Below are 144179 nucleotides of genomic sequence, written 5' to 3'. Positions count from 1 at the left end.
CCTTGCTAATTATTCCTGAGCCATTGTGGTCTTTGTTTTCACTCAGTATTCCAAATTTCTTCCCATATTAGGCTTTGAACTTGTTATCATTTCTGCCTGAAACATCCATCTTTGAGCATTGCATGCCTGGTTCTCTTTCTTTTCAGATCTGAGCACAATTACTCCACCCTCACCAAGTAACCTCAAATATTCTATTGTATCACCTTGTTTGTGTCTATTTTTAAAAAGCACTTAAAAATTCTTGGAAATATTTTATTTATTTTATAGGATTACATTCTTTATCAGCTTACTAGAATATAAATTACAATAGACATGAGACATAATTTTTCTTTTGTGCTATACTCCAAAACACTGCACATGGTGACTGCAGCCATGAAATTAAAAGACACTTGCTCCTTGGAAGACAAGTTATGACCAACCTAGACAGCATATTGAAAAGCAGAGACACTCTTTTGCCAACAAAGGTCCATCTAGTCAAAGCTATGGTTTTTCCAGTAGTCATGTATGGATGTGAGAGTTGGACTATAAAGAAAGCTGAGTGCACAAGAATTGATGCTTTTAAACTGTGGTGTTGGAGAAGACTCTTGAGAGTCCCTTGGACAGCAAGGAGATCCAACCAGTCCATCCTAAAGGAAACCAGTCCTGAATATTCGTTGGAAGGAATGATGCTGAAGCTGAAACTCCAATACTTTAGCCACCTGATGCAGAAAACTGACTGATTTGAAAAGACCCTGATGCTGAGAAGGATTGAAGGCGGGAGGAGAAGGGGACGACAGGATGAGATGATTGGATGGAATCACTGACTCAATGGACATGAGTTTGAGTAAATTCTCTGAGTTTTTGATGCACAGGAAGGCCTGGCGTGCTGCAGTCCATGGGATCATAATGAGTCTGACATGACTGAGTGACTGAACTGAACTGATACTCTCTCCTTAGCCTACTAGATCAAAAAATATTGAATGAAAAGTTAAATTGAAAAATAGAGGTGCTCCTTTGTTTTACTCTTAATGATTTACTTTCATGTGGTAAGGGAACTAGTTACAAGGGTCCTTCTCTCAGTTGTGTTATTCTGTTTTTGCTGCTGCTGCTAAGTCACATCAGTCATGTCCGACTCTGTGCGACCCCACAGACGGGCGCCCACCAGGCTCGCCCATCCCTGGGATTCTCCAGGCAAGAACACTGGATTGGGTTGCCATTTTCTTCTCCAATGCATGAAAGTGAAAAGTCAAAGTGAAGTCGCTCAGTCGTGTCTGACTCTTAGTGACCCCATGGACTGCAGCCCACCAGGCTCCTCCATCCATGGGCGTTTCCAGGCAAGAGTACTGGAGTGAGTTGCCAGTGCCTTCTCCGATTCTGTTCTTACCAACGGCTTAAACTATCTACTTGTGAATGTGGAGTAGATTCTCCACGTGAGTAAGTGACTTAATTAAAATGAGAAATACCTGAGTACAAAAGTGAGCCTTACCCTCTACCAATGTGGAAATCAAAACTGAATCATCTGAGAAACTTAAAGAGTTAAGAGAGTATATTTTCTCAGATTCAAGAATTAAACTGTCTGGGTTTACGTAAGCTATTTGCTAGTGCTGTTACTTTGAACACATTGTTACAGCATCTTCTCTGCATGCTTATGTTTTTGTACACTTGGGTGAACACAATGATAGCTACCTCATAGAGTGGTTATAATAAAATGAGATACCTTATGTCAGACTCCGAGAACAGGATTTGAAGAATTCATTAAGGTTTAGCTATTATTGCTTTGCTGCTCCATATACCCCTACAATCTGGGCTGTGAATAGCTACATTGAAAGGGCCATGCAGAGCAGAAACAGTACAAGCTACCAGTTCAGTTGCTCAATATGGAAATCCAGCTCTACAGTGGAGGAACTCCCCATTCTTAAGTACTGATATACTTTGATAGAAGTGTATCTTGTATCCATTAAGAAGAGAAAGTAAACAGCTCTTCAGGATGTCAGTATGTGTTAGTTTCGTCTGTGCATAGAAAGATCGAGGACAAGGACATGATTACTGGTAGATTATTTGGAATGTGCAGGAATTTCCAGCAAGAGATGGGGAAGTAATGCAGGGAAGGGAAGGGGACCAATGGACACACTCATAATTCAACCAAAATGGCAGACAAATGGAGCTCACTGTCACAGAGAAATTCTGAGACTTTGTGTAAAATATCTCAGAAATATATCCCTGAAGAGAATAGGGAGCTGGGGTATTTATACTCATTGACATAAGGATCCTGGAGTAGGAAATGGCAACCTACTCCAGTATTCTTTCCTGGAGAATTCCATGAACTTAGGAGCTTAGTGGGCTATGGTTCATGGGGTTGCAAAGAGTCAGACCTGACTGAGCACACCCACCCACTGAAGGGTACTCCTGGGGAAATGTTGATTTCCTGGCATTAAAGGTCTTATCATGTGGGAGTCAGAGTAGCTTTATATAGCTCCAGGGGAAAAAAAAATAAAAACAAGGGATGCAGATAAGAGAGGGAGTGATTAACTGTAGGATACATAAAGGTCCAAGGAATACGGGCAGTCATTATGGGGGAAAAATGCTACAAAGATGTAGAAAAGCATATATTGTCAGAGCTGGGCTCTAGAGGACTGTCTTAATGGTTCCAAAGGACCTGAATGGGGAGGTGTTTCCAGCAATCCCTTGCCACAGTGTAAATGTTGGACTGGAATGAGGCTCTCCCATCTCAGCACTAGCAAACTAGTCTTAGGTACCGTGACAGAAATCTCTCTGACTACCCATTTGGGAATGAGTAGTTTATTAGTAGGTCCCATTCAAGCCAAGACAGAAACATTTATGCCTTTTGGAGCCAGCACTTGCCTCTGAAGCACCTGTATTAGTCGGCTCAGACTACTGTAACAAAACCCCACGTATTGGGCTGCTTGAAAAATAGACACATTTTTCTCATGATTCTTGAGGCTGGGAAATCCTACATTGACTTTAGCTTTTACAGTTGAGGTGAAGGCCCTTTTCCTGGCTTGCAGACAGCTAGCTACGCTCTTGCTGTGGCCTCACCTGGCAGAAAGAGATCAATCTCTCACTCTTCCTTTCTTATAAAGCCACTCATTCCATCATGAGGACCTTACCCTCATGCTTCCATCTCACCCTAATTACATCCCAAAGGCCCCATCTCCAAATATAGTCACACTGAGGGTTAAGGTTTCAATATATGAGTTTATGGGATTCAGTCTATAGCAGTCCCTGGAAAGGAATATTCTCCCATGAGCTGTTCAATCATTAGTTGATGAAAGGCTTACAGCCCTTTTGTATCTCTAGATAGCAAAGGTATTGATGCTGTTGAGGGTCTTATTGCATACAAGTGGCTCTTTGCTCATAATCAAGTATGCAAGGGCAGCTTAAAATAATCACCCATTCCATTGTGTACTAGAAACAAATCCATATGTACAGTTCAGTTCAGTTCAGTTGCTCAGTTGTGTCTGACTCTTTGCAACCCCACAGCACTCCTGGCCTCCCTGCCCATCACCAACTCCCGGAGTCCATCCAAACTGTGTTCATCGAGTCGGTGATGCCATCCAACCATCTCATTCTCTGTCGTCTCCTTCTCCTCCTGACCTCAATCTTTCCCAGCATCAGGGTCTTTTCAAATGAGTCAGGTCTTCCCATCAAGTGGCCAAAGTATTGGAGTTTCAGCTTCAACATCAGTCCTTCCAATGAACACCCAGGACTGATCTCCTTTAGGATGAACTGCTTGGATTTCCTTGCAGTCCAAGGGACTCTCAAGAGTCTTCTCCAACACCACAGTTTAAAAGCATCAATTCTTCAGCACTCAGCTTTCTTTATAGTCCAACTCTCAATCAATACATGACCACTGGAAAAACTGTAGCCTTGACTAGATGAACTTTTGTTGGCAAAGTAATGTCTCTGCTTTTTAATATGCTGTCTAGGTTGATCATAACTTTTCTTCCAAGGAGCAAGAGTCTTTTAATTTCATGGCTGCAATCACCATCTGCAGTGATTTTGGAGCCCAGAAAAATAAAGTCAGCCACTATTTCCATTGTTTCCCCATCTATTTGCCATGAAGTGATGGGACCAGATGCCATGATCTTAGTTTTCTGAACTTAGTTTTTTTTCAACTTTTTCACTCTCCTCTGTCACTTTCATCAAGAGGCTTTTTAGTTCTTATTCACTTTCTGCCATATGGGTGGTGTCATCTGCATATCTGAGGTTATTGACATTTCTCTCGGTAATCTTGATTCCAGCTTGTGCTTCTTCCAGCCCAGAGTTTCTCATGATGTACTCTGCATATAAGTTAAATAAGCAGGGTGACAATATACAGCCTTGATGTACTCCTTTTCCTATTTGGAACCAGTCTGTTGTTTCATGTCCAGTTCTAACTGTTGCTTCCTGACTTGCATACAGTTTTCTCAAGAGGCAGGTCAGGTGGTCTGATATTCCCATCTCTTTCAGAATTTTCCACAGTTTGTTGTGATCCACACAGTCAAAGGCTTTGGCATAGTCAATAAAGCAGAAATAGATGTTTTTCTGGAACTCTTGCTTTTTCGATGATCCAGCGGATATTGGCAATTTGATCTCTGGTTCCTCTGCCTTTTCTAAATCCAGCTTGAACATCTGGAATTTCATGGTTCACTTATTGCTGAAGCCTGGCTTGGAGAATTTTGAGCATTACTTTACTAGTGTGTGAGATGAGAGCAATTGTGTGGTAGTTTGAGCATTCTTTGGCATTGCCTTTCTTTGGGATTGCAATGAAAACTGACCTTTTCTAGTCCTGTGGCCACTGCTGAGTTTTCCAAATTTGCTGGCATATTGAGTGCAGCACTTTCACAGCATCATCCTTTAGGATTTGAAATAGTTCAACTGGAATTCCATCTCCTCCACTGGCTTTGTTCGTACTGATGCTTCCTAAGGCCCACTTGACTTCACATTCCAGGATGTCTGACTCTAGATGAGTGATCACACCATCGTGATTATCTGGTTCGTGAAGATCTTTTTTTTACAGTTCTGCTGTGTATTCTTGCTACCTCTTCTTAATATCTTCTGCTTCTGTTAGGTCCTTACCATTTCTATCCTTTATTGAGCCCATCTTTGCATAAACTGTTTCCTTGGTATCTCTAATTTTCTTGAGGAGATATTTAGTCTTTCCCATTCTATTGTTTCCTCCATTTTTTTGCATTGATCGCTGAGGAAGGCTTTCTTATGTCTTGCTATTCTTTGGAACTCTGCATTCAGATGCTTATATCTTTCCTTTTCTCCTTTGCTTTTCACTTCCCTTCTTTTTCACAGCTATTTATAAGGCCTCCTCAGACAGCCATTTTGTTTATTTGCATTTCTTTTTCTTGGTGATGGTCTTGATTCCTGACTCCTGTACTATGTCACAAACCTCCATCCATAATTCATCAGGCACTCTATCAGATCTAGTCCCTTAAATCTATTTCTCACTTCCACTGTGTAATCATATGCACAGTGATTAGAATAAATAAATTCCTTTTATCACATCAGTATTTCCCCTTTGTAATAATATTTCTGACTTTTCATAAAATTAATTGTGCTTTTATTACTATTTTACAGCATTTTATTTTATTAACTTTTTGGACATTTGTTTATTGCTTCATTCAATAACTTTGTTTAGTTTCCAGTAGGTTTAAATTTATAAGCAGAATATTAATTAACAAATATGGTATGGAAAGAGTCCCAACACCATCACAAGCAATCAAAATCCATGTGTAGGTGTTTAAATTTGGCAGATTAGTATGGCTGAGATAATGTTTGTGCTCTATTATATGCTGAAACAACTGCAAAGAGTTGAACTTTAATTGGCTAAAAAGTCTTAAATCTTAAACATTTCTAACAGTATTGAAATTATTTGTCTATGTAAGTACATGTGAAGTTAATTCATCACAAAGTTATAAAGAGAATTTATTTTTATTCCAGCAGCACGAGTAACATTCTTAATATTTGTAACATAAATGTAATGGATTGATATGTCTTATGGTCTATATAAAGACATGGAATCATTCTTACTTAGGCATGTTAAGCTAGAGATGCATGTTAGTAAGACAGTGGGTTTTGTATTTTATCTCACTAAAATGTTTAGAAACCAGTTGAGCACTGAAAGTATTCTGATGGCCATGGGTTTATACTGAGGACATTTCACAAGGAATCTAAAGACTGAAGTAGAATCTACACATTAAAACTAATGGATTAGTTGACACCACTTTTCAGCCATACCAGTGCTCATATATTTCATGTGCTCAGTCACTGGCTGTGTTTGACTTTTGCAGCCCCATGAACTGCAGCCCACCATACTCCTCTGCCCATGGAATTCTTGGGGCAAGAATACTGGAGTGGGTTGCCATTTCCTTCTCCAGGGGATCTTCCAGACCCAGGGATCAGTGTTTCTTGCATCAGCAGGTGGATTCTTTACCAGTAGTGCCACCTAGGAAGTCCACACACATGCTCTTGTGATTTTAAACATACAAACCATGGGCACCTCAGATTTTCTAGTTTTTTGGTGAATAAGTGGTAGAAAATATCCAGATGCCTATAAATTTGAAACACAAGTTTTACAGTGAAAAGTTTACTGCCAGAATGAGGTGTGAGGAGAGAAAGAGGAAATAGCTTTTTGACCAGGCCCCTTTCTTGTAACTTGTAATCAAACTTTGTTAAGTTCTAGATAAAGGTCTTCTTTTCTTTTTCTCTAAATTTTATGGTTATTGTGTTAAGAACACTTAACATGAGACCTACCCTCTTGACAAATTCTGAGGGTACAATCCAATATTGTTAACTATGGCCACAATGTTGTACAGCAGATCTCCTGAACTTATTCATCTTGAATACTGAAACTTTTTGCCTGGTGATGAATAACTCCCCATTTTCACCTCCCCCAGCCCTGGCAACCGCAACCACTCCACTCTCAGATTCTATGAGTTTGACTGTTTTGACTATTTTAGATACCTCTTATATAAGGGGAAGCAGGCTGTATTTGTTTTTCTGTGAATGGATTATTTCATTTAGCCTCAAGGTTCATCAGTGTTAACACTTATTGCAGAATATCCTTCTTTTGAAAAGCTGAAGAATATGCCATTGTGTTCATATACCACAGACATTCTTCAGACATTCATCTGTCGGTGGGTATTTGGGCTGTTCCACACCTTGGCTATTGTGAACAGTGCTGCAATAGAGAAAAGCAACCCAGAAGCTAAAGAGGACTGCTTTTCTCTTCTCCTTTTAACAGCTGTGATTCGATGTTTATTTGAGAGTGGAACTAGAGAATTCTTTCTCTTAGACTACTGATCTTAGATATAAGATTTTTTTTTTTTAATTTCATAAGCAGTGTCAAACCTTCAGGAAATCCCACTTGTTTTCACTAAAAGATAAATTGTTTTAAATAAAGTCTTTTTCTACCAGAACTATTCTCTAAATAGCTAATTAGGAAAAAGTCATGAATCCATGTCACAGTAAAACTTTCATTTATTTAAAAATTCCAATTGTAAACAAAATGAGATTATGGTCTGCTTTAGTGAGTCTTGAGCCATCATTTTTAAGGGAGCAGACACGTTTGTAAAATGTAAAACCTGAGTTCTGTTCACAGAGCCGAAGATTGACTTCTACAAACTCACAAACACACGCATGGGCAGAATTTACTTTAGAGGATAGAGATAGAAAACTCTCAGCATAGAAACTGAAAGGGGGTGAAGTTAGGGATTACAGCAGTCTTTACTGGTATTGATTTGTACACTTTTGGTTGGCTCATGACTTTAATATTGACCAATCAATTTGAATGTTGCAATTTACAGTTTGTTATTTTTAGGGCTTTCTTTTGGTTCCAAGTTTCTCAGTTTCCTCAGACATCATGATGCCATCCTTCAACTCTTTGTCAAGACCCCAGACCATTATTTAGGGACCAGGTGTATGTTTAAGAGTTAATGGTCCACCTGGAATTCCTCTCCTTGATAAACTGTACAGAAGTTAATGATTGTCCTGTCCTGGGACTGAATGTTTTATGACTTACCAGACCAGTAAGGGATTCCTCTGAATGCCTGTAAATTAGAACCAAGAGTTTAGCTTTAGGTTAAATAAGTGAGATGCTTATTTGACAAGAAAAAAAAAAATTTGAAATTAAAAAAAAGGAATTGAGATCTCAGAGTCCTATACTATCTAAAAATTTCTGCCTCATTTGGATATAGATATTGAAGTGAGAAATTACTTCTTACTACAAAGTGATATTCTTAAATATAACCTCAATGCTCTAATAAGACATTTTTTCTTTTTGTCTCAGGGAAAAAATTCAACAAGAAAAATCACATATGCCTATAGAAAAATCCTGAAATTCTTACTAGATGTCTGCTTTCCAGGAAGCTTTTATGGATTACTGTGTGGGAGGCTGACAGACACAAGTATGTTCATGTCAATCAGACACTCCCTTAGAAACTCTTGACATTTCTAGGATCCAACAGCTGCCTCACAGGCTGATCAACTGAGGGCAAGTGTAGGGTTCATGGCCATGCCCAGAGGCCTGCCTCCAAGTTCCCAGGGTTACCAAGCTATCCTTGTGATGTAAAGGGACCAAGCCATGCCTCACATGCTTCCTACTCTCTATATGCTCTAGAGAGAAAGTGTTGGAATGTGTATGCATGCAAAGGTGTATAGAGTGGGGATTGAAAAAAAAAAAAAAAAAAGTAGAATATTTGTTTGAATTACTATACCTCCTCGTGATTTAGTGTAAACTTCCTTAGGTTCAAAACACAGATATCTTAAATTTCAAATTTTAAATTCAGATGTTAGTATAAGATTTCAATGGGAATCCTAAACTCAATTGTCCATCATGTTTCATATGTAGTTCAATTTTAGACTTTGTTACTGACAAAGTTAGTTCTAAAAGGTCTTGTAGGTCTTCATAGACCACTCCACTTCAGCTTCTTCCAGTTACTGGTTGGGGCATAGACTTGGATTATTGTGCTATTGAATGGTTTGCCTTGGAAATTAACAGAGATCATTCTGTCGTTTTTGAGATTGAATCTAAGTACTGCATTTTGGACTCTTTTGTTGACCATAATGGCTACTCCATTTCTTCTAAGGGATTCCTGCCTGCAGTAGTAGATATAATGGTCATCTGAGTTAAATTCACCCATTCTAGTCCATTTTAGTTAGCTGATTTCTAGAATGTCGATGTTCACTCTTGCCATCTCCTGTTTGACCACTTCCAATTTGCCTTGACTCATGGACCTAACAATCCAGGTTCCTATGCAATATTGCTCTTTACAGCATCGGATCTTGCTTCTATCACCAGTCACGTCCACAACTGGGTATTGTTTTTGCTTTGGCGCCATCCCTTCATTCTTTCTGGAGTTATTTCTCCACTGTTCTCAAGTAGCATATTGGGCACCTACTGACCTGGGGAGTTCCTCTTTCAGTATCCTATCATTTTGCCTTTTCATACTGTTCATGGGGTTCTCGAGGCAAGAATACTGAAGTAGTTTGCCATTCCCTTCTCCAGTGGACCACATTCCGTCAGACCTCTCCATCATGACCTGCCTGTCTTGGGTGGCCCCACATGGCATGGCTTAGTTTCATTGAGTTAGACAAGGCTGTGGTCTGTGTGATTAAATTGACTAGTTTTCTGTGATTATGGTTTCAGTGTGTCTGCCCTCTGATGCCCTCTCACAGCACCTACCGTCTTACTTGGGTTTCTATTACCTTGGATGTGGGACATCTCTTCATGGCTGCTCCAGCAAAGCGTAGCCACTGCTCCTTACCTTGGACGAGGGGTATCTCCTCACTACCGCCCCTCCTGACCTTGAATGTGTAGTAGCTCCTCTCAGCCCTCCTGCGCCCGTGCAGCTGCCACTCCTTGGACGTGGAGTTGCTCCTCTTGGCTGCTGCCCTTGGCCTCAGGTGTGGAGTAGCTCCTCCCTGCCGTCGCCCCTGACCTTGGACGTGGGGTAGCTCCTCTCCGCCACTGAAGTTGAACAGTTCTATGAAGACCTACAAGACCTTTTAGAATTAACACCCCCCAAAAATGTCCTTTTCATTATAGGGGACTGGAATGCAAAAGTAGGAAGTCAAGAAATACCTGGAGTAACAGGCAAATTTAGCCTTGGAATACAGAATGAAGCAGGTCAAAGGCTAATAGAGTTTTGCCAAGAGAACGCACTGTCATAGCAAACACCCTCTTCCAACAACACAAGAGAAGACTCTATACATGGACATCACCAGATGGTCAATACTGAAATCAGATTGATTATATTCTTTGCAGCCAAAGATGGACAAGCTCTATACAGTCAGCAAAAACAAGACTGAGAGCTGTCTGTGGCTCAGATCATGAACTCCTATTGCCAAACTCAGACTTAAATTGAAGAAAGTAGGGAAAACCACTAGGCTATTCAGGTATGACCTAAATCAAGTCCCTTACAATTATACAGTGGAAGTGAGAAACAGATTTAAGGGACTAGATCTGGTAGATAGAGTACCTGATGAACTATGGATGGAGATTCGTGGCATTGTAGAGGAGACAGGGCCCAAGACCATGTCCATGGAAAAGAAATGCAAAAAAGCAAAATGACCCTCTGGGGAGGCCTTAAAAATAGCTGTGAAAAGAAGAGAAATGAAAAGCAAAGGAGAAAAAGAAAGATATAAACATCTGAATGCAGAGTTCCAAAGAATAGCAGGAAGAGATAAGAAAGCCTTCCTCAGCAATCAATGCAAAGAAATAGAGGAAAACAACAGAATGGGAAAGACTAGAGATCTCTTCAAGAAAATTAGAGATACCAAGGGAATATTTCATGCAAAGATGGGCTCGATAAAGGACAGAAATGATATGGATCTAACAGAAGCAGAAGATATTATTAAGAAGAGATAGCAAGAATACACAGAAGAACTGTACAAAAAAACATCTTCATGAACAAGATAATCATGATGGTGTTATCACCATCATGTAGAGCCAGACATCCTGGAATGTGAAGTCAAGTGGGCCTTAGAAAGCATCACTATGAACAAAGCTAGTAGAGGTGATGGAATTCCAGTTGAGCTATTTCAAATCCTGAAAGATGATGCTGTGAAAGTGCTGCACTCAATATGCCAGCAAATTTGGAAAACTCAGCAGTGGCCACAGGACTGGAAAAGGCCAGTTTTCATTCCAATCCCCAAAAAAGGCAATGCCAAAGAATGCTCACACTGCCGCACAATTACACTCATCTCACATGCTAGGAAAGTAATGCTCAAAATTCTCCAAGCCAGGCCTCAGCAATACGTGAACCGTGAACTTTCAGATGTTCAAGCTTGTTTTAGAAAAGGCAGAGGAACCAGAGATCAATTGCCAACATCCACTGGATCATCAAAAAAGCAAGAGAGTTCCAGAAAAACGTCTCTTTCTGCTTTATTGACTATGCCAAAGCGTTTGACCATGTGGATCACAATAAACTTGAAAATTCTGAAAGAGATGGGAATACCAGACAACCTGACCTGCCTCTTGAGAAACCTATATGCAGGTCAGGAAGCAACAGTTAGAACTGGACATGGAACAACAGACTGGTTCCAAATAGGACAAGGAGTACGTCAAGGCTCTATACTGTCACCCTGCTTATTTAACTTATATGCAGAGTACATCATGAGTAACCCTGGGCTGGAAGAAGCACAATCTGGAATCAAGATTTCTGGGAGAAATATCAATAACCTCAGATATGCAGATGACACCATCCTTATGACAGAAAGTGAAGAGGAACTAAAAAGCCTCTTGATGAAAATGAAAGAGGAGAATGAAAAAGTTGGCTTAAAGCTCAACATTCAGAAAACTAGGATCATGGCATCTGTCCCCATCATTCCATAGGAAATAGATGGTGAAACAATGGAAACAGTGGCAGACTTTATTTTTTTGAGCTGCAAATTCACTGCAGATGGTGATTGCAACCATGAAATTAAAAGACACTTACTCCTTGGAAGGAAAGTTATGATCAACCTAGTCAGCATATTGAAAAGCAGAGACATTACTTTGCCAACAAAGGTCCATGTAGTCAAGGCTATGGTTTTTCCAGTAGTCATGTATGGATGTGAGAATTGGACTTGAAGAAAGCTGAGTGCTGAAGAATTGATGCTTTTGAACTGTGGTGTTGGAGAAGACTCTTGAGAGTCCCTTGGACTGCAAGGAGATCCAACCAGTCCATTCTAAAGGAGATCAGCCCTGGGTGTTCTTTGGAAGGAATGATGCTAAAGCTGAAACTCAAGTGTTTTGACCACCTCATGCGAAGTGTTGACTCAATGAAAAAGACTCTGATGGTGGGAGGGATTAGAGGCAGGAGGAGAAGGGGACGACAGAGAATAAGATGGCTGGATGGACGTGAGTTTGAGTGAACTCCAGGAGTTGTTGATGGACAGGGAGGCCTGGCGTGCTGCAATTCATGGGATGGGAAAGAGTCAGACACAACTGAGGGACTGAACTCAACTGAACTAATTAAGTAACTTTCCTATATATGAATGTTTTTATGTGTATGATAGTTTGCATTTTACAGCTTGACATGGCATAATTGATGCTCCTATTTTAATAGTACACCTATAAACACATACAGTCATTATCTATATGTTAATTCTTTTTAATGAAAAATAATTTATAAAGGAAAATAATTGTTTAGAACACAAATGAAAACCAGGGAATTGCAAAAATGTTTTCTGATTGGATGGCAAAGAAAGACTGATTTGAATGATGGATTGATTGATGGATGTGAACGGATGTGATTGGTTTAACAAAAAAAATCACCTTTTATTTTCTAGCCATTATGTTGTGTATTGAGGTAGTTTCCCCTGTAACTGAAAGTATAAATAAATACATAATTAAGTATATTATATATGATTAGAGCTATAATGAGTGTATGATTCACATATAAACATTTGAAACAAGTCTATTATTTTCCAAATAGGTTATATACTATATAGGACTTTGAAAGACAGAGAAACATACTGAAATAATTAATTTTCTGAGGCTCTTGTGCAGCAATCACTATTTAAAAAATGATACAATCATTTCTAAAAGGTGTTATTCCATACTTATCTCAAGAAAATATTTGAAATTAAATACCTGGTTCTTCAAACTTGGGACAGTAGATTGCCATTTCTATTCATAAAAATGTGTAAATATTTAAAATATAATTTTTTTAAGATATGGAGACACATATCTATTTTATAAAACTTGAAATAGGAAATGGCTATTTTCAACTTCTTTTTTAATGGCTCCTTTATTTGGAGAATAATAAGGCCCATAGATATATAATGACTAATAATTATACTCCTGAAGCAGTTCAAATATTTATAGTCACACAAACATCACTCAAGCCCATACTGTATATCATGTAGTGTACCTCATCCTAAGTATTTGGTGATGAACAGAAGTAAACAAGACAGATAAAACCCTTGGCATTATCAGATTTACACTGGGATTTATGATGACATAAAATCTTTAAGTGCGATGTACTTTATTGATGATGATGATGATGATACCCATGTAGCTCTTGATACAAGATAGGTACTTTATGAGCTGTATGTAAATGAACTCTAATATTGTTGGTCAGATATTGTAAGTGCTATGGAGAAACATCTGACAGGGTAAAGGAAAAGGAAGTATCCACGTTAGAGGCATCTACTATGGAAAGAGGATGGCCAGGAGGTCCTCAATGAGATGGAGACTATTCTGATACCTGGGAATTTTCCAGATAAAACTTTCAAATATCTGCATAGTCAAAAGCCTGGTGTTTTCATGGAGCATCAACAAACCCTTGATTGGAGAAAAGAGAGAGGGCATAAATGGGAAAAAAGATGGAGTTGGTTCAGAGCATATATGAATTTATGTTGCATTAGCAGAACTATGGCATTTATGTACAACATAGTGGGGAATTATTGAAGGTCTTTTCAAGAAAGTGGTGTAGAAATTCTTTTCTGATCACTTCTTTTTTCTCAATGAAATAGGAAGAGAATTCATTAGACAAGAATGAGGGTGGAGATGTAGAAATTTTAAGGATGGAGAGGAAGGTACAAAGCAATTGTCTAAGTATGAGAAGTAAACAAACAGAAAATACAGTGGTGTTAATTGTAGGATAAGCATTTACTGCAGATGTTGCTAAATGACTAAAACTGAATGCAGTCAGCAGGAATAAAGTGAAAACCAATTAAGTGCAGAGTTGATGGTAGGATTTAACCAAATTGTTTTGTATTTGTTTTCATCTTTTTCCAGCAAAGAATGGTGGAGTTAAAAAGATCAAAGGAATTTAATAATTGATTATATTGAGGTGCTAGGATCTAATATGATTAAACAAGGAAATGAGGATATTAGGTTTTCCTACCTCATACTTTCACATACTGATGCTGTCTTCTAAACATAGCTGCATGGAATAAATCCTTCTTACAGTATCTTTCACCAAGACTCAAGATATTGTACAGAAGTTACACCATAATTTTAAGGAAATCCAAAAAGTATACTTTAAAATATACTGTACTTATACTTATTTTTAAGGGAACCATATAACCTAACCCCAGAAAAGTCATAAAAACCTGCAGTTTGTCAAACTGTAGAAAGCTCATTTGATATATCCAGCTGACATTAAAGAAACTTTTATTATTAAGTCTCTGGGTAAACAGATACATTTTTCTTGAGGATTCAGAGACATTTCATCAACATTTTTCCCAAAAAAAGTTGATCTGTGACACTTACATCAAAAAGTTTTTCTGTTTTGACATTTATTTTATATTTCTGATATTCCCTTGTATATCTGTGCTTTACTTGTATACAGAGAACCTATTTTATTTAAGTATCTACTCAGATTCTCTCTTCGTTCCTTGCCTGTATGGAACTGAGTCAAGTTTGGAACATCTATTGGCATCAAAGCAAACAGTAATTGCCTAACTCAAAAACAGTCCTAAGTAGGAATCAGTAGATACTAACATTAAAGCAAAGAAGAAAAATGAACAGGGATTTAATAATTTTCCCACAGATTTCGAGGCATTGTTATGAATACTCAAGATATGCTTTATTATTAAGATAGTAAAGTACTCTGAAAGATTTGTACAGGATTACTCTTCATTATTGGGCTTCCCAGGTGGCACTAGTGGCAAAGAACCCACCTGCCAATTAAGGAGACATAAGAAACACAGATTGAATCCCTGGGTTGGGAAGATTCCCCTGAAGGAGGGCATGGCGACTCACTGCAGTATTCTTGCCTGGAGAATCCCAGGAACAGAGGAGCTGGCGGGCTACAGTCCATAGAGTTGCAAAGAGTCGGACACGACTGTCGTGACTTAGTGCACACACGTTCTTCATTATTAGCTATGTCCTATCACTACCACAGACGCTGTGGAGATTCTTTTCTTTCTTTCTTTTTTTTTTTTTGGTTCACAAAAGTTTTATTTACAAATGTCATCATGCAGAATCCTCAAAATCCAATCAATTCAGTCCAGTTCAGTCACTCAGTCGTGTCTGACTCTTTGTGACCCATGAACTGCAGTACGCCAGGCCTCCCTGTCCATCACCAACTCCCGGAGTTCACCCAAACTCATGTCCATTGAGAAGGTGATCCCATCCAACCATCTTATCCTTTGTTGTCCCCTTCTCCTCCCGCCCCCAATCTTTCCCAGCATCAGGGTCTTTTCAAATGAGTCAGCTCTTCACATCAGGTACCCAAAGTATTGGAGTTCAGCTTTAGCATCAGTCCTTCCAATGAACACCCAGGAATAATTTCACAATTTGTATGGAAATACAAAAAACCTCGAATAGCCAAAGCGATCTTGAGAAAGAAGAATGGAACTGGAGGAATCAACCTACCTGACTTCAGGCTCTACTACAAAGCCACAGTTATCAAGACAGTATGGTACTGGCACAAAGACAGAAATATAGATCAATGGAACAAAATAGAAAGCCTAGAGATTCTTTTCTTTCCTTTAATTCTCTTCAGCACCCATCATTCATGGTATGTTATCAAACCATATTCACACACAGAAGGTGATGAGAGATATGTTGATATAAATTCATAGTTTACTGATTCCTGGTTAAACTGATATTACCAAAATATTATGGGTTGTTTTTTCATACTATAGCCTGATCCATACTAAGTAATGGAATTTGCTTATCTCCAGATTCAGTTTTGTTTTTTCAGTGTCAGTTTGCCAACACACGTGAGTATCTGCCTATTCAGTGTTTGTTAGTTTAATTTAACATTTTTTATGCCTCATTTCCTTAGCATGTTTTTGTTGCTGTTCTGATTGGAGAATTTCTCTTAAACAAGGTAACTGCATTCTTCTGTATTGTTGCTGTTGTTCAGTCCCTAAGTCCTGTCTGACTTTTTCTGACCCCATGGATTGGAGCCCTCTAGGTGCCTCTGTTCTTCACTGTCTCCCAGGGTTTGCTCAAATTCTTATCCGTTGAGTCTGTAATGTTATCTAATCATTTCACCCTCTGCTGCCCCGCTCTCCTTCAATCTTTCCCAGCATCATGGTCTTTTTCAATGAGTCAGTTCTTTGCATCAGGTGACCAAAGTACTGGAGCTTCAGCTTCAGCATCCGTTCTTCCATTAAATATTCAGGGTTGATATCCTTTAGGATTGACTTATTTGATCTCCATTCTATCCAAGGGACTATAATGAGTCTCCTCTAGCACCGCAACTCAAAGGCATCAATTCTTTGGTGCTCAACCTTCTTCATGGTCCAACTCTCACTTCCATACATGACTACTTTGATTCTCTGGACCTTTATTGGCAAAGTGATGTCTCTACTTTTTAATATGCTGTCTAGGTTTGTCATAGCTTTTCTTCAAGGAGCAAGCATCTTTTAATTTTGTGCCTGCAGTCACTGTTTGCAGTGATTTTGGAGCCCCAAAATAAAACAAAAGGAAGAAACAAAAATCTGAAAACAAAATTAAAAAAGAAAAGAGACTCTGTCACCGCATCGACTTTTCCTCCATTTTTTGCCATGAAGTGATGGGACTGGATACCATGATCTTAGTTTTTTGAATGTTGAATTTTAAGCCAGCTTTTTCACTCTCCTCTTTCACACTTATCAAGAGGCTCTTTAGTTCCTCTTCACTTTCTGCAATATACTTGAATAAGTTACAAGAAAGTAAATGATATTGTGCAGAATTTTCACACATAATTCAATTTTTCAACTTGTCTTGTTTGCTCATATCTAATATAAATGCCATCATTCTCACTGTCTGTGATTAAACTTAATAGCACAATAAAAGTTCATGAGAGGAACATCTCAAACAAATATTTCACTGGATTTTAACACAACCCATCAATTGTGGGGGGAAAAAAAAGGCACACACTGACATTAGTGCAGCCCAGATGATCTTTTATAAGTAACAGTTATGAACCATCTTCTACCTATTACACCACATTTATTATACTGCATTAAAATATATTTGTTTTCGCTCATTAAACAGTACTAAAGTACATGATCATGTGCTTTGATTACCATTGCATTTTTTTTTATTTAAAAAAGAATCATGAAGTAATGGGGGAATATGGATTTGGAAAGAAATTTCCATTATTTCTATAGAAACTTGTACATTTTACTGAGTATTGTTCTTCTATTTCTTATATTCATGTTCCTAAGGCAATCTTTTGTGTGCTTGCTCAGTTGTTTCTGACTCTATGACTCCATGGACTGTAGCCCACCAGGCTCCTCTGTCCACGGGATTTTCCAGGTAAGAATACTGGAATGGGTTGCCATCCCCTTCTCCAAGGAATCTTCCTAATCCAGGAATCGAACCTGCATCTCCTGCATCTCCTGCTTTGGCAGACATATTCTTTCACTGAGCCAAATGTGAAGCCCTATTATTTCTAAAGAAACCTTTGTGAGGCAATAGGAAAGATATAAAATGACCCATACTGTTGGGCAGTAACTTTCCACTATGTATTAACTTCCTGTTGTGAGTATATAACAAACTAGCACAAACTTAGTGGCTTGAAAGAGCATAAATTTGCTATCAGGTTAGAAGTCTGACACAGGTCATGCTAGATAAAACTAAGGTGTCAGTGGAGTTATGTTCTTTTCTGGAGAGACTGGAAACATTCTGTTTTCTTGCCTTTTCTAACATGTAGAGAGCACCTCCCTTCCGTAGCGCATAGCTCCCTTCTATCTTCAAGGTCAGCAAAGCTGCTTCTCTCTGACCATTCTTCCCTTGTCATATGTTTCTCTGACCACAGCCCCACATGTTGTTTTTAAGTACCCATGTGATTAGACTAAAATCATTTGATGAATGCAGGCTAATCTCAGTCCTCAAATTCTTTGATTTAGACACTTCTCTGACGTCACTTTGGCCATGTGCAGTAACATGCAGGTTTGGATGATGGAACTGTGAACGTCTTTGCTGGGTAACTTTTCTGTACATCCCACTCTCTATTTAAGAAAGGCATGCAGATGTCAGCATCAGATTTACCAACAAATTGACAGAAATAAAAATGTCTAAATCATAATGTGTTCTTAAAGAAGTATAATTTAAAGGAACTCAATAGATAATGATTTTATAATCAAATAAGCCCTTTCATTTCTCAAGATGAATGGTAAACAGGAATGGGAATTATTAAAAAGGAAATGTTTTTCTTTCCCTTCCTTTCTCTTTCCCTCCTCCTCTTTCTTCCTCCTCCCTCCTCACTCCCTCTCTCCCTCCCTTTCTTTTTCCTTCCTCCCTCTTTTCTTATCCAGAAATAATACATTTGTGTTTGGAATATAAGCAAAAATATTTTGTTGTTTCATAATCAATTTATGACAATGTCTTACAACTTTTATTAGTTTAATATAAATTTAGCCAATTTCAACTTTTTATTTTCTGAATGTGTGTGATTCTATCGCTTCCTATTTGTCCAGCTGACACAATGTGAAGATTTGTGCCTTAAACACATATCTTGTAACAAAATGCCTTCAAACAATTTTTCATGTAGTATTTTTAGCATGTCACATTGAGGCCAGAAAAAAAGATTCATGCTATCATGAGTTAAACTTGCTTGAATAAAATAGGTATATTTTATTTTCTTAAATGTTACAAAATCATAATAATTATTGAGAAATCAAGGTCATAGGAGAAGGTCAACTGTAAGAATAGATAAAATGATATTTGAACATTGATTATTCAATTACGATTCACTAGTTAAATATTTTTTTTCCTTCCTTCTTTTACAATACCCTCTTTTCACCATTCAACCATTCAGCTAGTGAGGCAATGCAGTAATTTTGATGTAAGATAAACCCTGATTTGCTGCTGTTGGTTTTAATAGTTTTAAACTCTGAGCAGTTTCACTGCACAGTGTTAAATACTTGATTGATATACTCTGATGTCATTCCCTATTTCCTTTAGCTGCCTTAATTCTCCTATCACTTGTCATCATTTCAGAAAAGTAGTTGTTCATTTCTGAGTGCCACATAAGGTACATGATGAAAGGCAATTTTTCTCTTTTGTTCACCACTTTGTCCCTAGTGCCTATAGGTACTGGTGTATGGTTCAGTTCAGTCGCTCAGTCATGTCCGACTCTTTGCGACACCGTGAACCACAGCACAGGCCTCCCTGTCCATCATCAACTCCCGGAGTCCACCCAAACCCATGTCCATTGAGTCGGTGATGCCATCCAGCCATCTCATCCTCTGTCGTATCTTCTCCTCCCACCTTCAGTCCTTCCCAGCATCAGGGTCTTTTCAAATAAGTCAGCTCTTCACATCAGGTGGCCAAAGTATTGGAGTTTCAGCTTCAACATCATTTCTTCCAATGGACACCCAGGACTGGTCTCCTTTAGAATGGACTGGTTGGATCTCCTTGCAGTTCAAGGGACTCTCAAGAGTGGTCTCCAACACCACAGTTCAAAAGCATCAATTCTTTGGCACTCAGCTTTCTTCACAGTCCAACTCTCACATCCATACATGACTACTGGAAAAACCATAGCTTTACTAGACGGACCTATGTTGGCAAAGTAATGTCTCTGCTTTTGAATATGCTATCTAGGTTGGTCATAACTTTCCTTCCAAGGAGTAAGCTGTCTTTTAATTTCATGGCTGCAATCACCATCTGCAGTGATTGTGGAGCTCCAAGATCAGTCTGACACTGTTTCCACTGTTTCCCCATCTATTTGCCATGAAGTGATGCAACTGGATGCCATGATCTTAGTTTTCTGAATGTTGAGTTTCAAGGCAACATTTTCACTCTCCTCTTTCACTTTCATCAAGAGACTCTTTAGTTCTTCTTCACTTTCTGCCATAAGGGTGGTGTCATCTGCATATCGGAGGTCTTTGAGATTTCTCCCGGCAATCTTGATTCCAGCTTGTGCTTCTTCCAGATCAGCGTTTTTCATGATGTACTCTGCATATAAGTTAAATAAGCAGGGTGACAATATACAGCCTTGATGTACTCATATTAGGGGCTTAAAAATATTTCATTAATGATTACCCATATCCTTAAGCAAACATAGTCAGTTTCTACATCACAAAAGTTTTAAGAAAGTTTATTACAAGGACCACACCAATTTTATGTTTATATTGTCTGAAAAATATCTACCTTTTGCATTGTGTATTTAAAACCTACTTGCAGAATAAACATGTCCATTAATATGTGGTTTTCACATATTTTCTGTGAAGTAATGACTTTGTTAACTGAATATCTTGCATGTCAATGCCATATTGAATTCACATTTCTATGCTTTCAAGCTGCATATTTATATGTGAATTCCAGTTTATTGCAATTATTCTTTGAAAAGTCCTTCATAGAAAACCAAATACTTTCTACTTGTTAGCAGATTATCTTGTGTTTTATTTAAGTAATCCCTAATGTTTCCCATAGATTTCCTACCACTTGCTAGTAAATTACAATCCTACAAAATTTCAATCTATATAATTATATTAGTATAAGTTGATCCATGATTACTATAAAATCAGGTATTGGACATTAGGCACCAGGCATAAGATTATGTTAAAATCATACAAAGCTTATGCACTTGAATTTTCATTTAAAAAGTAGCCATTCTGTATAATGTACTTTTGACAGTTAAGACCAGAAAAAATAGCAATGCAGATAAATTTATTTTAATGAAAATTAGATATGCATATTCAAAAATTCAACTTTCTGAAGTAAAAATCACACAATGAAAATGACTTGAAAATGTTAGCATCTTTTTGTGAAGGAAAACAATTTTATTATAGTTTAACTTTACTCAAACTTTTGGAAACTTATACATATCTATCTTAACAGTAAATACTTTGAAAACTTAAAATGATTCAGTCTTGCCACATACTTCTCTTAACTTTGCACATTGATAGTATGTAAAGATCAAATTTCTAAATTTATATTTATTTTGTAAAGCTATGACATGCCTTTAACAATAAACAATATTTGATACTGAAAGCACTTTCAGCTCCATCTTATTAAGCAGTTTCATAAAATTATTTTATAGGCAAGATATATATTTTGGGGTAGCATATATATTGCATTTTGATATGGGTTTGATCCCTAGGTCAGGAAGTTTCCCTGGAGAAATAAGTGGCAACCCTCTCTAGTATTCTTGCCTGGGAAACCCCATGGGCAGAGAAGCCTGGAGGACTACAATCTAAGATGTTGCAGAGTTAGACATAACTGAGCAACTAAACAACAACAACAGAATGCATTGTATGTATGTATATTATATTTGGCCATGTATTTGTATGTTACTGTGGGAGTTGCCAACTTAAAAAAAAAATGTCCTCAATATTTCCACTTTTGTTAGAACATTTTTGAGATTTCCTACCTGGTTTTCAAAAGACAACCTTTTACTTTGCTTTCTTCCTATCTCCTATCTTTCTCCAGAGCCTGCACCCACATATCCGTCTCACTCATGTTACTTTATATGTCTTTGAGAAATGAAAATTCTTCATTTTTTTTCATTTTTCTTTCATCAGATATAATGTACCTATAGAGACTCCTTCTTTCTTCTCTCAGAATGAAGGAAACCACTATCTTTGTAAAAATCCTTTCCACACCTGGGATTACCACTCTGGATGCCATCACTCTCTCTTTCCACAATCCTTTTTTCTCCCACATCATTAGTGCACACATTTTATGAAATCATTTCTAACAACATTAGTATTTTATTTAATATTGTCTCATAAGAAAATCTCTCATGAGCACAAATTGTTCTCCAAATACTTTACTACTTCTCTTCACAAAATTTTCAAAAGGTAAACTAGATATATTGACTCTGTATGCTTTGGTGGATTTATTTTTTCTACCCACTATGATTTTATGTCTCAAAACTCCACTGATGTGAATTTTGCCATATTTGTCAATAATTCAAGTGCCATATTTAATTTACACTTTCTTATACACTTACATGGTGATGGGCAAGTTGGAGAGATTTTTAGCTTGCTGACTTGTATGAGACAGACTAGATAGAATGTATCATTTGTTACTTTTGGACAAATGTGTGTGCTCAGCTGTGTCCAACTCTTTGTGACTCCATGGAGAGTAGCCTGCCAAGCTCCTCTATCCATGAGATTTTCCAGGCAAAGAATACTGGAGTGGGTAGCCATTTCATACTCCAGGGGATCTTCCTTATCCAGGGATTGAAACTGTGTCTCCTGCATCTCCTGTGTCTCCTGCACTGGCAGGCAGATTCTTTATCACTGCACACCTGTTTTCTTGGATGGGTGATACAGATTATATTTTACCTAGAATTTTGTATTGACATTCATAAGTGAAATCAGTCTGTGATTTACTTTCTTTTTATCCTCTTATACTATTTTTTTCTTTAAGTTACAGCTGTGTTTACTTGAAAGAATGTATAGAGGAAATTTTGATCATTCCTTGTCATAAGGAAAAGTTTAAATAACTTTGGGACTGTCAGGGAAGTGTGTAATTTCCTCGGTTCTGTCTTGCCACAACATAAATTTGAAATGGCGGACCAGTGTTATAGCTCAGTTACAGCTCAGTTGAAATGGTGGACCAGTGTTACAGCTCTGTTACAGCTCAGTTTTATTTGCCATGCAAAAGAAAACATATCCTCGAGGGGTGAGGGTGGGCCAAAAGAAAGAGAGGGGCTCGATTTTGGCTCCTCTTTTTCTATGTTTTTTTCTCCTTCGCCTGAGCCTGCCTTGTGTAAATAGGATAGACAGGAGGGCTGTTTGTTTCATCTGAGTTTCTCATGCTAGTTCTCAGACCTTCCTTTGTTCCATTTTTATGGGCTTCTCCCTTCTTTGTCTTTTCGCCATCGTCATTTTGGACTCGTTTTTCCTATTCTATCTACCTAACAGAACTATCTGTTCTTTATAATTAGGTAGAAATTAGAAAAAAAAAAAATCTGTTCCTAGTACCAGTTTTAATAGAGCTCTTTCATCTTTTTAAAACTATACTTGTTTTTGTAATTTGTTTCAAGCACTCTCCTATTGGATAATTTGTGGTAATTTATATTTTGCTGGAAATCTTACATGTGAAAGCACATATATCTAATCTGTAGTGGTTCATGCTTGGTAAGAAAAGTTGTAATTATTTAATGATTTAACTTATTTAGTGTATTTTTATGATGTGATTTCTTCATTTAAATATGTCTCCATTTATTAATTTAAATATATTTATCATATATATATTATTTGTGATATATTTAGCTAGGTTCTGAAGAAATAAATAAGAATGGGTGGGCCCTGCCTCTTAAGAGATTGCAGGAAAAATTCTAAAGACAGTTACTGAAGAAACAATTCATCTGTCTACATGATTCAAAGTGGAAAAAATAATATTATGTATAGTACAAACTTTAGATTACTGATGTTTAATTACAGGAAAAAAATTTTCCTTAAATTTAATTAATATTTATTGTTACATGCTCCAAAGATGTAAAGCAAAATAATTTTTAAAATAATTAATAGAAGAACACTGAAATATGACTCAGTTAATACAGTAGTTCAAATGTTTGGAAAACTAATCATGTCAGTGATATCAACTTCTTCAACCTCTGATTTTCTATCAAAATCAAAATCAAATTTTTTTTTACAAAAGAAGTAGATGCTCATCATAGAAAAAATGTAAAAATCTATTTAAAGTTGTAAGTCATTTTTGATCCTACATCTTAGATATAATCATGGCTAACTTAGTTTATACTTTCTATTATTTGAGGATTTAACATAGGTAAACATGTCTATGTATATGTTTAAAAATGAACACATTTAATACATTCCTTTTTTAATATTTTCTTAAATTTATAAGAAAGGTATGCATTTACTTCTACAGATTAACTAAATAAAACTTTAAGGAAAGACTTCTATTCCTTCCTCACACCTCTAGAGAAGTATCTACAGTGGTCCTCACATTCCTACAAGACAGACTTTAAAGGCTAAGAACAGTTTACAGGTTTAAAAGACTTTGTTAATTAACAATATATCATTAAATCTTTTCATGGCAATATTATAAGCATCAATTTTAATCATTTGTTTTTCATTATTTTTAATATATTTCTCTATTCACTATTTTTGGACTTTCCTGGTGGCTCAAAGGATAAAGCCTCTGCCTACAATGCAGAAACCTGGGTTCAATTCCTGGGTCGGGAAGATCCCCTGGAGAAGGAAATTGCAACCCACTCCGGTACTCTCGCCTGGAGAATCCCATGGATGGAGGAGCCTGGTGGGCTACAGTCCACGGGGTCACAAAGAGTTGGACATGACTGAGTGACTTCACTTTCACTTTTCATTCACTATTTTACAAACTTAAATTACAAAAAATACCAAAAGTCACCCATAATAAGAAAAATGCAAATTCATACTATGAAATACTAATTCTCAGTTATCAATTCAGTTCAGTTCAGTCGCTCAGTCGTGTCCAACTCTTTACGACCCCATGAACCTCAGCATGCCAGGCCTCCCTGTCCATCACCAACTCCTGGAGTCCATCCAAACCCATGTCGGTTGAGTTGGTGATGCCATCCAACCGTCTTATCTTCTGTCTTCCTCTTCTCCTCCTGCCCTCAGTCTTTCCGAGCATCAGGGTCTTTTCCAATGAGTCATCTCTTCGCATCAGGTGGCCAAAGTATTGGAGTTTCAGCTTCAACACCAGTCATTCCAATGAACACCCAGGACTGATCTCATTTAGGATGGACTGGTTGGATCTCCTTGCAGTCCAAGGGACTCTCAAGAGTCTTCTGCAACACCACAGTTCAAAAGCATCAATTCTTCAGCACTCAGCTTTCTTTATAGTCCAACTCTCACATCCATACATGACCACTGGAAAAACCATAGCCTTGACTAGATGAACCTTTGTTGGCAAAGTAATGTCTCTGCTTTTTAACATGCTGTCTATGTTGGTCATAACTTTCCTTCCAAGGAGCAAGCGTCTTTTAATTTCATGGCTGCAATTATCATCTTCAGTGATTTTTGGAGCCCAGAAAAATAAAGTCAGACATTGTTTCCACTGTTTCCCCATCTATTTGCCATGAGGTGATGGGACTGGATGCCATGATCTCAGTTATCAAATTATTACAAATCCAAAAATTGAACTGAACATTCTTGTGGGAGTCTGTGGGAATTCAAAATCATACAATTCCTGCAGAGATGAACTTGACATCTAACAGGATTATCTTTTAGTCTCTCTATATATCAATTTACAATTTGACCCAGCAATACTACTAATAATCTTCCTTGAATTTACACACCTGCAGATACAAAATTGTTTTGTATAGATAAATATTGTAAACAGATCAAAGTCCCATAATAAAGAAAATTTAAATAAAAGGTAGTGTATCTCTACAGAATGGAATACTGAGTGTAACATATGAGGTGAAATTAAATAGAACCTATGAACTGAAATAAAATGATTCCAAGGATTTTTCATTTAAAAATAGACACATCTGGGTACATATTTTAATATCTGAGTATAATATATCATTATATATATATATATATTTGCTTATTTTTGCAAATAAATGCTGTAAGGAGTAAAGAAATATTATCACAAATTGTTATCAGTAAGAAATAGAAGGTAGTTAGGATACAGGATAAAAGAAAATTCCCAGAGCATACATTTTTGTGAAGAGCATATTTTATGTCTCATAAGTGTTTTATATATTTTTTAATAAAATTAAAAATGACACTTTATGTGTCAATTTAAAGTAAAATGGAGAAGAAAGATTTTTCAGTTTAGTGAGGCAAATAGAACAAATGCAACATTTTTTCTCCTCTTTAGTCCAATTAAAATATTGTGGGAGAAAACCTGAAGAAGATCCAGTCTGAGAAATATTCTAAGAGGGCATAAGCCAGCAGAGAGCAAACCTATCTGCATTTTTCTAAAAGATCCATTCTGGAAGAACGCATATGTTATATATAGAGAAAATGGAGACACAAAGTGGTGGGAGGGAATGCGGAGGCTTTGGGGAATTTGTTGAATGTCTGCATTGTAGAACAGCTTAATCCCAAATCAGAAAAGAATGCAATGTCCTTTTGTTTACAAATTGACTCAGTTATCAAACTAGAACCAGGTCAGATCCTTTGAGTGTTGTTGTTGTTCAGTCGCTCAATAGCAGTTCAGTTATTCAATTGTGTCCGACTCTTTGTGACCCTATGGACTGCACGCCCAACTTCCCTGTCAATAACCAACTCCCGGAGTTTACTCAAACTGATGTCCATCAAGTTGGTGATGCCATCCAACCATCTTATCCTCTGTTGTCCCCTTCTCCTCCTGCTTTCAATCTTTTCCAGAATCAGGGTCTTTTCCAATGACTCAGTTCTTCGCATCAACTGGCCAAAATATTAGACCTTCCAATGAATATTCAGGGTTGGTTTCCTTTAAGATTGGCTGGTTTGATCTCCTTGCTGTCCAAAAGACTCTTAAGAGTCTTCTCCAACATCACATCTCAAAAGCATCAATTCTTTGGTGCTCAGCTTTCTTTATGATCCAACTCTCACATCCATACATGACTACTGGAAAAACCATAGCTTTGACTAGATGGATCTTTGTTGGCAAAGTAAAGTCTCTGCTTTTTAATATGCTGTCTATGTTGGTTATAGCTTCTCTTGGAAGGAGCAAGCCCTCAGTCGTGTTCAACTCTTTGCAACCCCATGGAATGCAGCACATCAGTCTTCCCTGTCCCTCACCATCTCCTGGAGCTCGCTCAAACTCATGTCCATTGAGTCAGCCATCCAACCATCTCACCCTCTGTCATTTCCTTCTCCTCCTGCCTTCAATCTTTCCCAGCATCAGAGTCTTTTCTAAAGAGTCAGCTCTTCGCATCAGGTGGCCAAAGCCGTATCTTTGACTATATGGATCTTTGTTAGCAAAGTAACGTCTTTGCTTTTTAATACACTGTCCTCTTATCTTCATCAAGAGGCTCTTTAGTTTCTCTTCACTTTCTGCCATAAGGGTGGTGTAATTTGCATATTTGAGCTTGTTGATATTTCTCCCAGCAAACTTGATTCCAACTTGTGCTTCATCCAGCCTGGCATTTCACATGATGTACTCTGCATATAAGTAAAATAAGCAGAGTGATGCTATACAGCCTTGAGGTACTCCTTTCCCAATTTGTAACCAGTTCCTTTTTCCATGTCTGGTTCTAACTGTTGTCTCTTGGCTTGCATACAGGTTTCTCAGGAGACAGGTAAGGTGGTTTGATATTCCCATCTCTTTCAGAATTTTCCACAGTTTTTTGTGATCCACATCATCAAAGGCTTTAGCATAGTCAATGAAACAGAAGTACATGTCTTCTGGAATTCTCTTGCTTTTTCTATGGTCCAATGGATGTTGGCAATTTGATCTCTGCCTTTTCTAAATCTAGCTTGGACATTTGGGAATTCTCAGTTCACATAATGTTGAAGCCTAGCTTGGAGAATTTTGAGTGTTTAGATACTAAAAAAAAAAAAGAGGAAAAGAAAGTTATGGTTTATATTTAAACAAACTAAATCACAGCATGCTTGTCAGTGATTAGAGGAGTATAAGGAAAAATAATCTATTCAATTTGACATTAGAAAGCTTTTCCTTGAGTAGATTAGTGAGTGGTTCAGAAATGGACCTTGAGAATGAAATTTTGTAATAAAACTTAGTGCGACAATAAATGATATTTGTATTATAAAATGATTTTATGTTGTTTATTAATTTTTAACTTTTATAACTTTAAAGATATCAATAAATGACAGAATATTATCATAAAATGGTGTCAACTGACAGTATAAAAGTTTCTTCCTTCCCTTTCCTTCCTCCCTTCCTCTCTTTCTTTTGCTTTTTCTTTCTTTCCTTAAAGTAGAAAACTAGAATGCAAAAAGAGAGATGCAAGGAAAGGCAACCATACTTTCACTGTTATTCTAAAAAATAAGGAGGGAATCATATTTTTATGATTTCTAGCAGAAACAATGGAAATTCTTGTATGTGGTCTCACATTTGAGATGTGGCCATTGCAAACACAGTGACTTCATAAACATAGAGGTAATGTTAAAAAATAACATCTAACTCTGATAAATCAAAAAAAATTTACATATTATTTAAAGATGAAATGACAACCCAAGGTGTTAAGAACAGAAATATATAACTAAATGTGCTGCTTCCAAACATCAAGACTAAAGTAAAGGGAAGAAACAGTTGTCTTACTGATTTAAATGTTTAAACTCTGTTTAAATATTACTTTTATAATTTGCTCAAAATTTTGATTATACAGGGTTCAATAATGTAAAAAACAATACAGTAGAGTAGTAAATTTGAATACAATATATAAGTTTAAATCTCATACCAAATATACAGTTTATTTTATTCAGGATAATTTCTAATCAGTATTATAAATGTTTAGACAGCTATCTGCCCAAACATGTATGTAATGATTATGAGGTTTAGGGAGAAATTCTATGTGGTTATCTACCAGCAGGATAAAAATTATCAAGAAGAAGTAATTGTCATTTGAGAAATAAATGGCAAGTTCTAGCATATGTCCGTTGACATTTTATCACCTTGTCTTACTGTTCTGTTTTGCCCTACATTGAATTCTAAAAGTGCTTGCATCTCCACATGCCTTTTCTCCACTTAGTCTTATTTTTCAATAACATGGAAAACAAGCTGCTAGCAGGGTGCATTTTTACTTTGAGAATGTCTAAGTCTTTAGTGCCCTTCTATTATTTATGTTTCCTGTGATGCCAATATATATCAATAAAGGGCATGAGAAGATGACTTCTGCAGAGACATTTATGTTTCCAGTATCGCCTGTGTGTTAAAAGCCCATGGTACTTAAAAAAAAAAAAAAAAAAAAAAGAATGTGAGTTGTTCTTTTGTAGTATCAGTTCAAAAAAGAAATAATCACTTGGGAAATTTTACTCTGTATATGATGCAAAGATATCCAGCAGAGAAGAAAGACTTGCAGAACCATAGAAGGCAGTAAATGTCAGAAAAGGTGGGTCATTCTTGCTTGTAACCATAAGGGCATTTCACTTATACTCAAGCTTATTGTTATTCTTAGTCAACTATAACCTTATGTCAAGCTGATCTTTGCTCCCTGGAAGTCTGGAAGTAGCTACAGGTAACAAACTTTGAAATAATATACTGCCCCCAATTTAAACTAGAATTTTGCAGTAGTTTAACACTAAATAAACTTTAATTGCAGTTAAAGTATAACAATATTAATGACTTCTTAGAGTTCCTTGATTTATAAATTTTATTAACTGAATGTTTCACATGCTTTTTTGACTTTAATTAATATTTTGTTAAATTTTGCAAATTCAAGAGTTTATATATATTCTGGTATAGTAAACAAATCTAAGTAACTCTTAAATCTAATACATTTTCAATTGCAAAGTATCAAAGTGTGTTTATCTACAATAGAGCATAGCAATGAAAATGAAAAACTGTGAAAATCTAATAGGAACAAGAAAATGTACTGTTTGTTTTGAAAAATGTTTTCTTTAATTTTCTTAATTCCATGAAAAGGTCAGCATTTGATAAACTCAACAATTTAAGTGAAGTAACAAAAATATAAGGTGAAATATATAAAAGTTTTCATTTTGTTTTACTGAATCTGAATCAATAATTGTAAGGCAAACTAGATTTAGTTTAAATGTAAAATTTGCTCAGAAAATACAGACATCAGGACCTCTCTAGAATGTGAAACTAAATCAACTGGATGACACTTATAATTTATATCACATTCTGTCAAGAAATTAAATTGTACAAATGTTTATACATATATGTATATATAATGTGGGGAACAAACTTCACTCTACTGCTAAAAAGATGTTTTGGTTTGTTTTCAAAAACTTTTCAGAAATCAGTTGTGTAGAAGAAATTTTTCTGTTCTAGAGATAACTGAAAATAAAGCAATAATTACACAGGGAGAAAATTTGGTTGTTGGTTCACGTGTTTGTTCTGACATCTGCCTTATGTTCCGTGAGGTACATGTATATGTGTGTCATCCTGCAATTGATCTATACAGCAACTTAATTATGTACTTAATTTATACTATTGACCTCTAATATAGTTTAAGAAAATCTGAGTCTAAATTATACAGTTTCATTTTATAATATGTTCCATTCCTAATTTCTGGGAAAATTCTTTCTGCTGACACAAAAGAGACAAGATAGTCTTGACAAAATAAAAACATTAGTTAATGAGTATAAAAGTAAACCTAGGATAATATATCATTACATATATGTGCTTTCTTTTCAGTATAGCATTGTCCTAAATCCAAGTCATTCACTATTTTCATTCATTCCTTAAGCTAGAGATATTTCTTGAGGATGTACTAGGTGTTACAACTGATTTCAAGTGCTGAGGGTACAAGAATAAACAAAACAGACAAAATCCTTTGTTCTTATGAAATTTACATTTTGTTTGAAAAACAAAAAAATTAATAAAAAGCGAAAGTAAACTTCAGTATTCAAGGATATGAAGGATGCAACAAAGAGATAAAAAGAAACGACTATTGAAGTAGAAAGAAAATAAAACTGAATATTGTTGGATATATCATCCGGTGACCTAACAATGAATTTGTAGAGTTATGTGAATCAAACAACAATTTGATTGAATTCAAGAAAGTCTTGGAGGAATGGAATGAGAACAAATGATGTGAACAGTTCTTTCAAGGAATTTTCCTTAAAGAGAATCAGAAAATAAGTGTGGTAGCTGAATGAAGAACAGAACTATCTGTACATATATCTATACACAGAAGAACTGTATCCTGTAAGTATGACAAAAATAATAAATCGTTTGAAATGATTCTACCATTTGCAACAACTTTAATATGCTAACTAATCTGCTGGCAATGCAGGAGACCCATGTTCAATCCCTGGGTCAAGAAGATCCCCTGGAGAAGGAAATGGCAACCCACTCCAGTATTCTTGCCTGGAGAATTCCATAGACAGAGTTGCCTGGTGGGCTATAATACATGGGGTCACAAAGAATTGGACACAACTAAGCGACTAACACACACACACAGAAAAAAGTTAAAATGGAGATTTTGAGTATAAGAAATCTATTTTATGCCTATTAATTAATGAAATTGGTATGCATAATGAAGTTTGTATACAAAAGATTTATGATATTATTTCTATTTGATTAATCTTCAAATTACTAATGAATTTTGAAAAGTAATTAATTTACTTCCACTAAAACTCAGATATGCAGAGGAAATGTTTAAGTTTTTATGTTATTTTCCATCGGACTTGGTTCATCCTTTTCAAAAACTGACACTAGGTAGAAAATTCAAAACAATTTGAATTTAGGTAGAATTCAAAACAATATGGCATTGGATCAGATGAGGGAACCCTTAATCCATTGTGGTTCCCATTCAAAAATTAAACAATCTACTTTCTATAAGAATCTTTAGTCTTTCTGGTATCTGATCTCCAGTACAATGTGACCTTTTCAAGATAGTTTCTGAGTGTGAGGTAGGAGTAGGTTTGCTGGCTTACTGTGACTTGTGAGTTTTCTACTGTTCTCTAGTTAAAACTCTCATAGATGATGTTCTTTAGAATAACATAAGGGTACTGTCTTTGCACTGTGAAAATAGTACTTGTTTTACTCAGTTGATAGTTGCTCACTGTACTGATGACAGTGGCTAAGTTCTATGGCTGATATGACCTTCATCTTGTCTATCTCTCAACTTGGTCAGTTATTGGTGGGTACTGTGTGATTAACCTGAACTCATCTAGGTTATCACTGTAGATGTAAACACTAGGGTTTTGCTAGGTATGCTTCAGGAACCCTGGACTGGGAGAGCTATCCTAACCATCTGTGCTCTTGGGGCATCTCTCATCTTAGAAGAGAAGAGCAGTCCTCCTGGCACTCAGTCCAGTTGCCTCCAAAGTACCCCCTGTAATACTCTAATTCATCTCTTACACAAAGTAAAATATATGAACCTTGCTACCTTGTTATTTAAACTGTAGAAGCAGACTACCATTCTTGGCAATATCTGAGCTCTTTTTAGAAAAGCAGAAACTCAATCTCTCTCCACATAGCTACTGTTATAATGTCTGTATCATAATATGGTGTGTTGACACTAACCTAGAGCATTAACCCTATATCTTAGAGTACCAACTCTAGACTGTCTTTGACATGCTGAATAGAATTCAAAGAGACTATTGCACCCCTTAGGCAGACTGTGAAGAATATACTTAAGCCTGGGTAAAATATCTCATGAATGAATCTAAATAAGAAGCCAGAATGAAACAATTTAGTGTGAACAATAGAATGCATTTGTTTAATATTTATTGAACATTTATAAAATATTAAAATCATTAAAGTTATTTCACAATATAGGAATGCTATAATGCAGTTTTCAGACAGTCAGCATCCTAATTCATTGCTCAATATCAGCATCATTTTTTGTTGATTATTCTAATGTACGTGACTCCTTATGTGGTGAAAGATGAATTCTACAATTTATCTGTAAAATATTTTAACCAAAAGTACATACCTTCAATGGTCAGAATCTGTTGAACTAATTTCTCATTTATAGGAGATCAAGAGGATAGAAAATAACTAAAGAACACTATAAAGAAGCTACAAAAACAATCCAGAAGACAGTAACTGCCTGAAATTATTTGAAAAGTCAGTGAAGCAGAATAAAAATAAGAGGTGGCTGGGGGTCAGGGAGAGGGCTTTATAAGATTAAAAGAGACAAAAGCTCAGCTCAGTGATTTATAACTATTCTCCTTATTCACATTTAAGCTAAATAAAACCATTTCTAACAGACACAATTTTTAAAAAAGATGAAATACGTCTAATAAAGCAGGAAGAGAAAACGTTACCAATCTCTGACTCACATATACTTCCTTGGAGATGGATGTGGTTCACAGAAAGTCTGGTGTTACCTTCTATCCTAAAGTTCAATTGATCTAATGGCCATGATTCTTAAATTTAAAAATATTTTTTACAAGTTTATTGACCCATACTAATCAAGTATGTTCTCTCTTGCTTTCTCTCACTAGATCCTATTTAGACACGATTAGCATTCTAATAAAACACAAATGGACGACAGGGTGATCAAAAGACACTTGGTGTCATTTTACTTAAGAAGTAAATAGATTAGAGTTTTCTTCTAACTAGTACTTAACTAATGACTTCTGACTAGTGTTTCTAACTAGTATTGACTGATATGAAACTATCTTTATTTAACTCACTAAATATTTTTATTACTATAATAGTGTAATATAATTTGAAATAGGGCATGTGATGCCTCCAGCTTTGTTCTTTATTCTCAGAATTGCTTTGGCTATTCAAGGTATTTTGTGGTTTCATATAAACTTACTTTCTCCTTAGAAGAAAAGTTATGACAAACCTAGACAGAATGTTAAAAAGCAGAGATGTTACTCTTCCAACAAAGGTCTGTCTAGTCAAAGCTATGGTTTTCCCAGTAGTCATGTATGGATATGAGAATTGGACAATAAAGAAGGCTGAGTGCCAAAAAATTGATGCTTTCAAATTGTGGTGTTGGAGGAGACTCTTGAGATTCCCTTGGACTGCAAGATGATCAAACTAGTCAATCCTAAAGGAAATCAACCATGCATATTCACTGGAAGGATGGATGCTGAAGTTGAAGCTCCAATACTTTGGCCATCTGATGTGAAGAGCTGACTCATTGGCAAAGACCTTGATGCTGGGTAAGATAGAAGGCAGGAGGAGAAGGGGATGACAAAAGATAAGATGGTTGGGTAGCATCATTGACTCATGGACATGAGTTTGAACAAGCTCTCAGAGATGGTAAAGGACAGGGAAGCCTGACATGCTACAGTCCATGGGGTCATGAAAAGTTGGACATGACTGAGTGACTGAACAACAAAATAAACTGGAGAGATTATTCTATTTCTGTGAAAAATGTCATTGGGATTTTGATAGGGATTGCATTTCTAGATTTTAGAATAAATTTAGATTTGTAGAAAAGTTACAAAGATAGCTAAGAGATTTCTCATGCATGCCATGTCCACTTCCCCTACTTTTAACTTACTAATTTATAACATTCATCATAATTAAGTGTTAGTCGCTCAGTTGTGTCCAACTCTTTGTGACCCCATGTACTATAGTCCACCAGGGTCCTCTGTCCATGGGTTTCTCCAGGAAAGAATACTGGAGTGGGTTGCCATTTCCTTCTCCAGCATCACTGATATCTATACATTATTATTATCTAAAGTCTATATTCAGATTTCCTAAGATTTTTCTTTTTTTCTAAGATTTTTTTTTAATCTTCTTTTTCTGTTCTATTTCCATCCAGGATAATGCTTTACATTTATTAGTCATGTCTCAGTAGACTTCCCCTTGTTTTTCAGTCTCTTCTTGTTTTTGAAGACTTTAATTGTTTTGAAGAGATAAGTCAGATATTTTATAGACTGTCTCTTAATTGGGTGTGCTCGATATTTTTCTCATGATTAGACTGGGTTTTGGAGTTTTGGAGAGGAGACAATAAAAGTAAACAGCCGTTTTCATCACATTATGTCAAGAGTACATGCTATCAACATGGCGTATCCCTGTTAATGATATCCTTAATCACCTGACTGAGAAAGTATTTGTCAGATTTCTCCACTATAAAGATACTCTTTTCCCCTTATTCTATATTATACTCTTTGAAAAGAAGCCATTATGTATGGCTCACACTTAAGAATGAGAAATTATATCCCACTTCCTTGAGGGCAGTGTGTATACATAAAGTATTTTAAATTCTTCTGCATGAGATATTTGTCTATCCTTCTCACTGATTTATATATTTAGTCACCTAAAAGTTTTTCTTTTTCAAATTAAATTTGAACATTTTTAGAAGAATTGTCCAATACTAATGGATTCAAGAAAGGGAATAACACACTTTTCAATAGAAAGAAGATGATTTATTTAACTAATGTCCCATTTTTAGATATTTGCTTTCATTTATACACAATTATATACAATTATCTAGGAAATTTCTCACACTTATTTTTATTCTCATAGAATTAATTATGGGAATAAATTCTTGCATTCAATTGCTGTTACAAAATTTAGGAAATGTTGCAAATGTTGTTTCACTGTAGAAATCTATAAGTTCAATTCCACTCTAGAAAGGACAAAGAAACTACTATCCTATAAGAAGTCATCTAAATATAAGTACCTGTTCTTATATACAATCTCTTTAACAGAAAGTATAGGTTGTCTACCTATTAGCCATTGACTCTTTTTCCTCATTACAGTAATTCTTGAGTCTGTTCAAGTAAACTGTCCTCAACCACAGGTCAAGAACCCTAAACTGTCATTTTTCAATCAGTTCAATAGTGATACCTCTGGCTACTGATTGGTCTGGGTCAAGCACACGACTCGGTTCTATTAAGACATAAGGGAAAGTTTGATGTGGCACTTCTGGGAAAAGTCTTTTTCTCTTAAAAAAAAAAGAGAGAGAGAGAGAGACTTTCTGGGAAAGAGGAGACTTTTATGATAAACATTCATTTGTTTTTGGTTTTTGTTGGTCTATTACTGATCTGTATTTTAAATACAGCTCATTGAAATGGCTACAACCATTTTACAGGAAAAAATAGGCCAAAATAATCAAAGAAGTTTAATGAAGTTTCCTGGAATCAAACTTCACAACCCAGCCCTTAGAACTGGCTAAATCCAGACACATGTTTTGTATGAAGTCATTAAATGAATTTATCTGTGTAGTTGCTATTATTTCAGTATTCTGTCACACTTAGCGCAAAACAGCAGAACCATTAAACATTAAATACTAACCAAGGATAGCTTGGTACATGTTTATGAGAGCAAGTTAATTAGAAAAATATAGTTGTTAGAAAATATGAGATATCGCTGGTATTTCTGACTATTTTATGCTATGTCACAGTGGCATACACTTTTGTAAACACACTCAATTCAGAAAGGATCTTCTGTGTACATATAATATGTATAGTCAAGATATTTGAATGATAGATTCAAAATATTTGGAGTTCCCTCTTCAATCATTGTTCAGCTGCAGGGTCAAGAGAACACCATATATTAGGTTCTCTCCCTTTACTGTCTTGGACATACACTTCCATTAGCTAGTGTATTAGGCCAGCATCTTGTGCTTGGTGTATCCATATGGTACTTTCAGAGACCCATCTCCAGGCCCTCCTGACTGCAATCTTCATGATACCACTGTCCCCATTACTCCTGTCCTTAATACATCTAATCAAATAATTTAAAGTTCTTGTCTTATGATTATTTTTTCTAGTAATTTTGCCAGGCATGGAAAATAAGATAATCTCATTATTATCATTAGAGAACCAGAAAGCTGCTGTTCTTAAAATATTTCTATGACATTTGCCATTGCTAAGGTAATGGCAAAGCTTGTAAACCATCATCTTAGAGACTTACTGTTTTTGCTGCTCTATGATTAAAATTCAAAAGTGTTTTCCAGTGGATGCTATTGCCTTGAGTTACTTAGGAAAAATAAGGAAGTTAGTTGTATTCCCCTCAAAATGATCAAATTGAAATAGTTGACTGATATGGATGACTGAAATAATAAGCAATTAAAACTGATTTTTTATTCCTACAAAACTTAAGTATATCTGTTAAAAACCTAAATATCATAGAATATGGATAAAGACAGAGATATATTTGAATCCAGAAAATAGAATTTTTAAAAAACATTTAGAATAGAAAAATTTAAGGTAAGTTTAAGTGTTAATAATATTAGAGCTTTCTTAGTTCATAATATTTTTAGACAAAACTTGTCTAGATTAGGATAAGAAAAAAGCTGATTTATCTATAAATAACATCTTTGTTAAATTAATGTAAACAATATCTGGTTATATTTTAAACAAATAATGGTATGTTTACATAAAAACATGATTACTTTCTAAATAAAATTCTGGCTAAGTGTCACAGACCTTACCAGGGGAGAAAACAAGGACAAGATACAGTAATGTGTATTTCAAATGTGCAGCTTTCCTTAGTGCAAGAGTAGCTTGATGATATTGAACATTCCTTAAAATAAAATGCTGACTGGTAGAAAATGCTCTTATCTCTTAGGATTAATTTGTGTCTTTTAAAGAAGAGCAGGATAAATCAAATTAATTTCAAGACTAAGCCTAAAAGCTTGAGTCTTTACTGCATACTGATGGGAAGGAACTGGCTCTCATCTAGCCTGTCATACAGACAAGTGCATTAAACCTCAGACTGATCCAGCATGGCAAATCTCTCACAATGTGTCTCCTTGCACTGATAGTAGCTTTCTCAGGTCTCCATATGTTAGCTTCCTTTACTTTTCTTTACATCCAGAACACCAAATTGACCATATAACATCTGTTGTTACCCTATTGTAGCTTTTTTTTTTTTTTTTTTACTTTCTTTCAGCTGTTAGCTATTTTTAATACACATTATGATTGTGTTTCTGATGGCATCAATTTGGTCTTGGACAGTTTGGGTTTGTTCAGTTAGATACTGTTAGGATTGCATCAACAAAGATAATCTGTAATTTTGAATGACCTCTATGTCCAGACATTTATTCTGTAGTTAATCAGGCAAGTTTATATTCAAAGAGACATAGCTTATTAGGGCAACATAATGGGATTAAAATAAACATTTAGAATTATGTTAATATTTTCACTTGTTCTTTTATGTTATAAAGAATCAAAAAGGCTTACTTTCATTATTATAATTTAAAAATTAATGATTCTCCAAAAAAAATGAATGATACTCCAAAGAAACTTGGTTAAGTCACTCTGACACTTAAGCCTGAGCTTTATCACTGGTAAACTGCATATGGCTGAGATAAAAATATCTGTATTTTCCTTCTTATCTAGTTTCTAATATAAGTAAAGGGATTCTTGGCTAGTGAAAATAAACATGATCTACCAAGTATACTTTTTAGATTTTACATTAAATACCTTCTATCCTTAGAGATGAAAGACTTACAGATTTATTAAATTTCTATAGAAATAGAGGTCATGTACATGTGGGATAGCTCTCACTACTCTATTTTATAAACAGCATTCCTAAAATAATTTTTAGAATTAAGAAAAATAGCAAGTCATTGAATATAAACACAGAGAAGATATAACCAATATTTCAGGAACTCCTATTACTAGTATTCCTATGGGAGGCATACATATTTGCCTGATTTTCTTTATGACTTTATTCCCCAATGTCTAGCTGAATAGATGGCACATGGTGTTCATTTATCTATTATTTGTCACATAAATGTGTGATGTATACCAAGTAGATTGCTTGTGAAAAACATATGATGTAGCAGATGAAAAATCTGCTCTCTGGAGGTTAAGGAAGTCTGAAAGTCTTTGTCCAGCATTCAAATCCATAGCTGACTTCAAGAATCTAACTCAGAACAATTATGTAAATAAAATTGTGAATCACTGGGAAGCTGTCTCACCCACTTCACTACCACTCTTAACTTTCCATGAGCATAAAAGGCTACTTTCTGCCAATTTCCATTTCAGTATGACCCACAGGAAGGGTAACTTGGTTCTAACATCTCTATATCTTTTCCGAAATTATCTCCAAATTCTTCATCTTCCCAGCACATACTCTCTTCTCCAGTATTCTGTCTACTTTGTGTATTTAAATATTGCATTATGTGTTAATGCTTGTTACTTATAGAGGGTAAATAATTTGGATAATATTAATGAAATAATGATTTTAATGTATATCACATGTGATCTAGAGTATGCCCAAGATATCTACATGTAATGATTTACTTTCATTAATACTACCAACTAAAACTTTATATTATTTGTCTTCTTCTAACAGGTAAATAAAACCCTTTTGCTATCTTGTTCATAATAACACATGCTTTGCTATAGATATCAAGGTCCAGGTGAAAGAATATCATATATAATAAGCAGAATTGAGAAACAAGTTTATTCCCTTTGTTTAAAATTTCAACAAGTCTGCCATAAACTAACAGAGCACTCAATCCTCCTGAGCTCAAACTCAGGGTACAGTAGATCACAGGATGTGAAATTCCATCCTTACACACTAATGTAACCATTTCAGCATCACTGAAGCATTTCAGATTGGGCACCCTTCCTGTTAAATTCCATAGCTGTGTAAAGCAGATGTTGAAGGAGACTTAAAGTTGATGATCTGTTCTGTGTCTCTCAGCCCTATCCAACTCTGCAACCCCCTGGACCATAGCCTGCTAAGCGCCTCTGTCCATGGGGATTCTCCAGGCAAGAATACTGGAGTGAGCTGCCATGCCCTCCTCCAGAGGATCTTCCGACCTAGGGATTGAACCCAGGTCTCCCACATTGCAGGCAGATTCTTTACCATCTGAGCCACGAGGGATGCCCAAGAATATTGGAGTGGGTAGCCTATCCTTTCTCCATTGGATCTTCCTGACCCAGGGATCAAACCAGGGACTCCTGAATTACGGGTGGATTCTTTACCAGCTGAGCTACCAGGGAAGGCTACTACAACTTTTTAATATAAATAAATAGATTATTTATTTATTTATTTGTTGCACTGGGTCTTCGTTGCTGCACACTGTCTTTCTGTAGTTGGGAGTGAGGGGCTACTCCGTTGTGGTGCAGGAGCTTCACATTTCAGTGGCTTCTGTTTTTGCAGAGCAAGGTCTCAAGATTTGTAGGCCTCGTAGTTAGAGCACACAAGCTCCGTAGTTGCAGTGTGCAGCTCTAGAATCAAAACCATGTCCCCTGCATTAGCAGGTGGATTCCTATCCACTGTGCCACCAGGGAAGTTCAGGCTACTAAAATTTCTAATGTGAAATCTTCAAATATGGGAGTTTTACCTTTAATATACTGTTTATATGAAACTAAAATTTTGTTAGATACAAGTTGAAGAACTAAAATCTTAATTCTGTGCAGTTTAACATTGAATGGTGACAAGCTGTGGGAGTTGTATGCTTCAGCACAATAGAAAAAAATTCAATAAAACCCTTTATATATTTTATCTTAGTTCATTATGGAATTTCAAGGGACACTTGGATAGAGATATCTACAAATATATTGCACTCAATATTTTCATTCTTATAAAACTAACCAACATATTCTGTTTCAAAACAGTATGTTTTACTAGAAAATTCTCAACTCAAAAGTTTAAATTATTTGTGCAGATTAAATATTCAATAGTGAGCATAGCATTCCTAACCAAGTTCCTCCTTTTAGAATTACACAAATCATATAAAGTACAGTAGAACTCAACATTAATTGAAGAAATGTTTGAATGACAGTTTAGTAAATGAAGATAAAAATACTTATTTTACAAGCTCACTATTCCACTTTTAATAGGTAAAGAACAAGTTTTTGTCAAAAATTAAAATAAAATACATTTTAGTTCTGCAAAACAGCTTGAAATAGAACAGCAAAAACATAGTAAACTCATTTTATCTCTTCTGGAATTTAAATATCAAAATATTCTTAACAGTATGTATACAAGTGTACTTTAATTTCCATTTCATTACTTTTCTGCTGCTATGAAATTTCAAACACCATATATTCCTGTTGCAAATATTAAATCTGAAATCCTTTGAGATAACGATTCTTTTTAGCTCTCTTGGTACTTTGAGAAACTGAATTTAAAAAATAATAATCTGGCGGTTTTAATCTTACTTTATAACATATGATGACTACAGTGCCTTCTAATGTTTGTTTGTATCAATAATTCTGAGGCAGATAAAAAACATTTTTATCCATTAGGAGCAATCTGTATTTGATTTCATTTACTGTTACTGCATTTTCCATTTAATATTCAAAGAGATCATAATAATTTTGTGTAGTGTCTATTCAAACAGATGTTTAACAATTTAAGTTTAATTACAGGATAATCAGCAATTATAATTCAGCACTCAATATCTTCTTATGCATTCTTCTCTGTATTCCTTAAACTGAAGTATAGAATTATTTTTTTCTGTATACATAATGCATGAAGTATCTTCCTCAAATTAACACTAAATATCTTAGCCATAACTCTGGTGGAATCATATACTATTCATTCTTGATCTAGCTTTGCATGAGGTAGAAACATGTACATTCTCAAGGTCTCTAGAATGCCATTAGATTTCTGAATATTCATGCCAGCAATGCAGTTTTGACAGTAATTTTGAGTGTTTGTAATTTTTGTATCTCTTCTGTAGGGAGTCTTCAATGAGAGGTTGAGGTCATTTCATTAACTCACAATAAGACACTGGGTTTTTTGAGGGTTAAATGCAGTTTGCTTCTAAGGGTTTAATATGAGAAATGCAGTATTAATTTACATTAGGAAATCAGAATTTTATTTGAACATTAATAAAAGACAGAAATGTGCCTTTACAAAGAGTAAAAAAAAGAAGTGCTTAAGTTGCTAATGTTCTACACAGTTAATTTAAATTTAAACAAAGAAAATTTTCAGTTTATTCAACTAACAAATATTTTCCAATACAGTGCTTAAGTAAGCAGACAGAGAGAAGTATGAATCTCTTCTGTTTATTTATGAAGAAAGACTCATACTGATACAGACATGAAATTTTCAGTAACTTGTGATGTTACTTATTTAAAATTCTTTATTAACTGTATTGAAAATTCAGTCAGTTCAGTGCAGTTGTTCAGACATGTCTGATTCTTTGCGACCCCATGAACCACAGCACACCAGGCCTCCTTGTCCATCACCAACTCCCGGAGTTCACCCAAGCCCATGTCCATTAAGTTAGTGATGCCATCCAACCATCTTATCCTCTGTCATCCCCTTCTCCTCCTACCCTCAATCTTTCCCAGCATCAGGGTCTTTTCAAATGATTCAGCTCTTCCCATCAGGTGGCCAAAGTATTGGATTTTCAGCTTCAGCATCAGTCTTTCCAATGAATATACAGGACTGATTTCCTTTAGGATGGACTGGTTGGATCTCCTTGCAGTCCAAAGCACTCTCAAGAGTCTTCTCCAACACCACAGTTCAAAAGCATCAATTCTTTAGCACTCAGCTTTCTTTATAGTCCAACCCTCATATCTATACACGACCACTGGAAAAGCCATAGCCTTGACTAGTCAAACCTTTGTTGGCAAAGTAATGTCTCTGCTTTTGAATATGCTATCTAGGTTGGTCATAACTTTCCTTCCAAGAAGTAAGCATCTTTTAATTTCATGGCTGCAATCACCATCTGCAGTGATTTTGGAGCCCCACAAAATAAAGTCTGACACTGTTTTCCACTGTTTCCCCATCTATTTCCCATGAAGTGATGGGACTGGATGGAATGATCTTAGTTTTCTGAATGTTGAGCTCTAAGCCAACTTTTTCACTCTCCTCTTTCACCTTCCTCAAGAGGCTCTTTAGTTCTTCTTCACTTTCTGCCATAAGGGTGGTGTCATCTGCATATCTGAGGTTACTAATATTTCTCTCAGCAACCTTGATTCCAGCCTGTGCTTCCTCCAGCGTATAAGTTAAATAAGCAGGGTGATACAGTCTTGATGTACTCCTTTTCCTATTTGGAACCAGTCTGTTGTCCCATGTCCAGTTCTAACTGTTGCTTCCTGACCTGCATAGAAGTTTCTCAAGAGGCAGGTGAGATGATCTGGTATTCCAATCTCTTTTAGAATTTTCCAGTGTATTATGATCCACACAGTCAAAGGCTTTGGCATAGTAAATAAAGCAGAAATAGATGTTTTTTCTGGAACTCTCTTGCTTTTTCCATGATCCATCGAATGTTGGTAATTTGATCTCTGGTTCCTCTGCCTTTTCTAAAACCAGCTTGAACTTCTGGAAGTTCACGGTTCACAAATTGCTGAAGCCTGGCTTGGAGAATTTTGAGCATTACTCTACTAGCATGTGAGATGAGTGCAATTGTGCAGTAGTTTGAGCATTCTTTGGCACTGCCTTTCTTTGGGATTGGAATGAAAACTGACCTTTTCCAGTCCTGTGACCACTGCTGAGTTTTCGAAATTTGCTGGCATATTGAGTGCATGTGTGAAGCACTTGCACATCATCATCTTTTAGGATTTGAAATAGCTCAACTGGAATTCCATCACCTCCACTAGTTTTGTTCATAGTGATGCTTCCTTAGGCCCATTTGACTTCACATTCCAGGTTATCTGGCTCTAGGTGAGTGATCACACCATCATGATTATCTGGGTCATGAAGATATTTTTTGTACAGTTCTTCTGTGTATTTTTGCCACCTCTTCTTAATATCTTCTGTTTCTGTTAGGTCCATACCATTTCTGTCCTTTATCAAGCCCATCTTTGCATGAAATGTTCCCTTGGTATCTCTAATTTTCTTGAAGAGATGTCTAGTCTTTCCCATTCTGTTGTTTTCCTCTATTTCTTTGCCTTGATCGCTGAGGAAGTCTTTCTTCTCTCTCCTTGCTGTTCTTTGGAACTCTGCATTCAGATGCGTATAGCTTTCCTTTTCTCCCTTGCTTTTCGCTTCTCTTCTTTTCACAGCTATTTGTAAGGCCTCCTCAGACAGCCATTTTGCTTTTTTGCATTTCTTGGAGATGATCTTGATTACTGTTTCATATACAGTGTCACAAACCTCTGTCCATAGTTCATCAGGCACTCTGTTTATCAGATCTAGGCCCTTAAATCTATTTCTCACTTCCACTGTATAGTCATAAGGGATTTGATTTAGGTCATAGCTTAATGGTCTAGTGGTTTTCTCCACTTTCTTCAATTTAAGTCTGAATTTGGCAATAAGGAGTTCATGATCTGAGCCACCGTCAGCTCCCAGTCTTGTTTTTGTTGACTGTATGGAGCTTCTCCATCTTTGGCTACAAAGAATATAATCGATCTGATTTTGGTGTCAACCATCTGGTGATTCCATGTGTAGAGTCTTCTCTTGTGTTGTTGGAAGAGGGTGTTTGCTCTGACCAGTGCGTTCTCTTGGCAGACCTCTATTAACCTTTGCCCTGATTAGTTCTGTACTCCAAGGCCAAATTTGCCTGTTACTCCATATGTTTCTTAACATCCTCCTTTTGCATTCCAGTCCCATATAATCTTTTATTAAAAAGACTGTAAGTCAAGGAACTAAATTTCACTGCCACAATTCTTATTTTATTTACTTTGCTTTTTAGGATATTGAATAACTAGTAATCACTTTGTCAGAAATACACACTGTTCTCAGTTGCTTCAATGATAGTGAAAATGTTTGTTTCACTTAACAAAACAAATGCATAAAATTGAGCCAGTTATTCAAATAAAATTTATGATATTGGACACTTTCTGCTCTTTTAAGCAATTACTCTGGATGAAATTTATGATTATGTCCATATTCACACATGCACACACTCAGGTGTGTTTTCCATAAGTACTGCATTCCTGAAAATCCTCTCCTACAACTTCCTAGTATGGAACACCAATGACTACTCATCTCAAAAATTTGTCCTGATATGGGGCAAACTACATGCCTGCTTTATCATTTAAATGACCTGTTTTATAAATGGATTTATTTTGGGTTTTTTTTTTCAGCTTGAGATACAAACATGCACGCATAGATTCATAAGTACATGGATTCAGTTGGGCTCCTGGAGATTGTTTACACCATTTTAATGGGTCATAAGGTATTGTTAGATAAGAAAGCTATTTGAGAATAAAATGTTCTCAATCTATTTTATGAAAATGACCTAATATCACCATTAATATTATTACATAATAGTAATACTATAATTTAACTCAGAATTAAGCTGAAATTCTCATCACATTATCTCATTTAAAGCATCTAACAGTATTAGTATGGAATATAGAACATTGATTGGAGAAGGCAATGGCAACCCACTCCAGTGTTCTTGCTTGGAGAACCCCAAGGATGGGGGAGCCTGGTGGGCTTCCGTCTATGGGGTCGCACAGAGTCGGACACGACTGAAGCGACTTAGCAGCAGCAGCAGCAGACAACATTGAACACCAAGCAGTGAATACAGACTCTCTTAACTGTGGCTTTTCTTCTTGATTGGAGAATAAGCAATTACAAGAATCTTCCCTTCCCTTCCCTTTATTTATAATAGCATTCTGTTAAAACTGTGTCTGCAGCTAAATATATTTACATTGAATACATACCATTAAGGCTGGGGAGTTTAAGCAATTTCTTTCTTACTTTAGATGGCTGAAAAGCATTGTATCAAAAACAACACTTGGTATCTTGGTATAGAATTTAAAACATGACTTTTCCTTTTTTTTTATAAGTTCTGGGTATACATTTTGGTCTTACAAATTATAAAGCTATTAATCTTGAGCATATTATTCAAATTTATATGTCTCAGTCATATTTATTTAATACAGCATACAAACTACATATTGGGAACTTATGGTGGTGATTTAATAAACATATTAGTATTTATCATATGCTATTGACTCCATAACTGGTATTTATTACTTTTCTTGATTTTCTAGAACATCTAAAAGCCAAGCTCAAAAAATCAAGGATGAAAGCAGGCAGAAAATAATCAGAAATTTAAAGAGCAGTCTCCAGGATATAAGAAGGTAGAGTAATCCAGTAACAAATTATATATCTCCAAAATCTCAGCCCCAGTTGCCCACCCTGGCCTCAGCCACCTGTGCTTTTTCCTTGATGGCAGAGCCACCATGATGGCTTACTCTGTGTCCCGTGGCGGTAAAGTCTAGCTGCCACATATGTTGCCTCATCTCTGAACATTGCCAATTGTTTAACGTTCCCTACCAAAATGTATGGCTTTGACATAACATCTACTGGGCCATTCCCAATAGGAGAAGAGTAGCTTCCACCACAGATCTGATTTTCCTAGTAAAACAGAAACTCTGGCTTTGTTCAGACTCTGTTCATAAGGGCCTGTTAATGTCTTTCAGAATTGTTGGGAAATTAATTTCCCATGAGACAGACTTAGGAGCCAGGAGATTGGAGAAGAGCTGGGGAAAAATTTTCTCATTCCTGCTATTTTCATTAACTTTTCTAAAATGTTTTGGCGTCATAGGGCCTTTCTAAGGATGGTTTGTGTCACTGAAGCAGCTTTTTCTCCTTCCTCTGCCTCATTTTCCTTTTTTAATTGAATTTTGCTTCACTAGGGTTGCACTTCTACTCCAAGTAAGTAATGGTTCATAAACATTGCCTCTGGCAATTTTTTTTTAAATTGTTTTAGTTAACCTGGATTAAGAAAAGAAAAAAAAAAAAAAAAGAAACCTTGGCTTAATTCAAAAATTAAAGTTAATGTTAATGTGTCACATTTTTTTAATATTTATTTTGTTTATTTTCAGCTGTGCTGGGTCTTCATTGCTGTACCGGCTTTCTCTAGTTTCTGAGAACGCGGACTACATTTCAGTTGTGCACAGGCTTCTCATTGTGGTAGCTTCTCTTGTTGTGGAGCACAGGCTGTATGGCATACAGGCTTCAGTAGTTGAAACTCACAGACTCCAGAGCACAGATTCAATAGTAGAGGTATACACACTTAATTGCCCCGGGGCATGTGGGATCTTCTCAGACCAGGGATCAAACTGGTGTCCACTGTATTGCAAGGCAGACTGTTAACCGCTGAACCACCAGGGAAGCCCAAGAGTACCACAATTATATGGCTAACTTTTCTAACAAGTTTATGGAAGTGGATTGAACAATCTTGATACATAAGAGATATGTTTATTTTAAAAGACAAATATCAGATTTAAAAGATATCAAGTTGCAAATATTTGTTTCTGATTCTAATACGTAATCTTCTGGATACATTTTCCCACAAAATAATACACATAATGATTAAGCCACAAGATGATCCAAGATAAAAGCAAATCTATTTTTGTGGGTAATTTTATTGGGGACATCAATAATTTGAGATGGAAAGGAAATCAACTCTTTACAAACACAATAAAAAAGCAGGACTTCTCTCTTTATGATCCATTTTAATTGCCAGCCAGTAGATCATGAATTTATCATGATCTCATAGATCATAATTTCCCCAAGGCTGTGATAGATTGAGCAATGATTTATAAAGAAATTATAAGCATCATAATCTACTAGACTTGCAAAAAATAAAACATATTAGAATATTTGTTTCAATTTCTTTTTTTTTTTTATTCTTCCAATTTTATTTTATTTTTAAACTTTACATAATTGTATTAGTTTTGCCAAATATCAAAATGAATCCGCCACAGGTATACATATTTGTTTCAATTTCTTGGATATCTGTTTTACATACAGTTGTTAATATATATGTACATAAAAATATTTAATGTGCAAACATTGTTTAATAACATATAATAATGTGCATACTAGTATCATCTGTAGACTAAAATGTATATATTACTATGTTGTGCAGCCTAATCTATTTTTTTTTGTTTTGTTTTGTTTGTACATAGCATATGGAATAAAAAAGACAAGAGTTTATATATTCATTATGTAGGAGATCTTGGGCCAAACATTTCCAAAGAAACTGCAGTCATAAAATTTCTAACAACTGGATTATTGATGCCAGTGGTTACCACTGGGTTGAAGCCAAAAATATTTAAGTGGGCTCTAGCTTCTTTAGTGAGACACAATTGACAATGACGTTAAGCCCTATTTTTTATTTGTTGTTTGTTCTGGCTTTCATGGAAGGAAGGATTTTGTAGGAATATATAGTAGATGAATAGAACACACTGAAGGCAGGTTAGCAACATGAGTATACCAGATAACAAGCTTTGGGTTTATAGGACAACATTCCACCCAATATCTGCTTTTTAAATATTTTATGCAAAGAAAGAACAGAAAAAAAGTTAATAGCATATTCACAACTATCTTCCTTCTGCAAAGCAAACTGATATTGTAGGTAGCCCCCAGAAAGCCATCTGAAAACCAGTCCCACAAGTAATATATGTATATAATCCTTGAAAAGCCTTTGTCAAACATATTGTCCTTGAGATTTCTATTCGAACGGAAGAAGAAGAAAAAAGCTCATTTGTATCAGTCCACTAGAGGCACGGATTGCATTCACTAGATTTATCTTGATAAGCTCCACCAGTTTTAGGTTGACAGATATTTAAAACTGCTTTGGGACCATTTATTGAAGAACATTTTAGGAGGAGATATCTTATGCAGCCCATATATTCAGTTTATGACTGTATAGTTACATATTCTGATTCTTTGAGCAAAGCGAATTAAAATATTTAAGCTGCTTTGCATTTCCATCTCATCTACCAGGTGTTTAGGCATCCTGCAGGGGTTTGAGGACTCTACTTGTATGCGTTATAAAGTTTAAGAATTATACAGCTGTGGATTCATTTGTTTTCTTCTTACTCATTCAACTAGATTTCTATCCTTTTCTTAAATGCAGTAATTGCATCAGGCAGAAAGAATATAAGGACTAGAACTTTGAATGAAGCAATACTCTGTATATTTGTGAATGTAAAACAGATGTGCAGTAAATATTGTGAGCTTTGAACCAGAAGGACACTACATAAATACAATGGAATGAAAGAAGAGATATAATTTGTCAGGGATTTTTGCTAAGTATCTCATCAGTAATGGAAAAGCAGCAGCTTCCTTACAGGACTTAATAAATAGAGAATGTGAAAATGGGAATGTTCTAGAAATTCAAAGGCTGGGTTATAAGAAGATTGTGGTTTAACCTTAGTCTCTTAGAGCATTCTCTGAGAGTCTTAATCCATGGTATAATAAGTCCAATTATCCCCAAGTTACTAAACCTGAAAGGACATGTGTAAGTGTTTTGCACAGGAGTTCCAGGTAGGCCAGCCAGCTGTGTTTTCCTGCCTAAAGACAAGACATTTGAATGAAACCATCTTGGACACACCAGAAGAGACCATATGTCAGCTGAATAGCATTGAGTGACCTTTACTGATGCTACATGAAACAGAAGAATCATACTACTGAACCCTGACCGTATCCTAATTCATTAAATTGTGACACATAGGAACATTGCTAAAAACAAACATTTTTACATTGTTATAGAGCAATAGAAAACAGAAATGTATTTGGGTAGCAGAAGAAGAATGCTTTTTAATGAACTTTAAAAATAATGTAAAATTGTCTCTGGGACCCAGTAGTAGGAAAAAGCTAAAACACTTTGAAGGAATTATAAGTAAAGATGAATATGTCAAGAAGACTGCTAGTGAAAGATGAAAATTTAGCACAGACACTATTAGAAATGTTGATATAAAAAAATTATTATTCATAGCCCTACCCTTCAAAAAAGTTGAATCTAAAGAGCTGGTGGATTTGGCAAAGGAGATATTCAAGCTGTAGGGTTTAATGTATTTTTAAGCTATGTGTGAAAATATATGAAAAAAGATGATATTAAAATTGGACAATTCAACTTTAAATCAGAATTTAGAAAATAAATGAAATAGGAACTTAGTAGATTTAATGAAGAAAAGGTTTTCTTATTTTCAAATTATTGATATGGCAAAAAAAAAACACAGAATAAGAACTAGATTTAAGCTAAAATCATGTCAAAAGTGTTGCTTCAAAAACTCTTTATTAAGACCTCAAAAAATGTAAAAGACTATAGACACTATACATAAATGGAGAATAAAGTATTTTATGGTCATTCACTGTGCCATAATAATCTAATTCTTCATCTTACCTAGAAAAAGACCTATGTCAAAGAGATCTGTGGATGTTTCTTTATCTAACTGAATGAAACCCTATAAGATTCAGAGTAATTCTCTATGTTTTTAAGAGAATTTCATTGGCAAAAGTACCATCAATTTTTACTGAGTCAGAAACACTTCAAAGTTAAAAGCGGCACTAAGGCCCCCAAATATCTAAAGACAGGAAGCAATCTAAGAGGTCTACTCAGCTACAAGCATGAGTTATATCTTTTGGAGAAAAATAAGAATATCTTAGAAAACAGAACAAAGAACCCAAACAATGGAGCCAAAAAGCTTGAAGAATTATTCCCTGAGTGCCTTAGTAAAGTAACTGGCATCATGTGCTCAACAGACTTTCAAAATTGCTGTGTATCAGTAGCAGTTATATGACTACTATTTCCCCACTTTTGAGTCATATATCAGTGAAAGCCATCATCTCTTGTGTGATAATTCCATGTTATAGCCACGAATGCAGCTGGAGATAGGGTGCAGGTAATTGGTCTCTTTACTTAATAGGTCAGAGGAGTAAGAGGACTTGTACTTGAGAAAGTGTGGCCATGGATAATCTCATTTATATCTGGATCTGACCTGATTTAGATGCTTAGATACAGGACTTTGAGCAAATGCTCTAACAGAATGAAAGACTCTGTGCTTTGCAAAAGGTGAAATTTGCTTGTGAAAGTGAAATTGTTTATCTCTCAGTCATGTCCATCTCTTTGCGACCCCATGGACTGTAGCCCACCAGGCTCCTCTGGCCATGGAATTCTCCAAGCAAGAATACTGGAGCCATTCCCTTCTCCAGAGGATCTTCCCAACCAAGGAACTTAACCAAGGAATTTAACTTAACCAAGATGTCCTGCACTGCAGAAGAATTCTTTACCATCTGAGCCACCAGGGAAGCCACAGAAGGTGAAGTTTATGTGTGAGAGAAATGTAACTATTTTATGTCAGGCTTAATATAGCTATAATATGGCTAATGGTAACTCAACATTTTGATGCTCTTCCCATTGAGAGGTCGAGTCTCATTCTCCCCTTGAATCTCACTTGGCTTAAGAAACTTGTTTTTACCAAGAACTGTTGCAGATATTATGTTTTGGAACTTCAAAGGCATATATCTCAAGAAGATTTTCATGTTCTAAATGGATTTCTTGACACTCTCAGCCTCAGATCAAAACAGATGTCCAACTACTCTGAGAGTGCCATGTGTGAATGGGCATGTTTAGACTTCCTTCTATATATACATGTACATCCTTCCTTAGGATTTCAGGTCAGACCATCAGCCAGATAGACTTCACCGTGTGACTTTCAAAGCTGTCACATGGAACAAAAGCCTCATGTAGGAGAGCTTTGCCCATATTCCTGACTCACAACTCCAAATACTGACAGATAATAGAATAGCTATTGCTTTCAAGTACTAAATTTTGGAGTAGCTGATTATCCAGATATAGTGAATCAGAAAAACTTAGAACAATGACAGCCTTATTTGTGATTTGTACATTTCTAACTGCTCCTACAGTACATATAATAGTACACACATTTATATTTAACTCAAGCTTCAGGTGGAGTCTCCTGCATTGCAGGCAGATTCTTTACCAGCTGAGCTACCAGGGAAGTCCTCTTTCTATACTAATTCACCCTAAAGAGCATCATGTGATTAACATTCTTGAGCATACACTGACCAATGTTCTTTGCTTAAACATATTTATTTGTTCTCTATTTCTATATGAGTAAGTAACGCCCTTGACCTGAATTAACACACATTCTCTAACCAACCATTCTGAAATGTTTCCAGTATCACAAGGTAACACATGAATTTGACATTCTGTGTAAAATGACATAGATATTATTCCCTGATTAAGTCTTTTCTTATTGCCTTTAAATTATTTCTGGATCAAATTTCTATATAGCTCTTCTACTGAATCATCACTACTTAATTTTCCTCTCTGCTTTTTCTGGCTTATTTTGTCAAATTATGTATTCTAAATTTATCAAGTTTTACTATAGTTTTAAAATGGGATAAAATACACCCATATTGACTTTAAGCTTGAGTTAAATATAAATGTGTGTACTATTATATGTACTGTAGGAGCAGTTAGAAATGTACAAATCACAAATAAGGCTGTCATTGTTCTAAGTTTTTCTGATTCACTATATCTGGATAATCAGCTACTCCAAAATTTAGTACTTGAAAGCAATAGCTATTCTATTATCTGCCAGTATTTGGAGTTGTGAGTCAGGAATATGGGCAAAGCTCTCCTGCATGAGGCTTTTGTTCCATGTGACAGCTTTGAAAGTCACACGGTGAAGTCTATCTGGCTGACGGTCTGACCTGAAATCCTAAGGAAGGATGTACATGTATATATAGAAGGAAGTCTAAACATGCCCATTCACACATGGCACTCTCAGAGTAGTTGGACATCTGTTTTGATCTGAGGCTGAGAGTGTCAAGAAATCCATTTAGAACATGAAAATCTTCTTGAGATATATGCCTTTGAAGTTCCAAAACATAATATCTGCAACAGTTCTTGGTAAAAACAAGTTTCTTAAGCCAAGTGAGATTCAAGGGGAGAATGAGACTCGACCTCTCAATGGGAAGAGCATCAAAATGTTGAGTTACCATTAGCCATATTATAGCTATATTAAGCCTGACATAAAATAGTTACATTTCTCTCACACATAAACTTCACCTTCTGTGGCTTCCCTGGTGGCTCAGATGGTAAAGAATTCTTCTGCAGTGCAGGACATCTTGGTTAAGTTAAATTCCTTGGTTAAGTTCCTTGGTTGGGAAGATCCTCTGGAGAAGGGAATGGCTCCAGTATTCTTGCTTGGAGAATTCCATGGCCAGAGGAGCCTGGTGGGCTACAGTCCATGGGGTCGCAAAGAGATGGACATGACTGAGAGATAAACAGTTTCACTTTCACATGCAAATTTCACCTTTTGCAAAGCACAGAGTCTTTCATTCTGTTAGAGCATTTGCTCAAAGTCCTGTATCTAAGCATCTAAATCAGGTCAGATCCAGATATAAATGAGATTATCCATGGCCACACTTTCTCAAGTACAAGTCCTCTTACTCCTCTGACCTATTAAGTAAAGAGACCAATTACCTGCACCCTATCTCCAGCTGCATTCGTGGCTATAACATGGAATTATCACACAAGAGATGATGGCTTTCACTGATATATGACTCAAAAGTGGGGAAATAGTAGTCATATAACTGCTACTGATACACAGCAATTTTGAAAGTCTGTTGAGCACATGATGCCAGTTACTTTACTAAGGTACTCGGGGAATAATTCTTCAAGCTTTTTGACTCCATTGTTTGGGTTCTTTGTTCTGTTTTCTAAGATATTCTTATTTTTCTCCAAAGGAAATAACTCAGGCTTGTAGCTGAGTAGACCTCTTAGATTGCTTCCTGTCTTTAGATGTTTGGGGGCCTTAGTGCCGCTTTTAACTTTGAAGTGTTTCTGACTCAGTAAAAATTGATGGTACTTTTGCCAATGAAATTCTCTTAAAAACATAGAGAATTACTCTGAATCTTATAGGGTTTCATTCAATTAGACAAAGAAACATCCACAGATCTCTTTGACATAGGTCTTTTTCTAGGTAAGATGAAGAATTAGATTATTATGGCACAGTGAATGATCATAAAATACTTTCTTCTTCATTTATGTATAGTGTCTATAGTCTTTTACATTTTTTGAGGTCTTAATAAAGAGTTTTTGAAGCAACACTTTTGACATGATTTTAGCTTAAATCTGTTTCTTATTCTGTTGTTGTTTTTTTTTTTTTTTTTGCCATATCAATAATTTGAAAATAAGAAAACCTTTTCTTTGTAAAATCTACTAAGTCCATTTATTTTCTAAATTCTGATTTAAAGTTGAATTGTCCAATTTTAATATCATCTTTTTTCATATATTTTCACACATAGCTTAAAAATACATTAAACCCTACAGCTTGAATATCTCCTTTGCCAAATCCACCAGCTCTTTAGATTCAACTTTTTTGAAGGGTAGGGCTATGAATAATAATTTTTTATATCAACATTTCTAATAGTGTCTGTGGTAATTTTTCATCTTTCACTATCAGTCTTCTTGACATACTCATCTTTACTTATAATTCCTTCAAAGTGTTTTAGCTTATTCCTACTACTGGGTCCCAGAGACAATTTTACATTACTTTTAAAGTTCATTAAAAAGCATTCTTCTTCTGCTACCCAAATACATTTCTGTTTTCTATTGCTCTATAACAATGTAAAAATGTTTGTTTTTAGCAATGTTCCTATGTGTCACAATTTAATGAATTAGGATACGGTCAGGGTTCAGTAGTATGATTCTTCTGTTTCATGTAGCATCAATAGTAAAGGTCACTCAATGCTATTCAGCTGACCTATGGTCTCTTCTGGTGTGTCCAAGATGGTTTCATTCAAATGTCTGGTCTCTAGGCAGGAAAACACAGCTGGCTGGCCTACCTGGAACTCCTGTGCAAAACACTTATACATGTCCTTTCAGGTTTAGTAACTTGGGGATAATTTGACTTATTATACCATGGATTAAGACTCTCAGAGAATGCTCTAAGACACTAAGGTTAAACCACAATCTTCTTATAACTCAGCCTTTGAATTTCTAGAACATTCCCACTTTCACATTCTCTTGTTCAAGCAAGTAATGAACTTTTGCCAGGAAGCAAGAGAATGGAATTACAATCTACCTCTCAATTAAGACAGGTCATAAAGATTTGCTGCCAACTTTAATCTACAATGTAAGCTATGGTTCAAATACTTGAAAACTTTTTATTGCTCTTCACATAGTCTCTCTGGTTGAAATCCCCAAGAATCAGATTATGAGATGAAAATAGAACGAGTATTAGGGAGTTCTTTTGGAATAAAATTCCATGAAAGAAAAAGAAGGAAGCAAAAATTAGCAGCTAGAAAAGTTGAACTGTGATGTAACTTCATTTTACATCTCAGCTAGCTGACTCTATGGGATTTCAGAAAATGGGTTGAGTATATAGACTGTGTGAGTTGAGGAAACAAAGTCAAGGATTATCTTTCAGAAGCCCTTCTGGTAACAGTGGTAATAAGCTATTCATTCCTGAAGAATCACAATCTACCATATGTTCACATTCAGAACATGTCAACCATATAATTCTTCTACAGAGACAAAAGTGCTACCTTATAGAACACTCGGCAACCATGAGTGAACAGGTAATAACAGACCAGGTATGCAGGTATTAAAAAAAGCACTGTCTTTTTTATTTTTCACCCCCTGTGGGCTTACCTTCGTAGTTCAACGATAAAGAATTCACCTGAGATGCAGGAGATGTGGGTTACATCCCTGGATCAGGAAGATCCCCTGAAAAAGGAAAAGGGTACCCACTTCAGTATATTCTTGCTGGGAAATCTCATGGACAGAGGAGCCTGGTGGGCTACAGTCTGTGGGATTGCAAAGAATAGGACAAGTTAACGACTGTAACAACAATGATCTTTTTTCTAAATAAGTAAAATGAAAAATAAAAAGTTAAGATTTATAGATTCAAATGCCAAAATTTACTAACTGTAACCATGTGCTTGACTTGCTTCTCAATCTATCATACAAGTTGTAATCAGTTACCATAATGTACCTAATCCATCAGAACTCCTTTATTTATGAATTTTAAGTAAGGAATATTGGATTATTTCTCTTTGTTTTATAAAACTACATTAAGAATGACTCTATATTTATTTTGCTAATTCATTTTCTAGAATATAAAGATACTGACAAGAATATAAATAAAAAAACATTCTTAATACATTCCTTGTGCTCAGCCATGTCTTACTCTTTGCTACACTACTGAAGTGGGGTGCTATTTTCTCCTCCAGAGAATCTTCCCAACCCAGATGCCTAACCCATATCTCTTGCATCAGTGGCATTGGCAGACAGATTCTTTACCATTAACATCACATAGGAAGCCCCATCTTAATACATTATTTGCTTTATATATAATTTCTATTCATCAAGTTAGTGTTCTGCAGTGTGAAGTTGCTAGACAGTAAACAAATAACATGAAATGTGAAAGACAACAATAGATGAACTGTCATATTGATCAATTTGTATGGTATCTGAGGAAAAAGAATAGGTTTAGTTGTTAAACTGCATATATGCATGCCACAAATTCCTGGAAAAATAAGGTTACAATATGGAAATTACATTATCATTTTTCATTTTAGAGAAATAGTTAATTTTTTAAAGAAAAGTACTAGCATAATATCATATTTAACTTTACTGCAGCCAAAGTCTCTTCGTTACAAATTTATATAAAAGACTGAAATAAATTTTGGGCAAGGAAACTTTTTAAAAAATTCAATATGATATACTTCTTGCAAAGGAATAAAAAATAACTTGATTTATGCAATCAAATAGTAATTTCCTTTTTATGAATCTGTGTATGTGTGTGTTAAAATTAGAAGGCAAGGGTATTTTAAAATACTAGAAATGTTATAACTAATCAACTAGTTTTTCTTTACCATATCATTTTTTAATGTTTTCCATTTTCAAATGCAATCAATTTGTTAATGTCATTATACATGTTAATTTTCACTATGATAACTGATTTAATGTTAAAAATACACAAAAGTATGTTGTGGTTAGATCCAGAGAGAAATATACCTGAAACATCTGAGTCATTCTCTTCAAAAAGAGAGACAGAGACTGATGGATGGAATACTGGACTTTAATTTACATCCAACTAGAACCACTGGGCCCTTACTCTTCCCTCCACCCTACCCTCTCTAGGCAACTTGCTCTGCTTCATTGCAGAGTGGATCATTTCATTTGTGTAAAGATTCGGCCACCAATTCCACCACTGTTCTACAAATCTAGGAGAACATATTCCTAGAGCTAAGTAAAAAGAGAGACCATGGTGTGCACCATGGCTGGTTGAGAACTCTTGGAGGACACTCTGACTTCCCTAAAGTTGCCAAAACGGGTCAGAACAAGAATCTTGAAATTCATGAAATTAGCAACTTGCAGAGACACCCACAGTGAGATTCTGCATTCATGAAGGAGTCAGAAGATGCTTTTCTTATCCTTCCTGCTGCTGCTGCTGCTAAGTCGCTTCAGTCGTGTCCGACTCTGTGCGACCCCATAGACGGTAGCCCACCAGGCTCCCCGGTCCCTGGGATTCTCCAGGCAAGAATACTGGAGTGGGTTGCCATTTCCTTCTCCAATGGATGAAAGTGAAAAGTGAAAGTGAAGTCGCTCAGTCGAGTCCGACTCTTAGCGACCCCATGGACTGCAGCCTACCAGGCTCCTCTGTCCATGGGATTTTCCAGGCAAGAGTACTGGAGTGGGGTGCCATTGCCTTCTCTACTTCCAACCAAATATTTGGAGATTCAGGGATATTACGTGGTCTAGATGGAGATATCATCTGACATGACCTAACACAGATGGTGTTTTGTGAAGTTGTGGCCAGTTCACTAGCTTGTCACCTTGTTTTTTAATTTTTCTCCTTCACTGGTTCAGTTCCATTTTTCCCTGGTTCAGTCCCATGCTCACCTATTGTCTTGGGAACCCAGACTAACAGAGGAGAATAATCAGAATATTTATATATTAATGAAAATGACTCATTTAGGGTAAAATAGTCCTTAAAATTTTAAAATTTTGACTTTTTAAAAAATATTGACTTAAAAAATGTTGCCATTTCCTTGCAGCAATACTTAATATATATGAAAATTTGTACTGTATTAAATAGCAAGTGCACATTTCAAGCTTTCTCAGTTTTCAAAACAAATTCCTAATAATAATTTTATAATAATTATTGTGAGATCTAAAATAAGAAATTATCTTCATTACATACAGGAAACTAAATATTTACAAGAATAACAAAAGTGTTAGTTGCTCAGTCATGTCCAAACCTTTGCTACCCCATGGGCCTCAGCCTGCCAGGCTCCTCTGTCCTTGGAATTCCCCAGGCAAGAATACTGGAGTGGGTTGCCATTTCCTTCTCCAGGGGATCTTCCTGATACAGGGATCAAACCTGGGTCTCCTGCATTACAGGTGGATACTTTACTGTCTGAGCTCTTTAATTTGTGATTGAAACCAACATGTATGGATTTCTAACCCACATGAGGATAGAGAAACTGTTTATTTTAGTCACTGTCTTTAATGTTTAATGTGTTTGGCATTAGGAGAGACAATACATTAAATCAATAAACTGAGCATCTTAAAGATTTGATATCAAATCAATGAATTCAGTTCTCATTCCTATTAGTCAAAATTCTGTTCTGAAAAGTCAAAACAAATTATTTCTCTGTAATTCTTAGTTTTGTAGGTGGGTAATTTATATTAAGGTTAATAGAAATGTGAAATACATTGAATAGGCTAATCACAACACACTAATCACATACTTACAATACTGATTTTTAAAATAGTAGTATTACTAATTTCTATAAAATTAGTCCCTCTGTGCTAAGGAATGCCACACCCAGGCTAGTTACTTTCTTGGATTTTTGCTCCTATATTCCAATACTCCTACTCAATCCTGAATTTGTGACTTTTTATAAACAAGGTCACTAAAATACTTAACATGCATTTATCACCATGTTTAATGATACTTAGCTTTTTCTCAAATTAAAAGTGAATATAACTGATCTAAATTTAAGTATGTTTTATAAAATATGACTTTTTAACCTAGCTGTTTAATAAAGGATAGTGAAAAAAGAAGCATGTATTTTTATTTCCCCAAACAATGCACTGACACTTTTATGTTTAATATCTTAATATATTGTTATTTGATATGACTCAACTTCTGTATTGAATATATACCTGTAAAATAGAGAGCAAATTTAGGCAAAAAGTATAATTCATATATATTAAAAATTTTCAGTGTTAATGTTACTTCATAGTTTGGAAAACAATTGCTTTTTCATGAATGTTACTAAGAATCATTCTTTAAATTTGTATTCCATTAAATAAATGGAATTATATGTAGATAGCATACACAAAAAATCATCTTTAGTTGTAACACATAAAATATTTCATTTACGCTCAAGATTATTTATAAGGTATGTGAAATTATTACAAGGATTCACTTTTTAAGTGAAAATCACTGAGCAAAAGGAAATAATAAATGACAATCTCCATCTGAAGATATTATTTTCTTGAAACTTATTATGATCCTGTTTTTAATATTTTATTAAAGAAATTTATGAAACAGAGCAAATTATATATATATGTGACTTATCCTGCCTACACCATTAAAACAAAAGTAAAGGTTATTAACTTTTAAGAAATAAAAGAGGGTATTGTAAAACCTACAAGAACAAAGGGAATGAGAAAAGAGACCTGATCAGACAATGAATGTCAATAAATTTTATAGAAGACAAATATCAGCTAGAGGATGGTTAATTGGTAGCAGAGTTTAGGTACTTACAACTCAATACAAAGATTTGTTCTTGAGAAAGAATTATTTTAGCCTAAATGGAATACTGAAAGGCACAAATAGAACTTAAAGTAATGGGACCAGAGATATTTCGGAACCTGGTAGTGAAGTTTGAATTTGAGGAATTTAGTAAAAGTAATTTTGCAGAGTGGCTACAACAGCTGATCCTTCTGGTCCCAGAGACTAATGAACTGGTATTCTCTGCAAAACAAAGGGCTGGACTAACTCTTCTCTGTGTTAGTTTCACTCTTCTGTGAAACCACGTGCACCGTTGTGTGGGTGAAGCATAGGGCTACAGAGAGGGATGACTGAAAATTGATATACTTCTCGGTGGGTTCACCTCTGTCAGTTGATCTTTCCTATTTCCAGAATATTGACAGCCAGAGACATTCCTTCCACAAAGAAGGTATTAAGCCTCAATTATAAAAAGATATTCAGATGCCTACTTACCTTTGAGGATGTGGGGCACACAGCAAAATGGCTTGCTTGCTATCTGATTATTATTACATTCAAAAAAGTTACACCAAAGGCAAGGATTGTGTAGAGATTATTCAACTTGCATATTAATCATTAAAATGTTTCTTTAGAAACTGTAGTATGTATTATATGATAATGCTCTCTTCCCATCATTGTTCAACTCTATATTATCCTGCTTTATTCTTTTAAGTTTGCACAAAAATCTGAAATTGTTTTTCTTGTTCATTTGATCACTAGTTCATTGTCTCTACCTCAATGTGATAAAACATCCACGAGGTAAGGGGCTCCGTCTGCCTTGTTCAATGCAATAGTATCAGATGGAGTTCACCTGGGGTGGAGAGGACATAGTTTATTATGGAGTTTCTAGGTTTTTTTAGTAGTCATGTATGGATGTGAGAGTTGGACCATAAAGAAAGCTGAGAACCAAAGAATTGATGCTTTTGAACTGTGGTATTAGTGAAGACTCTTGAGAGTCCCTTGAACAGCAAGGAGACCAAACCAGTCAATCCTAAAGGAAATCAAACTTGAATATTCATTGGAAGGACTGATGCTGAAGCTGAAGTTCCAATACTTTGGCCACCTGATGCAAAGAGCCAATTCATTAGAAAAGACCCTGATGCTGGGAAAGACTGAAGGCAGGAGGAGAAGGGGATGACAGAGGACAAGATGGTTGTATGGCATCATCAACTCAATGGACATGGGTTTGAGCAAGCTCCAGGAGATGGTGAAGGACAGGGCAGCCTGGTGTGTTGCAGTCCATGGGGTCACAATGAGTCGGACACAACTGAGTGACTAAACAACAACAGCAAGATGAAACATTCTAGATGTAATATGAATGAAGAAGAGGGTCTGGTCTTGTAGCAGAGGATTCAGGAATAAAAAGGAGAGTAAATGCAAATGTTCTGTTCTGGGGCATGATTTATGAGATAAAAGGATTGTGCAGCTGACATAAATTGAAGAAAGTAGAAAATAGTGGGAAGCAAGTAGAAGAGAGGGAACCATAGCCCATGGAATCTGGGAAGAAATTTCATGACACCAGAAGTCTTCAAGATTGACCTAGTTTATTCCCATTTCCTTAAAAAATATTTCCTTAAAAAATATTATATTATTACAGGTATCATTATGTTTGTTACAGCACTTGGCATGTCTTGATTATACATCTAAATAATCCAGAAAATCACCTTCCAGCTTCATTTAAGAAAGTAAGCATAGGATTTTCCCTATAGCCTTTGCTTTTGTTCCCCTCCAAGCTTGCAGTGTGTTCTACCCCCTCTTCTAACATCTCTCGTCATAAAATAAATTAGAAATAACAACATACTATCAAGAGGTTATTATCTCATTGAGGAAGCACCAATAACAAATGTGTCCCTCTCTAATTTTTAATAATATCAATAATTAGTCAGTTCAGTTCAGTCACTCATTCACATCGAACTCTTTGCAACCCAACGGACTGCAGCAATCCGGGCTTCCCTATCCATCATCAACTCCCAGAGCTTGCTCAAACTCATGTCCATTGAGTTCGTGATGCCATCCAACCATCTAATCCTCTGCTGTCCCTTTCTCCTTCTGCCTTCAATCTTTTCACCATCAGGGTCCTTTCCAATGAGTCAGTTCTTTACATCATGTGGCCAAAGTATTGGAGTTTCAGCTTCAGCATCAGCCCTTCCAATGGTATTTCAGAGTTGATTTCCTTCAGGATTGACTGGTTTGATCTCCTTGCTGTCCAGCGGACTCTCAAGAGTCTTGTCCAAAACCACAGTTCAAAAACATCAGTTTTTGGCACTCAGCTTTCTTTATGGTCCAACGCTCACATGCATACCTGACTACTGGAAAAACCATAGCTTTCACTAGACTGACCTTTGTTGGCAAAGTAATGTCTGCTTTTTCATATTCTATCTAGGTTGATCATAGCTTTTCCTCCAAGGAGCAAGCGTCTTTTAATTTCACGCCCACAGTCACCATCTGCAGTGATTTTGGAGCCCAAGAAAATAAAGGGTGTCAGTATTTCCATTGTTTCCCCATCCATTTGCCATGAAATGATGGGATCAGTTGCTATAATTTTTGTTGTTTGGATGTTGATTTAAGCCAGCTTTTCCACTCTCCTTTTGCACTTTCATTAAGAAGCTCTTCAGTTCCTCTTCTTTTTGCCATAAAGGTGGTGTCATCTGCATATCAGAGGCTACTGATATCAGTTCAGTTCAGTTCAGTTCAGTCACCAGTTGTGTCCGACTCTTTGTGACCCCATGAATCGCAGCATGCCAGGCCTCCCTGTCCATCACCATCTCCTGGAGTTCACTCAAACTCACGTCCATCGAGTCGGTGATGCCATCCAGCCATTTCATCCTCTGTTGTCCCCTTCTCCTTCTGCCCCCAATCCCTCCCAGCATCAGAGTCTTTTCCAATGAGTCAACTATTCACATAAGGTGGCCAAAGTATTGGAGTTTCAGCTTTAGCATCATTCCTCCCAAAGAAATCCCAGAGCTGATCTCCTTCAGAATGGACTGGTTGGATCTCCTTGGAGTCCAAGGGACTCTCAAGAGTCTTCTCCAACACCACAGTTCAAAAGCATCAATTCCTCAGCACTCAGCTTTCTTCACAGTCCAAGTCTCACATCCATACACGACCACTGGAAAAACCATAGCCTTGACTAGATGGACCTTTGTTAGCAAAGTAATGTCTCTGCTTTTCAAGGTATGCTATCTAGGTTCATCATAACTTTTCTTCCAAGGAGTAAGTATCTTTTAATTTCATGGCTGCAGTCACCATCTGCAATTATTTTGGAGCCCAAAAAGATAAAGTCTGACACTGTTTCCACTGTTTCCCCATCTATTTCCCATGAAGTTATGGGACCACATGCCATGATCTTAGTTTTCTGAATGTTGAGCTTTAAGCCCACTTGTTCACTCTCCTCTGTCACTTTCATCAAAAGGCTTTTGAGTTCCTCTTCAGTTTCTGCCATAAAGGTGGTATCATCTGCATATCTGAGGTTATTGATATTTCTCCTGGCAATCTTGATTCCAGCTTGTGTTTCTTCCAGTCCAGCGTTTCTCACGATGTATTCTGCATGGAAGTTAAATAAGCAGGGTGACAATATACAGCCTTGATGTACTCCTTTTCCTATTTGGAACCAGTGTGTTGTTCCATGTCCAGTTCTAACTGTTATATCTCCTGGCAATTTTGATTCCAGCCTGTGCTTCATACAGCCCAGCATTTCACATGATGTACTCTACATATAAGCTTAATAAGCAGGGTGACAGTATACAGCCTTGACATACTCCTTTTCCAATTTGGAACCAGTTTGTTGTTTCAGGTCCAGTTCTAACTGTTGTTTCTTTACCTGCATACAGATTTCTCCGGAGGCAGGTCAAGTGGTCTGGTATTTGCATCTCTTTAAGAATTTTCCATAGTTTGTTGTCATCCACACAGTCAGAGGCTTTGGCATAGTCAATGAAGCAGAAATAGATGTTTTTCTGGAACTCTCTTGCCTTTTCTATGATCTATTGATGTTGGCAATTTGATCTCTGGTTCCTCTGCCTTTTCTAAATCCGGCTTGAACATCTGGAAGTTCTCAGTTCAGGCACTGTTGGAACCTGGCTTGGAGAATTTTCAGCATTACTTTGCTAGAATGTGAGATGAATGCAATTGTGCAGTAGTTTGAACATTCCAGAACATTCTAGCCAAAGAACATTGGCATTGTCTTTCTTAGTATTGGATTGAAAAATTGACCTTTTCCAGTCTTGTGGTCACTGCTGAGTTTTCCAAATTTGCTGCCTTATTGAGTACAGCATTTTAACAGCATCATCTTCTTGGGTTTCATTTAGGTCCATACTGTTCCTGTTCTTTATTGTGCCCGTCTTTGCATGAAATATTCCCTTAGTATCTCTAATTTTCTTGAAGAGATCTCCAGTCTTTCCCATTCTGTTGTTTTCCTCTATTTCTTTGTATTGATCACATAGGAAGTCTTTCTTATCTCTCCTTGCTGTTCTTTCAGTTCAGTTCAATTCAGTCGCTCAGTCATGTCCGACTCTTTGCGACCCCATGAATCGCAGCACACCAGGCCTCTCTGTCCATCGCCAACTCCCGGAGTTTACTCAAAGTCATGTCCATCTAGTAGGTGATACTATCCAGCCATCTCATCCTCTGTTGTCCCCTTCTCCTCCTGCCCCCAATCCCTCCCAGCATCAGTCTTTTCCAAGGAGTCAACTCTTCACATGAGGTGGCCAAAGTATTGGAGTTTCAGCTTCAGCATAAGTCCTTTCAATGAACACCCAGGACTGATCTCCTTTAGGATGGACTGGTTGGATCTCCTTGCAGTCCAAGGGACTCACGAGAGTCTTCTCCAACACCACAGTTCAAAAGCATCAGTTCTTCGGCCCTCAGCTTTCTTCACTGTTATTATTTAGAATTTTGCATATAGATGGATATATCTTTCCTTCTCTCCTTTGCCCTTTTCACTTCTCTTCTCAGCTATTTTCAAGGCCTCCTCAGACAGCCATTTTGCCTTTTTGCATTTCTTCATCTTGGGGATGGTTTTCATCACCATCTCATGTACAATGTTATTAACCTCTGTCCATAGTTCTTCAGGCACTTTGTCTATCAGATCTAATCCCTTGAATCTATTTCTCACTTCCACTGTATAATCATAAGGGATTTGATTTAGGTCATACCTGAATGGTCTAGTGGTTTTCCCTACTTTCTTCAATTTAAGTGTGAATTTGGCAACAAGGAGTTGATGATATGAGCCACAGTCAGCTCCTGGTCTTGTTTTTGCTGACTGTATAGAGTTTCTCCATCTTCAGTTGCAAAGAATATCTAATTTTGGTGTTGACCATCTGGTAATGTCCAAGAGTCATCTCTCGTACTGTTAAAAGAGAGTGTTTGCTATGTGCAGTGCATTCTCTTGGCAAAACCTGTTAGCATTTGTCCTGCTTCATTTTGTACTCCAAAGTCAAACATGCCTGTTACTCCTCCAGGTATCTCTGGACTTGCTACTTCTGCATTCTAGTCCCCTGTGATAGGAAGGACATCTTTTTGTGTGTTAGTTCTAAAAGGTCTTGTAGGCTTTCATAGAACCATTCAACTTCACCTTCTTTCGCATTATTGTTTGGGGCATAGACTCTGATTTCTGTGATATTGAATAGCAAACACATACTTTTTGAACAAAATGTACTACTGTAATTTACCAAGATTTATAAGATTCTATTTGTTCCAACAACATAAAATTTACACTTAAAAGGATATGCACACACACAGTGAATATCTACATAGGACTTATGAACACTGGCAGTTTATATTTGCATTTGTTTTTCTAAAGAGGGAGAACATAATTAAACGTATCATGGCTGTGAAGGAGTCTACAAGTTTATAAAGCTAAATATAGCCAATGGCCATCTCGGCCAATAAATTGCCATTGTCTGCAGTGTGATGATTAGATATGGTTATCATGATAACATTTTGTGTATTGTACTAAACTACAGCTTATAGATTCTTATTGTAGTAATAAAAGTGAGTCTACAGAGTATGCTGTAAACTTTACCTGAAACTAGGAATCCGGAAATATCACTCGAGGACAGAACTTCTGTGTCCAGTGCTCACACCTAAAGTCCAATCATTACTCTGATATACAGCATGTTGATCTCTAGAGCAGAATCTGCCCTGAAGGCAATAAGCATAATAGTTTCATTTTGTTGCATCTCTCTGGAGCCAAATTTTAGCAACTCCTAATGTACAATTCCACAGACTCAAGTACTGAAAAGGTTGACAAAGTGACAGGAAATAAAAGAGCTCACATCAAAGCCCTTATCTGATGATTTGAGCTTTACCCTGAGGACTTGCTTGCCTTCAAGGTAGAACACCAGAGCAGCTGGAAGATTTTTTTGAGGTGTACTGTAATGAAAATAAGAGACTGATCTACATCAGTGCAATGCTTGGGTTTTTTACTTGGTGAATCCTTTTGCTAACACTGCATACTAATGTACAACTTTGTCCAGATTACAATTTTCCCATTAAACATTTTTACGCTAGTTGGAAATTTATAAAATGGATTTTGATTTGTGGAAGTAGCTCCCTTATGCAAATTTTGATTTTAGAAACTGAGCTAGAAGGAAAAAAAAGTGCTCCATGGCTGAGTTGTCCACTTTCAACAATAAAAATCTTAGTCTATCTATTCATTTCAGAATTTGAAATTTTTAGTTTCCTTACCTTAAATGAAATCTTTCAAAAATAGAATACTATGGAGGGCAACCCACAAGCGTTTCTAGGTTGAAAAGTCAAATCTCAATCAACTAAAACTGACCATTTATGATAGTACTATATTTATTCATTTAATAACTAAGAACTTCATAAAATGAATACTATGTTCTCAACTCTGGTTGTTGTTTAGTTGCTAAAGTCCTGTCTGACAGTTTTGTGACCCCAGGCTCCTCTGTCCATGGGATTTTCCAGGTAAGGGTACTGGAATGGGTTGCCATTTCCTTCTCCAGGTGATTGTCCCACCTCAGGAATTGAACCTGCATTTTGTGCTTTGGCAGGCATATTCTTTACCACTGAGCCACCAGGGAAGCCCCTTTCAACTCTTAAGGAACTGATAAATTAAATAAATAAAGAGTATTAGTATTTATCCAAATAATTGCAAAACATAATGGAAAAAGATAGCAGTAAGAGAAATACAATGCAGACCTGTGACTTTCCAGTATTTTTACACATTATTTGACCTAGAGAATGAGAGACAGTTTATGAAATATGTAGACAATGAGTTAATCATTAAGCAAAGCCATTACTAACTTTAAAGCGCTACACACATAAGCAGATAAGCAATGAAGCTCATATGTGGCCAATGCAATTCAGTTGAGTATATTTCCCTATCTCTGTTGAAACTTGCATAGTAGTTAGCTTGTATGTTTACTTTGCAATAGTGTAAGGTATAGAATAGGTACTCAATATTTGTTTAGTGAATATGTATGTACACATCTTCCCCCACTCCTGTTCCTCTATTTTTTTTTTCTTTTGTTCTTGAATTTTCCACTTTTTAGTTTTGTCCATGCATAAAAGACCTTTTCTTTTCCACAATACAAGTTTTGGTAAGAGTATCAGTTTGAAAATTCTTTTTAAACAATGAAACCTGAGAAGGCAAATAAACCAAATGTGAAGCTGATGAATGAGTTCCACACCTATCCCTGAACTGTGAAATGTTCACAACAGTACAAGAGAATGGTCTTTGCCATCAAGCATACTAGGTATGGATTTTACTTTTGTGTATGATTTGGAAAGTTGTACTCTTTGAAATTCTGTCTCACATATGAAAATTGAAAGTGTATAATAACACCTTTACCAGCTGTGAGAATCAAATGAATTAACTTACATGAAAGGGTATATCAAAAAGCTTTTGACATATAGTTGATATTTAATAAATATTTCCTTCTTTCTTTCCCCTTTTGCCTTACTCCCTCAGGCTAATTAAAATTCGAAACTCAACTAGAGTCAGAATTCTAATTTGCATTAGGCCTATAGGGTGATGCTGAATAAGCCTGAAGATAAACCATTTTGCCTTGGGGTTCCCAGGCAAGTATCACTTTAAATGATTGCCTTAGAAATGTTGGGAGTGTAAATACAACTGGTAGAGTGGATGTTCATTAAATTACTTTCTATATCTTAATTTAAGAAAGTTAATTTATTTGAGGACAGACAAGATACTCTTTGAATGTCTGGTTCTAGAAGATATAATGCAGGTATAAAATGCTTAAAGAAATTATCAATAACCTTGAACTTTCAAATTTATTTTACACAATAAAAAATATATTTTCAGAAATTCCCTGGTAGACCAGTGATTAGGAATCAGTGTTTACACTGCCAGGACCTGGGTAGACTAGGGTAGAGTCCCTAGTAGGGGAACAAAATGCTGCAGCCATATGTGGCCAAATGTGAGCTTGTAAGTATATATAAATATATATAATATATTATATAATTATATAATATTAATAATATTAATGAATAATATTATATCAATTAATAATTATAGTTATATATAATTATATATATTATATAAAAATTATTTTATAGTTCTCCATATGTTTAAATATATTGCATTTTTATTTTAGTCTAGATTTTTCTTTTTCTTTCTTTTTTGTTAATCAGTTTTAAAAGACATTTATCCATTCTTCATATCAAAGAATGTACTTTAGGATCTATTTATAATTCAAATTCAGTTATTTATCTTCTATTTCATTAATTTAAGCTTTTATTTCTATTGTTTTCCTTTCTTACTTTTAGTTTTCTCTACTTGTTATTTGTTTTTGTTGAATTTATTAAGATGCACAATAAGATCTTCCCTTTAACAATGTGTTGAAATAAAATTAAAAACAATGTCTCCTTACAACTTAGAAAGCATGTCCACAGAAGTAAAAGAGAAAGAAAATAACTTTGTTATTGAATATGCATTAAACCAGAATGTGCTGCACATCAAAAGCAATGTGCTAAGGGACTACCAAAATAAAGATCTTACACCAAGTCAGCAGATAGGACCCATGACATACCAGTTCTTAACAAAACTAGTCGTGCCCGACTCTTTGCAACCCCATAGGCTGCAGCCCACCAGGCTCCTCTGTCCATGAGATTTTCCAGGCAAAGATACTGGAGTGGGTTGCCATTTCCTTCTCCAGGGGATCTTCCCAACTCAGGGATCAAACCCGGGTCTTCTGCACTGCAGGCAGATTCTTTATGGACTGAGCAACAAGGGAAGCCCCAAACATTAACTAGATGAACTCTCAGAACATAGTAGTATGGATTTACTGGACCTTCCATTTTCCCAGCATTATTAGAATGGACCCATGGGAAAGAGGAAATGTGATACAAATTACAATTGTGGAAAAGACCAGGAAAGATTTTATAGAGTTATCATTAAAACAAAAGACATATGGACATGCCCCATAATCTAATATACTGGGTAAGTGGATAACTCAGTTCAGTTCAGTTGCTCAGTCGCTCAGTCGTATCCGATTCTTTGTGACCCCATGGACTGTAGCACACCAGGCTTCCCTGTCCATCACCAACTCCCGGAGCTTGCTCTAACTCATGTCCATCGAGTTGCTGATGCCATCCAATCATTTCATCCTCTGTCGTCCCCTTCTCCTACTGCCTTCAGTCTTTCTCAGCATCAGTGTCTGGGACCAAGAAGGTCAAGAATCAAGGAGTCAGTTCATCAGGTAGCCAAAGTATTGGAGTTTCAGCTTCAGCATTAGTCCTTCTAATGAGTATTCAGGACTGATTTCCTTTAGGATTGACTGGTTTGATCTCTTTGCAGTCCAAGGGACTCTCAAGAGGCTTCTCCAACACCACAGTTCAAAACATCAGTTCTTCAGCACTCAACTTTCTTTATATTCCAACTGTAACATCCATACCTGACTACTGGAAAAACCATAGCTTTGACTAGATGGACCTTTGTTAGCAAAGCAATGTCTGCTTTTTAAAATGCTGTCTAGGTTGTTCATAGCATTTCTTCCAAGAAGAAAGTGTCTTTTAATTTCATGGCTACAGTCATCATCTGCAGTGATTCAGGAGACGCCCCCAAAATAAAGTTTGTAACTGTTGCCGTTGTTTCCCCATCTATTTGTCATGAAGTGATGAGACCGGATGCCATAATCTTCGTTTTTGAATCTTGAAGCTGGCTTGAATGAGTTTAAGCCAGATTTTTTACTCTCCTCTTTCAGTTTTATGAAGAGGCTCTTTAGTTCTTCTTCACTTTCTGCCATAAGGGTGGAGTCCTCTGCATATCCGAGATGATGTATTGTTGATATTTCTCCCAGGAATTTTGATTCCAGCTTGTGGTTCATCCAGCCCGGCATTTCACATGATGTACTCTACATATAAGTTAAATAAGCAGGGTGACAATATACAGCCTTTACATACTCCTTTCCCGATTTGGAACCAGTCTGTTGCTCCATGTCCAGTTCTAACTGTTGCTTCTTGAACTGAATATATATTTCTCAGGAGGCAGGTAAGGTGGTCTGGTATGTCCATCTCTTGAAGAATTTTCCACAGTTTGTTGTAATCTACACAGTCAAAGGCTTTGGCATAGTCAATAAAGCAGAAGTAGATGTTTTTCTGGAGTTTTCTTGCTTTTCTGATGATCCAGCAGATGTTGGCAATTTGATCTCTGGTTCCTCTACCTTTTCTAAATCCAGCTTGAACTTCTGAAAGTTCACAGTTCCACGTACTGTTGACTCCTAGCTTGGAGAATTTTGTCCGTTACTTTACTAGCATGTGAGATGCAATTGTGTGATGGTGCAGTGCAATTGTACCAGGCAATTGTGTGGTAGTTTGAACATCCTTTGACATTGCCTTTCTTTGGGATTGGAATGAAAACTGACCTTTTCTATTCCTGTGGCCACTGCTGAATTTTCCAAATTTGCTGGCATATTGAGTGCAGCACTTTAACAGCATGATCTTTTAGCATTTGAAATAGCTCAACTGGAATTCCATCACCTCCACTAGCTGTGTTCCTAGTGATGCTTCCTAAGGGCCTCTTGACTTTGCATTCCAGGATGTCTGGCTCTAGGTGATTGATGACATCATCGTGGTTATCTGTGTTATGAAGTTTTTTTGGGGGGGAAGTATAGTTTTTTGTATTGTATAGGGGACAGCTGGTATTTGAATTTTTAAGAAATTGGTGGATTCTCATACAAGTGTTCTGAGGTACACACTTTGAGAAATACTCCATAAAAGCACTGAGAACCTGGGGAAAATTAAATGTGAAAAACTATCTCAGAGATATTAATCTGCTAGCTGAACACGCACGCAATACTGAAATGAAAAGGCAAATTTGATGCTAAAGCAAGAAAAATTTAGATTTAAAAGCTGGTAAAATATGCACAAGTCCATGGCCTAAAAGAATCAAAAATGTGATAAAATGACCCATATAAAAATTTAACCCTCTTTATCTCTGTAGCATTTGACAGGGCTTAATATAATTTCCCCAACTTTGAATTCTTTAATGATGTATTTACCTTTTCATAATTTTTCTAGTATATTTGGGCTTTTAAAATTACTTTGTTTTTAGTCCTTGTCCAGAAACATAGGGACCGATGATTGCCCCTCTCCCCCCACCAAGATTAACTGGCTTCTTCTATTCTCCTTCTAAATTTCATCCTAAGAATGATAATATCCAGTCATAAGTTAATTTCTCACCAATAACTTTTATGGTGCCTTTCACCAATGCCCTTGTCATTAGTGTCAGATGTCATCTGTTCTTTTAACTCCAGCTAATAATGCACAATGGCGATTCAAGAAGTAATGCTATTATACATTATAATATACATTATACATTAAAATAGCATTACTTCTTGAATCGCCATTGTGCATTATTATCTGTATAATATCATATATGAAATGAGGCGCCAGTCCAGGTTTGATGCACGATACTGGATGCTTGGGGCTGGTGCACTGGGACGACCCAGAGGGATGGTATGGGGAGGGAGGAAGGAGGAGGGTTCAGGATGGGGAACATGTGTATGCCTGTGGCGGATTCATTTTGATATATGGCAGAACCAATACAATATTGTAAAGTTTAAAAATAAAATAAAATTTTAAAAAAATAAAAAAAAGAAACAACACCAGTAGATATAACACAAAAATAAATGTAAATGATAAAATAATACATTAAAAGAAAAGTCTTCAGCTATAAAAAAAAAAAAGTAATGCTCAGGTAGGCAAATATATCAATGGTGTAGGACTGGGAGAGGATTGAATGAGAACACCCAAAACCTTGGTGAAGTGAAAACTAATGTGAGTTGATTTCAGAGGTGCTTTCAAGCACTGAGGAAGAAAATGTGTCCTAGACTAGGGATTCAAGAGAAAAGTCACAGAAGAGAGGATATTGCATGGGAGGGAAATATGAATAATGTAAGAAAGCAGGAGTCTGGAAGTTCAAATACCAAAGCTTTTCAGTGCCTAAACTGCAAGGAGGTGACCTGTAACTTGTCATTTGATAAGGCTTAGACCAGATATTTACAAAGTTTTATGCAGCAGCAACAAATCCTATGAAATCAAAAAAATCTTACTAACAGAGACTTTTGTTTATTTCCTGAAGGCATGTAAATCTTAATATTAATAATTTAATTTACATTTACTATATTGTGTAGATTCTGAATTTGATTATGCCCACACAGTTGTAACTTGAAATGATTCTATATATATGGAAGAATGGTAATATTTTACCACCTACTTTCAACACCGATTCTCTGGGAGTCAGTGCCCCAGAATGAAGCGGAACAGTATTTTCCCATTGCCCCATCATGGTTCTTACATAGCGGGAGCACAGAATAAAGCATTCAGGTGAACCAAGGTTCACGTTTTAACTTTTGTACTAACTTTAAAAAGTACATATTGCAAATGCCTATGGCTAGATCTGAAAAAGAACTTATTCTATTTTTCTATTTTAATCACAATATGATCAATAAATGATTATAGTGTTGGCTCATCTGCCTGCTTGCTTTTACTTTGGTCTCTTTGTTCTTTTATTCTCTCTCCACTCCTTTATCTTCATGTGAAATTTACTTAGAAACTGATAGATTTCAGTTTCTACACTAATGAAATCTTCCATTTTTTAATATGCCATTAGCACAACTCAGCACATGAATGCTTTCAATCTGTCCCAGAAAAAAGAAACCGCTGGAAGAAAAATCATTTTGCAGTTTTCAAAATATATGATACTTTAGGATACTGTGCTATGTTGTGAGAAAAGATACAGGAGGGCTTGGTTAAGGAAGAGAAAAAAACTGTGGTATCAGTACCTAGAATTTGTATTGTCCTTGAGGTAATTTGGGTGCTAATGTGATGATCAGGACCTAAACCACAATTACTGTAAATAAGGCAAGTGGGTATCTGTCTTAGTGATTGGTACTTGTATCAGAAGAGAATGACAATGTGAAAAAATGTGTATTCAAATAAGCAAAGCAAATATAAAATTAAATCTGTACTTTGATTACAGAAAACTTTCTGTTAAATCAAAGGCAAGGAATATGAGGACTTGCAAACAATTGTTTTTGAATGGTTTTAGATTGCTGCTGCCGCTGCTAAGTCTCTTCAGTCGTGTCCAACTCTGTGCGACCGCATAGACAGCAGCCCACCAGGCTCCCCTGTCCCTGGGATTCTCCAGGCAAGAATACTGGAGTGGGTTGCCATTTCCCTCTCCAGTTTTAGATTGGGCCTCTCTATTTGCTGTTGCTGTTTATTCTCAGTACAAAAAGAAACTTATGGCACTTTATGAACCATGTCAGTATGAGCATTTGACTCTCTTTTTCTTTTGGTAACCTGAGTCACCATTTTTGAGGACTGTTAGTATTCAGTCCTTTATTTCCCCCCTGCCTTGCCACTGTTTAATGTTACTCTGTGTTCCTATTTTCACACTTTAACTTTTCCTCTGTTCAACAGAAAGCACTTTAATCTTCCAATATGCCTTAAATTAGCATGAGTAATTCATTTATTATTTCATAAATATTTATTGAACTTTTTCTCTGCACCAGTTCTTGTGCTAAGTGGTGAGGATACAGATTGAGCAAGACTAACCTGATCTCTGCTCTCAGAAGCTTTGAGTTCTTTAGAAAATAGATAATATTAAGCTATAATAGTCATAAAGTGTGATGCATATCAGGATGAAGAAAGTACATGCATCTTTGTGAGACACAGCATGAAGGCCTCATCTTGTTAAGAAGTCAAGGAAAGCCTCCTGAAAAAAGTAAATGTTTAAGGTGAGATATTAAAGATACATTGGACAAAAGATGTGGAAAAGAGGGATAAGTGTAGAAAACCTACGAAAATGCCTTCCAATGAGGCATTTCAATTAGTTTAGTATATTTAATAATTTAAAATAAGAGTGATTGCACTTTATTCTAAAACAGATAAGAAGCTGTTAACTGTTAACAATTAAAATGCAGATAGAAACCAATATGTTGCAGATCCTCATGCAACATCTGCATACACATACCTCAAGTTCTTGCTCACACTGACTTTTAGATCACTGCTCTCCCAGCCTCTTGTGAGTCTGAAACAATTTCTTAGAAACTTAAGGTATTGCCTATATGTCTTTACAACCCTTTTCATTCATATTCCATACCCACTTTCAATCCCTTAATTTCAGTGAGACTTCACACTTGCCAGTCTTCTTCCCAGTTACAAATTCTGCCATTGTTCCATGTGACATCAACATCCACACAGGGATCCAAACAACACCCTAGTCACCAAGCACGTGGAGCTACACTTCCTCCAGGATGCTCCTCCATCCTCCTGAGACACTCCGATATTGTAGTAGGTTTTAAAATTGTTCCCAAACTACAAAATCTCACATCTTAACCACAATATTTCATAATTCTCTTGTAACCATGGAAGAAAAGACTAAGCAAGCTGTTGTGATGTCTTAATGAAGAAGGAGGACTTCCCCAGTGGTGCTAGTAGTAAAGAATCCACCTGCTGATAGAGGAGGCACAAGAGACATGGGTTCAATCCCTGGGTTGGGAAGATCCCCTGGAGTAGAAAATGGCCACCTGCTCCAGTATAGTTGCCTGGAAAATTCCATGGACAGTGGAGCCTGGCAGACTATAGTCGGATATGAATGAGTGACTGAGTATACTCACAAAGTGGTAAAAATAAAGCAATTATATACTGAACAATGCAAGCATTATTACTTTTAATCCTGATGGAAAACAAATGTAATAAGCATATTTTTATATATTTGAAAAATGGTTTAGGGTAGTTAAATAATATCCCTAAGGTCATATGAACAGATCATAACAAATTTGAGTTTTGAAGCCAAGTTGTTGTCCACAATGCAGAGATCAAGCCTTTAACCACTATTGTTTACCCAGAAGCTAGGTTATCTGCACAGAAAAATAAGTTCTATTCTTCCAATAAAGAGAAATATAATAATAAAACCTCAAATATATATTATAAATCAGTGAACTTATTGCTTATATGACATTTATTTTTATATGACTCCAATCTTCCAACACAATAAAATTAAAGGAAATATCTCAAGATAGAATTTAAAAGGAAACACATATAATGTATAACTTGGTAGTGACAGAGAATGGAGGTCAAGACTTAACAAATAAAGACATTTGGAATATATTTCTTAGTTTGATTTACCATCTTTTTATACCTCTACAGAAGATACAGGTTTTTGCTAACTGCAGTTGGTCATCTACAACCTCCTGGACTTGTCTGCAACAGTTATCAATATTAATCCTTTTCCTTCTTGAAAATCTCCTCCCATTGAATTCAATGTTAATGAATTCTGTGAGTTTGTTTACCTTTCTGATTATACTTTCTCCAATCTTTTTTTCTCACTCTATATTTGACACAACTTCTGTTTTCAAAACTTTCATTAATTTAACTTTGTGGGAAAGTACAGTATAATAATATCATTGAAAGTGAAGTCACTCAGTCATGTCCAACTCTGCGACCCCGTGGACTGTAGCCCACCAGTCTCCTCCGTCCATGAGATTCTCCAGGCAAGAATACTGGAGTGGGTTGCCATTTCCCTCTCCAGGGGATCTTCCCAACCCAGGGATTGAACCCAGGTCTCCCTCATTGCAGGCAGACGCTTTAACCTCTGAGCCACCAGAGAAGCCCCAATAGCATTAACTGACAAAAAAAAAATATTGATCCCTTCATTAGAATAATGTACATCTGATTATTTGCATAAATGTTACGTATTGGTTCTGGAATCCGTGGATAGAATTGAGTCTATATATGAATGCCTATAAAGTCAGCCATCCTAGGTTAAAAACAGCAAATTTATTATTTCCCTTGAGATTACTTTGGTTTCACCTAACATGATCCACACTGCATTGGGCACTGCAAGACAGGCTTTGTCTCTAGTCTATCTCTGGCATAGTGCCTACATTATATAGTACAAAAGGCAGTCATTAAAAGTTGTTAACTGAAAATAAATGATTTTTGTTTTAAAATAATGATTTTCCTAATTGCTCGTGTCTTCTTAGCTCTAGTTCTGTATCGCAACTATATTTATCTATCATGCTGAATTTGAAAATTAGTGTGTTTATAATTAATTATAGAAGAATAGATTCTAGAAAAAATTTTTTTAATTTTTGTTTTCTTAAAATAACCTAGACCTGATACTTCAGAATCACTTTCTCATCTTATTCTCTCTGCTATTCTCATTCCAGGCCTCCTTAATCTAATTCAAGAACATTTCATTACTTCTCTAACCTGTTTGCTTTGATTCTTCCCATAATATGGAATGTTGTAGCCCATATTTATTAATATATTACTAATTTAAAGAATTTTATGTTTCTCGTGCTCAAAAAAATATCTTGATGTGCTAAAAGTTAGATACAGGATGAATAAAATATTTAAAATATAATTGAAGATATATAATCTAACCATATCTATTCAGCAACATCCAAAAAATGTTTAGTACTTTTTTATGTTTTAAGATCTGAATATTTCTCCATGTTTTAGCTTTTACTTTCCCACTACTTGAAATTCTCTCCTTATTTCACCTCTGCATATCTAAATAGAGCTTAACTTTACACACAGCACTCAAATACTGCCTTATACCAGATTCTGAAAACCAGCATATAATATGATAAAATTAAATTAGTAAGAGAAAAATATAATTACATTCAGAGTATTTTGAAGAAGTTCTTCAAGAAATCACTGAAAAACAATATAGCTGTTAATAAGAGGAATATAACAAAAATAGAGAGAATACCATACATATATTTAATGTTTTCAGTAACTCTGTCCTTCACTCTGAGTTTTAGAGAATTGCTTCAGTAAATACGAAATAAAAATCAAATCAATAGATATACAAAATTAAAAGATTCAGTCTGAATAGATGTTAGAATATTAGAAACATCTAGTTATTTTGCTTATTTGAATTGTAAAAGATCTTAAATAAGGAAAAAATACAGAACTGAATTAAGTGCTTACATTTTTGAGACTAAAAATAAAGTGAGGGAACAGAGGAAATAAGAAGATGGTGTTTGGATTGTTAGGAAAACACAATGATGAAAATTCAAGGAAACTTTAAAAAGATGAAAAATCTAATACAAACCACACAGTCTAACCAAAATCATAGTTAATTCATTTTTGTAGGAAAAAACTGAGTGACTGTTGTCAGGTTTTGCATGTTAGTGGGGCCAGGATGCCTTAAAGTTGATCCTTAGTACAGTAAAACATTTATTTTGGCCGAGATGAAATGGTTTTCTGAATTTCTGCAACAGACATTAGTAGCTCTGGAAAACTGCTGAGACATATGTGTGTGTGTGTGTGTGTGTGTGTGTGTGTTTATATATATATATAATAGATGTATCTACTCCAATCCCAAAGAAAGGCAATGCCAAAGAATGCTCAAACTGCCACACAATTGCACTGAACGCACACACTAGTAAAGTAATGCTCAAAATTCTCCAAGCTAGGCCTCAGCAATACATGAACCATGAACTTCCAGATGTTCAAGCTGGTTTTAGAAAAGGCAGAGGAACCAGAGATCAAATTGCCAACATTCGCTGGATCATGGAAAAAGCAAGAGAGTTCCAGAAAAACATCTATTTCTGCTTTATCGACTATGCCAAAGCCTTTGACTGTGTGGATCACAATAAACTGTGGAAAATTCTGAAGGAGATGGGAATACCAGACCACCTGACCTGCCTCTTGAGAAACCTCTATACAAGTCAGGAAGCAACAGTTAGAACTGGACATGGAACAACAGACTGGTTCCAAATAGGAAAAGGAGTACGTCAAGTCTGTATATTGTCACCCTGCTTATTTAACTTCTATGCAGAGTACATCATGAGAAACGCTGGGTTGGAAGAAGCACAAGCTGGAATCAAGATTGCCGTGAGAAATATCAATAACCTCAGATATGCAGATGACACCAGCCTTATGGCAGAAAGTGAAGAGGAACTAAAAAGCCTCTTGATGAAAGTGAAAGAGGAGAGTGATAATTTAGCTTAAAGCTCAACATTCAGAAAACGAAGATCATGGCATCTGGTCCCATCTCTACATGGGAAATAGATGGGGAAATAGTGGAAACAGTGTCAGACTTTATTTTGGGGGGCTCCACAAATCACTGCAGATGGTGATTGAAGCCATGAAATTAAAAGAGGCTCACTCCTTGGAAGAAAAGTTATGACCAACCTAAATAGCATATTAAAAAGCAAAGATATTACTTTGCCAACAAAGGTCCATCTAGTCAAGACGGTCATGCTTTTCTAGTGGTCATGTATGGATGTGAGAATTGGACCGTGAAGAAAGCTGAGTGCTGAAGAATTGATGCTTTTGAACTGTGGTGTTGGAGAAGACTCTTGAGAGTCCTTTGGACTGCAAGGAGATCCAACCAGTCCATCCTAAAGGAGATCAGGCCTGGGTGTTCGTTCAACTCATGCGAAGAGTTGACTCATTGGAAAAGACTCTGATGCTGGGAGGGATTGGGGGCAGGAGGAGAAGAGGAAGACAGAGGATGAGATGGCTGGATGGCATCACCGGCTCGATGGACATGAGTTTGATTAAGCTCCGGGAGTTGGTGATTGACAGGGGGCCTGGCATGCTGCAATTCATGGGGTCACAAAGAGCTGGACATGACTGAGTGACTGAACTGAACTGAACTGATAATATATATAGTTATACTAAAATAAAGCTATATATTTTATATGCATGCACATTTTTAAGTCAAATTTTTAAAATATTTTTTACATGTGAATACATCTTAATTATGGCAAGGTAAACTAATATTGTTTTGTTAGTGACCAGGAAAAACTTGCTAAATAATTTGTAAAAAATAAATTGAAATTTTGAAAATAATAATAGTATAGTTATTTGAAAGACTCTTTAAAATATATTCTATAAGCCATTTAATATTTTATGTTGTTTTTAAGACTATCAGAGATGTTTAAAGATATTGCAACTTACTTTTTTGTATGAGGAAATGCTATAAAATAATAGACATTTCTAGAAGTTCTTTAGTAGTTAAGTATAATCAAATAATTCACTGTACTAGGATACATTTCAGAAAAAAAGTCTGGAGAGGCTTTCTATCTTATAAATTTATTCTAATGCCTTTTTTTGGAAGTGTTCGCTAATTTTGAAGGCTGTCGGCAGTTAAAACACTTGAAAAAATTTAAACATGAGAATTCACAATGTAATCATGGCTACTTAAGATCTTGTATAATCATGCTGTCAATCATCACAACAAATACTCATTTCAGGAGATTTTAATATCAGAGCCTTGAGGGAAGAATTAGTCTAATTTTCCTCTTTACCACCAGATATAAATAACAATCCACACAAATCTAGGAGAGAGGAGAAATCTCAAGTACTTCCTCTTGATAGTCTCTTGAGCTAGATTTCTCTTGGCAACCACTCAAGGTGACAAAAAGAGGAGTGGGGTTCTGTCTTTAAGAAAAATTCTCAATTGTCAGTCTTATATTATTAGTAGGTTTTGGTATGAAACATTGTAAATGGAAAACATTTCAAAATAAAGAAATGAAATAGAGACATACAGGTTGCATTAGAACGTTTGTGTGGGATGAACCATTCTATAAAGGTCATTTATTTGATTAAGCATATGTCTTAACATCACTTTCACAGAGCAGTGGTATTAATTGTTTAGATCCAAAGAGGTTATAAATGAAAAACTAAATTTACAATAAATGCAATGATAGACAAATTTGTTAGAGAAATCTATATGGTTCTGAATGTATCCCACACATATTTATTCAGCATCTGCTATCAGATTCTGTACTATATGCTGAGAAAAAAATTAAACAATTACAAATATGTGTATATAATATAAATTGCAATCAAGATTGCTGGGAGAAATCACAACCTCAGGTAGGCAGATAATACCTCTTTAATGGCAGACAGTGAAGAGGAATTAAAGAGCCTCTTGATGAAGGTGAAAGAGGAGAATGAAAAAACTGGCTTAAAACTCAGCATTCAAAAAACTAAGATCATGGCATTTGGTCCTATCACTTCATGGCAAATAGAAGGGTAAAATGTAGAAACAGTGTCAGATTTCATTTTCTTGGGCTCCAAAATCAAGGCAGACTGATGGTGACTGCAGCCATGAAATTAAGACACTTGCTCCTTGGAAGAATAGCTATGTTAAACCTAGACAATGTTTTAAAAAGCAGATATATTACTTTGCCAACAAAGGTCTGTATAGTCAAAGCTATGATTTTTCCAGTAGTCATGTATGGACATGAGAGTTGGACCATAAAGTAGGCTGAACACCAAAGAATTGATGCTTTCAAACTGTGGTGTTAAAGACCCCTGAGAGTCCCTTGGACAGCAAGGAGTTCAAAGCAGTCAATTATAAAGGAAATCAACCCTGAATATTCATTGGAAGGACTGATGCTGAAGCTGAAGCTCTAATATTTTGGTCACCTGATGTGAAGAGCTGACTCACTGGAAAAGACCCTGATGCTGGGAAAATTTGAGAGCAAGAGGAGATGGGGGAGACAGAGGATGAGATGCTTGTTTGGCATCACTGACTCAATGGACATGAGTTTGAACAAACTCAGGGAGATAGTGATAGACAGAGAAGCCTGGTATGCTGTAGTTCATGGGGTCACAAAGAGTTAGACATGACTTAGTGACTGAACCACAAAAACAATATATTCATAGGTAAATTATATTTATATATATGTAAAATATCTAAGATATGTTTGTAAAAAGCCTCCAGAATTTTCAATATTATGGTAATTTTCAATACCATAGTTATAACACTCATGTGCACACACACAAATTTGTGACCAAGGATAACACATGACCGTTTACTTTCAAGTCAAAATGTGACTGGTGTACTTATTTGTATTAGTCCTTTATAATGATATAACCCATTTGTGATGGATCCTATAAGCAAACAATAAAAATAAAATTATTATTCTCAAATGGCTCACCCAGCACCTCTCTTCTACTGTATCTCCCTGTTAGTAAAATCTGGACAGGTAATACAAAACAGCAAAGCATACATACATATATATGCTGCTGCTGCTAAGTCGCTTCAGTCGTGTCCGACTCTGTGCGACCCCAAAGACGGCAGCCCACCAGACTCCCCGGTCCCTGGGATTCTTCAGCCAAGAACACTGGACTGAGTTGCCATTTCCTTCTCCAATGCACGAAAGTGAAAAGTGAAAGTGAAGTCGCTCAGCCGTGTCCGACTGTTTGCGACCCCATGGACTGCAGCCTACCAGGCTCCTCCATCCACGGGATTTTCCAGGCAAGAGTACTGGAGTGGGGTGCCATTGCCTTCTCCGATATATATATATATACACTCATATATAAAATAGGGAAAGCTTGGGAAAAAAAGCTTTTTTTTGTCAGACGCATGTGTAGCTAGGATTTTGGATGTAATTAGCCTTTCATATTGATGCACTTGTAGAAAATCCAGACAGAAAGTGAAGTCTTCTTCCTGCTCCTTCTGCTGGCACCGCTAGCAAAACTGTTACAGAGTCCTGACATGTTTGAAAGCAGTGTCCCCTCTTGAGCTTCCTGAATGACCAAGAGTTGTTCTGCTGAGGACAACAAGCAGTTTTCCCAATTTTAATTGTCTTCTTATCAAGAATTTGTGATAAGTCTAACAGAAACAGCTTCTTAATTCTTGAATCACAACTTCTGCAGTGTATCCTTGAAATCAGTTATACATGCTTCTCCCTTGGGCCCATTCTAAAGAGCCGTCTTTAAGCCCTTGTAATAAATTGTTATGTACAAAATTACCAATGTCAAGTCAGTTGCTAATTAAGGTAGTTGAGATTGGTGCAGTTTTCTTTATCTTGCTTTACCTGATAAACCAACCATCCAATAAACATTCTTCAATGTGTGCAATAATTCAAATACTGACAAAATGTATCCCCAATCATGGTTTAACTAGTGATTTAAGAAGAGAATTAAAAATGAAAAGCTTGACTTAGATGTTCTGAATATAGAAATGTCAGATTACACAAATGAGCAATGGTTTAGCTTTTTATGTTCAGAGGGGAAAAAAGATTGCCAACTCAATAAATGCAAAAAAAAAGGAAAACCTTAAAAACAAAAACCTGTCTCATGAATTTACTCTTGACAACTTATCTTTGAAATTTAGTAAAATTAAGTATTCAAAGACAGCATGTTATTTTAATAGCATCCTAGGAACTCTATTGATATAGATATTGATATAAACATTTATATATATTCCAGTCCTATGGCTTAAAATTCCATCTGCATGCCAAATGTATAACTTAAGCTTCAAACTCTCCTCCAAGTGCCAGACTTGCTTATTCCAATGTCTGTTTGACATCTCCTTGGATGTTTGGTTCAGTTCAGTTCAGTTTAGTCCCTCAGTCATGTCCGACTCTTTGCGACCCCATGAGTTGCAGCACACCAGGCCTCCCTGTCCATCACCAACTCCCGGAGTTCACTCAAACTCATGTCTATCAAGTCGGTGATGCCACCCAGCCATCTCATCCTCTGTCGTCCCCTTCTCCTCCTGCCTCCAATTCCTCCCAGCATCAGAGTCTTTTCCAATGAGTCAACTCTTCGCATGAGGTGGCCAAAGTACTGTATGTTTGGTAGGCATCTCAAATTTATCTAAAGCAACTATGCATCCCTGATTCTTCTGCCTCCCACATGGTCTCTACTCCAGGAAATATCACTACCGTTTGCCATCTGGAGTCATCCTCCTTTTTATTTTGCCTCTTTTATTCTCACCAGAAACATCCATCTTAGAAAAATATATGTTCATATATATTCTAAATTTATGCACATTTAGTCATATTCACTGTTATTACTCTTACCTAAGCATCATAATCTCTCTCTTGAATATTTCCCAAACCTCCTAAATAACCTCTCTACTTTTGCTCTTTACCTTGACAAATCTAACCTCCTTGCAGAAACTGGAACAATTTCTGCAAGGAGGTTATTTGCAGAATAACTAATAATCACAGAATAAATAATGTGATCTGAAATATAAACCACATCACATTATTTCTCTGATCAATAATCTCCAATCACTAGGAATGAAATAACACTTGGAATATAATTCGACAGCCTTCCTGTGACCTGCAGGATCCATCTGCTTTGCTAATAATAAATAAAGTTGAACATATTTTCATATCCTTAGTTATCATGTTACATACTCTTGGGTGAGCTATTTGTTCAGATCTTTTGCCTATTTTTTATTTGGGTTGTTTATTTACTTAATGTTGAGTTTTAAGCATTCTTGTTTAAATTCTGGATCCAAGTCCTTTAGCAAAATTTTTGCGAATACTTCTTTTTTTGCCAGCCTGCATCTTGTCTTTTCATTCTTATTTCACAGGGAAAAACACTTTAATTTTAATAAAGTCCAACATAGCAGGTTTTTATTTCATGGATATTTCTGATGTAACGGAAAAATCATTAATCCTAAGGACACAAAACATCTGTTCTATGTTGTCATCTATATAGTCCAAAGTTTTGTATTGATATTTAGGTTTATGAACCATTTAGAGTTAATTTTGTAAAAATTGTAAGTTCTATATTTGGATTTATTTCTTTTTGCAGCACCATTTGTTAAAAAGACTTTACCTCCATTAAATTACCTTTGTGTCTTCGACAAAATATGTTTGACTATATTTGTATGGATCTACTTCTGGGCGGTCTACCACATTCCATTGATTTATGTGCCTGTTTTTTTTTAATACTTTGGTGTCATAATTACTTTATAGTAAATTCTGAAATTAGATGGATCGAGCCTTCCACCTTTTCTTCTTCCTTGTTTTAATGGCTATTCTAGGTCCTTTTTCTTTCCCAAAAAACTTTAGAATCAGTTTGTTGATTAGGTCTTTATTTATCAAACATGAGATATGTATGTAAATGTTCTTACAAGTTGTTATATGGATTAGTCATTTCACACACAAAGATTCATTTTCAGATTGCTAACTTAAAACTTTCAGTGTTTGTAATTACGGCATCTTGAAAAAAGGTATCTAGTTTATCACCATTAAGTAGGATGTTAACTGTATATTTTTGGAGATGTTGAAGCTGAAACTCCAATACTTTGGACACCTGATGAGAAGAGCTGACTCATTTGAAAAGAACCTGATGATGGGAAAGATTGAGGGCAGAAGGAGAAGGAGATGACAGAGGATGAGATGGTTGGATGGCATCATCACCTCAATGGACATGGGTTTGAGTGAACTCCGGGAGTTGGTGATGGACAGGGAGGCCTGGCATGCTGCAGTTTATGGGGTTGCAAAGAGTCAGACATGACTGAGTGAACTGAACTGAACTGAACTCTTTATCAAAAAGTTTTCTTAAACATGGCCAAACAACACAGATCACAAACTATATTGATAAAAGGGCTATTTTAAAGTCAAAAATATGTGTTAATTAAGAGATTAAAAACAAGTCCAGAGTATAGAAGATATTTGCAAAATATATCAAGCATATATAAAAATCCTATAAGTCAATAAGAGAAAGACAGATACTGTGATAGAAAATACGTGTGGCAGGGGCAGATATGAATAGCATGGGGAAGTTGTGAAATCTGCATTGATATTAGAACCACAGCCTACAGAAAGCCCATTGCAACTTCCAGCTGAACTGCTTCCTAATTAAAAAAAAAAAAGTTTTCAATAAGATTTAGATAAAACTAATAGACACAAAACAAATATGCAAAACATGCTAAACACAAACATAACTGATGAACTGCCACAGAAACAAATGACTTTTTAGAAATGAGGGAGCTGTTGTATGGATTGTGAATAATTTAAGATGCATCTTGCTTATTTCCTCATAACATACAGCTCATCATGTCAAAACTCTAGATAAGATTGTTTGTATCATTGTTGTTTATAAAACTTTTAGATAATGTTTTGATAATGTTACACATCAGGTCATTTTTCCCTCCAAATCTTCCCTTTCTTTCTCATCTTTCCTTAGTTCATATTCTTCCAGGTTTTTTCAGATGAACCAAATTATTTCTCATATCTTCATTTTTGAGCATGGTATGATTCCTGATGGAATCATTATTTATGTTACCTCCCAGATCAATATTGCATAGGAACCTGGAATGTCAGGTCCATGAATCAAGGCAAATTGGAAGTGGTCAAACAAGAGATGGCAAGAGTGAATGTCGACATTCTAGGAATCAGTGAACTGAAATGGACTAGAATGGGTGAATTTAACTCAGATGACCATTATATCTACTACAGCGGGCAGGAATCCCTCAGAAGAAATGGAGCGGCCATCATGGTCAACAAAAGAGTCTGAAATGCAGTACTTGGATGCAATCTCAAAAACGACAGAATGATCTCTGTTCGTTTCTAAGGCAAACCATTCAATATCACAGTAATCCAAGTCTATGCCCCAACCAGTAACGCTGAAGAAGCTGAAGTTGAACGGTTCTATGAAGACCTACAAGACCTTTTAGAACTAACACCCAAAAAAGATGTCCTTTTCATTATAGGGGGCTGGAATGCAAAAGTAGGAAGTCAAGAAACACCTGGAGTAACAGGCAAATTTGGCCTTGGAATACAGAATGAAGCAGGGCAAAGACTAATACAGTTCTGCCAAGAAAATGCACTGGTCATAACAAACACCCTCTTCCAACAACACAAGAGAAGACTCTATACATGGATATCACCAGATGGTCAACACCGAAATCAGACTGATTATATTCTTTGCAGCCAAAGATGGAGAAGCTCTATACAGACAGCAAAAACAAGACCAGGAGCTGACTGTGGCTCAGACCATGAACTCCTTATTGCCAAGTTCAGACTTAAATTGAAGAAAGTAGGGAAAACGACTAGACCATTCAGGTATGACCTAAATCAAATCCCTTATGATTATACAGTGGAAGTGAGAAATAGATTTAAGGGCCTAGATCTGATAGATAGAGTGCCTGATGCACTATGGAATGAGGTTCGTGACATTGTACAGGAGACAGGGATCAAGACCATTCCCATAGAAAAGAAATGCACAAAAGCAAAATGGCTGTCTGGGGAGGCCTTACAAATAGCTGTGAAAGGAAGAGAAGCGAAAAGCAAAGTAGAAAAGGAAAGATATAAGCATCTGAATGCAGAGTTCCAAAGACTAGCAAGAAGAGATAAGAAAGCCTTCTTCAGCGATCAATGCAAAGAAATAGAGGAAAACAACAGAATGGGAAAGACTAGGGATCTGTTCAAGAAAATGAAAGATACCAAAGGAACATTTCATGCAAAGATGAGCTCAATAAAGGACAGAAATGGTATGGACCTAATAGAAGCAGAAGATATTAAGAATAGATGGCAAGAATACACAGAAGAACTGTACAAAAAAGATCTTCACGACCCAGATGATCATGATGGTGTGATCACTGACCTAGAGCCAGACATCCTGGAATGCGAAGTCAAGTGGGCCTTAGAAAGCATCACTACGAAGAAAGCTAGTGGAGGTGATGGAATTCCAGTTGAGCTATTCCAAATTCTGAAAGGTGATGCTGTGAAAGTGCTGCACTCAATATGCCAGCAAATTTGGAAAACTCAGCAGTGGCCACAGGACTGGAAATGGTCAGTTTTCATTCCTATCCCAAAGAAAGGCAATGCCAAAGAATGCTCAAACTACCACACAATTGCACTCATCTCACACGCTAGTAAAGTAATGCTCAAAATTCTCCAAGCCAGGCTTTAGCAATATGTGAACCATGAACTTCCTGATGTTCAAGCTGGTTTTAGAAAAGGCAGAGGAGCCAGAGATGAAATTACCAACATCCATTGGATCATAGAAAAAGCAAGAGAGTTCCAGAAAAATATCTATTTCTTCTTTATTGACTATGCCAAAGCCTTTGACTATGTGGATCACAATAAACTGTGGAAAATTCTTCAAGAGATGGGAATACCAGACCACCTGATCTGCCTCTTGAGAAATTTGTATGCAGGTCAGGAAGCAACAGTTAGAACTGGACATGGAACAATAGACTAGTTCCAAATAGGAAAAGGAGTTCATCAAGGCTGTATATTGTCATCCTGTTTATTTAACATATATGCAGAATACATCATGAGAAATGCTGGACTGGAAAAAACACAAGATGGAATAAAGATTGCCGGGAGAAATATCAATAACCTCAGATATGCAGATGACACCACCCTTATGGCAGAAAGTGAAGAGGAACTCAAAAGCCTCTTGATGAAAGTGAAACTGGAGAGTGAAAAAGTTGGCTTAAAGGTCAACATTCAGAAAACGAAGATCATGGCATCCGGTCCCATCACTTCATGGGAAATAGATGGGGAAACAGTGGAACAGTGTCAGACTTTATTTTTCTGAGCTCCAAAATCACTGCAGATGGTGACTGCAGCCATGAAATTAAAAGACGCTTACTCCTTGGAAGGAAAGTTATGACCAACCTAGATAACATATTCAAAAGCAGAGACATTACTTTGCCAGCAAAGGTCCGTCTAGTCAAGGCTATGGTTTTTCCTGTGGTCATGTATGGATGTGAGAGTTGGACTGTGAAGAAAGCTGAGGGCCGAAGAATTGATGCTTTTGAACTGTGGTGTTGGAGAAGACTCTTGAGAGTCCCTTGGACTGCAAGGAGATCCAACCAGTCCATTCTGAAGGAGATCAGCCCTGGGATTTCTTTGGAAGGAATGATGCTAAAGCTGAAACTCCAGTACTTTGGCCACCTCATGCGAAGAGTTGACTCATTGGAAAAGACTCTAATGCTGAGAGTGATTAGGGGCAGGTGGAGAAGGGGACGACAGAGGATGAGATGGCTGGATGGCATCACTGACTCGATGGACATGGATCTAAGTGAACTTCGGGAGCTGGTGATGGACAGGGAGGCCTAGCGTGTACAATTCATGGGGTCACAAAAAGTCGGACACAACTGAGCGACTGATCTGATCTGAAATCTTCTAGTAATTCCCCTCCTCCTCTCTTGTTTGTCCATCTACTTTCCTGTAATTCTTCTTAGACATCATTCTTATAGACAATGTTTAGGGACCCATTCTAGACCAGTCTTAGCTACCACTTTCTGCACATTCACAGTGGATAACATGGACTTCCCTGGTGGCTCAGATGCCTGCAGTGCAGGAAACCCGAGTTCAGTCCCTGGGTTGAAAGATACCCTGAAGATAGGAATGACTGCCCACACCAGTATTCTTGCCTCAAGAATTCCATGAACAGAGGAGCCTGGTGGGCTATACAGTCCGTGGGGTTACAAAGAGTCAGACACCACTGAGCAACTAACACATTAATGGATAATATACTTCCATTTTGGAGAAGGAAATGGCAACCCACTCCAGTATTCTTGCCTAGAGAATCCTGTGAAGGGAGAAGCCTGGTGGGCTGCTGTCCATCGGGTCACACAGAGTCAGACAAGACTGAAGCAACTTAGCATGCATGCATGCATTGGAGAGGGAAATGGCAACCCACTCCAGTTTTCTTGCCTGGAGAATCCCAGGGGCAGAGGAGCCTAGTGGGCTGCCATCTATGGGGTTGCACAGAGTTGGACACGACTGAAGCGACATAGCAGCAGCAGCAGACTTGCATTTCATCCTGATAGCATAGTGTTAGACACATAATAGCCATGTAATCAGTAAATAAATGATCAAGAAGCAGAAATAATAATCCCAATTGCCAACATTTAAACTATTTTAGAAGCAGATTTTATGATGTATAAATAGAAATAATAATGTGATGTATTACCCATTTTAATATGTTTTCTGAACATAGATATAACGACAGCCTATTGCAGATGTTGGGAAAGCAGAGCAGAATTGTCTGCTCTGCTTCACTTAAAATTTATTTTAAAATTCAATTTTTATCATTGAAAGGTAAACACATTTGACCTTATATTCCAGAGATTTTAAAATGTCCATTGTCAGCTTTCAATACGAAACATTATTTCTCTTATTTTCTAAAGAATTCCAAGGTTATTAAAACGTTAAAAGATATAGCATGTTTGTTTGTAAAATGCTATAGGCCAAGATATATTCATATTAAGAAAGGCTGTTTTAAAGAAATGATAAATTTTCACTTAGAGGAAGTGTCAAAAACTCAAAGATCAATACATAAACTTTCCCCCAAGAGTTAGCAATTCATAGTGTGGCTTATAGAGTCTTCCTTATTTTTAAAACTAATGATAGAAATACTGAATCATACTTACAGAAAACGTCAAGTGAAAGAAAATGCAAGATAAATTTTGAATACTTGTGATGCTAAGAAATCAGTTATACTTGTTAAGTAAAAACATTATGTAGATAAATGAACACATTTTTTCAAAAGGTTTTATATCCATAAGGTACCATTTGTACCTCATTTATTCTTAACTCTCCCAAATCTTAATTTGCTAATTTTTTCATCATTTCAGAGGTTAAATTTCTTTATGCTATTTTATTCTGCCTCTTTTCTCTGTTGCTTCATCAGATATAGCCTAGAAAATCATGTTCAAATATTTTATCTTTATCATCCAGTTAAAATTATCTACATAAATGCTACAGTATGTTGCTTTTGGTTTAAATATTCTTTTATTCTGTGATTTTACAATATGTTTCCTAATTTGCAAAACCTCACAAAACACATGTGCACACATGAAAATTAATAATAACAGAAAAATGACAAAATTATTTTTCTTTGCATTGGTGATTTACCCTTCTTTGCTGGCATAATTTTCACATAGCTGTAAGGGAGATTTACATAGCTATGATAAGTCAAAACTGTTACATTTGAGTTAATGGATAGAATCATGATAGGATGAAAAACAGTACTTATGAAAGCTAAGTTCAAAACACAGGATTTATAAACCAAGAGCCGCATATTTCATAGCCCCAAAGTACCATGGAAATCAGAGCATAATGAAGGGCAAAGATTCCCAGAAACTAGTATTACTTATGAGTCTCTCTTCATTCGTGATTTTTCCTTTTCACCATGTGGGAAGCTTCTTTCACCTTCACCAATTTTCTTCCCAGTTAATTAGCATCATCACTCTTTTGCATGCTTGTGTTTGCTCAGTCACTCTCATGTCTGACTCTTGGTGACCCTATGCGCTGTAGTCTACCAGGCTCCTCTGTCCATGAGATTTCCCAGGCAAGAATACTGGAGTGGGTTGCCATTTCTACTACAGGTGATCTTCCTGACCCAGGGATCCAACATATGGGTACTGCATCTCCTGCTTTGCAGGTGGAATCTTGACTGCTGAGACACTGGGGAAGCCATTTGCATGCTTAGCAAACAGAAATAGAGAGACACCTTGTTTGTTTGTTTGTTTTCCCAAAAAACAATTTTAAAAGTGCAAGAGAAAGACTATAATTTCTTAGCTTTGATTTTTTTTTCACCTTTTAGCAGAATGAGAGTGAAGGTTTATCAACTTTCACTGTACTTCTAGTTGCAGGTACAGAGTTTGAACAAACAGAAGGAAGTAATAGGTTCTGGGAAGAGCAAAACAATAAACATCAATTTTTGAATTAAATAAAAGGATAAAGAGTGTTGACTGCTCATCTTCTAACGTGTAGTTAAAATCGCAAATCCTCATATTAAGAAAAGTAATACAAAAAAAGATGTGTGTGTTTTGTTTAGAATATATATTTTTAATGTTAAATTTACCAGTAACTCCCCTGGTTTAGTCTGCCCTCTTTATCCATGAAAACTTGTGTAGCACATAATTGGCACTCTGCAATGGATGCTATTCTTATTGCTAAACTATTCAAACATCTTTCTGAAATTTCTAAACTAGAAAACATCACAAAATTTAATCATCTTGAGATTATAGTCATTGTTATTATGCAAACTTTGATACAAAGGAACAGAAATTTTCAGTTGTATCATATTTCAAAATATAGAGCTAGCTATATTCTAGCTCCCTGGAGAGAAGGGAATGGTAACCCACTCCAGTGTTCTTGCCTGGAAAATTCCATGGATGGAGGAGCCTGGTGGCTCCCAATCCATGGGGTCACAAAGAGTCGGCCACAACTGAGGGACTAACAGACTCATACACATCTTCTAGCTATCGTCTAATTTTAGGCAGGTTTTTGCAATGTTAGCCCTTAAGGTGTGCCTTCTCTTCTTACAAAGCTTCTGAGAAAGGAAAATTGACAACTGTACATCTTGGAAAAGAGATTGGGCCCATATAGTGCCTTTTCCCTGCTTTGTTTCATAAAGATTTCTGATATGGTAAATACTGAAATCCTTGTTGACTGTGCAAAGTCTGTGACTCTACTATTTTATGTGTCTTTAGAATCATTCCTGTTTATTTAGTTGCTTCTTTACCATAAAGGTAACCTGAGATAGCTTTATGTTAAATGAAACTTTCAATGTTTTTTAAATATTTTGTAAAAAAAAAATGAATGTATTGAAATAACTATTGGGGAAAATATTACATTTAGAAATATAAAAAGAAAGATTAGGATTAGATTAACTGGCATAATAAAGATGTTTTTAATTAATGGAAGTCATGGCTTTACACTATAAGGTAAACAGGCAAAGTGGAATTTTTCAAAGGAGAGAGATGAGTCAAAGAAAAAGAAACTACAAAAATAAAGGTGAAGCTGTATAGAAACAGGAAAATATTTTTGTCACAAGAAATATAGTAATTCTAGTAGACTAAGTGAAGACACAGATTAAAAAAATAGAAAAGGACACATTGTTACTATATAACATCTTCTTGAGTACAATTTACTAAGTTCTACAAAAACTTTGCTGTTCATTGAAAATATATTATTTATTGACACTATATAAAATTGTTGATGAAAAATAAAATGCCAAAAATAAAAAAGAAAGAAAGAAAAAGAAAATGCCATAGTTAAGCTACTTGCCAAAATAATCACTTTTTGATGGGATACAGAGTCGGACATGACTGAGCGACTTCACTTTCACTTTTCACTTTCATGCACTGGAGAAGGAAATGGAAACCCACTTCAGTGTTCTTGCCTGGAGAATCCCAAGGACAGGGGAGCCTGGTGGGCTGCCATCTATGGGGTCGCACAGAGTTGGACACGACTGAAGCAACTTAGCAGCAGCAGCAGCAGCAGAGATACCTAGAATATTCATTTATTTTTGTATTTATTTGTAAATGTTTGAGTTCGTTTATTTATTCTTTCAACAAATATTCATACGATTCATACAATGTGCTTGGGATTATACTGAGATTAATACCAGGGTTACTGGAATAGCAGTAAAAATAATTTACACAAATTTCAGGCATTATAAAGTTTATAATCACTCAAAAAGGGACTCAATAAAATATACAGAATATGAAATATTAATAAGTACTGTGGTAAAAGATAGATGAGCAGCAAGAAATAGCATTTGTGACAGTTTTGTAAATTAAATGGGGAGATCAGTGAAGACCTCATGGATAAGGTTGAAATATCAATAAGAACTGGAGATTGTAGGGGTAAAAACATCCAAGGCAGAGAGACTTCTTTCTGCAAAAGTCCTGAGGCAGAATTACCCAGGAAGGCCAGAGTTACCCAGAGCAGCTTCAAGTTTTACTCTAGAAAAACTTGAAAAGGAAAGTTAAAAAACTTGAAAGGAAGTAGTTAAAGGATTTATAACAATGGAGTGGCATGATCTAAATTATATTTAAATGTAAAGAAAGAGTAAAAGCAAGGAGATCACTTAAAAGGCTATTCACAACAATCCAGTTTAGTGTGATTTATGGTATTAAAAAAGGTTATGAACAGTAGTCAAATTTTGAAGAAATTTTGAAGTTATATCAGCATAAGTCCCTGACCATTTGGATATACTGGCAATTGAGGAAGAGATTATTTTGAAAAGCAGAGAAGTCCTTTTATTTTGAAAAGCAACATGGATGCACACAATATTGTCTATTGAATGCTTGGTGATAAATAAAAAACATAAATATAGAAATTTATATAAAATTATGAGACATGTTGCAGATAGGAAAAGTAAATACTTTAATGAAGCATAAAAGTGTTAAGTTCTAGAAGAAACAAGACAGCCTGATTCTAAAAGTTATATGGAAGGAAAGAGAGAATGAAAGTCAACATATTTGAAAAGTTAGATAAATGGTGAAATACACTGAAAGATATCAAGACATAAAGTAAAATTATAGAAATTAATAGGAAGGGGTATTAATACATGAATATAACATATACTAACATAACAAATATATATGACTATTGGGAATTTTGAGATAGAACTGGTATCTAATCTAAATAGGGAATTCAGTAACAACGGATAGATGGTCTGTGGGAATCGTTTATAGAAAAACAAATTAAATTGTATTCCTCCTTTGTACCAGATGCAAAGCTCAATTAAAATTTAAATAAGAAAATCAAACTAGGTCAATATATCTTTACTTAGGTTAGGAAATGTTTTATTTTAAATTTAGTTCCGTTCAGTTGCTCAGTCGTGTCCGACTCTTTGCAACCCCATGAATCGCAGCACGCCAGGCCTCCCTGTCCATCACCAACTCCCGGAGTTCACTGATACTCACGTCCATAGAGTCAGTGATGCCATCCGGCCATTTCATCTTCTGTCGTCCCCTTCCCCTCCTGCCCCCAATCCCTCCCAGCATCAGAGTCTTTTCCAATGAGTCAACTTTTTGCATGAGGTGGCCCAAAGTACTGGAGTTTCAGCTTTAGCATCATTCCTTCCAGGGACAATCTCCTTCAGAATGGACTGGTTGGATCTCCTTACAGTACAAGGAACTCTCAAGAGTCTTCTCCAACACCACAGTTCAAAAGCATCAATTCTTCAGTGCTCAGCCTTCTTCACAGTCCAACACTCACATCCATACATGATCACAGGAAAAACCATAGCCTTGACTAGACAGACTTTTGTTGGCAAAGTAACATCTCTGCTTTTCAATATGCTATCTAGGTTGGTCATAACTTTCCTTCCAAGGAGTAAGCGTCTTTTAATGTCATGGCTGCAGTCACCATCTGCAGTGATTTTGGAGCCCCAAAAAATAAAGTCTGACACTGTTTCCACTGTTTCTCCATCTATTTCCCATGAAGTGATGGGACCAGATGCCATGATCTTCGTTTTCTGAATGTTGAGCTTTAAGCCAACTTTTTCACTCTCCACTTTCACTTTCATCAAGAGGCTTTTTAGTTCCTCTTCACTTTCTGCCATAAGGGTGGTGTCATCTGCATATCTGAGGTTATTGATATTTCTCACGGCAATCTTGATTCCAGCTTGTGCTTGATTCCAGCTTATTTTAAATTAAGATCCAAAAAAAAAAAAAAAAGTAAAGCCATAAAAGAAATGATGAATTCCACTACATTCGAAAATATAATAAAATCATCAGACAAATCAAAAATAAAGAAGATATCTGAAATAAAAATAATTCACACAGAATTAATATTCAATTTATATAAAGAACAACAACAAAAAAAGAGAAGACAACAACTTAATATAATGGAATCATGGTCAAGAGAAATGAACAGGTGATTGAGACATGACAGCATGACAGGCCAGTAGATATATTAAAAGATGTTTCATCTCATTCAGTTCAGTTCAGTTCAGTTCAGTCACTCAGTTGTGTCAAACTCTTTGAAACCCCATGCATGCCAGGTGTCCCTGTCCATCACCAACTAATAGAGTTGATTCAAACTCAAGTCTATTGAGACGGTGATGCCATCCAACCATCTTATCCTCTGTAGTCCCCTTCTTCTCCTGCCCTCAATATTTGCTAGTATCAGGGTCTTTTCAAATCAGGTGGCCAAAATATTGGAATTTCAGCTTCAACATCAGTCCTTCGAATGAATATTCAGGACTGATTTCCTTTATCTATACATGACTACTGGGAAAACCATAGCCTTGATTAGATGGACCTTTGTTGGCAAAGTAATGTCTCTGCTTTTTAATAAACTGTCTAGTTTGGTCATAACTTTCTGTCCAAGGAGTAAGCATCTTTTAATTTCATGGCTGCAGTCACCATCTGCAGTGATTTCAGAGCCCAGAAAAATAAAGTCAAGTACTGTTTTCTCATTTATTTGCCATGAAATGATGGGGCAGGATACCATGATCTTCATTTTCTGAATGTTGAGCTTTAAGCCAAATTTTTCACTCTCCTCTTTCACTTTCATCAAGAGGTTCTTTAGTTCTTCTTCACTTTCTGCCAAAGGATGGTGTCATATGCATATCTGAGGTTATTGATATTTCTCTAGGAGATCTTGATTCCAACTTGTGCTTCATCCAGCCCAGCGTTTCTCATGATGTACTCTGCATATAAGTTAAATAAACAGGGTGATGATATACAGCCTTGACATACTCCTTTTCCTATTTGGAACCAATCTGTTGTTCCATGTCCAGTTCTAACTGTTGCTTCCTGACTTGCATACAGATTTCTCAGGGGCAGGTCAGGTGGTCTAGTATTCCCATCTCTTTCAAAATTTTCCAGTTTGTTGTGATTCACACAGTTAAAGACTTTGCCATAGTCAATTAAGCAGAAATAGATGATTTTTTGGAACTCTCTTTTTTTTTTTTCAATGATCCAAATGATGTTGGCAATTTGATCTCTGGTTCCTCTGCCTTTTCTGAATCCAGCTTGAGCATCTGGAATTTCATGGTTCACATACTGTTGAAGCCTGGCTTGGAGAATTTTGAGCATTACTCTACTAGTGTGTGAGATGAGTGCAATTGTGCGTTAGTTTGAGCATTCTTTGGCATTGCCTTTCTTTGGGATTGGAATGAAAACTGACCTTTTCTAGTCCTGTGGCCACTGCTGAGTTTTCCAAATTCACTGGCATATTGAGTGTAGCACTTTCATGTTAGGAAGCATTTAACAGGAGGCTTCCTGTGAGCTGTTTTGGATCTGTCAGGAATCCTCTGTTCCTTATTAATTCCTCAATATTCAGGAGCTAAGAGGAGAGGCAAGCCTCTCCTGGGGCTGAGGAATCCAGGCATTTCCTTCGTTAGTTTTTCAATACATTGATAAGTACCCTCTTCCTTCTTGTGAACCTTACGGTAAAAGTAACTGTTAACAACTCTCTCTCTCTTTAATATGGATCACCTATGTTTGTAAGTCTGGAATTTTAATCTTTATTTTTGCTGAGAATAACTACCTTGTAAGACAGTATATATGCCCACACCATGTTGATTAAAACACCTGTGCTCCATCAGAGCTTTGGTTCCCATGTCTTCTCTCTCCCTCTCTTTCTCTCTCTCTCTCAGGCTATTTCTTTGGAGCTCAGAGAACCTCTGGGTTCACTTTCCTGCCCAGGCTTCTAAGACTCTCTCTAGAAGGTGCTCTGCGCCTTCACCCCATCAAGAGGGTGCCTGAGGCCTTTGTGAACAGATCAAGCCCCCTGTCAGGGACTTTATTGGTTTTCTGCGTAAACCAAGGAATATTAGCCTCTTTCTCTCTCCTTTACTTTCTTATCGTCGACTCCAGACCACCAGGTTCTGGTCCATTAAAGGACCTCAGCACTTTCACAGTATCATCTTTTAGGATTTGAAATAGCTCAACTGGAATTCCATCACATCCACTAGCTGTGTTCCTAGTAATGCTTCCTAAGGCCCACTTGAATTCACATTCCACGATGTCTGGCTCTAGGTGAGTGATCACACCATCATGGTTATCTGGGTCATTAAGATCTTTTTTGTATAGTCCTTCTGTGTATTCTTGCCACCTCTTCATATAAATCTTCTGCTTCTGTTATGTCCATTTCATTTCTGTCCTTTATTCGGTCCATCTTTGCATGAAATACTCCCTTGGTATCTCTAATTTTCTTGAAGAGATCTTTAGTCTTTCCCATTCTATTATTTTTCTCTATTTCTCTGCACTGATAACCGAGGAAGGCTTTTTTATCTCTCCTTGCTATTCTTTGGAACTCTGTATTCAAATGGGCATATTTTTCCTTTTCTCCTTTGCTTTTCACTTCTCTTCTTCTCACAGCTATTTTTAAGGCCGCCTCAGATGGCCGTTTTGCTTTTATGCATTTCTTTTTCTTGGGGATGGTCTTGATCCCTATCACCTGTACAATGTCATGAACCTCCATACATAGTTCATCAGGCACTCTGTCTATCATATCTAGTCCCTTAAATCTATTTCTCACTTCCATTGTATAATCATAAAGGATTTGATTTTGGTCATACCTGAATGATTTAGTCGTTTTCCCTACTTTCTTCAATTTAATCTGAATTTGGCAACAAGGAGTTCATGATCTGAGCCACAGTCATCTTCGGGTCTTGTTTTTGCTGACTGTATAGAGCTTCTCCATCCTTGTTGGTGAGGAGATATCCCAAGTTGAAGCTCAGAGAAACCCCAGTAAGATGGTAGGTGCTGGAAAGACTGTGAGGAGATACTCCATGCCAAAGGACAAAGGAGAAGCCCCAGTAAGATGGTACGATGGGCAAATTCGTGTTTAGAATCAAACCCCATACCAGTCAGAGACACTCAGAGGGCTCAAACAAACCTTGTGCAAACCAGAACCCAGGACCCCACAGAGACTAAGACAAAACTGTTTTTGAGCATCTCCTCTGGAGGTACAGTTCATCAGTGGACTGTCACAGGGACAGGGGCTCTGGGTGTAGCAGACTTGGTTATAGCATAAGCTCTCTTGGAGGAGGTCGCCATTAAACCCACCAGAGAGCTGCCAGAACTTACACAGGACTGCGAAATAGACTCTTGGGAGGCACAAACCAAACCTTGTGTGCACCAAGATCCCAGAGAATGGAGCAATGACTCCACAAGAAACTGATCCAGACTTGCCTGTGAGTCTTTAGGAGTCTCCAGTGGAGGCATGCATTGGTGGTGACCTGGTGCAGGGTTGGGGGCACTAAGTGTACCAGCACATGCATGGGATCTTTTGAAGGAGGTCACCATTATCTTCATTACCTCCACTATAGTTTGGCACAAGATAAACAGCAGGTAAAGTAATGCTCAAAATTCTCCAAGCCAGGCTTCAGCAATACGAGAACCATGAACTTCCTGATGTTCAAGGTGGTTTTAGAAATGGCAGAGGAATCAGAGATCAAATTGCCAACATCTGCTGGATCATCAAAAAAGCAGGAGAGTTCCAGAAAAACATCTATTTCTGCTTTTTTGACTATGCCAAAGCCTTTGACTGTGTGGATCACAATAAACTGTGGAAAATTCTGAAAGAGATGGGAATACCAGACCACCTGACCTGATTCTTGAGAAATCTGTATGCAGATCAGGAAGCAACAGTTAGAACTGGACGTGGAACAACAGACTGGTTCCAAATAGGAAAAAGAGTACGTCAAGGCTGTATATTGTCACCCTGCTTATTTAACTTCTATGCAGAGAACATCATGAGAAACGCTGGACTGTAAGAAACACAAGTTGGAATCAAGATTGCTAGGAGAAATATCAATAACCTCAGATATTCAGATGACACCACCCTTATGGTAGAAAGTGATCAGATCAGATCAGTCACTCAGTCATGTCCGACTCTTTGTGACCCCATGAATCACAGCACGCCAGGCCTGCCTGTCTATCACCAACTCCCGGAGTTCACTCAGACTCACGACCATCAAGTCAGTGATGCCATCCAGCCATCTCATCCTCTGTCGTCCCCTTCTCCTCCTGCCCCTAATCCCTCCCAGCATCAGAGTCTTTTCCAATGAGTCAACTCTTCACATGAGGTGCCCAAAGTACTGGAGCTTCAGCTTTAGCATCATTCCTTCCAAAGAATACCCAGGGCTGATCTCCTTCAAATGGACTGATTGGATCTCCTTGCAGTCCAAGGGATTCTCAGGAGTCTTCTCCAACACCACAGTTCAAAAGCATCGATTCTTCGGTGCTCAGCTTTCTTCACAGTCCAACTCTCGCATCCATACATGACCACTGGAAAAACCATAGCCTTGACTAGACGGACCTTTGTTGGCAAAGTAATGTCTCTGCTTTTGAATATGCTATCTAGGTTGGTCATAACTTTCCTTCCAAGGAGTAAGCGTCTTTTAATTTCATGGCTGCAGTCACCATCTGTAGTGATTTTGGAGCCCAGAAAAATAAAGGCTGACACTGTTTCCACTGTTTCCCCATCTATTTCCCATGAAGTGGTGGGACCGGATGCCATGATCTTTGTTTTCTGAATGTTGAGCTTTAAGCCAACTTTTTCACTCTCCAGTTTCACTTTCATCAAGAAGCTTTTGAGTTCCTCTTCACTTTCTGCCATAAGGGTGGTATCATCTGCATATCTGAGGTTCTTGATATTTCTCACGGCAATCTTGATTCCAGCTTGTGTTACTTCCAGTCCAGCATTTCTCATGATGTACTCTGCATAGAAGTTAAATAAACAGGGTGACAATATACAGCCTTGACGAACTCCTTTTCCTATTTGGAACCAGTCTGTTGTTCCATGTCCAGTTCTAACTGTTGCTTCCTGACCTGCATACAAATTTCTCAAGAGGCAGATCAGTTAGTCTGGTATTCCCATCTCTTTCAGAATTTTCCACAGTTTATTGTGATCCACACAGTCAAAGGCTTTGGCATATTCAAAAAAGCAGAAATAGATGTTTTTTTGGAACTCTCTTGCTTTTTCTATGATCCAGCGGATGTTGGCAATTTGATCTCTGGTTCCTCTGCCTTTTCTAAAACCAGCTTGAACATCAGGAAGTTCACGGTTCACATATTGCTAAAGCCTGGCTTGGAGAATTTTGAGCATTACTTTACTAGTGTGTGAGATGAGTGCAATTGTGCGGTAGTTTGAGCATTTTTGGCATTGCCTTTCTTTGAGATTGGAATGAAAACTGACCTTTTCCAGTCCTGTGGCCACTGCTCAGTTTTCCAAATTTGCTGGCATATTGAGTGCAGCACTTTCACAGCATCACCTTTCAGAATTTGGAATAGCTCAACTGGAATTCCATCACCTCCACTATCTTTGTTCGTAGTTATGCTATCTAAGGCCCACTTGCCTTCATATTCCAGGATGTCTGGCTCTAGGTCAGCGATCACACCATCGTGATTATCTGGGTCCTGATGATCTTTTTTGTACAGTTCTTCTGTGTATTCTTGCCATCTCTTCTTAATATCTTCTGCTTCTGTTAGGTCCATACCATTTCTGTCCTTTATCGAGCTCATCTTTGCATGAAATGTTCTTTGGTATATTTCATTTTCTTGAACAGATGCCTAGCCTTTCCCATTCTGTTGTTTTCCTCTATTTCTTTGCATTGATCGCTGAAGAAGGCTTTCTTATCTCTTCTTGCTATTCTTTGGAACTCTACATTCAGATGTTTATATCTTTCCTTTTCTACTTTGCTTTTCGCTTCTCTTCTTTTCACAGCTATTTGTAAGGTCTCCCCAGACAGCCATTTTGCTTTTTTGCATTTCTTTTCTATGGGAATGGTCTTGATCCCTGTCTCCTGTACAGTGTCACAAACCTCATTCCATAGTGCATCAGGCAATCTATCTATCAGATCTAGGCTCTCAAATCTATTTCTCATTTCCACTGTATAATCATAAGGGATTTGATTTAGGTCATACCTGAATGGTCTAGTGGTTTTCCCTACTTTCTTCAATTTAAGTCTGAATTTGGCAATAAGGAGTTCATGGTCTGAGCCACAGTCAGCTCCTGGTCTTGTTTTTGCTAACTGTATAGAACTTCTCCATCTTTGGCTGCAAAGAATATAATCAATCTCATTTTGGTGTTGACCATCTGGTGATATCCATGTATAGAGTCTTCTCTTGTGTTGTTGGAAGAGGGTGTTTGTTATGACCAGTGCATTTTCTTGGCAAAACTCTTTGCTCTGCTTCATTCCGTATTCCAAGGCCAAATTTGCCTGTTACTCCAGGTGTTTCTTGACTTCCTACTTTTGCATTCCAGTCCCCTATAATGAAAAGGACATCTTTTTGGGGTGTTAGTTCTAAAAGGTCTTGTAGGTCTTCATAGAACCGTTCAACTTCAGCTTCTTCAGCGTTACTGGTTGGGGCATAGACTTGGATTACTGTGATATTGAATGGCTTGCCTTGGAAACGAACAGAGATCATTCTGTTGTTTTTGAGATTCATCCAAGTACTGCATTTCGGGCTCTTTTGTTGACCATGATGGCCACTCCATTTCTTCTGAGGGATTCCTGCCCGCAGTAGTAGATATAATGGTCATCTGAGTTAAATTCACCCATTCCAGTCCATTTCAGTTCACTGATTCCTAGAATGTCGACATTCACTCTTGCCATCTCTTGTTTGACCACTTCCAATTTGCCTTGATTCATGGACCTGACATTCCAAGTTCCTATGAAATATTTCTCTTTACAGTATTGGACCTTGCTTCTATCACCAGTCACATCCACAGCTGGGTATTGTTTTATTTTGGCTCCATCCCTTCATTCTTTCTGGTATTATTTCTCCAGTGATCTCCAGTAGCATATTGGGCACATACTGACCTGGGGAGTTCCTCTTTCAGTATCCTATCATTTTACCTTTTCATACTGTTCATGGGGTTCTCAAGGCAAGAATACTGATGTGGCTTGCCATTCCCTTCTCCAGTGGACCACATTCTGTCAAATCTCTCCACCATGACCCGCCCCTCTTGGATTGCCCCGTGGGCATGGCTTAGTTTCATTGAGTTAGACAAGGCTGTGGTCCTAATGTGATTAGATTGACTAGTTTTCTGTGAGTATGGTTTTAGTGTGTTTGCCCTCTGACGCCCTCTTGCAACACCTACCGTCTTATTTGGGTTTCTCTTACCTTGGGCGTGGGGTATCTCTTCACAGCTGCTCCAGCAAAGCGCAGCCATTGCTCCTTACCTTGGACGAGCAGTATCTCCTCACCGCCACCCTTCCTGACCTTCAATGTGGGATAGCTCCTCTAGGCCCTCCTGGCCCAAGCAGCCACAGCTCTTAACTCTTTGTCGCTGCCCCTGGCCTCAGGCGTGGGTTGCTCCTCCTGGCCGTCGCCCCTGGCCTCGGGCTAAGGGGCGTGGGGTATCTCCTCTCGGCTACCCCCCCTGACCTCGGATGCAGGGTAACTCCTCTCAGCCGTTTCTGCACTGTCCCAGTCTGGTACTCTCAGCCGCTGCCCCTGACCTCAGATGTGGGGTAACTCCTCTTGGCTGCCACCCATCAGGCATGGTGTCCTCCCGGCTTCTGCCCCTGACCTCAGACGCGGGGTGGCTCTTCTCGGCCTCTGCCTGTGTTATGACGCGCCCGTCGCAGCCGCCTGCGCTATGGCGGTAGAAAGTGAAGAGGAACTAAAAAGCCTCTTGATGAAAGTGAAAGTGGAGAGTGAAAAAGTTGGCTTAAAGCTCAACATTCAGAAAACGAAGATTATGGCGTCTGGTCCCATCACTTCATGGGAAACAGATGGGGAAACAATGGCAGACTGTATTTTTTTGGGCTCCAAAATCACTGCAGATGGTGACTGCAGCCATGAAATTAAAAGATGCTACTCCTTGGAAGGAAAGTTATGACCAACCTAGATAGCATATTCAAAAGCAGAGACATTACTTTGCCAACAAAGGTCCGTCTAGTCAAGGCTATGGTTTTTCCAGTGGTCATGTATGGATGTGAGAGTTGGACCGTGAAGAAAGCTGAGTGCTGAAGAATTGATGCTTTTGAACTGTGGTGTTGGAGAAGACTCTTGAGAGTTCCTTGGACTGCAAGGAGATCCGACCAGTCCATTCTGAAGGAGATCAGCCCTGGAATTTCTTTGGAAGGAATGATGCTAAAGCTGAAACTCCAGTACTTTGGCCACCTCATGCGAAGAGTTGACTCATTGGAAAAGACTCTGATGCTGGGAGTGATTGGGGGCAGGAGGAGAAGGGGATGACAAAGGATGAGATGGCTGGATGGCATCACTGACTCGATGGACATGAGTCTGAGTGAACTCCAGGAATTGGTGATGGACAGGGAGGCCTGGCGTGCTGCAATTCATGGGATCGCAAAGAGTCGGACACGACTGAGTGACTGAATCGAACTGAAACAGCATGGAGGTAACACAGCTCCTCCTATCAACAGAAAATTAGATTAAAGATTTACTGAGCATGGCCTCACTCATTAGAATAAACCTAGTTTTCCCCTCAATCAGTCTCCTATCAGAGGCTTCCATAAGCATCTTATCTTTCTCCATCAGAGGGCAGACAGAATGAAAACCACAATCACAGAAAACTAACCAATCTAATCACATGGACCACAGCCTTGTCTAACTCAATGAAACTATGAGCCATGCCTTGTAGGGCCACCCAAGATGGATGGGCCATGGTGAAGAGTTCTGACAAAATGTGGTCCACTGGAGAATGGAATGCAAATCACTTCAGTATTGCCTTGAGAACACCATGAAGAGTATGAAAAGGCAAAAAGATAGAACAATGTAAGATAACCTAACATTCCTGGACCTAACATTCCAGGTTCCTTTGCAATATTTCTCTTTACAGCATCGAACCTTCACTCCATCACCAGTCACATCCACAACTAGGTGATGATTTTGCTTCGGCTCTGTCTCCATTCTTTCTGGAGTTATATATCCACTGATCTCCAGTAGCATATGGGGCACCTACCGACCTGGGGACCGATTGGAATCTAGTAAAAATGAAAACACATGTTAAATAAATATACCATATTTTAAACTATCATTTGCATGTATATTAAAAATGTATTAGATGTGAAAATAGCAAAACAACAACAAAAGCGAAATTTGGAAAAATACTGTAAAGAATTAAATTCCCACAAATGTCATAAATTATAAAATGAATTCTTACACAACTATCAAAAATGAATAAACTAGAGCAGGTGTTAGCAAACTTTCTCTGTAAAGGGCCCAAAAGCAAGAATTTTAGTTTCGAGAACCTCATGTTTTCTGCTGCATATACTTTTTAAAATAAATCCTTTGCACCACCTGTGAAGCCCTTAAAATATATTAAAAGACAAAAAGGTTTTTAGCTTATGGGCTTAAAAAAAAAAAAAAAACAGGTACCAGATTTATTCCATTGGCCATAGTTTTCTGAGTCCTGAACTAAAGATATAAAAGACAGGAAACTGAATTCCAGAATCCCAGAAATGTATCTGAGAGACCAACAAAGCAAGTCAATGATATCAGAATAAATGTTGTAATATATTTGGTATATTGTATACAATGTATACTGTAAATATTGCATAGTATAAAAATAAATATAATAATATTTAAAGTTGAGAAATAAGTAATCCTAAGTGAATTATTGCCTAGGATTCCATAGACATAGATCTCTTTTAAAAAGTCATATCAATGATAAACAAAATTTAAAACAAAGCATACCTCCGAAGAGAAAAATGCAATTGTCTTTAGAGGTGGCACCCAGAACATTTTTAGCAGCACTAGAAATGTTCCTTTTGTAGGGGGATCTTTTCAGTACATAGGTATGCATCTTCAGTTCAGTTCAGTCGCTCAGTCGTGTCCAACTCTTTGCGACCCCATGAATCGCAGCATGCCAGGCCTCCCTGTCCATCACCAACTCCTGGAGTTCACTCGGACTCATGTCCATCGTGTCAGTGATGCCATCCAGCCATCTCATCCTCTGTCATCCCCTTCTCCTCCTGCCCCCAATCCCTCCCAGCATCAGAGTCTTTTCCAATGAGTCAACTCTTCGCATGAGGTGGCCAAAGTATGCATCTTACTTATATATGAAAAGCATTATATAGAAATTTTGTGGTTTTGTATGTGTTTAATATTTAGCTTAATAAAATGTTCATGTAAATTTGAATGGGAAATGGTTGATAAATATCAGAAATACTATAGCTTAGAAACAGATATTTACGAATGATTGGACTATTTGTGTCCCTCCTCTGCCCTTTGATCCTGGGCTTCCCTGGTAGCTGTTAGTAAAGAACCCACCTGCAATGCAGGAGACCCAGGTTTGATTCCTAGGTCTGGAAGATCCTCTGGAGAAGGGATAGGCTACCCACTCCAATATTCTTGGGCTTCCCTGGTGGCTCAGATGGTGAAGAATCTGCAGGCAAAATGGAGACCTGGGTTCGATCCCTGGGTTGGGAAGATCCTCTGGAGGATGGCATGGCAACCGGCTTCAGTATTCTTGCCCAGAGAATCCTCTGGCTGGTTACAGTGCTGCTGCTGCTGCTGCTGCTTCTAAGTCACTTCAGTCGTGTCCGACTCTGTGCGACCCCAGAGACGGCAGCCCACCAGGTTTCCCTGTCCCTGGGGTTCTCCAGGCAAGAACACTGGAGAAGGTTGCCATTTCCTTCTCCAATGTATGAAAGTGAAAGGTGAAAGTGAAGTCGCTCAGTCGTGCCTGACTCTTAGCGACCCCATGGACTGCAGCCTACCAGGCTCCTCCGTCCATGGGATTTTCCAGGCAAGAGTACTGGAGTTGGGTGCCTTTGCCTTCTCTGGGTTACAGTGCATGGGGTCGCAAAGAGTCTGGACACGACTGAGCGACTAAGCACAGCACACCTTACCCACATATGAATGGAAACTAATATGCAAATATACTCAGATCTCCACATTCAAGAAAAGTGTGTAATAAAAATTACACAAATTTAGAAGAAACATACAATTAATGCTTCCAACTAGTCTGACATTTAGAATTGTGATCAAACAACCAAGGATCATGAGATATTTGAGAATAACAACATTAAAGAGATAATGCATTGAAGACAAAAACTAATGAGAAGAAAAATCTGACAGTGTAGAAACATTCTTTTGTTACATTGAGAGCATTTGAGAGGAAATTTCAGTTCTAAATACAGAATAGATTTACTATGAGAATGAAATAATCAGAAAATTTACTATTTTTATTGAAATTTAAGCTATTATATTAATAAATGGATTGGACTATAGATTTAGGATTTTAGAGGAAGATAAAATTGATTACTTTTTTATTGTAGAGGCAAAATATCATTGAGATGAAAACCATTTGAGAAAAATTGGGTTCTAGCTAAGGAGGTCCTCATTTTCATTTTATTTTTTTATTTTTATTTTTTTCTCCTTTACTCAGTGAAGGTATTAAGCATGATATATTTATTCATTTTCATTTTATAGCAGTGTTAGTAGCAGAGGAAAAAGACAATGGATGGGGGGAATTATCTAGGATATAATTAAGAATAATCTCAATTCCCAATTCATATTTTTTTTGGTCATGGTGACCTGATTTCCCTTTGGAAGAGTCTACTGTAATTGTTAATCACGATGACAGGCCCCTCCAACTCAGGTTGGTGTTAGATATATGATTTAAAGAAAGCTAATTAAGTATTTCTCCTGTTTTTAAGTAGTTCAGTTTTTAAGCCTTCCTTTATACCCTGTGAGTTGCTAAGTATCCACTGTGCTGTGTATAGTCCCTCAGTTGTGTCTGACTCTTTGCAATCCCATGGACTGTAGCCTACCAGCCTCCTCTGTCCATGGAATTTTCCAGGCAAGAATACTGGAGTGGGTAGCCGTTCCCTTCTCCAGGGGATCTTTCCAACCCAGGGATTGAACCCAGGTCCCCAGCATTGCAGGCATATTCTTTAATGTCTGAGCCACCAGGGAAGCCCACGGTTACTGTTTTGTTTTGGTTTTTTATTTTTTCCTTTTGAGTAAGTTCAGTACTTAACATTATTGAAGAATATCTTTAGGGAATTTTCTTCAAAAAATAATTATTTGAAATGGGACCATATGTATGTATTCTAACAAAGGCCAAAGAACCTCATGTTCATAGTAACACTGGTTTTCACAGTACTCTCTCAGATTGTATTTTAAGATCAGCTGTTTTAATATGGAAAGAAATTATTATTCAGGGGATTTAAGCTTTCCATTAATGTAAAAAGTGGCTCATTTACCTAGATTCATCCTGATTATCTTGCTGAAAGTGAAAGTAAAGTCACTCAGTCCTATCCGACTCTTTGCAACCCCATGGACTGTAGTCTACCAGGCTCCTCAGTCCATGGAATTTTCCAGGCAAGAGTACTGGAATGGGTTGCCATTTCCTTCTCCAAGGGATCTTCCCAACCTAGGGATCAAACCCGGGTCTCCTGCACTGCAGGCAGACGCTTTACTGTCTGAGATTATCCTGCTAGCTCCACAATAATTCTCAGTCTCTGTATTTGTTGCAGTTACAAGTATATGGCTAGCATTATCCATCATTTCCTTGATCTCAAATGAGTGTTTGGTTGGATCTCTTTTTTTTAGTTCCATCAACTGTCCATATGATCTCGTTTAGTCACATACTTTGAATAGCATATATGCATTTATGAAAACTAAATTCCATCCTCAGATTATACCTTTCCTCTGAACTTAGACTGAATCTCAGATGCAGACTTGAGACTCTATTTATGAAATATATAATGAGCATCCACACTCCATATGTCTAAAATCAAACTGCTGGTTTCTCTTCTTTCAAAGCTGAAATCAACCACTCTCTTATTTTTTAGTTGCTCTGCCCAAATCTTGGAGTTCGTCTTGACTTCAGTGTTTCTTCTCCATCTTCACATCTTACATACATCAAACCCTATACACACAGCCATAAGCCACCATTTTCACACTCCTAGGTACCATCATATCTTGCCAGAATTTTTAAAAAGCTGATCTTCCTGCTTCTAACTCTGCCTTGCCAGTTACAATACAGCAGATAGGTGATATTTTAAAAATATAACAAGATCTTGTTATTCAGGAGCTTAAAACTCACCACTAGCTTCACATTAAAAAAAAAAAAAAAAAAGTTTTTACAATGGCAATTAAACCCCAAAGGATTTGCCCACTACTTCCATTACCTACCATTTTTGCCTACGCATACTCTGCTCTAGGCACAGGGTTCTTTATTCTTTTACTACTTTTGACCTAAGACTTCGAGTCTGCTTTATCTTCTATAATCCTTTTACTATGGCTACCTTTATGGACAACTCCGTCACTTTTGAAAATTCTCTCCTCAAATACTTTGCTTTCAATGATCATTAGAAAATAGTAATAACTTCCACCTCCTTTTCCAGGAGGTCTCCAAACCCTTTACCTCCAAAACCCTTATTATTGTTTATTTAATGTATAATTACTCACTTTCTTTTTGATTATCTGTTTTCTCATTCTAAAGTTCAATTTTTAAATTGGGTTGAATTTTTGTCTGTTCTATTCATTGTTCTTTCCGGACATTTAATACAACCACTTCATTGTGGAATGAGTAGTGTAAGAATAGGTAGGTTGCTCTATCATTTTTTTTCATTATCTGCATTTTAGTCTGTCAGAAATAATAAATAAAAGTTTAAATTTACAATACTATCTTTTCCATAAAAGAACTGAAAAATTGCATCATTGTAATAATAAATGTATATTTTAATGGTCAACTGTTTATAAGCATTAGTAGATTACTTAAAAACATAGGTGAAGTTTTTTATGCAAAATAAAAAAAAAACAAGGCAATTTTTTATAAATGAAAAATGCATGGAAATTCAATACAATCTCATAACAAAATTCATTACAAGCTGTGATTTTTATCTGAGTTACAGGACCTTAGTCAGTGCTATTTAATGATATAGATTTTCAGTTTGAAAATTAATTCATATTTTTATCTAATTACTGACTCCCTGAGAGATCCTGATCATTTTATTTAGCCTAGTCATTATCAGATTTATCATGCACAAAGACAGTTAATTTTTCTTCCAAAATGTAATATATAAATGATGATATTATATGTTCTTGAGATATATAGATTTTTTTTTTTTTTGGTCTCTAAATAAATTTGAAGAAAGATGACTGGACATATGTTCTAGCAAAAAAAAACAGGCTTGTCACAACTCCATACAGGAGGACAAGGTCCTGACTTTCCCAAGTCAGCGCTCTTCCAAAACATCATTTTAGCTCCTGTCACCAGAGGCTTCCCTTGTGGCTCAGCTGGTAAAGAATCTGCCTGCAATGCAGGAGACCTGGGTTCAATCCCTGGGTTGGGAAGATCCCCTGGAGAAGGGAAGGGCTCTCCACTCCAGTATTCTGGCCTGGAGAATTCCATGGACTATGTAGTCCATGGGGTTGCAAAGTGCTAGGCATGACAGGGCAACTTTCACTTTATTTCACTATTGTCACTGAGCAACCCCTAAATAAGTGACTGCAGTTGAGTAGTAAGATAAGAAATGCACACCCTTCTATGTCTCCTGTTTTCCCTGTGCAACTTGTTGCCTAGAATTCAACACACACAAATCCCACAATCAGTCTAAAAAGACAGAGATCCAGACTATTTTTTAAAAAGTCATAAGTGAAGAAGCAAATTTAGTTGCTATTTTTTTGTTGTCTCATTATTTTAAATTGGTGTGGAAAATAATAATTAATATTCAGTCCCATGAGCCTATAACACTTTCCCAAGTCATTATTACTAGAGAAATAAAATAATTTTATCTCTTTCATAAAAATGGCTATTTTAATACTACAAATAATGATAGTATTAATACTAAAATAAAATGAATTAAATAGATGAATATAAAGAATAATATAACTATTTAAAGTGATCACAAGTCCATTACTACAAATAAATTTAGTAATAATTGGTCCTAGTCATAACATTTCTTAAACTAAACCTGATAACTGGCAATATTTTCCACAAGGAAAAATAAAATATTAAAAAAATATGCCTCTAAATATAAACAGTTAAGTGAAAAATTCAGATGATTCTGGAATACTTCTAATGTGTTTTAAAGTCTATATTCTCTTTATTGTGGAGCCTTTTGCCATAATGGACTACATAACAGAGCATTTAAGTTTATTTTATGTGAAACTCACATTGTGTGAATAAATATATAAATGATAGCCTAACCATACTGATAGGCCAGAAATATTTTGATTATCTGGCTGAAGCTATAAAACTTCAACATTACAAAAATGTCATTAAGTAGAGAAGCAAGAAAAATACTTTCATCTATGTTTTCTTCAACTATTCATGAGTTTCTTCAAGTGGATTCTGGAGGAAAGACCCATAATTTTACTTGAGGACACAAAGCCTCAGTCAGTATACTATACTTCTACTTCAAAGAATGCAAGAAAACCAAACCAGCAAAGCAAAGTTATTTGATGTTGCTTTGTGTTAGGATCCAGGAAAAATAACTGCTTTGATCAATTTGGTGCCTTGAAAATATCCTCTAGTTGAACTACTCAAGAACAATCTTTGATTACAATTGCATAGTATATGTGCCCATCCACAGCTGAATTTGGTGTATAGGTTTTCAAAAAGGAAAACAAGATGGAATTGTTCAATATGTATATATGAATTTCTATCTCATTAAATAAGGAAAAGTTTTTTCCCTTTTGTCTCATGACCCCAATTGAAAATAATTGTAATATTTACTCAGACTCATAAAAGAAATATGTGAAAGGAATATAAGTTTTTAAAAATGCAAAATATGGCCCAACTGATGAAAGAATGTGGCCTGAAGTTAAACAACTTCATTATATATCATACACTGAGAAAGAAATGTTTATGTCAAACACTTCTTTGCAATTGTAATATAATACCTGTCTTATAATCATTAAAGAACAAGTATATGGATTCAAAAGCAATTTTTTTAATATATATTAACAGGGAAGGATGTGAAAATTATTCTCTTAAGATATTATTTATTGTGTGTCCATTCCATTTTAATACTCTTATTAAAAATACTTTTAATTAATCCTCAAGTAAGTTGAGAAGTAGATATTATTATTCTAGTTATACAAATGAGAGAAATGATTTTCAGAGATTCTAGAGAACAGTCAAAAGGCTAGCAAGTGACTGGTGAAATTTGAAACTATATCTTTAGCACAAAGGATATCACATAAAAATATAGCACCTTGTTATTCATGGGTGACCCTCTCCCCAAAATAGATTCTATGATGTAGAAAATAGAATGATAACTTGGAGGTAACACCAACAACTGCATCTTACTTACACTGAGTTTTAGATAATAAAATTATCCAAAGTCATCTCGCCCAATACTAGAGACACTTCTACAGTATAACAGTAGGAATCAGACTCAATCTTGAAGTTTTGAAAACAAAACACAAAGCAATGTGTATTACCAAACCAGTGCCCTGTAATTTGCTGAATGTATGTAAACGCTGATGCCCAAATACACAATGTTGTTTTTTTTGTTTTTGTTTTGCTTGTATAGATGTTATCTAACTTCCAGATAAGTATACATTCATGAAAAATAGACATTCAAAAGCCTTTTACAAAATGTACAACTAATTTTCATAACAATAAAGTTTTCAAACAATTCAGTGTGATTGTTAAGAAAAAATATCTCTTTTTCACCATTTGTATGAAATTGTGCTTTTAGTATAGAAGGAAAATGCAATCTTTTAAACTCTCTCATGTTACTAAAATGCAAGTCAATTACTTCTATGCCTTCTTAAAATATCTTCTTATTTCATGCTAATAGTATTTCAGTATATTTGAAAAGATAAAGTGTATTTGAAAACTAAAAATGCAAATGTCTTCATTTCAAAACCTGTTCAAAATGGCACAGAGTAATGTTTTAGTTTATATCCATCAAGTACAATTTTACATCTTTGTTCAATATGGATTATTAACTATCTTTGACTTCTATAAGAGAGTTTTGTAGGATATTTAAAAAAACTAATGTGGAAAAGATGCCAAGCATATTTGCCAGCAATCTCCTATAATGTCAGCTGCAAAATATACAACTAATAATAATCACAATTTCTATTGACAGAGTTTTTTAAATTGGTGCATAAGTTAGTATTTATCCTAACTTCTCTTGAGATCATTAAAACCACCAGTACTATATAAACTCTATTTAAAAATTGGCTAAATGAAAAAAATTCTTGGAGTAAACTTTAAAGACCTTTGGAAAACTTTGTATGCGCAAAGTAATTACCTAAAGGTATTTATAAACAACATTCCATAAGATTGTCTCCAAAACTTTCACTTTAAAATGCAAATTACCCTATCCAATGTTCAATTGTATAGATTAAAAAAAAAAAAAAAAGACACAACAGGCTTTCATCACCCTTAACTAACATTGTCTCAAAATTTATATCACCCTTTCACTGATTTTGGTTCATGTTTTACACTTTATTGAAGTAGAATGAGGAAGTACATGAAAAAGTTTCAAAGAACATAGTGGGATAATCATGATTCTAAATAGACAGTAGATTTTCGTATTGGAAAATATCAGGAAAGTTTGGATGGAAAGAAAATTAGAAGAATCAAAGTTAGCTGATTCAGTATGTGACTGAAGTTGAGCAGCATTATAGAAGCAAAAAAAGAGTCATATTTTCATCAATATTTTATTTATTACATTTAACATGTTATTGATAATAAAGTGTATTTTTAGACTTATATCATACCCAATATACGTATTTGGTTTATTTTATTGACTTTTTAATTCTAGGTAACTCTGAATATAGTGGGAAAATGTACAAAATTTAGCAGAGAATTATTGTATGTGTAAAAAGTAGTGAATTCCACTTAGTGGTCTAAAGAAGAAAATTTTGAGAGATCATGCTGCTTACACAAAGGTACGTTGTCTGCAAGTACACTTTGAGTGAATTTGTAGTAATATTAAAGCATCATCAAATGTAAAGATTCAAGTAAAGTAATAATTTAATAAAATGCAATTATTATATTCAACAAGGTGAAATTTTATCCAATAAATATTAAAGTTTGGGGCACAGAAGCTCTAATTTCCCATTGCCTAGCTCTCTAAAAATGGGCACAAAGTTATTTCGCTCTCCTAGATCTCAGTTTACAAATATTTTAAAATCAAAGTTGTAGACTAAGATTTGCAAGCATGCCTCAATGCCTACAGGTGCAGACAAGGGGTGTTTATAGTGAAGCCACCACGTTGCACCTGTGTTGTTAGTGGTACGGACTGTACAGAGTATGCCTTTTCCTGAGATAAAGGAGGAAGCTGGCACTCAGGCCCCTGTCAGTCACTCACTTATGGAAATGCATGTCCTATGTAGCCAGAATCTTTGATGTTAGGAGATAATCTAGAAATTGCCATTAAACATAATTCCCAAATTATTAAACATTGTATCAAAAACAGAAGTTATTGTTCATCCAACTCTTTGTGACCCCATGTACTGCAGCATGCCAGGCTTCCCTGTCTTTCACCATCTGTTGGAGTCTGCTCAAATTCATGTATATTGTATCAATGATGCTGTCAAAACATCAACATGGCCAACAAATAAGGGTCAAACAAATCACAGAAAAGGGCCTATTGGGAAGCAGATTAAAAACTTCTGCCTAAGAATGCCTTTTAAAAGAATATAAGAGGAGCATCTTCCTCCAGATCTGTCTTTATTAATGGTTTATAACAAAGGATAATTCAGGAAATATGTCTGGATAAGTGGGATGAGTTTATAGGGCTTGAAACTGAAATCTTCCCACTTATATGAAAGTATTCTTTTATTATTTCCACATACATAAATTCAAATCTTTCCTCAAATCTTCTTTTCTACTACAAAAGGTCAGGACTTGCAAGCTGGGATTTGAAACTTTGGAGAAAATAGTGAAAAACAAAACAAAACAAAAAAAATCATGAGTGTGAAGATGCTTGCATGTAAGTGAGAAGCCATGAAAAATTACAGAAATCCAATATCCTGCTTAGAAACAAATCTAAAAACTTTGTCATTTTATTGCAATTTTACTATCCTTATAAAATTAATTTTAATCACAGTATTACTGCCATGCATTTCTTTTAATTGTATGTTTGGGGGCTTCCCTGATAGCTCAGTTGGTAAAGAATCCACCTGTACTGAAGCAGACCCGGGTGTGATTCCTGGGAAGATCCACTGGAGAAGGGATAGGCTACCCACTCCAGTATTCTTGGGCTTCCATTTTGGCTCAATTGGTAAAGAATCTGCCTGCAATGCAGGAGACCCTAGTTTGATTCCTGGATTGGGAAGATCCACTGGAGAAAGGAAAGGTTACCCAGTCCAGTATTTTGGCCTGGAGAATTCCATGGATTATAGAGCATGGGGTCATAAAGAGTCAAACATGACTGAGTGACTTTTGCTTTCGCTTCAAAAAATAAGCCACTTTCTTAAATCTGAATTATTTGTTTTGGTAGCTATATTAACTTTCCAAAAGAACATTATGTTTATTTCATAAGAAATGTGTTTTCTTTAAATATCTTACAAAAAGTTATTTGAATATGTTTATATCGTTTCTCAGAATCTTTTCTTTTGAAACCCAAGGAAGGTCACCTAGAGACCTCGAAAGCATCATGGAAGGCTGATGGAGGAGGCAAGTCTGAGAAAGAGAATACCAGATTCCTATCCCCATCAGAGCCAGGATACAGCTTGAAAAATGGTGGTTTGTAGTTATTTAACTTTTATTCATAATCTTCTTATTATTTCTCCATAGTTTGAACAAGATGATTTTTAAAGAAATATTCAGAGAATAAAAACAACTCCTGGGGGAAAATTGTATCAGATATTTATTAAAAGTTTACTAGAAATTTAAATTGAAAGATATAATTATTTATGCCACAGAAAGAAGCAAACTAAATAAAAAGGTAGTGGTAAAAACAGTGTCCACAGTTAAAAGTCAGTAAATAATACCTAAAATTGCAAAGCCAAAAAAGGAAGGATCTAAAACTGCCATTTAGTATCATTTAGGTAAGTGAGGATAAACAAGAAATATCATAAAATAATTTTTGAAATAATATCCTCCGGGGAAGTGGAAATAGTCCAGACAGTAGTGTGTTTGTAATTAAGAAGTCACACAGAATTATTTAATGTGATTTAGAAACATCCTTAAAAACATAACCCCTAAAAATAAAAACAAATGCGAACCAAGTTAGATTTAGAACTATTAACATCAGAATGCTATTCATTCCTCTAGTTTATATCTTTATATTATTTATTGAGCATTTACTATATCCTAGACATATTCTGGAATTTGTGAAAACAACCAGCCCACAAATTTGCCTTCATGGGACTTATAATCCAATATAAGGATTAAAGAATATACATGTTAGTAAAATACATTGCATTTTAATGAAGGTAGGTGGGCCGAAAGAAGACAAAGCAGGACTGGAGAATAACAAGCAAGCAGAGGCTTCGGACACGAAGTTTATGATTTTCTGCAATAGTTTCTAATGTTAGCATTATTTCACCACTTCTCATATATAGCTTATCTCTGTGCACTTATTTTCTGACTACTAAAATGGCCACCCTTTGCTGTGTGTTTTCTTTACATAATTGCTTCTGCTTCTTGAAATCTGATTTAGTCAGTACTTTGGATATTACCTGTTCCTTATGGGTTTCTACTTCATGACTTTGGCAGTTTAATCTTCACTGAGAAATCTGCAATAGTACCCATTCAAATTTTTAAGAGTAATATTCAAAATGGCCCTGCTGCTCACTGTTCTTTCAAAGCTATTCAAACTAGATTTCTCTTTAGTGATGATTTCATGCTTTATGGACTGGCTGCCCTTGGGTCAAGTGTCCTTCCATGAGCAAATCAAATGTGGCTGTGGCACATGTACAATTTATTATTAATAAGACTGTGCCTCAACAGGCTCACAGACAAATAGGATTACTACATGGCATGACTGTATGGCACGGATTACTGCAGGGTCTATATGGCAGTTTGATACTCAAATAGAGTCTTAAAAGAAAATGGATTGAAAGCAGAAAATCTTATGCTTGGAATATAAATCAGCATTAATATAGAGATAAATTTACATATTTATCTTACTCTGGTGCTAATTTTTGGTTTTTCGAAGTAAAATCAAACCAATTGTGAACATAACATCTGAAGATTTTCCTGCATAAACTCAATATAGATTGTTAAAACATTTCCACTTAGAAATTGTTTAAGCTGAAATTAATTTCACCTTTCTCTTAGCTTTTTCCCTCCCCACCCCCCAATCTCTCCCTCCCTTTCTCTCTCTCTCTCTGATTGGTGTGAATTTATTACATATTCCTACTTCTTGATCAGTTTTATTTTAATTTCTTTTTTACTAAAAAGAGATAAGTTTACAAAATTACTTACTTACTTTTCATATGATTTAATGCCTCATTGCTCAAAATACTTAAAAGTTGTTTCACAAAATAACAGTTCATGATGCTTTTTGAAATGGATATTCTAGAAAATGGATAGATAGAGAAGTATTCATAAAAAGCAGCCTAACCCAATTACTTACACTGCTGATAAATCTTAATACTTCACCCTGTTTTCATGATAATAGTAATCTTTCCTTTAAAACAGGGTTCAAAAACTATCATAAACTAGTAAGAGTGTGAATTTGGCCCTGCTGGGATAAATCATAGTGAATATATCAGAAATTCTATGCATTTTCCCCTCAAATAATTTTCCCAGAAAATGTTTCAACTACTTTAAATATATTTTATAAAAACATACTTTTATAGCTACATTGTGTTAGAAATGAACCAATTTTATGTAAATGAACATTCTGCATTCTGCAGATAAAACATGCTAATTTTAACAATTTCAGACATCTGTGACAGAATTTCTAACCTACCCAACTGGATTAAGCTGACAAATATGAAAAAGTAATACATGGTTAGTCACCTTTTAATTCTTACATTTACATTAAACTACCACTTCAAAGGGCAAGGGTAATTTCACACTTTTAAAGTTTTAAATAGCTTTTATTTCAACTTAAACAAAATATGCCAATATTAAAACACAGTTATAATGACTGTTTTATTCTCTTTTATGACTTCTATTTAAAATATATTGAATAATATAACTTCCTCCTCCCAAATAACTAACATCCATACAGTTCTGTGAACATTATTGTCTTATAATTCTTTATTTCCAAGATTTTCTATGTGGGAAATGTGTACATCTAGGAGCAGATTTTCAATGCTATACCTATAAGCTTTCCCTAAATTTATTGTTTTTGGTCTATAATGCCTAATTACATAAAATTTGCATATTTGAACATATAATTATGCTGTGCACTCGAGTCATAGAATAATAAGAATACAGTAGTCACATGTTTATAACATTCTATTACGTGCTAGACCTTTTGGAAACAGTTTTTGCATATGTGAAATCATTTAGCCCTCACCACCACTCTATGAATTAGATCCTATTCACTTCACATTTAATTTACAGTAAATAAACAGATGGAGAAGGCAATGGCACCCCACTCCAGCACTCTTGCCTGGAAAAATCCCATGGACGGAGGAGCCTGGTGGGCTACAGTCCATGGGGTCGCTAAGAGTCGGACACGACTGAGCGACTTCACTTTGACTTTTCACTTTCATGCATTGGAGAAGGAAATGGCAACCCACTCCAGCGTTCTTGCCTGGAGAATCCCAGGGACGGGGGAGCCTGGTGGGCTGCCGTCTATGGGGTCGCACAGAGTCGGACATGACTGAAGCGAGGAATGGGCTTCTCTGGTGGCTCAGTGGTAAAGAATCCAACTGCAATGCAGGAGACTCAGGTTCATTGTCTGGGTCAGGAAGATCCCCTGGGGAAGGAAATGGCAACACACTCCAGTATTTTTGACTGGGAAATCCCATGGACAGAGGAGCCTGGTGAGCTACAGCCCACGGTGTCCCAAAAGAGGGGACACAACTAACTAAACAACAAGAATAAACAGAGGAACAAAGCTTGTGTTATTTATTAAGTTCCCCCAATTTATATGCTTTCAAAGGTTCAAGACAGGCAGTCTGCTGTCAAAATCTTATAATATAGATGCTTTAGGAACACTAAAGTAAGGCATTTTGTAATAACAAGTTTTACATTTCAGTTCAGGTCTTGCAGTTTGTGGTGTATCTGAATATTAATATTAAGAATGATTCAGGTAATATTAACTTTTTCTTTTACATGTGACATTTCAGCATCATTATGTCTATGCCTTAAGAGAAAATAACTTCCCTTTATAGACAGCTCTCAAGTATTATTATTGAAAGTCAATGCCAAAATAGATTTAAAATATTTACCTTCAGTATCCTACATAATGATTTGTACTATTTGGTACGATGAATCTTAAACAGAAAACGAGATCTATCGCAGAAGCTATTTTCCATTAAGTTCCAAAGACTTTCCTTTCCTTTATATATATATATATAGTCAATGACGGATTTCATTTCACAAACTCGCGCACATTTGTCCATTTGAATAACAAGCTTAATTTCCAGCTTTCTAGTTAGTGTTGATAGTGTCAGCACTTGAAGGATACTGCTTTCTTGCCCCTAGTTACCATAGGGAAACTGTAGAACTGGCTGGGGTGCACGGATTTTAGGAAGTAAAAATATTAGCCTGTGAGAACATCTTTTAGCCGTTCATACCAGCCAGAAATAGCTGAGAGAGAAGCAAAACCTTACAACTAGACCCACTGTAATGAACTCTAAGAACAACGAATACAAGGAGTGCACTCCTTAAAATATTAATAATACAAAATAAAAGAGTAGACTAAACTCCCTAGAAACAAAAGTGTATCATTAAAAATTTTTAAGAATCAAATTTATATTAAGCTGTTCAACAGTATTGCTAGATGCATACAAGACCACAATTTTTATTTAGTTATGTACCCCGTAAAGACATTGGTAAAAAAGATTGCTAGGTGTCTCCAATAGAATACTATGAACTGATTCAAGGCCATCCTTTGTGATTAACTGATTCTAGACTTTGATTGCCTTTAATTTACAACTTGTAATCTGTAGGTAACTGAAAGTTATGCAAAGTAGTTCTGATCTTTGAAAATGCAAATGAGTTTTGTTCAGTGGAGATTCAATTGATTTTCTCTACCTTCTTCCCTGCTACTCTTGAAAAAAGCCAGTTTTTAGTCCATTTGTAAATTCCTTTCAATATTATTTACTCAAAATAAAGTTATGTTTCTTTGAATTCTCTTTTTAACTGACTGCAAAAGCTCCCTGGCTGCTTCTTTAATACTGAGTTAAATAAATTTTTAATAAGAGTTCATCATCTATATCTGTATGAAAGTCATAATTTTATTTTATTTTTTTGGAAATATAGTTTTAAAAAATTTTAGAAGTCTGCCACTGAGATGCCCAGTGGATTAATTCACCTGCTAGAACTAGATTGCCTCCTATGGGCTACTAAGCTGAGACACTTTGACTCCTTGAGGTGAATCCAAATAGTGACAGAATTTTGTTGTTTCTCCAATTTCTGTTTTCTTTACCACGTATTTCTCTCTCTCTTTCTCTCTCTCTCTCTTATTTTTATGGTCAGTAAGTCACAAGCAGTGATTAGGAATCTGGGTCTATAGCTTTCTCATTTTATGATTTCTGTAAAAATGTGTTAGTGGTTTATAGAGATCTATTAGGTGCTTGATGGAAGTGGGAGAGAATTGGCTTATTAGCCCTTTTTGTTGGGCTAATAGACTCAAACATGTCCAGTTTGAGTTCAAATCTGTCAAAAATTTTGATTACTGTGGGCTATAGTCCATGGGGTTGCAAAAGAGTCAGACATGACTTAGCAACTAAACAACAACAAAAAATAAAAATGAACATTTTTTTCATATCTTAATTGGTGAACATCTGTGTTTTTGTGCTTGCTATTGTCTCAAGGCTGAAAATATAAAATTACAACTATATGTTCATCTTTGTGTCTGTAAGCATCTCTGTAATTCAGAAAGATTTTAGCATCTCATAGTGTAAATATGTAATACTTTCTTATGTCTGGAAAGTATTAAGCAGCTAGCCTATATGTTCTCTTAAAGTAAAGGAGAGCTGTCCTAATGGACTTACCAAGAAAAATAAGCACTCATATAAGGATTACACTTCTAAATTTGCAGATAATGAAATTCTACTTCTACAGTATAAAAATATACTATAATTAAAAGATAAAGAAAGAATTTTTATATAAACTAACCCAGAAATCTTAAGGACTGCAAATTCATCTTCCCAACCCAGGACTCAAACCATGGTGTTCTGCATTGCAGGCGGATTCTTTACTAGCTGAACTACCAGGGAGGCCCCAAATTGGGTAAAACTGACCAAAAAATGTACTAACTCCAGCTTAATAAAAATAACTATGCCTTCTATAATTAATTAGTTCAGGGTAAAAACACTTTTTATTCTACTTAATATGATTATTCTAGGTGGATGTGGTTTTACTAAATGTATACAGGTTTACTGATCAAATAAGTAACATTATTCTTATAAACTCCCTTTTACGAGAATGTGGGGGAATACCGTTTCCCTGTACTTCTTGGTGCTCCTAAAAGTGCCCTAGACTCCTGAAACATGAAATGTGTATGATATGAAGCTAGAGAATGCTTGCTTTCACTTCTCCCAGAAATATTTTCATGTTCATATACCATGAGAGATTAGATCTTTAGTCATTAATCTCTGATTTGTCTTTTATGCTCTGTCTATGATCTGTCATTTATGATCTGTCTATGCTCTGATAGGAAAGGATAATAAACTTCTGTTATATCCCCTAGACAGTCCTGTGATGACAACTTGTACTAGGTCTTAAGTTAAGGCCCAAGAAGACTGAAAAACATAGATACTTACATTTCAGAAGGGATGAAGCTCAGAATTAAGAATCTGTAACTTGGAAAACCTTGTTATAGTCCTATTTACCTGGATCTTAGAAAGATTTATTTACATTTCTTAAAAAGAATAGGGTGAAAATCCTTTCCTCCGAGCATCAAACAGTAGTAGCTCTGGGTTTTTTTTGTTGTTGTTGTTGTTTGGTTTGGTTTTCTCCATCTCCTTTTGAAAGTAGTGCCTGTCCTAGTCCTGAGTTGTGTCTGGCTCTTTGCAACCTCATGGATTGTAGCCTGCCAGGTTCCTCTGCCCATGGGATTATCCCATCAAGAATACTGGAGTGGGTTGTCATTTTCCCCTCCAGGGGATCTTCCGCACCCAGAAATCGAATCCCTGTCCCCTGTGTCTCCTGCATTGGCAAGCAGACTCTTTATCACTGCTCTCTGGAGGAGCAGAAATCTCTCTTCTGTATAAAAATAGAGAGGAGGTTTTCAGTCCCTCATCTTCATCTTGTAATCCTCTCATACATGACCTTTGGAACTAAGGGGTGGGGGACTGAGGCCATTGTGTCACTAGGCTGCTGATCTGCTTGAATCAATAAATAACTTTTTTCTCCAGCTATAGCTGTGCAAGTAGGATAATATATCACACCCTTCACTATTACTAACAAAACACGGAAATTCTCAGAAACCATCAGTGTTCATAATCTTTCTGTTTAGTAGTCTTGGTGGTTAGTTGCTTGATTTTAGAGAATGAGTCAAATGCTACCAGACATAATATCAGTTGTTATTAAAAATGATATCTTGATCTCAACCTTATTTTTTAATTTAAATTTAGCCTTTTCTAAGCTAGTTCTTTCTCATTAAGAATGCAGGTCTAAATTGTCTATAATATTTTATAAAAATTCAGGTCTTTGGGTTCTTATCCAGACTTACTGAATCACTTTTGATATTTTCTTGGTGTATTCTCTCTCTTTTTTTTGTTGTGTTCTTGATATTTATATTTTTAATGCTTCAGGATTATTTTACATTATATGTCAACAATTTTCCTCTCCATTGAAATATTCATTGACTTTGAAAATACATTTAATCATTGCCCTTAATGATATCTTGTCAAATTTTGAGGAAGTCACTTATTTTACCTTATTTTGCATGCTACAGAAACACCCATTTCCTTGTCATTTGCCTTATTTTTGTTTTGAAGATTTTTCATAGTGTTCACAAAAAAATTGTCAGTGATTAGCAATGACTATTTAACATCTGCCATTTACATATGGATTTTATCTTACTCTGATGCTAACTAAAGGCCCTGCAATCAACTACAGACCAGAGTTTCTTTCTTCATCAAAGAAAGACCATGTCAAAGCCCTGTGAAAAGAACCCTATCAGGTACCTTAAACCAAGACATTTCAAAGAATAGATTCTGGATATACACTCCTGATGTTACTGCTTAGACAGCATTCAGATCATGCCACTATGCTGTCAGGATTTCCAACTCTCTTTAGAGTTAGTGTTAACCCAAGATCCAAGAATCAGTCACATAGTCTAATGAACTGATGAATACAATTTGATTATGTAATTTATTTGGAATAGTTTTGGCATTGTTTTAATGTTCTGTTAGGTAGGTAGAATAGGGAAAAGGAGTCCAAAATGGCGGTGGCTAAAAGACAAGGAAGGTCCGAGGACCAGAGTGAAGACTTCAGGCAGAACAAACAGCACTCCTGGCTAAGCCCAATTTGCATAGGGCAGGCCCAGGTGGAGGAAAAAACATATAAAAGGAGGAGCCAAAGCCCTTTCTCACGGACTCTCTCTCCCACATGCATGCGCTCTCTCTCACTCTCTCGCTCTCTCTCTCTCCTGCTATCTCCTAAATAAAATAGCAGGTGGGCTGCTGTCTATGGGGTCCCCCAGAGTCAGACACGACTGAAGCTACTTAGCAGCAGCAGCAGCAGCAGCAGCAGACAAACCCTCCAGCTAGCATCATGTTTAATGGTGAGAAACTTGAAGCTTTCCACTAAGATAGGTACAAGACAAGGATGTCTCCTTTTATTCCTATATGAACATCGTGCTGCTGCTGCTGCTGCTGCTGCTGCTAAGTCACTTCAGTCGTGTCCGACTCTGTGCGACCCCATAGGTGGCAGCCCACTAGGCTCCCCCATCCCTGGGATTCTCCAGGCAAGAACACTGGAGTGGGTTGCCATTTCCTTCTCCAATGCATGAAAGTGAAAAGTGAAAGTGAAGTTGCTCGGTCACGTCCGACTTTCAGCGACCCCTTGGACTGCAGCCCACCAGGCTCCTCCATTCATGGGATTTTCCAGGCAAGAGTACTGGAGTGGGGTGCCATTGCCTTCTCTAGCACCAAAAATAAAAGAATAAATAATTAGACATACATCTAACAAAATATGTTTAAAATCTGTAGTGGAAAAACTGCAGAATTCTGATGAACAAAATTTAAAAACAGGTACTCTATGTCCATGGACAGGAAGACTAAGTATTGTCAAAATGTTCATTTTCCCCAATTTTACCTATAAATTTAATGAAATCCTTAACAGGATCCCAGAAAGTTAATTTACCAATATTGATAAACTGATTCTAAATTTTATATAGAGAGAAGGAAGACCCAGAAAGACCAACACAATATTGAAGGAGGATAACAAAGTTGGAGGACAGAAACTGCTTGACTTCAAGACTTACAATAAAGCTGAAGTAACCAAAATAGTTTGGTACTGATGAAAAGGAAGACAAATAGATATGGAACAGAAGAGAGAAAGCAAAAATATGCCAAAAATATTGTCTGCTGATCTTTGACGAAGGAGCAAAGGCAATATAATGGAACAAAATCTCTTGCACAAATGGTGCTAAAACAAATGGACATCAACAGGCCAAAAAATAATAATAATAATAATAATAAATCTAGGCACAGACCTTGCATCCTTCCCCCAAATTAACTCAAGTTGGATCATAGATCTAAATGTAAATGCAAAACTACAAAACTCCTAGAAGTTAAGAGAAAACCTAGATAATCTGGGTATGGTGATCCTTTTTACCAAAAATGTAAATCATTAAGTAAAATAATTGATAAGCTGCTGCTGCTCAGTAGTATCTGATTTTTTGTGACCCCGGGGACTACAGCCCATCAGGCTGCTCTGTCCATGGGATTTCCAAGACAAGAATACTGGAGTGGGTTGCCATATTCTCCTCCAGCAGATTTCCCCAACCCAGGATTGACCCACTGAACCACCTGGGAAACCCGTTAAATAGGATGCATAAAGATTATGTATAGCAATAACTGTTACTCCCACATCCTAAAAAAAAGTATATAGAGAAGCCATTGGAGGTCATGTGGGATTTCAACAATATGCACAAATTAGGTACATTCATAGGTTGAGATCTTCATACAAGGACCTTGATAACAATGAAGGCAAACATGAAAGTTTATTCAATGGTCTGTTGGTTTTTCTTGTTTGTTGTTATTGTTTAATCACTAAGTTGTGTCTGACTCTTTTGTGACCCCGTGAACTATAGCCCACCCACCAGGCTCCTCTGTCCATGAAATTTTCCAGGCAAGAATATGGGAGTGGGGGCCAATTTCCTTCACCAATTGATAAGATGGATATCATCAAATTTAATTTGTTTGTTTTTTTTTTTTTTGTCCTGCAAAGACATTGTCAAGAGCATAAGACAAGTCACACTGGGAGAAAATATTTGCAAAAGACATATCCAATAAAGGGCTTCCCTGGTAGCTCAGATGGTAAAGAATGTGGCTTCAATGCAGGAGACCTGGGTCAGGAAGATCCCCTGAAAAAGGGAATGGCAACCCACTCCAGTATTCTTGCCTGGAGAATCTCACAGACAGACCATGGGGTCGCAAAGAGTTGGATGGCTGAGCAGTTTTCACTATCCAATAAAAGACTGTTATTCAAAATAACTCTTAAAACCCAGCAATAATAAAACAAATAACTAAAAATAAATAAAGAGCCAAAATTTTTAACACACAATTTATCAAATAGATACACAGATGGAAAATAAATAAGTGAAAAGATGTTCCACATTATATATCATCAAGCATATGCAAATAAAAGATTCTCAGCCTTGTAGATGGTAAGAGAGATTACTTCCTGGCAAGTAAGGATCTTAAGAACATTTTTGAGGTTTCAAGAAAGGAGAGATTTACACAAATTATAAACCCTGCAGGTGAAATCTGAAGTCTATTGAGCTTGGCTTCCTAGTTTTGTGAAAGCAAATAGAGGTTTTTAAAAGTCAAACATGAGAGCCCTTATGAAAACATTCAGTATAGCAATTATAAGGCACACAGGTAAATTAATGCTCTTGCTGCATCTATTTAAATATGCAGTACATGCATAATAAAGCCTTATTTATTTTGCAATCAAGAATAATATTTGTTTGGAATTATTTTGTTTTTAAAAAAAGAGGAAATACTGTTAAGACAGAATAAACAAAAAAGTAGCAGGGGAGAGGGGAGGGGGTAGTTTGGAGCTATCTGATTACTCAGTTGCTTTTGAGCTATTTTACAATGGTGTGAATTGTAGATAACCAATAGCAATACAAAATAATTCTCATTTATACACATGCGAATGACAGAGGAGCTTCAATTGACACTTCTCTTCACAAGAGGAAAGCCTCTCTTGCATCCACCTGTGAATTTATTTCAACACAACTGTTCTTCTCCTTTAAAATGTAATCATCTATGTCCATTTGTTACTTGTGTATCAGTTAGTGAGTTGGAGTGTTTTTCCTTTCCACTTTTTCCTTCTATTTGTGTTAGTTGTTTTATTTGATACCGCAGAACATACGCAGTTTACTGTTATTATTACTTGTCCTAAACTTTGCTTTACTCTTACATTTTTAAGATTATGTATTCAAAGTTTATCACAAATTATTTACCAAAAATTCTTCAGTCAGCTCTTGCTTGGATAAAGTTTATTCTCTCATAGACTCCCCAGGAATTGCTCGTTTGTTACTCCTGAGTTGTCCCATGATTAAATAATGATTTTTGTATTTAGTATTGAATTTTGAAAATCTCCTTGACTGAATATAAAATCACAGCTCACACATTCTTCTCGTCACTCTCTTGAAAGTATTGTTCCATTGTTGTTACTATCTGTTCTTTATGAAAATGTTTATCTCAGATTAATATTGTTTAAATTATAAGTGAACTCCATTAATTTGCCTGGGTGTTTGGAAAAGGAAATACATATCTTTATATTGAAAAGAAAAAAAAATCTCTCAATATATGCTCTTATCAAGGGAGAGAAAAAAGATAGACAGTTTTCAAACATTATTTAGTTTTCTTTTTAGGAGTGCCAATTATATAATGATGAATATCTGCCTTCTCAATGACTTTCTCACAGATAATCTTTACCTATTTATTTTGTTTTTGTAAAACTCTCTACCTTTTGTATATTTGCTATGTGCTTAATGTGCTTAGCCACTCAGTAGTATCCGACTCTTGCAACCCCATAGACTGTAGCCTGCCAGGTTCCTCTGTCCATGGGATTCTCCAGGCAAGAATACTGGAATGGGCTTCCATTTACAACTCTAGGGGATCTTCCCGACCCGAGGATCAAGCCCAGGTCTCCTGCATTGCTGTCAGACTCTTTACCAACTGAGCTATGAGGGTATATTTGCAATTATATCTAATTATCTTTAACTTCTTGTATTAATTTTTTGAAATTTTTATTGGAGTATAGTTGCTTTATAATGTTGTGTCAGTTTTACAGGAAAGTAAATCGGTTATATGTATGCATATATCTACTCTTTTTTAGATTTCCTTCCCATTTAGATCACCACAGATCACTGATTAGAGTTCCTAGTGCTAAACTTAGGTTCTCACTAGGTATCTATTTTATGCATAAAAGTGTTAGTTGCTAAGTCGTGTCTGACTCTGTGACCCCATGGACTTTCGCCCACCAGGGTCCTTTGTCCATGGAATTCTCCAGGCAAGAATATTGGAATGGGTAGCCATTTCTTTCTCAAGGTAATCTTCCTGACACAGGAATTGAACCTGGGTCTCCCACATTGCAGATAGATCCTTTACCATCTGAGTCACCAGGGAAGCCCATTTTATATATATCTATGTGTATATATATATATATGTCAGTCTCTTAATTCATCCTACCCTCCTGTTGTACTTAGTTTTAATTTCTGAGAGAACTTTTGTCTTTTTCTTCAGTTCTTTAAATTTAATAAATTTATTCATCAATTCCAAATTTTTGTTCATTTGTCTATAAATTTGAATTTCAAATTAGAATTAGTCTCTACCTACAAATGCTAATTTTAGTAGCATTTAATTCATGATCAATATTAGGTTTTTGAGGAGGATTACTTCATTAATTCAGACTTTATTTTTTTGGGCTCCAAAATCACTGTAGATGGTGACTGCAGCCATGAAATTAAAAGACACTTGCTCCTTGGAAGAAAAGTTATGACCAACCTAGATAGCATATTGAAAAGCAGAGACATTACTTTGCCAACAAAGGTCCGTCTAGTCAAGGCTATGGTTTTCCCAGTGGTCATGTATGGATGTGAGAGTTGGACTGTGAAGAAAGCTGAGCACCGAAGAATTGATGCTTTTGAACTGTGGTGTTGCAGAAGACTCTTGAGAGTCCCTTGGACTGCAAGGAGATCCAACCAGTCCATTCTAAAGGAGATCAGCCCTGGGATTTCTTTGGAAGGAATGATGCTAAAGCTGAAACTCCAGTACTCTGGCCACCTCATGCGAAGAGTTGACTCATTGGAGAAGAGTCTGATGCAGGGAGGGATTGGGGGCAGGAGGAGAAGAGGACGACAGAGGATAAGATGGTTTGATGGCATCACTGACTCAATGGATGTGAGTTTGAGTGAACTCCGGGAGATGGTGAAGGACAGGGAGGCCTGGCGTGCCGCGATTCAAGGGGTCGCAAAGAGTCGGACACGACTGAGCGACTGAACTGAACTGAACTGAACTGAACTTCATTAACTGAATTATTTTAATTTAAAATTTCTTTTAAGACTAGAATATATGGTTAATGCCTGATTTTTTCTCCTGTTTATTTTGAAATATCGGAGTTTTCCTAGGTCATCAAAACACTTGTTTCTGTGTAAAAGGCTTGGGGGTTTGGGAGGATTTCTATATTTCAAAGTTTCAAAGTACTTTTTTTTTTTTTTTTTTAAATTTATGGACAAGACATGTGCAAAATGTAAAGGCTTTGGGGGTACTTCTTGATTTTAAGATTCTCTTTTTGTTTCTTTTCATTCTTATTTTTTGGTGGTTAATGGACCTTTATTGTTCTAAATATGGTGGCCTCTTCTGGTTTACTTGGCAAAAGTCTGAGAAATTACTTTTCCATGACTAAATAATAGGTAAACTGTAACAAGCAGTTAGAGATGATAACCTTTAAGATCAAGAAAGGTAAATTGACTCAGCACTTAAGAAATGACAAATCCAGGGGCTTCCTAGGTGGCTCAGTAGTAAAGAATCTGCGTGCCAATGCAGGAGACATGGTTCAAGCCGTGATCAGAGAAGATCCCACATACCTTGGAGTAACTAAGCCTATGTGCCACAACTATTGAGCCTGTGCTCTAGATCCCAGGAGCCACAATTACTGAGCCCATGTGCTGCAACTGCTGAAGCCCACTTGCCTTACAGCATGTCATCTGCAACAAGAGAAACCACCACAATGAAAAGTCCACGCACTGCAGCTACAAAATAGCTCCCGCTCACGGCAACTAGAGAAGGTCCAAGCAGCAACGAAGTCTCAGCACAGCCAAAAATAAATAAATAAATGACAGATCTAAACATAACTGTAAGTAATGCCCAGGATTGGTTTTTTTGGACTTTAATAAACATTAGTGTTTATCTTTTACTTATACCAATACCAAGTTTTCAAAAGGTGCTCCTCAGAAAGAGGAGCCTCTCTCAAAGTAGAACTGTTTCAGTAAAAGAGGGTGTGAGAGGATGGTCCTGTTCCAGTTCTCGGATGTGTCCCTGGGACGGCCACCAAGTGAGGGTCCTGACTCTGCACAGGAAATAATTCACCAGCAGCCATAGTAAAGCAAAAGCAGGTTTATTTAAAGAGATACCCACTCAGAGAGTAGATCTTCTCAGAAAGCAAAAGGCCACGGGGTGCAGGGTTGTCAGTTTTTATGGACTGGATACTTTCATAGGCTAACAACTGGAGGATTATTCCAACTATTTTGGTTAAGTGGCAGGGATTTTCACTTTCCACTTTTTGGCCTTTTATGATCATGGCATCTGTGGGTGCATCATTTAGCATATGCTAATGTATTATAATAAATGCATAATAAGGCTCAAGGACTACTGGGAAGTGAATCTTCTGCCACTTTGAGCCTAGCGAGTTCTAAGCAGTTTTGTGTTCTGTTCTTCTTAAGGGGTGGGTGTTTCATTCTTTTACGGTTATACTCTGCCCTCTTTTTTCCCACCTCCAAAGCAGTGCCTTCCCAAGGCTCTTCCTCTGCTTCTGTACATTTTAAAACTCTTTCCAATTTAAATTTATTTATTTTAATTGGAGGCTAATTACTTTACAATATTGTATTGTGTGATATCTACATCAAAAATAAATAAATAAAATAAAAAAAATAAAATTCTTTCCGTTTGATTTCCATCATGACAGTGCTCAAATGAGACTTTCTTCAGTTAGGTGAGTACCTTGCTTTCTGGCAATGATTTTGTGTTTCCTAACTTTGTACCCTATCCTGGTTTTCACTCAACTTTCACTGAACTTCCAACTGATGCTGCTGATTTCAGGTATTTACTTGCAAACTTTGTATGTAAATTGAGATTTTTAAGCGTGTTTTATTACTCTTTATGCTGTAGCCAGGGGTATGACACAGCCTTATTTGCCGTACTTATTTGCTTTTTCTTTTTGCTTATCTGCATAATTGTCAGAAAAGATGTGGAAAGTAGACATGTAAGATGCTACAATTATTTTATAGAAATTTCCATGTTAAATGTTAATAATATTGATAAATTTGAGTATCAGTATAAGATTGCCCATAATTTTCAATTTTATCTTATGTAGAGGCATCTTATTGAGAAAATAATTATTTTAACATATGTAAGTTTACTCTTATGGCTATTTCAGGTAATGGGCCAATTATAATTACTTATTTGATAAAGAAAATAAACATCTTACTTATTCCTGAAAATAAAATGAAGCACATTTGTAAGAGAAAGATTTCAATATATAGCTTCTGTCTTCTTAGTCGGAGAAGGCAATGGCAAGCCACTCCAGTACTCTTGCCTAGAAAATCCCAGGGATGGAGGAGTCTGGTGGGCTGCAGTCCATGGGGTCGCTACGAGTCGGTTGCAACTGAGCGACTCCACTTTCACTTTTCACTTTCACGCAATGGAGAAGGAAATGGCAACCCACTCCAGTGTTCTTGCCCGGAGAATCCCAGGGACGGCAGAGCCTGGTGGGCTGCTGTCTATGGGGTCGCACAGAATGGGGCATGACTGAAGCAACTTAGCAGCAGCAGTAGCAGCAGCAGTCTTCTTAGTAAGTATAGCTAATATCAGTTCAGTTCAGTCGCTCAGTCGTGTCCGATTCTTTGCAACCCCATGACCGAAGCGCAGCACACCAGGGCTCCCTGTCCATCATCAACTCCCAGAGTTCACTAAGACTCACGTCCATCTAGTCAGTGATGCCATCCAGCCATCTCATCCTCTGTCGTCCCCTTCTCCTCCTGCCCCCAATCCCTCCCAGCATCAGAGTCTTTCCAATGAGTCAACTCTTCACATCAGGTGGCCAAAGTACTGGAGTTTCAGTTTCAGCATTATTCCTTCCAAAGAAATTCCAGGGCTGATCACCTTCAGAATGGACTGGTTGGATCTCCTTGCAGTCCAAGGGACTCTCAAGAGTCTTCTCCAAAACCATAGTTCAAAAGCATCAGTTCTTCAGTGCTCAGCTTTCTTCACAGTCCAACTCTCACACCATACACGACCACTGGAAAAACCATAGCCTTGATTAGACAGACCTTTGTTGGCAAAGTAATGTCTCTGCTTTTCAATATGTTTTCTAGGTTGGTCATAACTTTCCTTCCAAGGAGCAAGCGTCTTTTAATTTCATGGCTGCAGTCACCATCTGCAGTGATTTTGGAGCCCAAAAAAATAAAGTCTGACACGGTTTCCACTGTTTCCCCATCTATTTCCCATTAAGTGATGGGACCAGATGCCATGATCTTAGTTTTTGGAATGTTGAGCTTTAAACCAACTTTTTCACTCTCCTCTTTCACTTTCATCAAGAGGCTTTTTAGTTCCTCTTCACTTTCTGCCATAAGGGTGGTGTCATCTGCATATCTGAGGTTATTGATATTTCTCCTGGCAATCTTGATTCCAGCTTGTGTTTCTTCCAGCCCAGCATTTCTCATGATGTACTCTGCATATAAATTAAATAAGCAGGGTGACAATATACAGCCTTGACATATTCCTTTTCCTATTTGGAACCAGTCTGTTGTTCCATGTCCAGTTCTAACTATTGCTTCCTGACCACATAGAGGTTTCTCAAGAGGCAGGTCAGATGGTCTGGTATTCCCATTTCTTGAAGAATTTTCCACAGTTTATTATAATCCACACAGTCAAAGGCTTTGGCATAGTCAATAAAGCAGAAATGGATGTTTTTCTGGAACTCTCTTGTTTTTTCGACCATCCAGTGGATGTTGGCAGTTTGATCTCTGGTTCCTCTGACTTTTATAAAACCAGCTTGAACATCTGAAAGTTCATGGTTCATGTATTGCTGAAGCCTGGTTTGGAGAATTTTGAGCATTACTTTACTAGCATGTGAGATGAGTGCAATTGTACGGTAGTTTGAGCATTCTTTGGCATTGCCTTTCTTTGGGATTGGAATGAAAACTGACCTTTTCCAGTCCTGTGGCCAGTGCTGAGTTTTCCAAATTTGCTAGCATATTGAGTGCAGCAATTTCACAGTATCATCTTTCAGGATTTGAAATAGCTCGACTGGAATTCCATCACCTCCACTAGCTTTGTTCGTAGTGATGCTTTCTAAGGCCCACTTGATTTCACATTCCAGGATGTCTGGCTCTAGGTGAGTGATCATACCATAGCAGCATATCAGTCAAGTCTATTTATTATTTCTACAGATGCATTTTAAAAATAAATTTTATTTATTTATTTGTTTATACTTGGCTGTGCTTTGTCCTCACTACTGTGTACAAGCTTTCTCTAGTTGCAGCGAGTGAGAGCTACTCTCTAGTTGCACTGTGCAGGCTTCTCATTGTGTTGGCTTCTCGTTGCAGAGGGAAGACTCTAGGGTGCCCAGGCTTCAGTAGGTGTGGTGCACAGGCTCAGATGTTACTACTCTCAGGCTCTAGAACGTGGGGTTAGTAGATGTAGTGCACGGGCTTAGCTGCTGTGTGGTATATGAAATTTTCCTGGACCAGGGATCAATCTTGTGTCCCCTGCATTGGCCAGCAGATTCTTAGCCACTGGACCATCAGGGAAGTCCTCTGCAGACATATTAATCTTTATTGTAAACAGAAATTTTGAAAGTGACAAGAATATAAAAAAATTCCCCCTGAATTTTTATCTCTTCCCAAAGAGAAAAAAAACAAATATATTTCTCTGACACATTCTTATTCATTCCAGAAAATAATTTAAGCTGTAATTAAATTAGTCTAATGTTATTACTCAATGCAGTCACAGTGAAAGTAGTGAAATTTGCTTCTTTTCTTCTCTCTGGCCCCACTTCTAAGGAAACTAGCCTTTCCCTTCTTGAAAACTCTGGAACACCTCTCCTAAGACTATTGCCTGCCAATGGATCACCCATCTTCCCCAATATTCACTTCATCTCCTCATTGCCTCCAGGCTTGTAACCACAGTATTCTTGCCCGGAGAATCCCCTGGCTGGTTACAGTGCTGCTGCTGCTGCTGCTAAGTCGCTTCAGTCGTGTCCGACTCTGTGCGACCCCATAGATGGTGGCCCACCAGGCTCTGCCGTCTCTGGGATTCACCAGGCAAGAACACTGGAGTGGGTTGCCATTTCCTTCTCCAGTACATCAAAGTGAAAAGCGAAAGTGAAGTCGCTCAGTAGTGTCTGACTCTTGGCCACCCCATGGACTGCAGCCTACCAGGCTCCTCTGTCCATGGATTTTCCAGGCAAGAGTACTGGAGTGGGGTGCCATTGCCTTCTCCGATGTCAACTGTTCTTGTCTGTTAAAATATGATGCATGAAGTTAGTGATTACCTAGACAAACTGTTAAACAATACTCCTGCCAATTTCATTAGTGATGTCATGATGTTTTCACGTGGTAAGTAGTTGTAGAGGAAGTAAGTAAGTGAGATATTTTAGAGAAACATGTAAATGCTAAGGGTTAAACGATTTTTTACAATAGTGAATTCCATTTAATGGCTGAGTACAGTGCTTCTTAATCCCAAAGGTACATGCACACAACTCATATGAAGATTTTGTAAACAGGCATATTGTGACCCAATAGGTTTGCAGTCGGGCTTGAGATGGCTTTCCAGGTGGTTCAGTGGTAAAGAATCCACCTGCCATGAAGGAGACATAGGTTTTGATCCCTGGATGGGAAAGATGCCCTGGAGGAGGGAATGGCAACCCATACCAGTATTCTTGTCTGGAAAATCCCATGGACAGAGGGGCATGGCAGACTACAGTCCATGGAGTCCAAAAGCATCAGACATACTGAGTGACTAAACAACAAGCACCTGAAATATTGCATTATTCACAAACTTCTAGGTCATGCTGGTGCTGCATTTGGTGAACCATACTTTTCGGAGGAAGGGGCTACATTCTAAATTTGAAAATATTTGACTGCATCTTGCACTAGTTACCAATTATAAGTACAAGGTTAGTTAAGGAAGCCTTTCAAGACTTTGAAAGCAAAATGTATCATATGTAGGTGGGCTTCTTCAAACAATTCACCCAGTAACTTGAGAGGTTCCTAGGATTGTCAAAAATCAAAGAAGCTGTGTACCAAATCCAGGCTGCAGTGCAAACTTCCTATCATGTAGACCATAAGTACAGCATAGCCAGTGGTATCCTGCATGTCTCTGGAGAGTACAAAGTAACAAGCAACTCTTAAGAGGAGAATCAGAGCACACAACACACGAGTTTTTATGTAATTTGTTCCCTTGATGATAAGTAATCTCCTTTGGCATCATCCTGGAGCCTTATTAATGATTTTAGGATTTATTTGGGACTCCAAATGATATTTGATCAAAGCAGTCTCTAATGAGCTGCCTCCGTTTTCTTCTACAAACCTGGATGTGAATAACAGCTTTACATTCTGAGATGCAGGTGAGGTTGTACACAAACAGGGTTTAAATAAATTTTGAGCAGATGACTCAGACTCTCACAACAACACCTGCTGGTGTAGAGCTGCCCTTGTCTTTTCCCACAGTACTACCTCACGAACTGTTCACTATAAACAGTTGAGAGAAGCGAAATATTTCATGTGTCAGTATGAAACCCTGGAATTGGACATAAATGGGCTGTTTCTATTCTTCAGCCCCTCTTATGTCTAGCCCTGAAGGATAATGATAAGGGAAAATACTTCTGTAGGCATGATTTTAGCAGGCTATTCAGTTGTATGTTTCATGAGGAAGGAGAAATGATTAGAGTTTAAAATTTATACTAAATAATGTGTAATGCCTAGTGACTTGGCTAGTTTTACTGGTAAGGGACTAGAAAGAAAATCATTGTAAGCTTGGTAAGAGGATGAGATGAAGGGCTCTGTGGTTGGGTCTTTTAGACTGAGCACCAAGTGTGAAGAGATTTGTGGCCCTTGTGAAAGTTCATATACATTTCTCCATTGCAGAGGGATCCATAAGTTTCCAGGTGGGCAACATGGTTGACTTATTTTGGATATTAGCCAGCTTTCATCATCAGCCTTCTTGGTGCTTATCCAATGAATCCAGGTACAATGGTAGCAGAGTTTGAGGTTAGACATGAGTTCAACCAACAAGAGTTGCCCACATCAAGTTGCTTTACTGCCCTGGCAGAATGCCAAACTTGCTAAAAGCAGAAGCCAGATCTATGTTCTACTATGGCACCATTTTTCTGAAGATCATTCATCTACCTGGTGGCAAGTTGATTATGCCAAACTCTTTCTATTGGGTGTTTTCCATCATGCAAGAAGCAATCACATTTCCTGTCTACAATAGGCATCTATTTTAGTAAGTATTTTCATGCCCTGATACCAATGATTCTGTCAGCATTTCCATATAAGCTTTATTGAATGCCTTGTACATTGTTGTGATTTTCTGTACATGTTTCCAAACAAAGAACAGATTTCAAAACACTATGCATCTTTTTCACAGCACCCTGTGAGTTTTGAACTAGGCTCCAGTTATAACATTCAGAATTCCTGAAATGACCTATGGTAAAACTAGTTATAAAAATTATGTTAATTCAAGGATCACACTGTTATCTTAAGCCCTATATAATATTGTAACTTCCTTACAGCTATCCCTGAGTTTGGGTCAAAATACTGGACGATTTTCCCACTGACAATGGAGAATGGTTTGTTAGCTATATAGTGTCTGATGAAGAACATTACTATGTTAATTTTGTAATACACTGTGTTTGCTGGTGCTATTTTTATACAGTGAAGCAACAGCCTTACAGGAAAATTGAGTTTAATAATAACATATTTAACTTTCTTATGTAAAAAAAAAAATTCATAGCAAAAGAGGGATAGCAGTGTACTCATGCCCATGGAATTCACTGCTCACAAAACACATTTCAATGGTTATTTACATCACAATGGAGTGAATGGAGATGAAAAAGCTTCATAAAGTTAAAGATATCATAAAAAGAGTTTGGAATAAGAAAACAAACAAAAGCTGAAGATCTGTTTCTGTTTCTGTTTCTTTCTTTTTTTTTTTTTTTTTGCATATATACCCCGAAGTTGTAATTGGTTCATTGACATTTTATTCTCGAATTACCAGTATTACAGAAAAGATCCTTTAGGAATACTAGTATTTATTTGGGTTACTTTTACATATCTAATTAATTTCATAAGAAAATTAGACCAGGCTAAGACTTTATTTTTGGGGCCTCCAAAATCACTGCAGATGGTGACTGCAACCATGAAATTAAAAGACGCTTACTCCTTGAAAGCAAAGTTATGACCAACCAAGATAGCATATTAAAAAGCAGAGACATTACTTTGCCAACAAAGTTCCATCTAGTCAAGGCTATGGTTTTTCCTGTGGTCATGTATGGATGTGAGAGTTGGACTGTGAAGAAGGCTGAGCGCCGAAGAATTGATGCTTTTGAACTGTGGTGTTGGAGAAGACTCTTGAGAGTCCCTTGGACTGCAAGGAGATCCAACCAGTCCATTCTAAAGGAGATCAGTCCTGGGTGTTCATTGGAAGGACTGATGCTGAAGCTGAACTCCAGTACTTTGGCCACCTCATGCGACGAGTTGACTCATTGGAAAAGACCCTGATGCTGGGAGGGATTGGGGGCAGGAGAAGGGGACAACAGAGGATGAGATGGCTGGATGGCTTCACCAACTCGATGGACATGAGTTTGAGTGAATTCCGGGAGTTGGTGATGGACAGGGAGGCCTGGCATGCTGCGATTCATGGGGTCACAAAAAGTCAGACACAACTGAGCAACTGAACTGAACTGAACTGGAGAGGTAAGAATAGTCATGTATGGATGTGACAGTTGGACTATAAAGAAAGCTGAGCACTGAAACATTGATGCTTTTGAACTGTGGTGTCGAAGACTCTTGAGGGTCCCTTGGACTGCAAAGAGATCCAACCAGTCAATCCTAAAGGAAATCAGTCCTGAATATTCATTGGAAGGACTGATGTTGCAGCTGAAACTCCAACACTTTGGCCACCTGATGGGAAGAACTGACTCATTTGAAAAGACCCTGATGCTGGGAAAGATTGAAGGCAGGAGAAGGGGACAACAGAGAATGAGGTGGATGGATGGCATCACCGACGCAATGGACATGAGTTTGAGTAGGCTCCAAGAGTTGGTGATGAATAGGGAAGCCTGGAGTGCTGCAGTCCATGGGGTTGCAAACATTCAGACATGACTGAACAACTGAACTGAACTGAAGAGGTGGTGGTTAAGAGTGAACCTCTGCAGTACAAAACATACAGATTAATGAACTCAAGTTCTTTTAATTACTGATAGTATGTAAGAGGGGCTTCCTTTATGGCTTAGATGGTAAAGAATCTGCCTGCAATGCAGGAGACTCAGGTTCAGTCCCTGGGTCGAGAAGATCCCCTGGAGAAGGGAATGGAGTCCATTCCAGTATTCTTGCCTGGAGAACTCCATGGAGAGAGGAGCCTGGCAGGCTACAGCCCATGGAATTGCAAGTAGTCAGACATGACTGAGCAACAGCACATAAAAGCATAATGCAGTTTATTATGCATATTAATTTTTTTATATCTATAAATGTCTCTTCAGGATTCAAATGTGGAAATAGTGACATAATTTATGCCATTCACTAAATCATTAAAAATATTTATTAATGTCCACACTGAGGCAGTATTTTGCTCAATGTTGGATATGTAAATTAACACAAATTATTAAGCTCAAATTTATTACCTTGACTCTTATTTCCTAGTCAGCACTCTTCTCAAATGTAGTTCACTGACAGTACTGTCAATATTTCCTAGAATTGTAAATATCAATACCACAATAATCACAGACAGCCATAAAACACTGATCATTTTTTCTGGTCATCAATAACAAACTCAGAGACCAAATATACATAAGAATCTCATTATCATCATTCTTTTGTGATATTAAGATAGTTTCCTTTTAAAGATATTTGAAATGCATTGCTTTACATTATATTCACTATATCTTATCTATTAAAAAAAAAAAAACAAAAAAAACCTCTTTGCTGATCTATTCATGATTTGTTCACCAAAGCAGAGTCCTCACTTTATGAGGGTTCCTTAGTGTTTATCTTGTTTTCCCTACTTTTTTACTACATACACATGGCATTTGATCTGTTATCAAACTTTCCAGGTGACTTTTTTAAAGCACTAACAGTATTGTTTAACTTTCATTGTGAATTTATTTTGTTTGTTATGCTTTCTAATCAGGTCATAATTATTTGATGTCCTCAGTCATCATAGTTACTGCCAGAAAATGCAGAACTATTAAAATTTTAAAAATAAATTTAAAAGGTAAGAAAAAAGAGAGTTAAACCACTATGTCTTTTGTTGTCTCATTATAATCTCTTTTTGGACTATGTGGCTGTTAACCTTGCCAATTATACCACTTTTCTTTTTTTTTTTTTCTTTTCTTTTCTCTTCATTATGATCATAAGCAATATAAAAAAGCACTCGCAATTTGTCAGCTAATAGCGGCAGAGCCTTTCCTGAGATGTTTCATTTGCTTTTCTCTCTAGTTTTCTTAGTCAGCAGGTATTTTCTTTGCATTGTTCCAGGTCTACTCTCCACCCTTGATCGATTAAATGATCTTTCTATGGCACAGTCTATGGCTAATGTGAGTCAGCTCTGGAGTCCTCCTGCCATTTTTCCCTTCATATCTGTAAACCCTCTTGTGTACCCTAACCGTTTGTAGTTCTTTGAAGCTTTCTCATTTTGTTGCTAACTAACTCAATTCATGGAGCTAACATGGTGGGGAAGGTAGAGGTTTCTACTTCAGTTTGAACCTTTCTTTGAGAATAAATTTTCGATCTTTTTCCTAGATCTGTGCTAATTGCAATCTAGAGGGGATCGCAGAAAAGAATGTTAGTGTTTAAATTGTCTGCTAATGCCACTGAAATGGTTTTTACTTACCTAACTCATATTACATACTTGGGTGTTTTTGTGATGAAGAATTATATTTTTAAGTTTCCAATGCTAGTAGCCAGAAGATACTTTAAATTAGGGAAAAAAATTCATTCTTTATATAAATATGTAACCTCTTTTAGGACTAATACTTTACATCAAAATAGTAATAAACAGATTAAGTGAAATACCGTATCTATTTATTTCTATAAGATATTGATGTGCAACCTCTCAATAGAAAACATAAGACCACATTTTAAATGATCTTAGTCTGTTTACTATGTATAAATATATAAACAGGTATTGATAATTCTACAAATTCAATTAAACCGTGTGCTTATGTAAAGAAACTTGAATGTTGGGAAAGTAACTAAACATGAAGATATTTTAAACTTCTGATTAAAATATATATAATTACAATAATGATAAATTACCATATCTTCCTTAAATGTCTCCATGGTATTTTATATGTAGATATATACATGAAGTGAAGTGAAGTCCCTCAGTCATGTCCAACTTTTTGTGACCCCATGGACGGTAGTCTACCAGGCTCCTCCATCCATGGGATTTTCCAGGCAAGAGCACTGGAGTGGGTTGCCATTTCCTTCTCCAGGTGATTTTCGTCACCTAGGGATCGAACCCAGGTCTCCCACATTTTAGGCAGATGCTTTACCACCTGCGCCACCAGGGAAGTCAGATATATATGTGTGTGTGTGTGTGTGTGTGTGTGTGTGTATACATCTTTCAAATGATTTACAGCTGTTCTATTTATTGATGCCTCTTCATTTAAAAAAGATCAAATGCAAATTTCTACCTTCTTATCCTTTGGAAATATTTCTTTGCAAAAACAGATTTCTCTCTAATCCCACATCAAAACGCAGTACTAAAAGATCTTCTCAGTTCAGTTCAGTCACTCAGTCATGTCCGACTCTTTGCGACCCTATGAATCACAGCACACCAGGACTCCCTGTCCAACACCAATTCCTGGAGTTTACCCAAACTCATGTACATCGAGTCAGTGATGCCATCCAGCCATCTTATCCTCTGACGTCCCCTTCCCTTCCTGCCCGCAATCCCTCCCAGCATCAGGGACTTTTCCAATGAGTCAACTCTTCTCATGAGGTGGCCAAATTATTGAAGTTTCAGCTTTACCATCAGTCCTTCAAATGAACACCCAGGCCTGATCCCTTTAGGATGGACTGGTTGGATCTCCTTGCAGTCCAAAGGACTCTCAAGAGTCTTCTCCAACACCACAGTTCAAAAGCATCAATTCTTCGGTGCCCAGCTTTCTTCACAGTCCAACCCTAACATCCATACATGACCACAGGAAAAACCATAGCCTTAACTAGAAGGACCTTTGTTGGCAAAGTAATGTCTCTGCTTTTGAATATGCGGGTTCATTTCTATATTTGGCAAAACTAATACAATATTGTAAAGTTTAAAAATAAAATAAAATTTAAAAAAAATAAACAAAACAAAAAAAATAAGTTGATCATAACTTTCCGGAGAAGTCAATGGCACCCCACTCCAGTACTCTTGCCAAGAAAATCACATGGACGGAGGAGCCTGGTGGGCTGCAGTCCATGGGGTCGCTAAGGGTCGGACACGACTGAGAAACTTCACTTTCATGCATTGGAGAAGGAAATGGCAACCCACTCCAGGGTTCTTGCCTGGAGACTCCCAGGGACGGCGGGGGGGGGGGGGGGGGGGCCCTGTGGGCTGCCATCTTTGGGGTCGTGCAGAGTCGGCTATGACTGAAGTGACTTAGCCGCAGTAGCAGCAGCAGCATAACTTTCCTTCCAAGGAGTAAGCGTCTTAATTTCATGGCTCTAATCACCATTAGCAGTGATTTTGGAGTCCAAGAAAATAAAGTCTGACACTGTTTCCACTGTTTCCCCGTCTATTTCCCATGAACTGATGGGACCAGACGCCATGATCTTTGTTTTCTGAATGTTGAGCTTTAAACCAATTTTTTCACTCTCCTCTTTCACTTTCATCAAGATGCTTTTTAGTTCCTCCTCACTTTCTGCCAGAAGGGTGGTGTCATCTGCATATTTGAGGTTATTGATATTTCTCTCAGCAGTCTTGATTCCAGCTTGTGCTTCTTCCAGTCCAGTGTTTCTCATAATATAGTCTGTACATAAGTTAAATAAGCAGGGTGACAATATACAGCCTTGATGTACTCCTTTTCCTATTTGGAACCAGTCTGTTGTTCCATGTCCAGTTCTAACTTGCTTCCTGACATGCATGTAGGTTTCTCAAGAGGCAGGACAGGTGGTCTGGTATTCCCATCTCTTTCAGAATTTTCCACAGTTTATTGTGATACACACAGTCAAAGGCTTTGGCATAGTCAATAAAGCAGAAAGAGATGTTTTTCTGGAACTCTCTTCTTTTTTCGATGATCCAGCGGATATTGGTAATATGATCTCTGATTCCTCTGCCTTTTCTAAAACTAGCTTGAGCATCTGGAAGTTCACAGTTCATGTACTGCTGAAGCCTGGCTTGGAGAATTTTGAGCATTACTTTACTAGTGTGTGAGATGAGTGCAATTGTGCGGTAGTTTGAGCATTCTTTTGGCATTGCCTTTCTTTGGGATTGGAATGAAAACTGACCTTTTCCAGTCCTCTGGCCACTCCTGAATTTTCCAAATTTGCTGGCTTATTGAATGCAGCAATTTCACAGTATCATCTTTCAGGATTTGAAATAGCTCGACTGGAATTCCATCACCTCCACTAGCTTTGTTCATAGTGATGCTTTCTAAGGTCCACTTGACTACACATTCCAGGATGTCTGGCTCTAGGTGAATGATCACACCATTGTAATTATCTGGGTCATGAAGCTCTTTTTTGTACAGTTCTTCTGTGTTTTCTTGCCACCTCTTATTAATATCTTCCGCTTCTGTTAGGTACATACCATTTCTGTTCTTTATCGAGCCTGTATTTGCCTGAAATGTCCCCTTGGTATCTCTAATTTTCTTGAAGAGATCTCTAGTCTTTCCCATTCTGTTGTTTTCCTCTATTTCTTTGCATTGATCACTGAGGAAGGCTTTCTTATCTCTCCTTGCTATTCTTTGGAACTCTGCATTCAGGTACATATATCATTCCTTTTCTCCTTGGCTTTTCACTTCTCTTCTATTCACAGCTATTTGTAAGGCCTCCTCAGACAGCCATTTTGCTTTTGTGCATTTCTTTTCCATGGGGATGGTCTTGATCCCTGTCTCCTGTACAATGTCAAGAACCTCCGTCCATAGTTCATCAGGCACTCTATCAGATCTAGTCCCTTAAATCTATTTCTCACTTCCACTGTATAATCATAAGGGATTTGATTTAGGTCATACCTGAATGGTCTAGTGGTTTTCATTACTTTCTTCAATTTCAGTCTCAATTTGGCAATAAGGAGTTCATGATCTGAGCTACAGTCAGCTGCCAGTCTTGTTTTTGCTGATTGTATAGAGCTTCTCCATCTTTGGCTGCAAAGAATATAATCAATCTGATTTTGGTGTTGACCATCTGATGATGTACATGTTTAGAGTCTTCTCTTGTGTTGTTGGAAGAGGGTGTTTGCTATGACCGATGTGTTCTCCTGGCAAAACTCTATTAGCCTTTGCCCTGCTTCATTCCGTACTCCAAGGCCAAATTTGCCTGTTACTCCAAGTGTTTCTTGACTTCCCACTTTTGCATTCCAGTCTCCTATAATGAAAAGGACATCTTTTTTGGGTGTTAGTTCTAAAAGGTCTTGTAGGTCTTCATAGAACCTTTCAACTTCAGCTTCTTCTGGGTTACTGGTTGGGGCATAGGCTTGGATTACCCTGATATTGAATGGTTTGCCTTAGAAACAAACAGGGATTATTCTGTCGTTTTTGAGATTGCATCCAAGTACTGAATTTCGGACTCTTTTGTTGACCATGATGGCTACTCCATTTCTTCTAAGGGATTCCTGCCCACAGTAGTAGATACAATAGTCATCTGAGTTAAATTCACCCATTCCAGTCCATTTTAGTTCGCTGATTCCTAAAATGTTGATGTTCACTCTTGCCATCTCCTGTTTTACCACTTCCAATTTGCCTTGATTCATGGACCTAACATTCCAGGTTCCTATGCAATATTGCTCTTTACAGCATTGGACCTTGCTTCTATCACCAGTCACATCCACAACTGGGTATTGTTTTTGCTTTGGCTCCATCCCTTCATTCTTTCTGGAGTTATTTCTCCACTGAACTCCAGTAGCATATTGGGCACCTACTGTCCTGGGGAGTTCCTCTTTCAGTATCCTATCATTTTGCCTTTTCATACTGTTCATGGGGTTCTCAAGGCAAGAATACTGAAGTGGTTTGCCATTCCCTTCTCCAGTGGACCACATTCTCTCAGACCTCTCCACCATGACCCACCAGTCCTGGGTGGCCCCAAGTGGCATTGCTTAGTTTCATTGAGTTAGACAAGGCTGTGGTCCATGTGATCAGATTGGCTAGTTTTCCATGATGATGGTTTCAGTGTGTCTGTCCTCTGATACCCTCTCACAACACCTACTGTCTTACTTGGGTTTCTCTTACCTTGGATGAGTGGTATCTCTTAATGGCTGCTTCAGCAAAGCACAGCCACTGCTCTTTACCTTGAGCAAGGTGTATTTCCTCATGGCAGCCCCTCCTGACCTTGAATGTGGAGTAGCTCCTCTCAGGGCTCTCCTGCACCCATGGACTTTCCTCACTTCAATTATTAGGAGAGATTCTAAGAGAGCTAATTCGTAGGTAGAAGGAAGGGGTCCAGGACCTTCAAGTAGAGATTTTATAGCACTGTTTTATTCACTGAATTCTAAACTCATAAACTTAAATGAGCACTTAATATCTTTATCTAGACATTTAAAATACTTTTAAAACTTAATAGGACCAAAGATAACTCCTGGTTTCTCCTGACAAGGTATTATTCCTTAGTTATCCCCATATGAGTAATTGAAACCATCATATACTAAATTGCTCACAATATCCTACATCTTCTGCCCTTAATTCATCTGCTCTACTTGTTGGTCTTGTTTCTAAAGACATGTCAAATGTGTGCATTGTTTATTTCCACTACTTGCTCAAATTATCTGCACAATTTACATCAACTATTATATCAGACTGACAGGTGTCTGTGCTTTCTTTCCTGCCCCCTATAGTTTACTCTTCTTAAGGTGGCCAGAATGCTTTTTAAAATATAAGTAACACATGCACTATTCTGCTTGAAACAAATCGGTGATTTTCCATGGTAAGTAGAAACATATAATTGTAATTTGGCCTGAAAAAAAAAACCATAAATGAATTGGAGTCAGCTCACCTCCATGACTTTATTTGGCTCCATACTCCTGTGTTCTCTATATCCACAGTGGCTTTTTTCTTCATTTAGAACATGTCAGTTTTTCTTTCCCTTCCACATTACTCTAGATTTGCACCCTGATTCAGACACCATGCTTTGTCTATTAAACATTTGAATGAGCAAATCTTGGAAAATTATCCAGATAATCAAGAACTTCCTTAAAATCATATATTTAATTGTATTATTCTGTAATAGTTGAATTATCTAGGCTGTTGAAGAGAATAGTAATCTATCTGCAATGAGTATAAAATTCTATAAAATGCTCAAATATAGTTCAGTGTATAAATAAAGATGATGTTGGCCAACAAGTAAAGGCAGATATCAATATATTCTTAGAAAATTCTATGCACCAGTTAATCTGCTTGACATTCAAACAGCAACATTAGCACAATACTTATAAATATCATAAGTGTTAGTCGCTGAGTTGTGCCCGACTCTTTGCAACCCCATAGACTGCAGCCCACCAGGCTCCTCTGTCCATGAGATTTTCCAGGCAAGGATACTGAAGTGGGTTGCCATTTCCTTCCCAACCCAGGGATTGAACCCGGGTCTCCTGCACTACAGGCAGATTCTTTACTGAATGAGCTACAAGGGAAGCAATTCTTTAATTAAATACAATATCATATTCTGTTACATATTTCTTGATTTTTCTGATTGAATGTTTGAGTTATGAATATAATTTCTTACAAGTTCTTAGTATTACTACATATGCACCAATCATATATTTCATTCTCCACTCCTCTCACAGAAACTTGCCAGTCAGTGTGTACTTTGGTGGCTCACTTCCCTTTAGTTTCTGTCATGGTCCTGTGTTCTGTTGCCCTTTCACCAGTTTTTTAGAGCTGTTCATTTTAAAATATGCATTCCAAGCAGATAGCATAATCTGTTATCACCAGATCCCAGATCATCACCAAAATACTTCTAATTTTATCTTAAACGTGACTATTTTAGTTCTATCTCTGTCTCTTGCATAAAATGGAAGGTCATTTAGAACCTTTAACTCAATCATCCTTTGTCAACATTTCCTCTTTCTACAGTTCCCCTCTATGTCCTCTGTCCTTTTTTTTTTTTTTTTTTTTAAACACCATAAACATTTTGCATTGGGG

This window comes from Bos grunniens, chromosome 17 (assembly GCF_055505025.1).
Source record: "Bos grunniens cultivar Pamir isolate PY7600 chromosome 17, Bosgru_T2T1.0, whole genome shotgun sequence".
Taxonomy (NCBI): domain Eukaryota; kingdom Metazoa; phylum Chordata; class Mammalia; order Artiodactyla; family Bovidae; genus Bos; species Bos grunniens.
The sequence above is the reverse complement of the archived record's forward strand: the minus strand, read 5'-3'. Positions refer to the sequence as shown.